Raw genomic sequence first — 103,983 nt, 5'->3', positions numbered from 1 at the left:
AATGATCCTGACTGCTTTCTATAAACAATATCAAATAGTTGCCTTTGCAAGAGTCTTTTTTTTTTTTTTTTTGGAGTGTGCGTAGGGGAGAGGGCTTGAAATAAAAAAAAAAGTTCCTCTATAAATCATCTGCCCCTGAAATTGTCAATCAAGAAAAACAGTATCCTTATGTTCAGCTATGGGCATTAATGAACAGCCGAATTTTTACTTCATATGTATAAACACTATCTGTGGATACTTACTACCGGTTTGACATGGGGTCACATCCAGAGTCACAACTCCTCCAGTCCACCTCCCTCCTTGCAAAATATAGCCTAAAAGAGCACCATTATTGGAAAAAATATCAGACATCTGTCACATTACCTAACGTAGTGAAATCATAACAAAGGCTTCCATTAGAAGTGACATAACATAAGCTGGAAGGGGTTTTCAATTCCACTTACACTTCTTCTGCAGTTTCCCATTGCTTGCCTGAAATGTCTCACATTCTCAGTATGTTTTGTGGAAGCTTGATTAAAGTCAAGAAATCTGGTTTTGTACCACTCATTCATCTCCCGAGGGGAAATTAAATAGAAGAGAGCAAACAGGAATGCTTATTGTCAGGTCTGCGAGAAGATATACACTGTTTTTAGTTATTCAATTAATATGTAAACATGTATAAAAACGTGAGAGCATTGGCAACTAATTTTTGCGTGCGACTAAGGGAAGGGGCCAAAGAAATATTACGTTTGGAGTTGTGGTAGAAAAGCTATGAAAAAAAACAGAATGCACATCATCCTTCAGTCATTTTTACGCTATTTATAACACATGGATTGGAAAAAGCATGTATTTTGTAAAAAAAGAATCTATCCAACTCTCCTGTGCATATTTATATCTAGCGATAGACTAGTAAGTATATTCAATATGTTTCTGACAGGTTTTATTGGGGGGGGGCAGAGAGGGAAAAGATCAGCAAGAGCTGACGGATAATTTTGTCTTACAAATACGATGAAGTATAATTTTACCTGCAGGTTCTTGGCTGTGATTCCTTCATCCTGTATCTGGCTGTCGCTCAGAGCAGCAGCCAGGTCCAGGGCTGAGCAGGAGACATCAGCACACGCAGCAGCACGGCACATCTGCTTCATGAAATCTTCGTTTTCCCCGTTTGACAGAAACACACCGAGAGGACATGGCACATAACGTGATCCTCTCCACCGCTCCTGGAAGGGAAAGGCTGCAAAGTGATGTAAGGGGAAAAAGCACAGCCCTGCCTGCACCTTGCGATGCCCCTGCCCAGGAAAGCACCCCCCAGCTGGGCCTCCGGGGACATGGAGCTGCAGCAACATCCACATCCTCCAAGAAACACAGAAAACCCTGCTCGGCCATCACCCCTGCCACATGTAACGCGGCCTCACAGCTCCACACTACCCTGCAGGACCCCTGGCCCTGCGGTGGTATCTCCAGCACACCCCAGCTGAGAGGAGCCCTTGCCCCTTCAGGGAGGGAGGATGTTGCGGGGCTGGGAAAAGGGATCCCCTAAGCACCATGAGCCCCCTGGGTGCCTCACTACGGGGTGGCCGTGGGTCTAGGGTGCCCATGTGGCAAGAGGTCCCTCAGTAGGGAAGGCGGCTGAGCAGGGCGATGGTGTTGGGGGGGCGGGCTGTGGGGCAGAGTGGGTTTGCTTTTGCCTGGCTGTGGTGCTGGTGTGGTCTGCTGCAGCGCTGCAAAATGGGGTCATGGACCAGCAGGCCTGTCCTGCTGAGGAAAGGAAAGTCCTGGGAGTGGGGCTGGTGAGCCCTCGCCTTGCTGGGTGCTCCCTTCCCCGTACTGTGGCCACGCAGAGCTGCATCCTGTGCACGGGGTGCATTGCAGAGGTGGTGTTTATCACAGCTGTGGCAAGTGGGCTATTCTGCTCCTGCTAGTTATTGCTTGTAACACTGCAGCCTGCAGAAGTGCAAATCACCAACGGGAACCAGCAAACAGAGGGATCAGAGCAGAGTAAGAGGCAAGGGGGCAGGCAGGGCAGGAGCAGGGAACAAAAAGGGAATCCTGCTTGATGTGATAAGCAGCAGCGTGAGGTCTGCTATTTAGTTTGCTCTAGATATGTCCAGTGAGGCAATGACAAGCTACACTATTGTGCAGTGGCTTCTTTCTTGTGCTGGCTGCTGGTTGCTGGGCTAGGCTGGGTGGGATGCAGTCTTGGGTGGCTGCGATCAAGAGGGATGTGCTGGCAGTCTGGCTCCCCTCTTCGTAGCTCTGACACTGAAACAGACAGCAGAATAAGGACATTGTCCTTTGAATTTTCATATGCTCAGCAGTTCTGCTGGTCTGGATGGTTTTCCTGGAGAAGGATGTCAGGCCAGAGCACTTCATATAAAAATCCCGCAGAACTTAACTCTCAGTTTCCATCACCTTTTTTTCCTTTCACTACGTTCTGTGTTAGAAGTAAAGGAAATACAGCTAGGGTAGGCAAGTTCTTTCTTCCCTACCTCACCCCTCAACCCCTGAATTGCTACCTAAGGTCTCAAACCTAGACACTCTCTGACATGTTAAGACATAAGTGTTGCATTCCCCCAGAAAAGGCCAGGATCTGAAAATACCACTGTCTCCAACTTTTCCCATGCATCTTCCCTTTCCGCTTCACAGTTCCCCAGCATCTTCAGTGTCTTAGCTACACCACCAGTACAGATCACTGCAGAGTCCCACAGAACAAGGTCTAAAACGCCTTTCAGGAGTACTTAGTCAGTCTAAGGACAACCACAGTGTGCTTCTCACTGCTCCTGCTACTCGGAAATTCCTGCTTTACTGCTGCCAGTCCCCAGCTGCTGCCAGTCCCTTGGCATTGCCCAGACAAATGATTTCCTGTATGCTGCAGGGACAGAGAGAGAGAGAGATTCACAGAGCATCTCTTTCATGACAGCATCAAGATAGCATTCAGGTCCCCCTACACATGTATGTATGCCTATATATGTGTGTACATACGGATATACACACTTATATACTTACATCCCTCTAGGCACACCTTTGCCTAGCACAATGCCATATATAGAGAGAGAAAGAGAGAGACACACACACATACACACACACATATATATGCACATATATATGCACATATACCAAGAGATGCCTAGAAAGGAACTACAGTTGTTATACTTTCAATGATTTGCTCATTGAATACGTTCACAATTCCTACGCTAAATTCTGCTGAATGGAGCCTTTTCCTTCATTATTGGTGATGGCTTTGTTGGCTGCCTTGCAGAGATCTTTACTTGTGGCTCTGAAAACAGCCTCTCAGTTCAGACAGATGCAGCTGAGGGAGATGTCTGAAGTGGTGGACGGAGCCGGAGAGAGTTTGCCCACTCTGAGGAGGACCCCTAGGGAGCAAGTGGCCTGCTCTTCACACAGTACACTGCTTGCAGACAGCCAAGGCATGCTTACATCTTAGAACAAATTGGTTTTGTCAGACCAAGCAAAAATAGTCTGCATGTGCTCGCAGGTCTTGACAACCATGAGCACCGAGCACAGTCTTCCTCACAGGATAAGCCAGGAGTTACTTCACCTTGCCAAGGCAGTGCCCTGTAGGAGCGCTTCTTGCTCCCACTGTGACCAGCGACAGAAACTCTGCTAACTTTTGTGGGTGCAGGAATTGGCCTGAGCCACCGGCTGCGGCTCCCGGGGGAATGGGAAGGCCATGAGGCAGCAGCTCTCCCGGGAGGGTTGCCAGCTGCCAGCTGTCTTTCTGTCTAGTGGCTCGGCAGCCTTTTTCCGACCCACATTCAGCCCTGACAATTAGGCTTGCAGGATGAATAAATACATATGCTTGCTCATCTATGTATAAGAGTGTATGCATACATATATGCCTCTATATTAGGAGGGAAAGGAAATAACCTCCAAAATGCTGGATCTAGATTCTGCCTTGTAAGAGTCTCCATCAGGGATAACTAAGTTAGATGTTGATTTTGCAGTGGAGGGTATGGAAGTGGGCAAGGCATTCAGGAGTGACTTACTTAACCCTTCCGGGGCCGGGGCATAGTCCCAGGCGGCGAGCGCTATGGGGTCCGGCCCATGGCTGTCGACCCTCCTGCGTGCTTCGGACCTTGGCACGGCTGACACACAGAGGAAGAGGGAGCTCACGTTGCCCCAGTTTACACCGGGACCACACAGTCACTGAAGTTAATGGAATTGCCCCTGTACTGAATTGGCATAAGCAGTATGAAAATCAACCCTGCGACCGTTATTGCCAGGTAATCTTGAATTTGTGTACAGGACTGGTTAACTGCTGTACAACCTCATTGATCTGTGCAGATGGTGAGGTGTCCGAGAGATTTAATTCCTCGGACTTGATTTATAAATTCATTATAAACTAACAGCAATTTAACATCAAAGCTACCAGTAAACTATAAAATATCTTGGTAGTCCTCCAGCAGCTTTTCCACACAGCATGCCAGCATTGGCTAACCCTTTTGTTTACCTATAGACCCTCGACTGCTGTCGCTGACCAAGTTTCAAGCTCTCCTTTTCACATGCCTCAGTCTGTGAGTCAACGTATAGCACTCCTGTATTCACAGCGTCCTACCACCTTGCCTTGTGCTATGTCACTACTCTAAAAATGTCTGAAACTTGTCACAACCCAAGTGTTAATGACCTCTTTCCTTATGTTCTTCCCGCCTCCCCGCCCCCAAACACACACAGAAATTTTGAGCTAGCTTTTAGGAAAAGTGTGATAGAAATATAGATACTTGGACTGTAACAGCATGAGTCACAGCAACCTTATTCTGGGTCCCTAGGTGGCTGTGTGCTTCTGCTGATTCTACTGGTATTCAGCTACGTTCCCTTCAGCCGTTATAAATAGGCAGTTTTTTCACTGGTCTCACTGCAAAAATCAGGTATACTTCCCCTAGTGGTAGTACTGCTTGAAGAAACGGAGAGGCATCCGCCCTCCCTCTCTCTCGGACCTTATCCTCCACCCTCTTTGTGCTGTTATGTAGGTACAGGGATCTACAACTCCTGGTTTGATGCTGTCTTCCCAACTGTATACAGCAGAGGACATCTCAGATCCCATTTAAAAGTGGGGAGCCCTGTTTCATGTATCATCACAATAAAGAACATGAAAAGGAAGCAAAGGATTTAGGCCCAGATTCTCCCTAAACGACTTCAGACGTTTGCCTGCATAGCTGCTCCCCAGCACAGAGCAAGCAGAGTCCTGCAACTCTGGGAATGGGTAAGATAAAGGGAAATTTAAGTGCAGTGGGGACAACACAAGAGAAATAAGTGGCTTTAGTTATTTACTTATCATCCATAAAGCAGTTTTATTTAACCTGCTATTTCAAAGTGCAGCTATTACTTATCAGTTACTGTCAAATAGGATCTGTAGCACCAAGCCAATTCAAGAAACACTGTCTTATGAGAGAGGGCTCAGTCCTCTAAAGCACAGGACTTCTTTCAAGTGCCTGACCACGGACTGTAGTTATGCACAGAAAGAAGCTTATGTGCAAAACTAGCTAGTTTCTAAAACTGGAAAACCCACCATGCTTAAACTGAGTAGGTGAGGGTTCTGTTCTTTCAGTTTTCCCATTTTTAGGACAGAAGCAGTCAAATGGTAACAAGCTGTCTTTTATGATCATACCCTGCTGTCACACAAGAGTTTGCTTAGCCTTTAAAATAAATTAAAGAAGGTTCAGGGTTATTCCAGCACGTGCTGTCCTTTTCAGCATACCCTCTGAGCTTGTGCGAACAGAAACAAGGGCCAGTAATGCACTGCCGGCACTGTCTGGACCAACCTTTATAATGTCCATCTCTAGACACACGAGAAATTGGGAGCAGACTAGTACAGAATCCAGACACCACAAGAACACCATGCAGGAAAGCGTTTTTTTTAAAAGGAAGAATTTCAAAGAGCTACTGCCACCCTTTCAGTGACTTGTCTATCTGGGGAAGTTAGAGCATCACAAACTAAGGTATGCAGGGTAAACCCTTTTTAGGCAAAGTAAATCTTTCGCGTCCAGAATGTGCCGTGAGGCAACCACGCCATATCAAGGGATGCTTGCTAAGTATTTAATTGTGACAGAATGCATTTTGGTTCCACTAAGCCGTTTTTGAAAGCAAGGTGCGGTGATTCTACTGAATTTCAAAACAGAGACTCCATATCTAGTCATTAGCAGCGTTGAACTATATGTCAAAATAAAGATGGAGAATTTTGTCAAGGATGGTGTAGGAAACGCAAAGAAACTCGCATTGTTCTGTTTCACACATCACGTAAATAGGTACCTCTGAGTATCCATTTTGGCGCTCTCCAGTGTTACATAATGGCTGTGCTCCTCTGCTTTCCACAGAAATAGCATTCTTTCTTTGTATAAACGGTACCTCTGAATTTTACTAACAACGTCGTTGCTTGTGCCATCCTGAAGATGTAAGTGTTTGCAATACTGAATCTGGAATGTATTCTGTATAAACTGGCCATTGACCAACAGCCTTTTAAGAGTCTCCGCAGAGCGAGTTAGCATGGAATTAGCCAGCGCGCTGTAGATTCAAACCTTACCTGACTATTATTCCCTCCCCATTTAGGCAAACTGTATGGTATTTTTTATTGCTAGAGCAGCAACAGAAACTTTTGTGCAACTGTGAATCTGGCACAGGAGAGGTAAGTTATTAAGAAACAATAAATACAGGCTAGCGCAATGCTATTTCAGAGGCTCACTTTTCAAGGCTAAGCCACCAGAATGCAACTACGTGTAACTGTAAAATCAATTATAATGGACGTATTGTCTCTGGAGAATTGCTCCCCACACTGCAAGTCTTCAGAGTGCCATAAGCGGTGATTTGCATCAAGGATTGGTTGGGGAGCAGGCTCCCTTGTAATAGAAGTCCTGCCGTTAAAAGACGAATAATCAAGTTCTAAAACACCAGAGAATGAAACCGGGAGTTTCTTTACAACGGACGCTTTTTGCCTCGGTAGGTTTTCTTCATTCTTGGGGGAATCGGCGGGGCCAAGAGCCTCGGCGACTTGGGCCGGTCGGCGGAGACGAAGCCTGGGCCAGGGGCCGCCGGCCGGGCCGAGCCCCGGTGGCGCGGGGCGCCTCCTCGCCTTGGGGTCGCCTTCCAGCAACGCGCGCGGGGCGCGGGGCGCCTTCCCGCTGTCTGCAGCCTCTCCATGTGGGGAGGAAGAAGGGGGAAAACCTGAGGAAAGAGCACCTTGGTCGGGGCTTTGCTTGGCTGGGAAGGGTCCTTAGGGGTGATGGCGAGGACGAACGTTTGGGCCTTGCCATCTGGTGAAGACTCTCCCCTCCTCCCCCCACCCCCGGCTTGGTAGTTTCGTGACAGCGCAGAAGATGACACATGCAACCAAACGGTGAATAAGTGCATTTTGGCAATGAAGGTCACGACGGTGGCTCCTCACAGGCCCCAAATCCCGCCGCCGCCCGTCAGCAACCAGGGCTCGGCGCCGCCGGGAGGAGGCGGCGCGGGCGAGGGGCAGCGGCGGGGCAGGGCGGGCGGCGGCGGCCCCCTCCCCCGAGGCGGGCCGGGGGGCAGGCAGGGCGCCGGGCCGCCGCCAAGGCCAACGCCGCTGGCGCCCGGGGCCCTGCCGCGGCCGGGCGGAACCTGCGTGCAGGGGAACGGCTTCCCTGCGCCGCGTGTTGCCGGTCGGCGGCGGCGGCGGCGGCGGCGGCGGCCGCCTCCTTCCTGCTGCCGGCGCGGGGGAGGCGGCGCGGCGCGGCGGGGCCGGCGGGATCGCGGGCCCGGGGCGCCTCCGCTCTCCTCCTCCTCCTCATGGCCGGGAACTTCTGGCAGAGCTCGCACTAGTGGGTAACCGGGCCGCTGGGGGGCTGCGGGCCGGGCGGGCGGCTGCGCCGGGCCGGCTTTGTTCGCCGCGGCCGGGGCCGGGGCCGGGGCGTAGGGGAGTGCGGGGCCGGGCGGTGCTGAGCGCCCACGCAAACCGGGGTGTATCGCTGCCGAGAGGGCTAGTATAATAGCGGTGAATAATTTAAGGAGGGTAATGGCCATAGCAATCAGTAGAAATAGGGCCGTTTAAATGGCTCGGGAGGGCCTTTTGCCGTATCTGGGGCCTCTTCGGGGCGCGGAGGAGGCCACCCGTGCCCCGCAGAAGCAGCGTTTGTGTCCGCGTGGGCCTGGTGCCCAGTGCGCGGCCCCCGCTGCTGCGAGCGAGGAGCGCCGAGGTCTTGCGGGCCGGTGTCTGTCTGCAGCGCTAGGGCGGCCAGGGTTGCGCTGTGGCAAGGTGCCTTGTGCTGGGTAGGTTGAGTTTTGAATGGATGCCCGAGGTGCACTAAATATAGCTTAAAATTCACAAGTGATTGGTAGCGCACGTCTTAATGCCGTTCACTGTGTTGCGGTTTAGTTTGCTGCGGGTAAGGAGTGATCTTCTTGGTCCCTGCTAGTGTTTTTTTTTTTTTTTTTTTGGATATCTACCTTGGGAAAAGCTAGTGAGTATTTGCTTGGGAAGAACGTACACGGTTTGTTTAAAGGCCGCGTGCCCTTTAGGCCTAAGCTGTAGTCTGTTGTCGTTTGTACAGGCGATGCTTAATATGATGTTCATAAAGAGTTGCTAAAATTATTTTCTCTCTCTTTAGTTTACAATGGATTTTGGATAAACAAGATCTATTGAAGGAACGCCAAAAAGACTTGAAATTTCTTACTGAAGAAGAATATTGGAAACTACAGATATTTTTTACTAATGGTAAAACTGTTTTATTTTTAGTTCAGCCATGTAATCTATATAGTATTTGCCGTGTCTTCGTGCAAGTTTTAACTGCTTAGAGAATGCAATGTTTTCATTGTTGTATTACATATGTTTTCCTAACATATTTTAATGAAGGGCTGGAATATCAATAGCGTTGTCATTCAGATTAGTTGTATTAATGCATCTTTAGGATAATTTATAGATGAATTAGCTGCGTATGTCTTTTTTTTCTAATTTATGAGAGGACAAATAGTAGATTTTTTTATTTCCAAGAGGCTCTTATGAAAAAAATAAAAGGAGAGGAAGCCAACAGAAACTACTGAAGTAGCAAATTGGAGACACTGTGTTAAGCAGTAGTACTCAAACTGTGGGCCTTGAGCTTTTTTGATGAGCTCTTAAGTCATAGTGTTTTAGCTGGTCCATGGAGTCTTGCTAAATAGCTTGCAAACTTGTCAGTTGTGTTCAGTTACGCTCTTTGAAACCCGCTCCACAGCCTGTGGCCTCATGACTGGTTCCCCAGCACTCAGTGGCTCTCAAGTGGCTGGATACTTTCTACAAGACTGAGAGCTGTCAGCAGCCTGTTCTCCTAGAGAGTTTCGGGCTTGTCTCTGCGCAGTTATCTGAGACTAGGTCCTAGAAACCATTTGACCATATGAATAGCTTTATTGGCGGAAATCAGATTGGTCAAACATACTTGAGGCAGAAAAGTTAAGTGGCTTTCCCAAGGCTATTGAAAGATCTTATGTTGGTGATGGATTATAACTGAAAAATACTTATCCCAGCCTCTCTCTTAGCTTAGCTTTTTTTGTAATGATCAAGTATGATGCAAATCTGATCACTGTTTTTAGGTCTGTGTTCACTTGTACAGCACCAGAAAATCAAGCAACCAATGATTTATCTATTTGATTGATTTCTGAAGTTTATTGAGGATAAAACAAGGTATCTTAGCTTCATAATGCCAAAAGAATAAATGGGATAGTGACAGTTCTTAAATGATATTTCTATGTTAATTTTCACTAGTATTAATTTGAATTATGAAACATAAAATACCTTTTGCCATTTTTCATGTTTCATTTCAGTATTTTTATTGAGTAAACAAAGGTTTAGAAAGTAGACGAGTCGGTTTCACTTTGTGGTTGACAAGCTCCTTTTCCTCTGGCACTCCTTGCCTCTCCTGAGGGTACATTGCATGGCCCGTGGCAGCTGGAGCATAGCTCTGCGAGCATCTCCCTTGTGCGTGGACCAACACAGCATACCCTGGAGGAGAGAGTGGCACTGGGCTGTCAACCCTTCTGTGGCAGAGAGAGGCACCTTCACGGAGGGGACAGCCTGGAGCTCCTGTGTAGCAGTGGGAGCTCATGCAGTGCTTGCTTTGCTCGAGCCCTCAATATGTGTTATATCTCGCCACCTGCCCCCAAATTCAGCACTCGGCTTTGAACGTAAAGAGCTTTTTTCCCTCTTTTCTCCCACCCCTGCATTAGCTATGACCGTGGCTTGCCACGTTCAACCTGCGTCTGCCTCCAGGAGACAGTCTCTCCCCAAAGCAACCAGGAAATTACCTGGAGAAAAGCAGCTTCCTGCTTTGTCCGCATTTGAAAATGGTTGCTGTAGGTCACCGACTGGTTGTATGACTATATACGACTACTTGAACTGTTAAAACTGTAGAGAAGGAAAATTGTCATCTTCTGAAATAGTTCAAAGGAGGAAATTCATGCTGACTTTTCTGTTTGGATCACAGAGTTTTTAATAGAGGTTTTGGCTGAAAAGCCAATTAATTGATTTCCCTTTTTGACTGAGTGCAGGAGTCGTAATGTTTGTGTTACAGGCTACTCAAAAAACATTTGAATTTAAAGCAACGTTTTTTAAAAAAAAATCTGAAACCCTTTATTTTGTAAATATAAGGGCATAAATAATACAACAGTTTCTTTTAAAATACTTCAAAAATTAATTACAAGTATTGGAATTTTTGCTCAGCATGTACAAGCTTCCATTTCATTAAGTCTCTCTAGGCCCCTTGTCAATTTTTTTCCATAAACTCACTTGATTTCTTTCTGACAGCAGATGGCCTTATCGTTCCTGAAAATCCCATGGGAGTGAGAAGCCTATTTGGAGAATTCTGTTTGGCTTAATACTTGGATTTTTCTGATGCCTTAGCAGTAAGACAGCTTTGTTGTCCCATGGTGATATCAAAGGGAAAAATCCTTTCAAACCTCCCAAGATGCACTGAGAAATATTTTAATATTGGTGCAGAGATCGTACTGACCTAACCTCCTTTCTAGTAGTATTGTTTGTGAACTTTAGTGACACTGACAACCTAGTCTCATTTTGGCATTCTTCCTTTCTAGGAGAAGAATGATATGACAGGGAAAAGGATTTAAAATGGCCTTGAGTAAACATAGGGGGTGACAAATTATTTTTTTCCCAGCAAAAAAACTAAGTTGCTGTTCAGTGCTTTTCAGGGTCGTTTTCTCCTACATTCATCCCTTTTTCCAGCCAAGTATGCCCTTAATATTTACTTTTTTTTTTTTAATGTGGAGATGTTCATCAAAAGTGGCAGTAAAATGTACCTTGACTATTCCCAAGAGATGATGGATGATAGCTTGGGAACAAATTGGACCCTTAGAATCCTTGCATAGAGACTTAGCAGTGACAGATAACAGAATTTTTTGCTTTTCCCATCAGTGATCACTGTCTTGATCTTGCTGTACATATTTAAAAAATATACTTAAGTGTACATTGGATGATCCTTTCAGATGTTTTTGGGATGGGAGGGGAAAAAAAGAAGAGGGAATCTAATACAGCTGAGCCTTGCTCAGAATAGTGGCCCTGAAGCAGTTCAGGAAAAATAACGAGTAACGACCTTATGTTTCACTGCATCATTCTCTATATCCTACCCCTGCTCTTAATCCCAGCTTGATGCATCTGACTTGCTTGGCACCTTTCCTTTGCCTGGGAGGCCAAACAGGGGCTACCTGCACAGATGACACCAGGGCTGTTTCTTGGCCAACTGGCAGAGGACCGCTGTGATGGAGCAGCTGACTGCATCCTCTGGTCTCCCACCCCCTCTCCCTAGACTAAATATGTCATTTCTTTAACACCTGCTGCCTCTGCCAAATTTAGTGACCATGTTTGTGTTGGCAGTTTTCGTTGTTTGGAAGAAATATCCATTTTGCACGGCACTGAAAAGCCATAGACTTATGTTTTAAATATTTGCATTTGTTTTGCTATAAAATGAATTACCCGAGCTTTACCCTTCTGAGATGGGTGTCATCATCTTCTTAAAGGACGCCCTCACTTTGTATGCAATGAAATCGAGTTATATTGCCCTCTTTAAGCTTCACGGTGCAGGACCTCTTCTTCACCTGCAGGTCTGTAGGTTTGCAGCAGTGCCTTGTCTCACCGGAGTGATGTAATTGAACTGAAGAGGGCTGGCTGCACAGCTGTTCTTTAGAATCCCAAGCAGCACTCACATTTTGAGATCCTTTGCTATTTGTTATCGAATTGTCTTAAAAACTCAACTCAAGCTTTTGTTCATTTTTTTTCAAGTTATCCAGGCTTTAGGTGAACATCTTAAATTAAGACAACAAGTTATTGCCACTGCAACAGTCTACTTCAAGAGATTCTATGCCAGGTAGGACTGTTTACTATGATGGTACAAGAATAAAACGTTTGTTAGGCACACTTTGATAGTCCTTTTAAAATGCAGTTCTGTATTAAAAAAAACAATGCCACTTTTATTTTCTGGATGGTGTAAAGCCTTTATGCTAATAAAGTTAACTTAAGCTTTGCTTTTCAAAAGGAAGTGTGGTGCTCTTAATAGATTAATCGTTCTACGTGTATGAAACAACATATTATAATTTTGTTGTAACATTTCAGATATTCCCTAAAAAGTATAGATCCAGTATTAATGGCTCCTACGTGTGTGTTTTTGGCATCCAAAGTAGAGGTATGAAGTATTACAATTTTCTACTGTAAAATTTTGTGATGTATGAGAGGGAGAAAACGTTCAGGGCTTTTAACATTTTTGTTGTTCTTCCTGTTTGGGGGTTGAAACCTCTTTCTATGGATTTCTATAGCAATTTAAAAAAGGAGGCAGGGAAGGCCTTCAGACATGTTATTTAGTATTTGATCTTTCACAGTTTTCTCTGAATTACTAATCCTGAAGGGCCTCTTAAAATTGGAAAAATTATTTTAAATGGCCGTTTCACTGTAATGCAGTGTTCACATGTTTACATAGCATATCTTAACTTGTGCAGTTTTTGCTGAAGTATCTCCTTTCTGGTCTATTTGTCCTTATGTATGTTTACTCAAACTTAAAAATACAGTTTGCGTTTTATTCCTAATTATCTTTTTCCCTTTTGCATAGGGAGGGATCTCAGTTTACCACACTTTCATTATTGACTTAAAAAGCGTGTTGTAGCTCATATGCTGTCTGTGAGAAACTGTGGTAAGGAACTGACCCATTAGGAATAACGGTGAGCTGTGCCCAGACTTGTCACCATTAGAAGTCCACTTCAAATGCAGCCAAGAGTTAGCACCAGCTGGGCACTGCTTTTAGTCCTCTGTAATGGAAGAAGTTTTTCGGCTGTTTGAGAAGTGTCTTCATAATGAAAAAAATACCAAATTAGCAAATTTGTGATACGTCAGCTCAAAGGAGTTTTACAAGAGGAACCCAAATGCCGAGTGGGTGATAGAAACAGTTCAGCTGAACCAGTGTTTGCAGGTGATGCTGTTGTCTATCCAAACGCTGTGGCACCTTCCAGTATTTTGAAGAGAGGAAGGAAGGGAGGAAGAGACAGAATATAGGAGAGAGTATTTTTTATCAGCCTGTTAATTAAGCTTGTTGGAAAGGGCAGCCATGGATTTACAAATTTACCTTATGTAATTGCACAAATACTAGAAGGCAGTGCATCCTTCCTTATGCTAAGGCTTCTGCAGGTGTAGAGGTCAGTTGTAGCAGTAATGTTTCTGCTATGAGTTTCTCTGAAAAATTTTTTTATGTATACAGTTTTTGGCTTGCTTATTAGCAGAGAGGCTAAGGCTTTATGGAAACATAGTTTAAAAAAAAAAAAAGGTAGTTAATGATAGGTTTCTAAAGACAATTTTCTCTCCAAGTGGGTTAAGAAAAGCTTACCTCCTTGAAGTCCTCTTGTCTGTTCTGTATGTAGGCCGTGAGCCAACTGAACTTCAGGTACTGTGTCTTTAGCACATTTTAATGCTTGTTATTTCTCATAACTCAAACAACAAAGTAACTAATAAATGAAACATCTTTTTATTTAACTGTGATCGTTTAATGTACTGTGTTCACCGGAAAAGAAAAGAGGGGTGGGAAAAAAATGAAATACTGCATGAAGAAGTCCAGTTTAATAAGAAGCCATTATTTGAATATGGTAACAGTGTGAATAAATGGCATTTCAGGTGGTTCACCTCATTTACCCTTCTTTTTCTTCAGGAATTTGGTGTTGTTTCAAATACAAGGTTGATTTCTGCTGCTACTTCTGTATGTAAGTATTTGTGCATTTTGTTGTGCTGAATTTAGGTATGTCTCTATAGGGAGATTAAAAAAATAGCTTTTTAAATCAAGTCGTGAACGTCTGCATGACTTTGTCAAGCCGTTTAGCGTAAACAACTTATGTTTTAAATATGGAAGCAGAAGGGTTCTTTCATAGTTTTAATTGACTCTGGTAGAAGCTTATGCTAAGCATAATTTAAAAACTAGGTAGTCAAATTAAACTGTTGTGGTTTAGAAACAGTCTTAAGTAGTAAATTGGTTTCAGAGCTGCTCAAAGATAGATTTAGAGACTTAGGGCTTTATTTGTCTGTTTTATAGCAGGTATGTTTTCGTGGAAACACATGTTTTTAGAATTTTTGGTAGACTCCCTGTCTCCTAATTTTTTAATCCTTTTTTCCCCATCAGAAAAGTAGTCTTTGCACACAATATTCATTTCTAAATATATGTTTTTAACTTACATATTGTTCACAAATAAAGTTAAAATGCAATTAAATCACTTCATAGTTATTTCATTCTTTATCTTTCCCACCTGCCTTATATTTCCCAGTTCCTGTAACTTGCGTCTCATCTGTCAAGGTCTTTAAAGTGATGGCTTCCTTAACTGAATGCTGTAATTTGACCCAGAAGGTCCAGCTGCTCTCAGTAGGCATTTTCTCACTGTACTCTTCAAAATGTAGGTCAGTGCTTTCAAAATCCCTCTTAGAGGTCAAGGGGACAGGTGACTGGCCGCATCTGTAGCCTCCATATGCGGCAAGTATATCAATCCATGGAGCTGGCCTTATGACAATCCCACCACCAGGAACTGAAACACATCTTCAGTGCCAGCCTGACCAAGACCAGTACTGCATTTAGCAGCAGAGTTGCTATTTTTACAGCGGGAGCATCTCAAAGTACACGTCTATGGGGCAGCTTTGCTGCCTCAATGAGAGGGGTAGACGGATTTTGATAAATGTGCAGTAGCTGATTTAAATTAGTTAGTTAGGCTGTTACACTTGAGCTGTGCTATTGTTGAGAGTCCATGTCTCAGCATCCCGCAGAAGATTTTCCCTGCAGTACTTCCTTCAGACCTCGAATCCCCACCTGCTCTGAAGAGTACTCTGCATTTTGTGGAAGTGAGGGCAAAACGCAACTAGCTTCCCCCTAGTGTTAATATATATTTTATTCTATGTGGTCTTCCTTTACCAAAGTTGCTTCATTAGTGTGTATCCATTTTTTGGAGGCTTTCATGGAAAAGGAGAAAAAGGTGAGGTGAGACAAATAAAAGGAAGCTATCAAAGGGGAAGATTAGCATGGTACTAGTCGGTTTCAAATGCTTGTCTGCTTTTGGTTGCTTTAGGTAGTCCTAAAGCAAATTTTCTAGCAAAGTCCACCACAGATGAAAATACTTTTAAGATCTAAACGTTGAAGTCCTTAGTCCAGAGGACTGACGCTGTCTTTTCATCAAAGTGAATGGCTTACAGATTGTCTGGATGTGCTATCAATTCATAATTTACTGTCTGACATGAGTGTAAGGAATACTGTCCACTTTGAGGATGTTAAATGTTATTTGCTTTCCTGAGAGGACAAACGTTTAAGCAGATTTTCAAATGTTTCACTTAGTGATATCTCTGTTCCACGTTCTGAAGGGTACTTAAGTATTTCTTTGCTCAGCATTCTAATATCAGATGACTGTATTTTTGCCTCTTAATGTAGTCTTTAATCCCAAGTGCACGTTCTCCTTGTAAAACACGTGAGGAGAATTAGGTACTTAAATCAGGAATTGTCGTAAGCTAGAAAACAAAGGATCTGTACACTTGAACGTTCTCCTGGAGTTAACTGCTTATTAAATCGAATCATATGTTGAAGTAGATGCTTCTACATGGGAAAACTCGAGGAGAAAAACACCGCCACAAGATCTGATAATCCAGTGCTGAGGGCGTTTGTCTGCGGTGCGGTGAATTGACTTCTTGCTTTGAATTTGAGCCTGGTTTTTGCATACCCAGCATGAATGTTGGATGAATGAACATCCTGGACATACAGGATCTCTCTGGCTGAGATTTTTTCTCCATATCTGGCTTTTCTAAAACTTCATTACACAGTTTGAAATCTTGCATGTTGTGAAGGATCACGCCCTAGAATTCAGTCTAAAAAATCCTGTGTGAAAATTCCACTTGGATTTAAGCTTGGAACTGAGATTCTGAAGTGATCACTAGACTTGGAGTGAAATCAGTATGCAGGTAACACCATGAATGAGAACCTGTGGCAAATTAGGTGTCCGTGGGGCTAGGTGGTAGCTAACTAGAATATTTAATGGTGCCCGAAGCAACAGACAAGTGTTTGGCTAAATACGTGTAACAACTTGGGTTTCAAGTGCATTTTTCTTCACCTTTCAAGATCTCAAATCTTAAGCACCTGCCTCAACTTTTCTAACAGGAATATTTTATGTGCTGCAAGCAATTGTGCTGCCAAATGGATTTCAATGGCTCTATACAGATAAAATAATAGAAAAGAGAAGTAAATTCATTAATTATATATTTTTAACATATTGATTTCTCTTTACTGTAGTGAAAACTAGGTTTTCTTATGCCTTTCCGAAGGAGTTTCCTTATAGGATGAATCATGTAAGTATGCTGCTCAAAAATATATCTTGATCAAATAAATTAAAAGACAAACACTTCTTAGCAGGAAATGGTGTGTCTGCCATATTCTGAATGTTTTTAACTTATTTACCTGTAGGAATAAGCATATACATGTCTATTTTGGAGCCCCGTAGAGCAAAACCTGTCTCCTGTATTAGTCACTTGGAAACATACTGCTGTTTCAGTGGAAGTGCTACTCATTCTTTGTTAAGTTCTGTGAAGGAAATATTTTCTTACTGATAGAGCAAGTTTGCCTAATTAATTTGGGATAGATTATTGGGAAATTTACCTTTGAAAGTAACCCATCTTATGTAACCTCCTTTCCTTAAATTGTCGAAAGGAATGCTATAAAGCTAAATGCAGTGATGAGTGACTGAAATAGCAATTTTTATGCAATATGATGATAAAAAGGGATGTAGCCTTTTTAAAACGTTTTTGTTTACAAGTACATTGCTTCAGGGAAGATAAATAGTCCTTTTGCCTGGGATGCTTCCAGCCTTGCACACTGGAACAGTTGGCTTAAGCAGAACAGATTTATTTTTGCCTATATATCATGCCTTTTACAAAAATTATCTTTCTACAGCCTTTATTTAAAATTTAGAGATTTCCCAGTGTTTTCAAGGCATTCTCAGTCACAGCGTTATGAAATTTTATGTAATTTTTCTTAAAACCAGTTTTGACTTATGCTGTAATGTTCTGAAAGTTAAATGCATCTCCTTATTTTTTGGACTGACTGCGATACTACTTTCTTTGTGGTTTTGCTTTTCAGCCAATCTAGAGAGCCAGATGATACATCAGCATATAAAATATTTAAGTCCTTGCAATGAAACTACACTGCTGTTTTACAGATAAAACCAGACAGAAGCATATTTTAGAGTACTGCTTTCCTGTGGAATAGTAAACCGAAGGCCGTCCGGCCTTTTCCTTGATATTACTAATACATCACTATCTTTACTGAGAAGGAGAGCTGTTTTAATTATTGCAGAATGTTTCATCTGAAATTAAATCTGAAAAGACATTAAAAGGCCATTTGGTGTGTTAGTAGTGTGCTGAAGAGGCTCTGTTGCTGCAAAAGGACTTCTCTATTGTTGGTGTTTATAAACTGGGAACAATTTTCTTGCTGCCAGATGTTGGAACAAATCAGACCGGTACTGCCAATGAAATAGTCTTTCATAGTAAACTTGATTCAAAACTTTTAAACATATTGTTATTATGACTGAAGTTAAGTTATAATGTGGTAAGGCAATGACTAGTAATAGTCTCATTTTTTTTGTTTGTTTTGTACTTTTATGTGAAATTCATTTAGGAGTGTTGGAAATATAGGTGCTGGAGAAGAATTCCTGAGTGTTCATAATGTTAGGCTGGAAGTCAGTTAATTCTTTCTGCTATCTGAAACATGCTGCTCCTTAATTGTGTTTTTACTTTTTTGCAGATATTAGAATGTGAATTCTATCTCTTAGAATTAATGGTAGGTGTTTAATTTTTTTTTTTTGCTGTCACCTTAGTTTACTTTTCACATATTAAGAATGTTTTGAAATTGTGCTGTCATTTTTTTTCCCCACTCAGATTTTAGAATGAGGTCCATACAAGTCTAATAGTTATGTCTTCAGTAAAGTGCCCTAGTTACTGTGCTGTCATCTAGGCCGAGTGAGGGAATTGTAAACTCTTCATGTTGGAGCTGGACCTCTCTACAGTAAAAATGCAGATTGCAGGATTGGTGGGGCCAGGAAGGGTGTGTGTATGGCTCTGTGTGTCCCAGTGGTTAGAGCGCTTTTGGAAAGGGTAAAGCCGAAGTTCTCTTTCCAGGACTTTTTCTGTTTTTTTTTTTTTTTTTTTTTGAGTGAAATGTATACAAGTCCTGAATGAGAGACTAGGATGTTGGTGTCCATGTTTCCCCAGATGAATGGCTAGTCAGGAGCATAAAGAGTTGTTTTCCTGCTGTACCCTCTTCTTGCCTAGAGGAATCTGATGCAGCTTCAGCAGAAGGCATGGGTAATATCTCGCCCAGACTAGTCTATAACCTCATAATCACAGCAGCCTTCTAAGGAGTTAGATGTGGGTTTGAATCCTCTGAGGAAAAAACTGAATTTAGGGCCTCCCACTTTCTGAGACAGTGCTGTAACTATCAGGCTGAATATATGAAAGGGGCACAGCGTGATGTTTTCTTTCCAGGATTTTTTAAAGAAAGGAGCCCTAACTGTATTTTGTGAGGGTCACAGTCCCTGGCTGTGCTTTCTAGAGAAGTTGAAAGCATTCAGCTGGGGATTCTTAGGCGATTTAGGTAAAATTGTACCTAGTTTCTGCATATCGGTTGGACTTGTATGAATTAGGCACTAAGCTCTGTGGAGGAGGTGGTTCTATTGAAATGTCCAAAAAGGAAGGATAAAACAGGGAGGGATCTGGTGAGTTAAGCAACAGCTGAGCAAGGGTATGCATTGGGAACAGAGCATTGAGGAGGTTGGGCCATAGTTTTGGTTTATACCTAAAGTTTTTATAACCCCTTTGTGTGTGCTGTATTTATAGTTAGACCTTGATACCGCTGCTATACATGGCAGTAGCTTTTGTGTTTTGTATTTAGGAGTTTTGTTGCAAGTAACTTAATTTACAGAAAGTTACCTTTCGGGAATTAACTTATTTCTCCAGTACACTATAAAATATATATTTTCTATAATAACTATGTTTCACCTCAGTGTCTAGCACATGTAAACTAATGCAGCTTTCCCTTATTGTATCCATACAGTTTGCTGTTTCCAGTGAGAGGGTTATTCCACACTGTATACTCCAACCTGGGCCAGGAAACCTGGGCCAGGATTTCAGAGCAGTGGAGTGTTTTTCTTTTTATTTTTTTCCCCCGCTTTCCAAACCAGTGTCAATTATTTTGGCATGCTTTCCATGTATGGTATTTAGTGACAGACTGTTTTCTGGCGGTATTTTGTATTTCCAAGTGGGAATTACGGGTTTGTAAGCAAATGAGGTTTCAGTGTGCTGCAGATGTGGCTCTCTCTGTCTCTAAGGGAAAGGACATTGACAGACTGGCAACCATGCTATATAATGGTATTCTAGAGAGAGCACTGCTCTCCTTATAGCAGAGTTAGGTGTCATAATGCTACTTAAAAAATCGGTAATTGATTTTTTTAATTAAATGGTTATAATGTAAACTGACAACACATTCTGTATTAAAAGCTGACTTTTATCCTGTTGACATCTTTCCTAGGACTGCTGTTTGATAGTATATCATCCTTATAGACCTTTGCTCCAATATGTGCAAGATATGGGCCAAGAAGACATGCTGCTACCTCTTGCATGGTAATGAAGAAAAAGACTAATAATGGTAGCTCAGCAAGAAAGCAAGTGTTTAATAGTTATGCTTCAGAGGTGGTTAAGTGAAAGCAGACTTAGCCATATTTGAATACAAAGGGTGCCCTAGTTAACCTGTGCAGGTATTGCCCGTGGCTTACCTTATTCTGTCTTTACCTCTGTAATGAGTTTACTTTGAAATAATACAAAGTTTATTTCTAGACTAGCTCTAGTAGCAAATTTTGTACACTGCTGAATGGTGACTGACAGTAGAGATGATCTTTTCTCTGTTAGTTGTCTATGCTATCTTGTCATAGCAGGTAGGAGCAGTATATAATTTTGGTTTGTTTAGCTGGGTTAGCAGAACTCTATTTGAGAAACAGCTCAAGTATTTAAGAGACAGACAATGAAAATATTACTTTATGTTTGCCCTAACTTGCTTATCTGTGAAACAGGGATAATAATTTTATGGTGTATGTCAACACCCTCTGCAGAATGACATTTATGATGCTATATAAAATACTTCCAAATAAACTTTTGCTCTGACAAGGAAGTTAATTAAAAGCTTTAAGAAATTTTAGACAAGGATAGAGATTTCAACTGTGCTAATTTTGCCCTCAGAGCTCCACTGTTTCTGCTGTTTGGGAAATTCACAAAATGTTTATAAACTAACAGCAGTTTTTGAAGTCACGCAGACTAAAGGTGAACAGAGTAATACTTAAAAGGTCTTTTTGCACAGGAGGATAGTGAATGATACATACAGAACTGATCTTTGTCTGCTGTACCCTCCTTTCATGATAGCTCTAGGTAAGTAACTGCAAGTTGAATTTCTCTGTCATGTTTAAATGGATCTCTTTTGTACAGCTTGTCCCAACAACAAGCTTTTCTTAGAATGCCCTTCTAACATTCTTTAGCTTGCATTTCAAATGGTGCTGGCAGCATAGCCTTGCAGCTTTGAAAGTCTTGAAGAAAAGTCAAATAATTTAATCCTGAGTTTCTCTCTTGAAAACTGACTGAGGTTGGTTACAGAGAAAGTTGAGAACTCAGATCTCTATCATTTTTTGTTAGTTACACAAAACATTGGCTATTTCTAAATGTATCAAGAGTGCGTCTTTGTTCAGTTTTTATATCGTGTTATCTTTGCAGCTTGCCTACATGTGGCCTGCGTTGTCCAGCAGAAGGATGCAAGGCAATGGTTTGCTGAGCTGTCTGTTGATATGGAAAAGGTACTTTTTTTTTTTTCTCCCCTTACTTGTTACGGACTGACGAGAAGTGTTTGTCATTGTTACAGAATTACTGTGTTACGTGTCTGTGATACTGATTTGAACTTCGTTTAGTGATTTCGTGATAGATGCTGCTGAACTTCAGTAGAAGATCTCTGGAGCGAGGGGGAAAGATGTCAGGACGCTCAGTTATCACTCTGCTCTGAAAGTCAAGATTGAGCCACTGCAGAGTGTTGCTAGTGTTGCCATTTTTCAGCTGGAACTGTAAAGGCGCAGTATCTTACGCATTTTTGGCTGGAAGAAAATTCCTTTTTTCCTTTCTTTTTTTAAATCATTCAAGACTGCCAGCACAAACTTGAGATTTAAATTCTAGTGCACGTATTTTTCTGATTCACCCTTGAGCATCTTGAGCACACCATTCTCATTTCTTCCTTAAATGCACGTAGTGTTGCAGAGTATAAAATATTCTTAACCCTTTCAGGATGAAAGAGACTGACTTCAGTCAACGTTAAACTAGCATTGGGGAACATGGGGAACTCCAAGATCATTCAGACCAGTTCCCTGCTATTGCAAATGCCATGTTAAACAATCCCCTTCATAAATTTATCAGGTGCTAAGGCTCTAGTTGTTCTTGTACCAATACTGTTCTTCAGCTTAAGTTGCTCCTTTTACTTAGGTTGACCTCCCTAGTGTATTCATTCCTTTTAACCTTTGTTTTGCTCAAGTAAACAAGCCAAGCTCTTTTAAAGTACTCATTCCCCTTATCAGACTGTGTCACTCTGCACAGATTTTTCAGTCTGTTTCGTTGTCTTTAACCGTGTCCAGAATTGTGTAGCATATTTCAGATGGGACTATACCATTGCCCTCTGTGTTAGCATCGGTATTGTCTTTTATATCCCACTGATGATGTCCTGGTATTTGCCCCGTCTTATGTTTACCTTTTTCACGCTGGTACTCTACAGGGTATTTTTTGTGTAATCCTGTGATTTCTCGGGAAGCTCCATCATTCTGTTCAGTCCTGAGACAGATGTTGTTGTTCTTAGTGTCCCCATATTAGACTTTACATACAGTTCTTTTCATCTCCTTTTCGATTGACTGGATGATCTTGAGGACTGAATTCTTTGACTGTGATTCTAATCTTCTTCTGTACTGTATTTCCTACCATTTTGTTACACCAGATTCCTTCAGTACACTCTTCCTAGTTCTCATGCCAACCTTATTACTGAAAATGTTAAATAAGATTAATCCTTCAGGAGCTCCATTCGTAGTCTTATTTCAACATGATTAGTCTTAGTTCGGTTCTGCCTGCTGTCATCTTAGCTTGAGGTGGCTTCTTACGTATCTTAGAGTTCCTGTACTAATAGTTACTTTGATTGTGACTTTTTGCACATAGCAGATGGTTGGTGAAGTCCAAAGGGATGAGATCCCCTGCATTTCGTTTGTGTAGAATATCAGTTGTCTTATCAAAGAAGGATATTGGGTAACTCTGTCATGATCTACCTGCAGTAAATCCATGTTGTGTGCTTATTCCACGTCCTGTTCTCCTGCCCTTGCTCTCCACATCTTGAAAAATCCCTTCAAATCTTGCATACTTTTGAGATCATGCTGGTAGGCCTTTAAGTGCCTGGATCTCTTTTCCTCTTAAATATGAGAACTAGAGCTGCCACTTTCCGGTCGTTAGATTTACAGCTCTTGCCTAATAGACTTAATAAATATACTTTCTGCCAGACTTGCTGTTTTATTTACTAGTTCTTGTGGCCTTTTGCAGTGGAGATTATCTAGCTCTGCTGTTTTGAGTATACTGAGCATTCTGAGTTTTCCTGCCTTTTTTCAATATAAACATTCTGTTTTGTTTTCACGTAAGCATTCCGTTACGTATTTTTCCTGCATATCCATATACATTATCATCATTCCTGAAAGCTGAAATGGGAAATTATCTGTTAGCTCTGCTTCTTTCCTTGTTCTGCTAGTCATATAACTGAAGAACCATTTGTGGTTGGTGTATTTTCTTTTTTATTTTTTGAGTTTTTAGGGGGGAGGGGGAAGGTATCAGTTTGATTTATGGAAATACTTGCTTTGGTCTCTGATTCTTCACCTCAAACTTTCCTGTCTTCCCTGATCCAGTCCTGCCACCCTCCTCCTTCTGTACACGCTTTGGAGAAACACAGCATCAAATATGTGCAAGGTCACTTTTCCTCTAGTTATTTTTTGGAACAGCTTTCTATGCTTGTTTTCCCTTTTGCTTATCATATATATTACTGTATATTCCTGGAATAGTAAAACTTTGAAGAAATTCTAGGAGTCCTCTTCAAATTTAAGTAGAGTGTTGGGGACACTGCTGAATCAAGATCTCTGTGGATTCTGCTGTCATGCTTGCAAAAGCAAGGTCATATTAATGGGGAGCACAGGAGAAGCAACTATATTTGATAGATGAAGTTACTATGAGCTTGATATTGTTTACGTGTCCCAGTTCTAATACCAGTGATAGAACCTAAGCGTAATTTTCACATGAACACCTTGGACCTCTTATCATTGAAACAAGTCACTGTTGGCTATATATTGTTCTAGTGCTTAATCAAAGTCCATATATTAAAAGGAAGAAAAAAGTCTGCTTTCTTTGTTTAGTAAATGGTGAAACAAGTCATGAATCAAACGTAATCCACCTGTTATATAGAATATTACACGAGACATTTAATAGGAAATGGATGCGGTTGAGGTGCAGTAGGTAGCAGAAACATTTCCTACCAGTTTGGAGGCTTCCCGAAGTGCAATATGGAAATTCAACCATTTTTACTATAAAGCATTTAGGTACTTTTTGGATCCTTTCCCTTTTTTAAAGGAATGGTTTTTGCACTGTTTTATGTGTGTATATATGTGGAACACTACTGATCCTCAAATACTTTACTGGTAATCCATGGACATCTAGCTACTGTTGTACTGCTGAGTGTCCTTATTTTCCTAGTGGCATAGGTACAAACTGACAGTAATCGAGGTGGGGGGAAAAAAAAGTTGTTCAGCCCTCAGGGGAGAGGATGTGGTCTGAACAGTTCTGAATAGGAGGGAAAGTATTCAGTTCAGGCTTATGTGCATGATTAGGTCGAAAAACTAATTATAGAAATGGTTGATTGCCAGGCCAGATTAAATGTGAGATGATTCTGTTATAAGATGAAAATTGTGCTTCTTAATTTAGTTCAAGGCATGTTTAGTTAATTGCACACTTAAACTGACTGTGATAAATCAAAATCACTGCTGTGTCTGACCTTAAAATCTATTTTTTTCTATTTAGATTTTAGAAATAATCAGGGTTATTCTGAAGCTGTATGAGCAGTGGAAGAACTTTGATGAGAGGAAAGAGATGGCTACTATTCTTAGTAAAATGCCTAAACCAAAACCACCTCCAAACAGGTATTGTACCTCTTTCACTTAATATGCCTTTCATATGGAAAAACTGGGCTACTATCTTAAGCCTGAGTAATGGAATAAATACTTAATTTGAGGTATAGTATATGGTTTTTACAGTGCAGACCTTTCAATTGAAAACAGCCAGCCTGATTGTTCAGGAGTTAGTGAGAGAGACAATATCTGTTGTTGTATGGAAGGCATTATTGTAAATAGAACATGATCTCAATATAGCTTAGCAAATGTAAGGAACTGTGATGTGGTGCTTGACTTCCATGGCTGGGAGGGCCTGATTCTCTGGAACTGTGCCTGCACGATGTCATTTTAAATTATGGTGATTAAATATCAGGATCAGGAATCTGCACATGCAAATTCCTGTGCACGTGCTTATGTGATGTGAACTTTGAAATGATGATTTCAGAAGGAAGTTCCTCATGGAGCTGGATGGGGATTTACTGAAATTATTTATTATTCAAATACAATGAAGTTCTTTATACATGCATAGAATAACCTTTGCATTTTTTTATGAAACTGCACAGAATTTCTTAACCTACTTGTGTGTGTATTGAAGTATTTTCCCTCAGAAGGCACTTGCTACTTTCAGAACACCCTATTTTTTCTTTTTTAAAAAATGGAGACATGTAATGTTATACTTCTGTTTGAAGACATGTGGGTTTTTCTCTTCCAAACAGTGAAGGAGAACAGGGTCCAAATGGTAGCCAGAACTCTAGTTACAGCCAATCCTAAGGCATTCCAAAGAATTTCTTTACGGACCACTTTGGATCAAGACATCCTGGGATCTTTCCTGTGTTCATGAAATGGACAGAAGGTTTCAGTTAACATCTTTGACAAAGAACTTGAAGAATAAATAGCTTGTTTCTGTCAAGCGTTTTGAAAGCTTTTTCTTTAAAACTGCATCATTTTCTCTGAAGCTGGAGCAAATGTACTAAGATTTTTTCAGTGTAAGGAATCAAACGTTAAAACCAAGCTGCAAAAGATTAACACTATCCACTCAAAACAGATAGTTCATTACTGGTCTTGTTTGCTTTGAGAGAATTGTAGCTTGCCATTGAAGTGAACTTTTCTTTTAAAGCGACAGTAACCTGAAGCCTAAGTGTAACTATATTGATGATCTGTGTTGTCTTCATTTTGTTTGTGACTGAAGGAAGATAGTGCACTGTATGTTAAATCTATTCATTACCTAGTTTTTTTTTTTTTTTAATATGGATACTGTAACAGGTAAAACAGCAATCCTTCAAGAAAAAAAAAAACCTAGAAGCGTCCACAAAAATATTGTTTTAATTAAAACTGCAGGAGAGAAATTCAGTTACTTTTTTGGATTAGAGAAATGCTGTTTTACTCAGTAGATGTACTTGGATGTTTTTCCCATGAAACCTAGTAGCCCAGCTTACCAGAAAAGTGCAATATGTATAGTGTTTCTGCAATTTTCTTAATCATTTCAAGTGTTAGGAATTAAAAAAACCCAACTTACTATGATTTATTTGCAAGTACATGTACTGTATAGTACAACCGGAATATTTTACAAGTGAATAATCAAATACAAATCTGATATGAGTGCTATTTTTTATTGTGGATTTTTTTTGTACAAAAGATATACACTGTTAGTCTGCCTTCACTGTTAGTGTGAATTTGTGTCGTTCATTAGAGAGGTTTATTTAAGAAGATCAAGGTTTCAGTGAGCTTCATACTGGCTAATTTTAATAATGATCTTAGGAGCAACTCTTTAACTGAAAGGGGATTCCTTGGTTAACTATGTGCTGGAGAAAATGAGATTCTTTCAAACAGAAGGCCATATCCTGTGTTCCTTACTCAGGCAGATCTCCCACTGAAGTCAGGAATTGGCCTAGATCAGACTTGTTGATTTTAGGTAACTTTGTTTCTAAACAGTTTCTGTACAATTTCATTTTGAATGAGAATGTTGACTTGCCCAAGTATAAAAACTGAACAATAAAATAAAGTGCAGTAGCATTGTTGTCCAATTTCTTTTTTCTGAAGCAACATGTTTCACTGATCTAAAATATTGGAGGGAAATTACTGTTTAATGCTTTTGGGTTTAAAAAAAAAACTGACTGCTTGAAAAAACGTTTTGTTCCTTCAGACAAATCTCCAATTGACTGGTCATTCAGTGAAATATAACCAAAATACGTGTGTTTGTATGCAGCCAGGTGGGTTATCTGCATGTATTACTGTTGAAGTTATTTTTGTAAAACATCAGATAATGAGCCCAAACCACTTTATGATGAGATGAAACTGTGTGTGTTTTGGCCTTTGCCGTTTCTGTTGGAATTTAATCCATACCTTTATAAACATGTGATAGATAAAGTGAAATCTGGCTGTTTACCTTTGTTTCCTGAAGTCTAAAATGCAGTATTTATAATGTGGACTTGGCAAATAGGAATAAATTAATGGAATCTGACTGCCGTGTGCAGTTCTTAAACATGAACTGTTCTTTAACTAAACCTCAGTCTTCTCACAGCTACCACGTTCTACATACTGGCAAAGAAAGCCAGTTTTTGAAATTAATTATTTTACATTGTTATGAAGAATTCTGGTTGGAAAGACGAAAGGTTTTCTTACAGCTATAACGTCTTTGCAGGCTTTACTTCACAACTCTACGACCTAGGCTTCAGAGCTAAAAAGTCGGGCACTTCTTGATAGTAAATGGTGGTATCTAAAGTGATTTCTGTACTAGGAAGGTGATGATCATCTTACCATCTCTGACTGCAGTGTAAACAGTCAAAAGCAACAAAGTGAAGCCAGAATAACTGGATTTAGTGAAGACAATTAGAAAAAGAAAGACGTAAAATGGGAAGCTTTTAGACTACAGAGTAAAGTCAGCAAATCTATTTCAATAGTTTAGTAGTATGGTTTAGATTGCTTTTAAAAGGCTTATTGGTATTCAGGTATTTAGCAGTTGAGATAAAATCCACAACTGATTGTCAAAAGAATTGTGTTAAGATTTCTTATTCCTCAGCCGCCCCCCGCCCCTTTGCCGTTATCATTCAACAAAACTGGATTCTGGGAGAATGAACTAGGGAAGGGCAAGTTCCTTCAGCAGGAAGGTGGTTTCACCATAGGTGCTTTTTCCACGCTTGCCTCTTTTTTAAAATAGGGATGTAGTGAGGACTCCACTGTTTCTAGGCTAAGTATTGCATGCAGAGATAGAGGGAGCCTGTTAGCTCACACTTCATGGAGGATTACTTATGTAAATGTCAGTTATTGACTCGTTCCACTAACTTTAAGTACTATACAATTGGGAAGCTGCTCACACAATGCCAAGGAACTTTATGTGGTAGTAATTCTGCGCTTATTAATAGGCTTGTGTTTCTGTAAGCTACTTTCTTTTTAATTACTTAATAAACTTTAGTTTGGTAGATCCTGAGATCCCACTGTTACGGGCTCTTTTGGTCCCAAAACACAAATTTGAAGTTTTTACTATTTATAGGAAGCTCTACAATTTCTGAAGAATAAAAAATTCTCAAAAGGGTTCAAGGGAAGTCAGCCCAACTCAGAAGGACACATCTTGATTTGGAAAACAAGTATTACTTGAGAAGTATCCAAGGAAGAAAATAAAAGCAGTAACAAAATTGCTTTTATGCAGATAGTTAAAGTCTTATATAAATTGAGGCAAAAAAAGTTCCTTTTTTCGTATAAATATACTAACGTAACAGACGTATGAAAAGCTTGGTGGAAGGAAGGCATGCAGTTTTGTACTCAACTATCGCTCTCCCACTAAGGAAACAATAAACTGTGCAGATGGCGAAATGGTGCTTTGTGAAAGTTAGATATTATAAGGAATTTGTATTAACACGGGTGGAGTTCAGGCCTGTAATTTCATTCATTTATATATATATATATTTTATATATATATATATATACACACACACACACACACACGTACGTCCAAATAAGGAAGATACAGAAAGGATGATGAACTTTGACAAGCTACACAAAGTTTTAGAAAAACCTTGCAAAAACTACAACTAGTAAAGTGTTCTTTGAAATCAGTGTGCAGTCCAGAAGTTGCAATCACACCCTCATCTGAGTCATCACTCTTTCTCCTCATCTCAAAGTGAGTAGAGATCTCAAAAAGATACTGAGAAAGATCTCAGTGTAATCAAGGGTGTACAATGGCTTTCCCATGAAAAAGGCCTTTTCACTCAGCAAGGATAGCAGAAGTCTGTACAAATCATAAGTGGCCTGAAGAATGAAGAGGTGACTCCTGTCCATCACTTCTGTTGACAGAAGAAATAGGGTCATCAAATGAAATCAGTACGTGGCAAGTTTAGAACGTATAAAGGGGAAAAAGTACTTCCCACACACAAAGTTAAGCCACGAACCCCCCTTGATACAGCATGTTGTGGCTGCTAGAAGTTTGTGTTCATTGAAAAGCCAAAGGACAGATTCGTAATAGAAAATTTCTAAAGATCCAAGCACACCAAGACATGCTAAAGCCTGAAGAAATTTTCATAGCTCTCCTGATTTATATGTCAGATTACTCTAGGGATCATAATCACTACACGCTTAGCCCGTTCTAAAGTCTTACTCAGACATCTATTACCTGTTGTTGTCAAACAAAAAATAATGGGCTAGACAGACCTTGCTGTGACCCAATATAACTGTTTGTTGTTAACGTTTTGTGGCTACATAATTTTAGATATTCCCACCCCACTTAGCTACAAAAAGAAGCATTGCCACGACTGAATCATTATGAAGTTTAGTGGTTAGGTCTCTGGGCTGTTTGCTCATCCGTTCGCTAAAATTTGGTGATTCGGTCAATACAGCTAGGCATGACTGCATAGACGTTTAGCTAAATACTTTCCAGTGTTTCAAACTCAATCTGATCTTAATGATCTACATCAAAAAGCACTGTTAGTTCTGGTGAGGCCTGGCAAGACCAAGCCAACAGTGGGCTTCAGTTGCCGCTTTGATTACATGCTCACCATGCTGTGAAATTGATAACTCTATGTCACGTTAAACAGGCACAATTAAAAGATTGTAGATTTGGCCAAATCCAACAAACATGATAGCCTCTGTTACTCCTCCTGATCCAGCATGGAAAAGAACTTTTGGGAGTAGGATAGTGAAAATTACACAGTAGCTGAGAATGACAATAACACCCACTCATCCTGGTATTTTAATTTCGTCTTACTCCCGATAATTCATTGGTTAAACTAAAGCCAGTATTTTGGAAGTTAGGTCTAAATTCTGGTTCTTCATTAACCTTTATCTCTTCATGGGCTGGAAATAAGGCCTTGCGGTAAGATTGCTAAAAAAGAGGCAGATACTTTGAAGAAAAATGCATTACTCGCTCACAACAGCTACACCACAGTTCTCTCTAATTATTAGAAAAGATAAGAGAACAGATACCCCCGTAAGCTGAAAGACACATGGTCAGGCCAGCACAGTTAAAACGGCTGGCTGCACCCGCTTACTGGAGTTCTGCTCTAGAAACAAATGACAGCAGGGAGACAAATAAGATTCTAGTAAGATTACTTACCTCTTCTTGTCTGTTCTCTAAACTTAACAAGTTGTATATTTTTAGGTCCTCTGTTTCATCTCACCGCTTACACTGCACTGTCAGAATAGAAGAGCTCTAGGATAAGTGGACGCTGCCCGCAATACTGATGAAAGCAGAACTAGGTGAAATTTTAATTCCTTTTTCCAGACAACCTGCAGAACCATAGACTTCTGTGCTAGGACTTCAGTTTTCTAGAGGCCAAAGCAATTCAGCTTTGCTAGTTTCTCTGAACTGTTAACAGTATTAAAAAAAAAACCAATTCTTAAAGTTATGACTATGCAAATTTATAGGTGGGGATGGGTTGGTTTGTTTCGTAAAGTTTAAGACACAGAAATTTATGTACAGAAAAGAAAGAAGGAAGACACCTCAAATTTTCTACCCTAAGATGATTACAGCTCTGTAGCACTAACTTCAAATACAGACAAGTTCTCACTTGACACCAAGATGCCAAGGGAACATAAAAAGTATACCATAGCATTTTGTGCTCAGGAGCAGATTTGTGTATATAGACATACTTTTTAAAATAAGAAACTGCACAAGATTTTGCAGTTAGTCAGTTTCTTGTTGTATTTTGTGATCGACAGTGGATTTTAGGTCTTGCAATCACACAGTACAAACCTAACAAATCCTACCCTCTACTTGTACTCTTCGGAACACAACAGATGTTTCAGAACTATAGCTATACAAAACATTTGTGCTTAGGACAGTTATCCCAATTCCATTAGAATAACTGCAGTCTATTCCCGACAAACTACCCAACACAGTTCATAAGGAAAGTGTAAGTTTATAATAAAGTATTACCACCATTTGTTTAAACAGACATAAACCACATCACACAAAAATCCTAGTAAACATCCTAACTATTAAAGTTGTCTTCACATAGTTCCAGCGAAGGACACAGCCCATAGCAAGTGTTGAACAAACTCTGTTCACATCATAGTCCTCAGATTTGATTTACACCAAGCAGTTAACATGCATGGCTACTTAAAGGTAAATGTCCAGTGACAAAAGAAAACAGGAGAGGGCTGTCTTCTGGAAGTGGAATCCATGCGGTTTGAACATTAAAACCTACAAAGCATCCTGAAGTCCTGGTGGGGCAGGGGTTGGGAGTCATCATCTTCGTTTTTGCTCTGGAGGTTCACGTTTTGCCCACTCCTCAAAGCCACCAGCATAGTGTTGAACTCTGAAAATATACAGAAGATTCATCAGCGTTATGAAGGGCTCTTCCCGATAAAATTGTGGAAGAGGGCATAAAAGAAGGAAACAGAAGGCAAAGCATACAGAAATCCTCTGAAATTAAATATACCTGTACCTAGTTTCAAGGAGCCAGATGCAGTGCAAGGAAAGTCAAACAGTGCTTCTCTCCAGTGTGTTCTATAACACACTTCCTCCAAACGACACAGTGCTGGAGATCAAACATCAAGTGAGTAGCAGTAGGCTCACGAATGAAATAGTTTACCACTGCCTTTTTTAAAAGGAAAGAACTGACTCACTGCGGTGGGACATTTACATGGTATTATGTCTAGTACCTCCGATATCATCAAATAAAAGCAGCACACTGATCTTTTAACTCCTTGTGAACCCACACGCTATGCAGATCTGACATAAGCCTGTGAGGAACCAAAACATAGGAAACAAAAACCCACCATGCAACACAGTACAGACTCCTTCAATTAGGCAGCATGTAAAACAGGTAATGAAGAACATTTTGCACTGATTAAAACAATACATTTATAAAACAAGAGTGCGCTTCTACTTTTTTGAACGGAATTGCCAGAATTATTCCCGTTCATGAACTGCGGTTTAGTAAAAACACGCACAAACAACCAATTGCTGAAATTTCACCTTCGGTCTTCAAGGCCGGGAGATACCTTCTGTCAAGGGCATAAGAAGTCTGCCAGCAAAACGCTGCTTTCATTTTCATTATATCAATCTCATTGTCTTTTAACTATTCCCTTCACTATTTTATATCTGGCAAACAATGCACTAGTTTACTGAAAGCAAGGGCGTATCTTGTCTTTGGTGAACTGTACAGGAGAAATTGCAACTTTAACAAGGGTGCTGTTTCATAAACTATTTAATGTAATTTAAGATTACTTCTACCAAAACGGGGAGTTCTCCACCTTTCCAAGCATCCTGCTGTCACCTTCATGTCAGGATAGGTGTGTATGAAGCTGCATAAGCATGCAACATTTTGGTGAGGCCGCCACAAAAGGTAGGAGAAGGACCCTTCAGTAGCAGGATGGTCTTGCAGTAGCTTGCATCACTTGTAGCACCTAAGCAGAGCCGCTGGGAAGTCATTTCACAGGACAATACCCTTCACCTCGCTCAAACACCAAACAGCATCTTTCAAGGTTCACTGAAGACATAAGGAAGTACTATATATAAATAATAAGAAGCCTGTACCGTCTACTTTGAATCGTCTAACTCAAATATTGGTCACTTTGCTCAGGCTTCACATTTAAACTTTTACCCGCACCCATAAGAAGCTGAGTAAGAATTCACAGCGGCCTTATTAATCCCGTCCTTATAGGCAGAAGTCGTAGGCTCACCTGCTGAAACCCAAGGCCATGGCAAAACCCAGTGCCTGTTTGCTTCTCACTCCTGCCAAGCAGGAGAAAACCATATGGTCCGACTTGGCAGGCATCTTCTGACGGTACTGCTCCTCGAAGTCCGCTGGGCTCATCTGCAGAGCTTCCGCTAATTCGCTCACTGGGCAACACAGAAAAGCAGTCCCAACTTATCCCCCGTCCACAACCGCGCTTACACCGGCAGGCTTCAACTTCCTCTCGGAAGAAGTCTGGTCTCACTACTTATTAGATGCTGTTTAGCACAGTCCTGGTTTTTTTGCTAAGTCATCATCATTTGTTCACAGATTTGACCACCGGACCCCCCCCCCCCGAAAAAAAAATTTCTATGTATTCGGCATATTTCTACGCAGCACTTCTCAGTATCTTACAAGGTATGTTGATGGACTCCGGGATTTTTCCAAATCTGTCGATCTCCCATCTTTCGCGGACATCTATGTGGACGATGTTGCTTTTTTTCAAGTCTTTGAATTCCTCGTAAGAAACACAGCGCTCGGCAGCGGAGCAGAGGTCACGGGAGATGACAGCCACCCTCCTCGCCTCTGCAAGGCAGACGCGGCCCCTCAGGACACCGAAAGCCCCTCCGCTTTTCACCCCAGGCCTGGCGACAGCTATTCCTGGTCACCAAGCTGAAAACACCCACCACCCGCCCTGCACTTCCCCACCCGCGCACCGGCCACCCCGCCGCCACCGCTCTCCCGCCTCACCGGCCGCCGCCCGCAGCGCCCCCGCCACCCGGCCCCAGCCCCAGCCCGGCATGGCCGCGCTCGGCGCCGCCCACCCCCGCCGAAAATGGCGGCCGCCGCGCAGGGGCAGGGCCGCGGCCCCCTCCCTGCGCCGGGAGCGGGGCCGCCCGGGCCGGGAGGCGGCCGCCCGCCGAGGGCTGCGCCTTTCCGCTTCCAGGCGGAGCCGCCGTCAGCGCAGGGGAACAAGACTGGATTAAAAACAATATATAATTTGCCCCCTCCTCCTCCTGCCTCCTCACACACACACGTAAATCGCGCTGGTTTCTGCCTGCCTCCCGACTGCTCCGTCTTTGGCCCATTTGTGCGTGACCACTACAGCCCTGAAATCCGTAAAAATGAAACGTACTGCTGAAAGCGCCCGACTCCCCCTCACTCTTGAACACACAGGTCACCACAGTGTGATGTGTATTCCTATGGGATCTCATCTGTATCTCAGCTGGACTTGGGTGCTTCCCCCCCCCCCCCTTCAATTTATAAGCACATCGGGTCTTTCAAGAAGGAGGGATAAAAATCCCTTAACAACAACTTGGAAACACGCTTTTAGGACAAATGAAATAGAGGGTCCCTCTGCCGCAGTCAAATCCGCAAAGACCTGACTGCAAGACAGGGACAAAGAGCAGAGCTGTCAACGCCGAAGTCAGGTTCGGGCTCGGTTCTTGCAGGACAGCTTCCGCTGAGCAGGTGAACGCGTCCTCGCGCCCTGCACGTTTACTAACTGAGGCTAAAAACAATGGCACGGTAACGCAGCTAAGCATGTGCATAAATTTCTCTGCGACCGGGTTTTTCTTAGTGTATCAGCAGAGGTAAGATGTGAGCTAAATCTGACCTTCAGCAGCGGTGAAATTCGTAGCTCCGCATTTTTCACTGAGAACATCCTGACGTTTGAACCTCTGTGTTTCTGTCGAATGCGTGTGCCCGGGTGGGTTGGACATCTCTCAGCTGTCTCTGCTTTTGCTGGTAAGGTCCAAGATCTTGAAAAAGACTGGAGCAGTCAACATGTGGTATATTTATTGTATGGACTCACAGTTCCCAAGTTGTCAGCATGCTAAAAACCTGTCACCCATTTTTGGCAATATTTCGTATTGTGGTGGAAAATAAGTATTAATTTACATTGCAATCCTCTGTAAACTAGACTACTAACAATGACTTTAGGTATGGCTGCTATGTTGCATAGCTTTTAACTACGTGACAGATTTTGCTCTATGGGATTGTAACGCTTTGTTCATAGCAAGAATTAACGTCCACAACTCTCTGGCTTCACTTTACTTTGGAAAGTCACTCGTCAAAATGAAAATAAAGATCTAAATAGCTTTATTATCCCTGCATGTTAAAAACATTCATTAAAAAGGTAGCAGGGTAGCTTGCTAGTTATGATAATAAAATATTATGCTTAATCAGCTCACAACCCTATATAGGAAAGCAAGGGGAATACAGAGGACGCTTTGGCTTCAAAAAAGGTGTATGTAATTCCCAGGGAACTGCTGGGGTGGGGGGGGCACCTCCAATTCCAGGGCAAAAATTGGCCCCAACCAATTACATTTAAATAGAAACACTGTTGGGGTGCTGATTGCACAGTGTCTCCTCATACAAAACTTCCACTGACTGAACAGTCCTGTGTGACACAGAGACACTATCAGGCCCTTCTTGTATTGCTTTTCCTCTTCTCTACGTTTCTTACTGACCAGGCTCGGAGGCCCACCTTGTGCTTCAGCTATCTCTTGGTTTTGACCTAACAGAAACGTTTAGTGTAAGGCCAGGGACTAAGGAGCCCTCAGAACCTTACAAGGTACGCAGCAAGCGTGGTGAAGATCAGTTCAAGGTTTGACGGCACTTCACGATAAATAATCATAGACCAGACTGCTGAAACTGATGCTGTGAGGGTGGACTGTGAAAGCTTGGCAAGTGTGTTTTATTCTGTGACAGTTGTTATTTTCAATCATTTTTTTCTTCCTCCTGTAGCTACTTCATTCTAATTTTTCATAAAAACCTTGAGGAGAGACATGACTAAGTAAGATCTTGGTTCAGCTTTTTCTGATCTTAATGAAGCCAGCTACAAAGATGTCTTACTGGCAGAATGCTTATTAGCAACTATACATCTGAAGAGCAGTTACAGGCTATGTTAAATTCAATCTACATGTTGCATTAACTCATACAGATGAGCAGTTTAGCCTTTAAACTACTCATCATATTTGCAAGCTTAAGTCTTAAGAGTTACTTTCTTTTGCTTGGTTGCTGGATCAATGCATTTATTCTGTTGGCTTAATATATAACATTACTATTTTCACAATTTATTGTTCATCACGTATTATTTCATACTGTTTTGATTTCTGACGTGGTGTTACTCCAAAATTTTAAAAGATAACTTCCTAATGCCTGCCATAAAATATATCAAACACCATTTGAAAACCAGTTGTTTCTCCCTCAGTAGTCCCACTGTAATTTTATTCCAAAAATATCACTGCTCTCTCTACTTTCTGGCCGAAATCTATGACTAAACATTGATAAAATATATGAACATTTACAATATTTGGTGAGTTTGCGATAGCATCTCAGTGCTCGGTGAAGCCAGTGGGAGCGTTCCCACTGATTCCAGTAAGGTCTGAATTTCACTGCACGTACTTAGAAGTTGAGCAGCCTGGGTGGATAAATTGTACACAGATTTTTCACTACCACATACAGTACCAGCAAGTTCTTTACACAACTGGAATACTCAGTTGGTGCCTTCAGTTTCAGTTCATTCAGCAGCTCCAGTTCCTGCTGCTTTATCTGAGCTAAGTAATTTCCATAAATGGGTCATATGTTGAAAAACATTACAGTCTAAAGTAAAAGTAATAAAAACTGAAAGACCGAACACGGGGATTTTGAAATGAAATGTACCCAAAGTAATTCTAAAAAGAGTAAAATTGTTATATTTGAGGACAAAAGCTGATTTTATCATTGACTGCACTGCTTTTACTTCTGCAATTGTTCATTTACATTTGCACTTGCTGTGGTCCACTGTTAACAATTTTATGTCTCGTTCTGATATGCTTCGCTTTTGTGAAGTGTCAGTCTTCCAGCTCCGAGGATTCATTAAGATAATGCTACCATTTTTAGTGGAGAAATGACAGTCCCTCTATTATGTTTTAAACCAGTATTGTATACTTACTACATGCCATATGATGTACCTGAGAGTCCAGGCTTCTAAAGGCAGGCACATTGTATCTTTTCATTTATAAAAGATGTATTTTGAGGAATATGTTGTTGAACCTTTACTAATGAGAGTTTTGTTTCTCAAAATGAGAAGAAAATATTTTCCAGTACTATAAAGTGTGACAAATTGAACTTGGCACATATAACTGGTTCACTAGCTGCCCTTCTGCCAGCCCTTCCATATGGCCTCCTTCTTGACAGACATTTGCAAATTGTCTCTCTGAAGCAGTATGTCTATATATGACTTAAGTTTTATACACTTTTCATTTTCAACAATATATGGGTAGAAGGCAATACTTCTGGAACTCTCTTTTGAAGTATATTTCACTGTATACTTGAGCTGCAGTAAAATAAACAATGACCAAAGTTACTCTCCATTTACTGTATAGATAGCTATGAAGACCATAAAGTTTGAGCTGTGGAGCGTCAGAATACTTATCATATGACAGGCATATTCATATGAGGTTGTATTTGTATAAATTCATTTCTAGTTGTAAGTTGACCCTGGATCACACATATATACACACAAACAGAGAACACATTAGTTTTCTTGAAGAAATCTTTCAAATGCTCAGTTAGGAGCCAGTGGAGATCAAGTTAGGCAAACTCCCTCAGTTAGTAAAGGGATGGGAGAGAGAAAGACAAGCAGCAATATTCCAGCCATCAATCCCTCTTACACTATCACATTAATCTAACAAATCTCAATAAATCTGAATAAACTAAATAAAGTTTCTAATGACTCTTTTCCCCTCTTTTTTTTGGAGGTAGCACATTCAATTCTTCTGTCTGCCGTCCAGCGCACATACAGCCCCTCCTCGTCACCTTTCTTTGCTTCACCTCTTGGAACTATCTCTCTGTTTCTGCACAGTCTCACACACCCGTCCCCAGTGGCTTCATTTCCCAGCTGATTTACCCAGTCACATTTACCCTTGCGCGTTCTTTATCCTCACCTTCTTATTTGACTGCAGCTTTCTTTGATTAAAGAAATGGTTCTCCGACCTAGGCCTCCACCAAGTAGTGCTGCCTTTCTGATTTTTCTACTACTGCACCCTCTTCTTTTGACTATCACTTGATTTCTGCCATCAACTTTCAGCCTTCCCATACACTGATGCTTTGCTTTCCCATAGCGTTCTTCATCATGTCTTACTGTTTGCTCTTGGCTTTTCCTTTCTGCTTTTTCCTTACTTCCTTTCATGGCTTTTGATTGCTGATGCTTTTCGCCCTTCATTCTTCTTTGCCCTTGACCCTTCATTTTCTCTCATTACTAAACCGCAGACACAACTCAAATTCAATATTTGCTTTTTGTGCCTCTGCTTTCGTTTTGTTCAGTCCTAGAGGAAAGCCGGGGACTTGGCTGGCTTCCATGACAAATGTGTGTTCCTAACATGCAACTCTAACTTATATCCGTGTTTCCCCAAGCAACAGAAACCCATGCACAAAAACCATAGACAGCTTTTTATTAATGTTTTAATGCGTTCTGTCCTCACTGTCTGCACAGAACTGAATCAGTTTCAGGGAGCATTTTCTCACCTGATTTTTTCCACCGCCGTTGCTTGCCATCCCTTTCTGCTTGTCTCCTGAAATTCTACCTTTTCCAGATACTTCTGTTCTCTTCTCCTGTGCTAAGTGAGCGTTAGGGGGGAATCCCTTTGCATCACACTATCGCCCTTTCACACACGCTCACAGTTTCCTTTCCTTCCCTTAAAAGGTTAAAGAATCTTTTAATCTAGATATTTCCCTTACAGCGCAAGAATTCTTCCATCTCTCCTGTGCAGAAGAGCAGGAGCCAACTTCTCAATCCAGTTTGTTTCCCAGTTATTACCCCATCTTCCGTCTTCTTCTCACACATAAACTCAATGGACATGGAGCTCACCATCACGGTCTGATGTCCCTCTGCTGCAGGCTGCAGTCCGCCTGCTCATCTCTGCGCTCAGCTGAAACTGCTGTCATTGACGTTCCTAAGGAATTGCTCCTACCAAATCAGAGCCTGCTTAATCTGTCAACCTCCTTCAACAATACTCTTCTTGACATCTTGTCTTTGCTTGGTCCAGTGACTTCTGGTTGCTCCCCTAACCATTCTTTCAGCCTGTTTGTCATTAGGACCACTATGCAGCATTATCCAGGTTCCCCGCTCCTAGATTTGAGGTGTTCTGTAACAATTTCATTCTTTTCCCCCTTTTGGCCTCTAGCTGTTATCTCTACCTAATCTTCTCGCGTTAAAATTAAACTACTCTCTCTACGTGACAGGCACGCAATTCCAACTCCTGAATTCACATTTGCCTTCTAACTTACTTTTGTTGTTTTGTTTTGTTTTTTGCCTCTGGCATCTCCCCGTGGATGCAGAGTCACATTTTGAGCTGAATCTCCCACCCCAGTCCTCCCTGTTGTCCCGGACTCCCATTGCTCTGCCTGTCCCCCAGCCCGGGCCTCCGCTCCGACTCTGATCTCCCTCTCACCCGGGCTACCCTGAAAACGCGTGTAACGCCTAGACCTGCGTCTGACACCTCTGGGTCTGTCCGTTCATGTCCTTGCACGCAGATGAGGCTGCCAGGTGCCTTCCCGTGCGCCAGGCCAGTGTCCCCAGACCTCCCAACCAATTCCGACCCCCCCTCCCCTCAAATTCGGGTGCCGAGGGGCTTCTGTTGGCCCGTCTCCCTCTCCTTGCACCTCCCTCCTCTTCCTCACCCTGCCGCCACCCACCACCTCTCACCCCCGGCCGGAGGCCGCTGCCTGCAGGGGCTCCGCAGCGCCCGGCCGGCACCGCGCCGCCCACCGTCCCTGGCCGCCGGGCCGCGGCGGGCGGGCGGCCTCGGCCGGAGCCGGGCCCGCTGGGGCGGGGGGAGCGGCGCGGCGCGGCGCGGCGCGGCCGGGGGCGGGCCGCGGCGGGCGGAGCGGCGCTGGCTGCGGCCCAGCTTCCTCCGCCGCTTCCTGCCGCCGCCGCCGCCGCCCGTGCCTGCCCGCCCGCCGCCGCCGCCGCTCCGTGAGTGCGGGGCGCCTGGGTGGGGGGCGGGAGCGGGGCTGCGCGGCGGGAGCCCGGGCCCCGGCGGGCGGCGCCGCGCCGGGGCCGCTGCCGAGCCGCACCGGCCGCGGGCGGGCGGCGCGGCCTGGCCGGGCCGGGCCGATGCGATCCGGTCCGGGCCCGGCGCGGGGCGGGCGGCGCCCAGTGCCGGGGGCGGCCGGGGCCCGGGCGGAGCTGGGGTGCGTGTGCGTGCATGTATAGGTACATATATACCCGTATATATGTATATGTGTGTATATACCCATATATATGTGTGCGCGTGTTTGTGTTTACACGTGCGTGCGCAGGCGGGCACGCAGTTCTACCTCATGTTTCTTCCGTCGTTTCCTAAACTAGTTGAAAACTACGCTTTGTGGCGCCCTTACTCCGACCTGCCAGCTGCGAGCTTCCCGGTGTTGACAATAACCGGTTGTTGGTCTAAAACCTGGTAAGCGCGTGGCGAAATGCGACCAGCAGCGTCGGGCAGTTTTCCCTGGCTCAGTCGGTTTCTCAGCGCAAGGCCTGTTTAATCGCAGGGGAGCGTGGCGATGGCTCGGGTTCGGGCATCCGCCACGTTCGCTTCGCGTGGGGCCAGCGAGCAAGGGCGTTCGACGAGCACGGCTTAAAACGGGTGTTTCAGTCCTGCACCGCCACGCTGTCGCACCTGGTTTCTGCCCGGCTCTGACAGCGTCGCGTACGCCAGCCCGGTGATGCCCCCAGCCGGCCTGCAGCTGCTCCGGAGCCGCCGCGGTGAAAGCAGCCTGCGGGCTTCCTCCCGCTAGACGCTTCGGCGCGTGGCCGGAGCGCGCGGATCAGGTCTCTCTCGCCTGGCGTTTTACTTTTCAGGGAACGACAACGGGTGTTAGCGGCAGGAGGAAAGTCGGTGGCGGTTAGATGAGGTGAGGAGGTGATGGTGCTGTCAGTTAATGAGGCACGTCCTATTTTAGACCCACAACTGCAACGCTGCCCGTGGTGTTTTGAGTTTCTGTTTTGATTTTGATAACGTGGATTTTGTTAGACCTTCAGCCAGCCTTTTGCTATTAGATGTGCTTTACTTCTGGCACATCGTGCTGCTTTTGCTGTAGATACGCACAGTTAAACGGAATTTGCATGACTGCGCCTTGAACACAGACGCGCAAAAATAACCTGTCAGGATTTATAGGCGGATGACAATAACAACAAATGTATCACTCTATTGCTGGGTGTTGTCTCTAGCTGCCAGTATCCGCAAATTCCTTTAAGCAGTCCTTTCGTACAAGCCTACCGTGCAGATTTTTGTTTGAAGGAAAGATTCTTTCCACAGTCTTTTCAAATGGCACGAACGTGTGCCAGGTTGGTCGTAGAATACGCCTTGTAAAATTACTCTGCAGTTTACTGCGGTTGTGAATGTTTTGTCACGCTTCTTCAGGAATTACTGAAGACCTGGTATTCTGTAGTTTTGTTTCCCTGAGATTCACAGATACATAGCTAGTGTCTCACGGGTTTTGCTGGTAACATCAATCGTAGTAGATCAAGGACAAGTTGTTCTACTTTAGATGTGTCATCAAAACAAACTGGGGCAGTTTGTACGAAGGGAGTGATTTGAATGAATTTGTTGCCTCTCAGCAGCCAGACTTTGACTTTCAAAGAGCTCAAACCTTTTTTTTTTTCTGTAGACATTTACATTTCTGGTTGTTTTACCACCCTTGATTAGCTTGCTCCTGCAGCAACCTTCCAAAGTAGATGGAAAGTTATACATCAACATTGTCTTCCTGTCTTAAAGGGACCTGCCCAGGCTCAGCCCTGTAGGCAATGGTGTAACACATTAGAAAATGAGTTTTTAGCATTCAGTCTGTCAGCTTAATGTGTAGGTTTCAGTATACTGGCTTGCATGGCATACTACAACCACAGTTGCCTTTTATTGTTTGCTGTTACTTTACTTTCTCCTTCTGTTTTCGGACTTTACAGAATAGGTATTTCTCCCAAGTTCATCTTTTGCTGATATTGCCCTTCATTTTCTTTGATGACACTTTGAACCACTTTTTTTTTCTTGTTTTTGTCCCGTGGCTATCCTGCCAAGAGACTGTGAGTTCATTGTTTATCCTCCAGCTGTTTCAGTTCCCACTCCCTCAAGTCTTCTGTAAGGATGGGACTGCTTAGTCGTTGTTTGTATCACTTGACTGCATAGGCTGTTAGCTGTCTCATCTAACTGCCTTTTCACTGTATGAAGTTCTTTGCTTGCAGGCCAACACCATTACTTCTAAGCCACAGCTCTTTTGTGTTATTTATGTATTTTGCTGCTGAAGGGGTGTCGGTGAATATGTTAGACCATGAACAACACATCCATCCAGATGTTTTTTCCCTCTTAGTGTGTTAATATCTTTTAAGATGTATTTAAAGTGGGATAGAGAGCATAAGCAAAAGTTGTACGTGTGTATTACGAGGCTGGATATTGGCAAGGATCCCTGCCTTTTTCCATAAGATGCTAGCAAAACCTTTGCTGTAAGATACTAGCAAAAATAGTTGACACCAAAATACTACTCCTTTTATTCACTCAATTCTTGTATTTACTTCAGTCATAAAGCCGGTTACGAGGCCTTTCGTTCTGATTTGTAGACGCACTGGGTTTTTGTCATCGTTAAAAGTTTCTGCGGCAAGCATGTTTCAGTAGCAAAGCTGAGAAGGATTGTGTAGGATGCAGACGTGAAAATTGACAGACCATGTTTAGCATGGGCAGATGGATTAACACGATTAATGAAAGTGAGAAATGCTGTGGGGTTTTTACTGGCACTTGGGAAGTTGCACCTAGTAGTCAGAAGGCTCTGTGTCACTCCTTGTGCAAAAAGTACATCCATACATCACCCTTCTAGGACTGTAATATAATGTCAGGATTGGCATATGAGCCCTAGCGATGGTGTAGGATGTGTGTGATGTGCCTTCAGGCAAGGAAATCTTGGAGATGACACTTCCAGAATTTCGAATGACATTTTCCAGGGGAAGAAGTGTTGCTGCCACTACCAGTCAGTAGTTCTGGTCCTTTTACTGCTCTAGCAGGCAGCGAGGGCTTGTTTGCTGTGAAGGTTTTGGTGGCTGTCAGAGCGCTGAGCGCCCTGGCCTGCTGATTGATGGCGCTGCCCAGTTGCTAGCCGTGATGGATGCGGTGCCTGCTCTGATTGGATGACATTTGATCTAGTAGAGAGCCGGCCAAAATGCCACAGGTAATGCTCTGAACAGCCGTCCAAAACATATCCACTTATAGCCTACATCAAAACATGTAGCGATTCTGCAATACTCGGAGATGATTTGGCATTACTGACTTGTACAGATCTCTTCCTTTTGTACTTTCACAGACAGAAGAAAGTTCATAAAGCTTGGTCACAAGCATGCTGCAGAGCATGTTGGCCTTTTGACTGAATGTACACATCTTTTCTATTCAACAGCCCCTTGCTTGGGTGGTAGTCTGCTGTTGGCAGCTGTACAATTCTTTTAAGTTATAGGGAAGCCCTGTGCTAATTTTTGGAAAGCTATGTTCATGCTCTCTATGCTGTCCCTGCATTTTTAGTGTGATGCTTTTTTTTTTTTTTTTTTTTTTGCATTAGCAACAAAGAAATGTAGCATTTTAGTTGAAAAGTTTGACTACAAATGGTTGGAATTTAGGGTACCTCAGATGAGTTGAGAAACAGGGAGGTAAATGTGTTTGCCCCAGCTCCTTTGAATTCAGATGCTTACTGATGAAATAACTTACAGTACTGATTTCACAGTTAATGACTGATCATACTATGTTACCCATAGCCAAAACAGTACATAGGGATTATCTGTAGACTCATTTGTATATATTTCATAGGATAAGAATGTTTAGATAACTTGGTGATTATTACGTCGTTTTTATCTTACTGTTTGCTTTCTAGGAATGCAGATGTAATCCTCTTAGTTATTCATGATTTGGGGAAAGTGTTGTGCTAACTGTTGTACAGACAAAGAAAAAAAACATGGCGCTTACCTGAGAGAGCTGGCGCCCTGGTTATAAGATGAGGGAAAAAGTGGATCTTGACAGATGAAGTGGAAGCAGTGAAAGAGTAATAGTACGACAAATTATTCCTCTAACGTACTGATGGTCTTGTTTGGGTTTCTTGTAAACAACATAGCATTTTTTCCCATGCTGTACCTTAACTAAGAGTGCATATTTCAAAATTTAGCAGGTGAGCTATGAAGACCTTGTAGGAGGAGGGATTCAACCTCTAAGTAATGAGTGCAAGATGATGCAGTGGGAATAGACCTTGAGGAATCTAGACAGTGAAGACAGCTTCCCCACCTCTGCTGCGTACAGATGCTGTGAGAGGAATGACCCGTTTTTATTTTTCTCCCTAAAGAAAAGTGAGTTGTAGTTTACACTATGCTTATACCTTTTATCGGTCCTAGCTCTATTGATTTTTAGTAAACTAAAGCACTTAAAAAAAAACAGTGAATGTATTTTAAGAACTACATCTAACTCTTTTTAGTTTCTAACTAGATACTTTATGGAGAGGCTGCTTTACTGTGTTCAGTATAGACTATTTTAGGCATACATTGCATTTAAAATAGTCAAGATATACCTTAGATTTAACTTAAAAAATTTAACACTAGTACCATATGTTGATTTTTGGCACTTTGTGTCACATGCAGAGCTTTTAAAAATAGGTGGGCAGGTTGCTCTGCTTCTGAAGTGTTTTGATTTTTCTAGAAAGGTGGAAATGAGCAATTGTAGTAAGGAGCTTTTAATCTTAATTGGCTTTTTGCAGGCAGATTGCTATTAGGATTCTTTGTAAGTGTCAAAAGTAAACTCTGCACCAAGAATAGCAAGTGATGATTATTACACTTCAGACTCTTGTATGCTAAGTTCACAAATCTGAACCAGCTGGGCAAGAACTAGTTTCTAGTTTTGCGTAAGTGAGTGTTTAAAAGGATGTGATTCAACTCTTTCTACTTTTACTTTTTTTTCTAAGAAACTGAGCAATTTTCACTTCACATTTTTACTGTATGCTAAATAGAGATCAGGATGAGGGAACATACTGTCTAAACTCCGCTTTTTCTACTGCAAAGATCTTTTTTACTGTTATTTTCAGATTCATTAGTGAAATATCATGTGCACTGTGACTTTATTTTGTGGATAGGAAATTAAAAGCTTACCATATTTGTTTTTCCATTACAAAGAGCAACTTCTGAGCAAGAGTTGGTAGAGATTTTTTTCTGCTTGTTCTTTCAGAGAATATCATCCTAAAATGTCTCTTCTAGGACACCCCATAGTTGATGGCCATAGTTACGAATTAAAGTCATTGAACATATTCACAAAAGAGGAGTAGGTTAGGAAGAAGCAAACCATGGGAAAATTGTCAAGGCTTTTAATCTCCAGAGGATCAAGGTTATCTTTGTGCCAGTTGATCATTTCTCCTCTGCCCTCTTGTCCTGAATGGATTGTGTCTAAGGTCAGCAGACACCTAGAGGATTGTTTTCTTAACTGTATTTCATGCTTTTTTGGCCCTGCATTTCTTCAGGCTTTTCATTCCCGTAAAATCTGTCTGTTATTTCACATAAATGTTTCTTAGAATTAATTTCTGAACTACTTTACATTTCTTCCTCCTTTATCTCAATTAAATGCAATAACCATATTCCTAGCATAAGCATTTTGGTATCTGAAATGCTGATCCCATTTTTAATTGTTAAATCTTTTACTTGTAATCTTTTACCTTTCTGCCCTCAAGCATGCTGGAAAAGGGCAAATAGTGCCTACCCACTGGCCTTCTTGCATGCTTGCTAAGCATCTCTCTTGCTCTTACCCTTCTGTATGCTTTTCAGAAATCAAGCGCCAACTCTGGCTAGGTCCTTGATATTATGTGGCTTTGCAAAGAGCTCACAGATCTGTAGGCCTTGTATGATGCATGCTTCTCTACATGTGTGTTAATGAGAACTGATTAATCTAATGGTACATGTTATCCTTTGTTCTACTCACTCTTACTAAAAGAAGACTGAAAAGTCTCTGCTTTGGTCAGTGGATTCCCAAATCTGCAGTGTGAACACTTGGTTACGAGGTCAGTGTTCACTTCTAACACCTTGTTGATTATTTGGGGACAGAAATGCCACTCATGAAGTTCAACAAAGGCAAGTGCAAGGTCCTGCACCTAGGCAGGAATAATCCCATGCACCAGTACAGGCTGGGGACTGACCTGTTGGAAAGTAGCTCTGCCGAGAAGGACCTGGGAGTGCTGGTGGACAACAAGTTAAACATGAGCCAGCAGTGTGCCCTGGAGGCCAAGAAGGCCAATGGGATCCTAGGGTGCATTAGGCAGAGTGTTGCCAGCAGGTCGAGGGAGGTGATCCTGCCCCTCTATTCAGCCCTGGTGAGGCCTCACCTGGAGTACTGTGTCCAGTTCTGGGCTCCCCAGTACAAGAGAGACATGGCACTCCTGGAGAGAGTCCAGCGGAGGGCTACCAAGATGATTAGAGGGCTGGAGCATCTCTCCTATGAAGAAAGACTGCAAGAGCTGGGCCTGTTCAGCCTGGAGAAGAGAAGATTGAGAGGGGATCTCATCAACGTGTACAAGTATCTGAAGGGGGAGTGTCAAGAGGATGAGGCCAGCCTCTTCTCCGTGGTGCCCAGCAACAGGACAAGAGGCAATGGGCAGAAACTGAACCACAGGAAGTTCCATCTGAACCTGAGGAAAAACTTCACTGTGAGGGTGACAGAGCATTGGAACAGGTTGCCCAGAGAGGTAGTGGAGTCTCCTTCGCTGGAGATATTCAAAACCCGTCTGGATGTGATCCTGGGCAATATGCTCTAGGTGACCCTGCTTGAGCAGGGAGGTTGGACTAGATGAACTCCAGAGGTCCCTTCCAACCTAAACGATTCTGTGATTCTGTGATTCTGTTTCCAGTCATTCCAGATGCTAGTTGAAACTATGCCTAAAGGACTATGCAGCGTGGATTCCAGTGGTGGGCTACTGATGCCCTGGTCGAAGTAATTTTAAGTTGCCTATTGGCCTCATGATTTCAGGGGTGGAAAAGACTCTTGCTTGCGTTCTAGCTAGTCTGGTGGACAATTGTTCTTTCCTAAAGTTGTCTGAGATCCTGAAGTGTATTAATATGACCAGAGTTCACCCAAATTCACCCAAATGAGAAAGTCGTGTGGTTTGGACAGTCTTACATAACCTGTCCAAACAGATACAACTGTTTATGGTGAAACGAATTTGTGTGATCATTTGTGTCCATGTTGAATAACCGAAACACAACTATATTCCTCTAGGGAGGTCATTTTTCTGTCTTTGCTATGGACTCTTTATGTCATTTAGTGAAATATCACTGTTTTTTAGTAGAGTCTATATCAGTCCTACTGTTTGATCAATGTCTTTGCCTTACACGGCGTTGGCAAGTATGCTCTAGTAGTTTACAGTATTAAATGCTGCTGACGGAGCTACAAACCAGGTACGTGTCAATGATATGCTTTTCAAGCTATGTTTGGTATACTGAGTGTTGTTCAGAACTTGTATTAAGCGTGGCTGTCCTGCTTGGAAAACATTTTGTGCTCAGTTAAGTTGCTGTGCAGTTAACTCGTGATGGGTAGTTTCGCAATAGCTTACATGTAAATTATAAGATGACAAGGCAGCAATAAGCACTTAAAAATGTTTGGATCTGAAGCACCTTCTCCTTTTCTAGAGTTGCTGTGATGAACAGCTGCTGATACGCGTTAGAGATTTTAAACGTAGTTGAATCTAAATACTGAAGAGCTGGAATAGTCAGATCTTGGTGCATGAACGTGAATTTCACTGCAGGTTTGGCACTTGCTGCACCTGCCTCTTTCTATCAAACTGAAATTGCTCAAAAGCTTTTAGGGAATGCACACAGGTTAATGGTGACATAAGCCTTGTTTCTTTTTGAAAACATGTTAAGAAAGAGAAGCTTCTATTTTAATAAAGTTTTTCTGGTAAGGTATGGGTGGAACTGTGTGGTAGTTTACTTTAAAACAACAAAAGAAAATCCCAGTATCTCAGATATTTAGCACTGCTGACTGGAAGTCTGGGTTTAATATAGCAACAGATACAATGTGTAACTTCATGTAATATAATTGATCTCTCACTATACCTCACAGCTCACTGCTGACAAGTTCATACTCCTTAGTACAAAATAGGTGACATTAGTCAAAACCTAAAACTGTTTGTGAATTATGATTTTGATCATATTGATGATATTATTGATCTCGGGCTTTCAGAGTTTACTTCATCAAATTTAGAGAGTTTATTTAGACAATAAATAATTCCTATTTCTCTTTCCTAGTAAGTAACAGATGCGGGTGAAAGATCCATCAAGAGCTAACCCTGAGAAAACAAAGAGAAACAAAAGGCCTAATAGGCCACAGGATGAAGACTCTTCAGATGATATTGCAGGTAAATACATTAAATGATATTGAGCCCTGCCATTGACGGATAATATCTTCCATGTTGACTGGTGACAACCACAAGGCAGTGGTAGAGTGAAATGCTTTTCTTGTTTGAATTCGTAACGTAAGCGTCTTCAGTCAAACGTTTATGACATGATCAGTTGTTACACTACATGACTGCCCTGAAGGGCAAGGAGAGCTGGTTGATCTTCAGTGACAGCCTCACCAAAGCACAAGAAAGGCTCTTTCCGATGTGCAGAAAGTCAAGCAGGCATGGCAGAAGCCTGCTTCGCTGGTCAGGGAGCTTCTGATTGAGCTCAGATGCAAAGGGGAAGCATGCAGAACCTGGAAGCAGAGTTGGGATACCCTTGTTGGGGTCCTGAGTGTGCAGGGATAGGACTGGGTAAGCCAGCCTCAGCTGGAGTTGAATCTATTGAGGAACGTGAAGTGCAAGAAGAAGGGCTTGTGCAGATACTCTGGCAGCTAAGTGCAGACTAACAAAACTGTGAGCGCACTGCTTGAGGGGTGGGGGACTTAGTGGCAAGGGATGTAGAAAAGGCTGAGGAACTCAGTGCTTCACACATGCCTGTTTCTTCACATGTGAGATCTGCACTCAGTCCTCAAGTCCCTGAGCACAGTGGCAGACTTGGGATTTAAGCATTATCCAGATTAGAAGTTTGAGAGCACTTAAGCAAATTGGACATAATGCACATCTATGGGATCAGATGGGATGTGTCTGAGGGTGCTGAGAGAGCTGGCTGATGTCACTGTGAGGCCCCGCTCCAACATCTTCATGTCCTGGAAGGTAGGTCTGCCATTCAGAGTGACCCAGACGGGCTGGAAGAATGAGCTGACAGAAATTCCATGGAGTTCAGCAAAGGCAACTGGAGAATCCTGCCCCTGGGCCAAAATAACCACGTAAGGTAGAGGCTGGGAACCAATGGCTTGAAAGCAGCTTTGCAGAAAAGCTTCTGGGAGTCCCGCTGGCTTGCATGTGCTGTACACTGGACTGTATTAGCAGGAGTGTAGCCAACAGGTAGTGGGAAGTGATTCTTCATGTCTTTTTGACACTTGTGAGACCTCATCTGGAGTACTGTGCCTAGTGGCTCCCCAGTACAAGAAAGATATGGACGTACTAGAGTGAGTCCAGCAGTGAGCCAACCCACCAGATGGTTAAGGGGATGGAGCATATGGCACATGAAGAGAGGCTAACAGAAATGGGTTTGTTTAGCATAGAGAGGAGAGTAAAGTTACTTTTTTTGACTGCCTGGTGGGAGGTTATAGAGAAGGTAGAGCCAGATTCCTCTCGAAGGTCCACAATGAAAGGATTAGAGGCAGCAGACAAAAATTAGGACAACGGAAATTTGATCAGATGTGAAGTCATTTTTTTTCCCCACGAGGATGGTCAGACAGAAAACAGATTTTCTTATGAGATGGTGAAACCTTCATCCTTGGAGATACTCAAAACTCAGCTGAACGTAGCATTCAGCAACCTAATCTAAATTTGTAGCTGGCTCTGTTTTGAGTCGGGGTTTGGACCGGATGACCTCTGGACGTGCCTTCAGACCTAGATTATCCTGTGATATTTCATTGGAGTTAGTGCAAAAAATTAACAAAGAAGAATGCTGGTTGGTAGTCATGTTCAAAGTGGGCAGTTGCAGCAGGAGTGGATGGGTAAGTGATGTATTTGGAAATCCTTCTTTAAGGATAGGAAGGGATGTCAACTGCCTGTTGATAGATGCAAAAATAGATTTACGTAACATTTCACCGTTGACAAAAAAACAGGGAAGTGAATTTTATACAAAGTAGTCCTTAAGTTTGGCTGTTTTTAAGAGTTAGTGTTTATCAATTTGAAAGTTATTTTCATTGTAGAAAGACCAATCTACATCCCTCATAAAATTCAATATATGGGGGAGCTGTGGGCCAATTTTTCCTATTTGAGTTCTTTGCTGTTTTTTTCCTAAAGCCGCACACGCTGAAGATTCAGCTCTTCTACTGTACGTGCACTGTCTTTCAAAACTATTATTTTTAATTCCTAAAAGTGGGTTTGTGCCATTTTCTCAAGGCTTAACCTGCCAGCATGTGAGCCAAGCAGTGGATGTGCATCATGTGAAGAGAGCGGTAGCTCAGAACGTGTGGTCAATATGTTCAGAATGTCTGAAGGAGAGACGGATGAGTGATGGTGAGCCCGTGGCACCTTCGGACATATGGCTGTGTCTCAAATGCGGCTCTCAGGTAAGCCTACGCTGTAAATTTACAGAAGTGAAAAGGCCTTGATCTGCTAGAGAACGTGACCAGTATGTTTGCATGGAATCTCATTACCTTCAGTGAGACACTGTGTGGGATGTGCTTGGTTGCGGTCTTGCTTTCCTGATGTCTGGTTTTCAGCAGGGTTTTGGCTTAGGTTTGTGCATTAAAGTGCAGTTTGGCCTTGCAAGTCGTAAGAGGTAGTCCCGCCATTTCTCTGTTCTTCAACTGCAAGCCCTTGCTGCTTGCGTAGAGTATAGCTCCAGGAACTGTACAGTTGCAAAATGCATCAGTATAGCTGGCTAATCTGGCAGAGAAAGTACTGTAAATACACACAAATAAATAAAGGAATGTGTGTATTGCTCAGTCAGCTTGCACTGTGGCTACTCTGTTGCTAGACTTGATGGAAAGCTAGAAGAAAGGCCTGTGCGGGAGTAAGAATGCTACTTTTTATGGCATCTAGTCTTTAGATTGTATCAGTTATATTGTCAAATCATGCCCTTGGAGTTTAAAATGGCAAGTTCTTAACCACAAGGGCTCCTGCAGATTCCTAGCCTAAGAGTGAAATGAAGACTGATACTGTACAGTTCCTGAAAAATGTAACTAGCAGGCAGTGACATGCTTGATTCAGCTAATTGCCCAAATAAAGCATGTCACAACTTTCTTAGACTTTCTGTAGGTACAGTTCCATAAGAAGAGCAGAAGCCAACTGATACCAGTATTATCTGAACAGATTTAACTTTGCAAAGAAACATGCTGTTGACCAGCTTCAGAAGATAGTTAACTCGATCTGAGGAGAGCTTGTAGAGTGTTTTGGTAAATCTGTAATTAAGGAGAGCTTTTAAAAGGAGATAAATCTCTATGACTTTTCATGTTTATGCTCTTGAGATAGCCTCCAAAAGTCCTGTGTCATTTATAGACCAGTCTTGAAGCCTGTTCACTTTGTCTTCTAAGTCTCACTCTATAGATACTTGAAAAATTGCAAATGCCTTTTCTCAGAGTTATTGTACATAAATGATGTATTCCAAGTGGCTTTTCAGTACAGAACTAATTCATGTGCCTTTTGATTTTCCTGTCTGGAGTACATGTAGCGTTCTCCAGGAGTGAAGGGTACCTGGGGTGTTCCTTTCCTTGATATTTAATCCATGGATCAAATAAGCCCATGTAGTTGTTTTGTTCACATTTTTAGGGAATTTTTATTTTTGTGAGTTGCACGATTTACTGTCTAATGACAATATTCACTCTTCATATTGAAGAAGTGGAAATTATTCCTATTAAGTAAAAACAAGCTTAATTTTTCCATACTTGTGACTGTTTTTTTTCAAGTAGAAAAGATGAGATTCTGCTTTTGTGTCGTAATAGGTTTTCCTTTATTGGTAAAAAGAAAACTTGTTGATTTTTGCAAAAATGTTGATATCTATAACACTGGATTATAAAGAATGTTAAGCCCTCTCGTTGCTTGAGAATGCTAAAGGCATTCCAGACAACTGTTATAGCTGTGGGTATTTAGGACACTCTAGCATTTTGTCTGATTTTTAACATAAAACGTTTTTAGTTTATTTGCTACAAAATTATTTTCCATTTTCCTACTTTCCAATTTTTTCTTACTGTGTTAATGTTTCCACTTCTAGGGATGTAGTAAGAACTCTGAAGGCCAGCATTCCCTAAAACACTTCCAAACAGCGCGCACAGAACCTCACTGCATTGTTATCAGTCTCAGCACATGGATCATATGGTAAGAATGGGTATGCAGATTTTTATATAAATTTTGTTATATATGCTTATATATCAGGACTAATTTTAACCTAAAACAGTGTCTTCCTGTGATAAGGAATAATTTTGACGGATAAAGTGAATACTTTCTGTAGGTCTGCGAAGAGGAAAGGGAGGCTTTCTGGAAGCAGAGCAAGAAAAATAGTTTGTCCTTAGGACTCTCAGAGAAGACAAACCAAATAAAACGTGGTTTGTTTCCCCATCGTGAATGAAACCTATCGTATTCTCCTCGTCTCCTCCGTTGTCCAAACATGATTGATAATTGCTTAATAGGAAGAAACCTATATCACCTGCCTTTCTCTATTATATCAGTTGCTTTGATATAGACAAAATATTCTGACTTGCAGACTGAGTTACGGTTTTTGCAGTGGCCACCATAGCGTATTGGCATGAAAGAAGGATAAACAGCCTCGGATAGCAGTTCATGGGTTCCTTGTGGTCTGTAAAAGAGTCATCTGGTTACGGGATTTTGACCTTCCTTCTTGCTTCTGAGTATTCCCAGGGCTATAAATTGAGATTATTTAGGTCTGTAAGCATTGGAGTGAATCAGGGCTGATCTGTAGAAAAGCACGTATGGGACGAAGAGTTCAATATTATTTCCCTTTTTAGTATGGAAAATTGAAACCTAGAGCTGAAGTAATTTCCGTAAGGTTATGTCAGAGGTTTATTAGGGCTGGGAGGTGAATTCGGCTTTCCCAAATTCCAGTGTATTTCTTCTTTTGTTTAGGTGTTATGAATGTGATGAAGAGCTGTCAACACATTGCAACAAAAAGGTTTTGGCTCAGATAGTTGATTTTCTTCAAAAACATGGTTCCAGGGCTGAACCAAGTAAGTCTGCACTTTTATCTGGAGACCTCTGTAATGTTCTATCTCTAAAAAAGCATGTCTCAGATTTTGAAACACATTAAACATTAACTTAAATTTAGTTAACTGTAGTTAATAATTAAGTTATTAGTTGTAAATTTAAGTTTGCCTAAGTGGATCTTGTAGCTCTATTGTTGGATGTAATGCTTTCTACTCATTGATTTCTCTGGGTTTTAATGGATAGAATGCTCGTTTCTTTTGATAGAAAACCATACTAAATTATTCTCTTACTTTAGGGTCCTGCTATATTTTCTTCACTGTATGTGTATAGTATGGAGACCGTTGTACACATGGCCCTCAGCTGTGTACTATTGATTACAGTGCTGATTTTATTCATCCCTACCATAATGCTATCTGCAGTGTTTCAGGCTTGTGACTTACAGAATACATCGGATTTCAGATTGTCCTCACCAAAAAAAAAAAACCTTAAATAAATTTATAAAACGTCGGGATGTAATTTTTAGCAGAGACCGATAGTCTTGGTTAGTTAGAAGTAAGATTGGAATAGTATGCCTTACTGGGTTGGACCATGTATTCTTCTAGCTGTGTGTACATAAATCCTGGTAGTTTTAAGAGGTATTACATATTTTTTGAGGAAAAAAAACCTACTAGGGATCACTCAAATATTCATATTTTACATTTTCATTTAGTCACGGGTAGTATCCTACATTATTTAACTATAATAAAATAAGAAATCACTACTTTTTGTGTTTTTCTCACTTGGCCCAGTGAAAACACAATATGTGATTTCACTTTTATTCACACCTTCAGTTTCAGGTTTTCACGTGCTAATGAATTAGCTTGTTTGCAGAGGCAAATGCTATAGTTCTTGTTTCAGTTAATTTAATGGAAACAATTTCACACTGTTTTTGAACTGCTAAATAAGACTTTCAGGAGTGATATGAATCTGTATGTATTTTTTACGCTTTTAACTAGTGAAACTTCAAAACATCTGAAGTTTTCTGAATTTGGTGTTCAGAACTTTTATATGAAATGGCTTAAACCAGACAACTAAAATTTCAAACTAGCTGAGAAAAAATGAGCTTAAATTAGACCCAGTGTTCCTGAAAAATCATATGTTTGTAGTAAAATTTGCCAAAAAGTATTTGTTATAAGTGTGTTTAGATTTCATTTTGGTATTCTGTATTTGGTTTTGGTATTGTGACATAGGTCTTTTAAATAGCTTCCAAATAGAAAAGAAAAGGGAAACAAAAATGTATTGTTTTTGTTGAGGGGAATTTTGTTTTCCAAATTTTTCTGTTTGATTTAAACCAGTTTCCCCTTCAGTTTCTTATCTCAGGCATTAAGATGAAAAAGTGGCTTTTGTCTGTAGTTACCTATTTTGTGATATAAGTATTGAGTATAACAATGCTTACTCTGAAGTCTTGAAAATTATCTAAATGTGGGCATTAAGAGTCAGACACATCCAATGGCGATAAGATTAGTTTTTATTGTAAATATGCTTTTTTCAGTGCATTACACAGGGAAATTTTAAACTGATAAGAGTCTGTTTTTCCAGAGTCTCGCACTGAATTTCCAAGAGTTTTTTTTTTAAGCCAACACCGCTTCAAAAAAAAGGTCCTGGCTGCTTGCTCCTGCTCTCTCGTTCGCAGTCTCCTTGTGCTGGCCCAGGCATTGACTGGGTAGCGTGGGGAGCTGGTTTTGGGAACTGAGAGGGGTGGGATTTTGCTGGGTTGATTCCGATCTGGACCGGTTCCCTGATGTGATTCACCAAGGCATTATGACATTAATGCTTGTGCTGGGACTCGATGTGGAAAGGAGTCAGAGGGGTAGGAATGAGCTGCCAGGAGCGGTGGGTGGACAAGACCACTTCTTTTTTGCAGCAGTGCCAATTTGTGTTGGCTTAAAGGGCTTAGAGTACTCCAGTGTTGGTGTATCCATATGCCTGTTTTTGAGCATGTGAACAATCACATTGATTTCTGGCAGTTATTTGCTAAGGAGTCCGTACGTGAGCATTGCAAAGTGGGCACCTTAACAGCAAGAGGTCTTAACATAAGGGATTGCTCCTGAAAGGGAACCGTATTTCCGGCTCCATTCCAGCAAAGGGCTAAGGCTCACATTGAGCTTGTATTCCTGCAGAAAGCAGGAAATCTGTACATCCATCCATCCATCCATTAATGTTTTAAATTTAGAAGTCAGCAACCCTCTCTACATGCTAGAAATTTCGATTGTGCTAAGCAATTAGGATCAAATTCTTGAGAGCTCCGAGAATATTGGCACAAAGATAGTTTCCTGCGTTTTCATAAGTGGAAAGGAAAAGAGGAAAGCTTTTTGCCAGTGTAGTCTGTTGCACTGGTCCAAGCTACCTACTGGAAGAAGCTAGGAAACGTTGATGTATTGGTAAATAACCAAAATATCTAAGAGGAAATTTCCAAACAAAATTGACATTCTTTTATCAATGTGATTAATTTATCAGCACTGCTCTTTCTGTTTTTTGCCAAATACTGGAACAATGAGTTATTGCAGTAAAGAAGTGTAATTAAGATTTTTTGTTTTAAAGTTAAACTGCCTTTAAAGATTTTCTTTTCAATAAAATCTGAGATCTAAGTGTAATTCGTGCTGTTGTCCAGAAAACAAAGGAGACAAGGAGTAACAGTGAAAATTAACTCTACCCTTATTAACTTTTCTTTTTTTTTTTTTAAAGGAGTAACAGTCTATTTCATGTTGTAGTGATATTTTCACTCTAACTGTCATTCTTTAATTTCTTAGTTGTTTTTACATTTTGTGTATTTACTAGAGGATCAACAATTTTTGTTGCAATAGTCAACAGTGAAAATAAACTACTCTGATTTGAAGTGGGGAATTGCAAATTATCAGTGGTCAGTTTTACAATACTTGTTCCTCACAGCTTATTTTCCATTTCTTTAAAATGATCTAGTGCTTTCCCCCCATTTACTTTTTCTTTCAGTTCAAAAAGCAGACAGAATGGAGACATTGTTCCTTAATTTTCGTATCAGAATATGGCACTGTAACAAAACTTCATCTCATATCTGGAAGAACTGGTTGGCATGGTGCTTCCTAAAATTCAAATAGTATTGTGTAGAAATTTTTGCACAAATGCAGTATGAGCATGGATATAAGTAACAGATGAGGGCTAGTAGGGGTTTTTTTTGGTTTTTGTTTTAAGTGAAGGAGTCATTTAAAGATAAAGTAAATTAGTTTAAACATGTGCGGGAGGTTTATAGATTTCCTGGTTAATGCATCTTGGAAAATAAACAAAAGCAAAACGCTTGTCATTTGGTACTAATGTGGTGGAATAGTGTGGCAGCAGGATCCCTGCTTTTCACTCAGCCTCTCATAAAGATTCGACTTCACTTCAGCTGTAAAAATGTGCAAATTACATTACTACTACATGACTGACTTTTGTAATTACATTAAGCGATTGAGATAAATCCCAGTGCTGGGTTCCCAAAAGAATGCTTGCAGCTGTGTGATTTTCGCATCTGATCCTATGGTTTGTTGTACCCAGCAATGCCTGCCTTCCCCCCCCCCCCCCCTTTTAGAGGAGTCTGTTTGGTTAAGAGGTCATGTTGGGCACAAGATGGAAGAATAAAGCAAGATTGCTTGCTAGGGTGTACCACCCAGAAAATTGTGTTGTGGAAAAGGTTAGCAGGCCATGATGATTTGCGCAGAAAGGCAGGTGCAGTATTGTCAGTGTGGCACACTTGTGAGCTTCACATGGTCATAATGCACATGTAGTACACAGGAACCATGCTGAGACATTGCTGTCTGGGTGTCTGCTCTTTTGCTGGAGAAAAGAAACTGTTCTGCAGTCTTAAAAATGAATATTATGCATATTTTCCTTTATAAAAGGGAAATTAGATATCTGTGAAGACATAAGCCTGAATTTCTTTGTAGACCAGTTGATTGAATTTGTTTGTGTGGCCATAGAGTGGAAAGGAAGAATATTGGTTCTCAAGTTTTGTAGTTAAATTTATTGCTGGGAAGATCAAGTAGAGGAATGAGATTTTGTTAATAAGTTTGACTGTCCTGCTTTTGCCAATAGGTTAAACTTAGAAACTTGATTTCTGTTTTAAGGGATACAACTAATGTAAAACTAAGATTAAAAAATAATTTTAAAATACAAATAAAGTTTATTAACTTGTGTGGAACAACAAATCACGGAAGTAGTTTTCCAATTTGTATTTGGCCATGAATATTAGCAATTGACAAAGGATTGTACTGAAAAAAATAAAGTTGTTCTTCTTTCATAACTGATTTTCACCATGTATAATATGAAGCTTGGAGTTATATGAGTCCATTGTATCTTCATGTACTTAGAAATATAATTAACCATCAAAATACGTTGACTATCCAAATAGGAGATACACTTCAGCAAAAAGACATTTCTCTTGTAAGTACACGTGAAAGAAAATTTATGGCTGATGTGTCAGGGGCTACTGTTAGTTATACGTGTTGCAAAGAAATGAGAACGAAATCGGGGCAATTCTTTTTTTTTCTTGGAATTCTATGATTTTCATCTGCAGAGTCTTCACTTTCCTGTCCGCATACCAATTTACTTGTGAGGAGTAGCACAAGTCGTCTGAGCATAGATAATCAGAACTAGTTGATTAGGTAGGTATCTTGTTCTTTCACAGTGGGTGGACACAATTTTTAGTTTATAACATTCTGATGGAACTATAGAAATGAAATTGTAATTTGTAGCCTTTAATTTGGTAGGATTGTAACACTGCAAGAGAAATCAGTCTTAAAATAACATCAAAAAACCCATAAAACTAGTTAAAAGGCCTAAAACTAGTGACCATTAAAGAAGTGAACAGTGCTGTTTTTCTAAGGGTTTGATTTTCATTATTGTACAATGTTGAAAAAAACTTAAGTTTTTAAATAAAAAAGGAGTGCCAGACAATTTAGTAGCCTATTTCATAATACAGCATGATGAGAACTTGGTAAAAGAAAGGAAATCTATTAACCTTGCTTTTACTGTGAAGGCCTTCGACTGGAGTACCGGAGTTGTATTCAATAGAAAAGGCTTGACCTTGGAATAGAAGTGCATATCCCGGAACCCTCCTTTTTAATTAAAAAAAAAAAATGTGTTGAGAAGACAAGCAAAAATGCTTACTCCCCCAGCTAAAAGAAAAATTGAATGTCATTTATATTTTTGCTTGCATACCATCTGCACCCCTGGGTGCATTTCAATTTCAGCAGGAGAGGTATAGAAGTACGTGTACACTGCAAATATTTGAAATACCGTCAAAATAAATTGATGTAGAATCTGTGGTAAGTTTTCTAAGCATCTCTTGCAGAAGGATATGTCAGCATTATGGGATATTTTGTTTTGTTTTTTTAAGCCTCTAGTCTGGTGACTTGTTCTAATTCATAAACTGAGTAGCTCTTACTATACAGTAAGATGGTGCTTAAAAGTCTTAGTCGCGGACCCATTAGGCTGGTGCTGTACAGGTGTGGGACAAAGAGATGTTTCCTACCTCTGCAGAGCTTGCTAGAGAAGACAACCAAAGAGCAGGAGTAGATGAGGAAGCTGAAGGAAGCGCTGACAGTGTTGGTTGGCGTTGTAGGCAAGAATGGTAGCACACCAGCAGTCTCTCGTTGCTGTTGTCTTTTCTGGGGATATTGTGAAAAGGAGAGTTTTACTAGGATGGGGGAGAGAAGGGTAATGACAGGAAGCTCTCCCAGCTGCAAAGGCTGTAAGCACAAATGCAGTTATCTGAGAATCAAGGAAGATGCAGGAGATGGACATTATCACTGGATCAAAGGCAGGCGCTGGCCTGATAGCAAATAAAAGGTAATGGATAAGGTATGGCATGCCAAAGGGACAGGTCAGTTAGGACAGGAGCGTTGGCAGAGCGCTCTGATAGAGTATCTGTGGAGCAAGGTACACTTTGACAGAGGAAAAGGCATTGTAGTAATTGAGGCACAAAATGATCACTTGGATGGGAGTTTTTCTGGTGTGATTGGATTAGAAAGGTCGTCTGTATGGAAAAGCTGCAGAAGTAATCTGACAGAGGGGCATAGTCCAAATGTGAGAACCCCCAAATGGCCAAAGTCTATTGTGTCAAAACAGTCAAAATCTATCGCTGTCCAGGTTATGGAGAGGTAGACCTGCTGAGGCTGATGAGGACAGTGCCTGAGAAAGGCAGAGAGGTTGGGGGGAATCATATTAAGTGTCTAAAAGTTGTGATAGTGGACTCTAGGCAGAAATGAATATACAATTTTAATTACTTATGAATTTTTTACCTGCCTTGCTCATGTTAACATCAACAAGAGTTCCTTTTTAATAGATATTACTGCATGTGGCTGGATGTCTTTTTCCACTCTTTCTCTCCTCAAAACGTTATTCAGCCAGGAGTGGAAGGCCCTTGTGGACAGCAATAGATTATAACCATTTTGATAGAACCCTTTTGCGAAAGTCTCTGTTGTTATTATACTGGCTTAAAAGTCGCTTTTCTTTTCCAAAAGCACTCCTTTTTAAAATGTCACAGAATTACAGGATTGAGACGGGAAGAGTTTATGAAACAGTTCAGTGCAAATTCACTTTAAAAAATTACATATTACTCTTTGATTAAAACATGCTTGTATCCCTGGGTTGTCTTGCAGAAGGACCCTCCAGCCACAAGCTGTGGAAGTATTAGCTATCACAGTCATTACCAGCATCTTCTATTAAGACTGACCAACTCCTCACATGTCAGCTAAACACATCCAGCTTTAGGCCTGTCTGTCATTTATTGCTGACTTTCAGAGTTAAATTAAGAACTGCTGTTCATCCTTTGGCTGTGTATATGTCCTTGAAATTCCCTGAAGCTCGAAATAAGGTAGATAGCAGAAAATGCTTGTAGCAGCAAAGCAACACTTTTCTGTCAAGTTTTTTTCACGGGTAGAAAAAACTAGTGCAGTGTCACATGAAATGTATTTGTAAACTTGGTTGAAAGGTAAGAGGCAGTAATTAAAACCTTTCTGAATGAAAGAAGGTTTCTGGATATCGGTAGCAGACTTCTTAACTTACTGCTACTTGTTCTTATCTCTATACATCTTATCCAGCTTTTGGAAATCAGATATCTGGTTGTCATTTATTGCATTTCTATAACTAGATATTCGTGCAGCTCTTGCCACAAAAGTGGATGCTTTTGCTTTGTTCTTTTTCCCCCTTAAATAATTTATATGTAAGGTTCAGCAAATGGAACCTTGCTACTTGTGTGAAGCTGCCATTTAACCATGAAGTGAAATGCTTTTATTGAGTTTGCCCTGCAGATATGGTCCGCTGTGGCAGTGCTGTCCATATTTGGTGGCTGTGCAAGGAGAGCCAGGTGGTGCTGCAAAGCATAGCACAGTGAAGCGTGGACAGATCTAGGTTTGACATTTGTCATCCTGTACTGCTAAAGGGAAGAGAAAAATCTGCTTTTCCATATGCTTATGCTTTAATTTTTGCCTGCAGTTTTGTCCAGATGGCCTTGTGAACATTGTTTACTTTAAGATGCTGTCCCAGATGTTTTTGAATGCCGATGGATAAATGCAACAACTGTGGTATACTAATACACAAATTATTTACACAATTCTGGCTTTTTTCTTTTTTTTAACCATATCTTCTCCCCAGCATTTCTCGTGTAGCACACTTCTCTGAGGGGAAGAAGACTCCGATAATTTTATTAACTTTCTGAGACTGAACAGCACCTTCAAGTAGCAGATATTTGGAACTCATTCTTATGCTGAGGTTCTTCGGGAGTTCTAGGTGGACGGGACAGTTTCAGACACTGTAGCGTGCACCTTGTGAGCATGCCAATAACACAGAGCCTATAGAACAGGGAGCCTCTTTGGGGTGCGAACAGCTCCCAAGCTTCCCGTCATCTGTTGTGTTCAAAAATGCTTTCTCTGCTTTTTCAAAGAGAATTTGATCTCTTGTACTGTCTTCCTTTTCCGCACCAGTGGAATGGAGGATATTTTAAAGCTGTGTAAGCGCTATTACCAAGAACATTTTAAAATATTTTTTAAACAGCAAAGCAACGTTAACTGCATTTTGACAAACTCAGATATACGTTGAAAAACAATATATGCCTTAACATTGTTGTAGGGTGCAGACAAACTGCATCGAAGCTGCAATGGGTATTTGTAATGGCTTATTTTTATTTGATTATATTTTTCCGTCTTCTAAGCAAGAAACTATCTGGGAGGGTACATAAAAGAACCTTTTGGCATGAGCATTTCATTAACGTAAATAGGTCTGTTAGTTATTTCTCAAGAACACTGTAATGAGACTTCACTGTGAAACTCATTAGAACAAATATATGAATTCATATGTCAAGACATGGATTGCAGCATCACATTCTTGGCATCTATTAAGTCCATAACTCGTTTACATTGACATGCATTGTTAATCAATATTTAAGACACTGCAGATGTCAGCAATGTTCATATTTAGTCCTGCAACCATGACAATATGAAAGTTGCTAGTAGAATTTCAGACTAAATATTGTTATCTCAAATCTTTCCGTTACCTCTAGGCTACAAGTTAATGACTGTCTAACTTTGCTGCCTCTCATCTATTTAAATAATAAGGCAAATAGGAAAATGCATGGATGCTGTACTGGTAGCATATTCCACTGCAATTTTATCAAATTTTTGTTGTTTAAAATTAAACCACCTAATTCTGCAATTTGTATTTGGGTTGTTTTAGCAGTTCCTCAGGCAGTGACAAAGGGATGTGGGTAGGGGAAAAAATGTAGCATTTGGGAAAACTGATGACAACTCCGATTCAGCTGTTGAGTAAGTTGTACAAGCCATTTTAAACAAAGCACAGTAATTGATAAAGAACTTCAGTATTCAGGTGGTAACTTTTGGTTACCTGTCTTTAAATGCACCAAAAAGCAGAGTGATAGCTATTGTGTGGTGTTTCTGCTGAAACACCAGATGAACGTACATCTGAAGTGCCTCTTGTTAATGAACTAATGAAGCCCATTGTATTTATTTGTCTTTTGGAATAATTGAAGAAGTTAGAGCCTTATGGGTTAATCTAATTGTTGTGGAATGTGTCTGTTGGATATATGTTGGAGGGAGATTTTTTTCCAGGGGTTTAGCTGCTGATGTCTGTTGTTTTCTAAAGACTATGAAAAGCAACTTAGAGTAGCATCAAGGTATCTTTCAGTATATGTTAGAAGGTAAACCTAATCTCTGGAAGAATGGATTGTTTAGACTACACAATTATATAGTAATGCTAATCCATAGTTTAATTATAGGTTCATCAAAAATTATCCGACTCCGTGAAGAAAATACCGAAACAAGTGAAATACTGAAAGGAAAAGGTTCTGGTAATGGTGCATTAGTTCCAGTTAAAGGAATAAATAATTTAGGGAATACGTGCTTCTTTAATGCTGTCATGCAGGTAAGATAGAAAGATAGCATACAGCTTTCTCTTCATAGATTTCAAATATACTTAATCTATATAGACTGGGGGTTTCGTAAAAGGTTTTGCATGTTGTCGGTTTTCATGCTACTTTCTAAAGGTCTTTTTCAAATCCTTTTCACTGCTTCCTATCTAAGCAGTATTTTCTGATATAACAAAAAAGAATTCCCGGATCAGTAGCATTTTTCAAAGTAATGAGACAAATGAAAATGTCAAGTGTGTTACACATTGCATGTGTGTGGGTTGTATTCCAGCACATGGTTTTATCTGTAGTTCTGCATTAGGCAGTCATGAGTAATACACTGCATTTACCATACTGGTGGGTGTCAAAGTGGTACTTTATGCATAATTTAAATTATCAGGCACCAATGTCTGCACAGTGAGTTGTGTTGGTTTAAGTCCCTACAGTGGATGCAAGTATAAAAGTACTTTTATTGATAGTGGTTTTTTATCTGACCAGAAGGAGCTGTACTGATATGCTTTTATTGGTGTTGAGGCTATAACTAATACAACATATTAAAGCCAACAGCAGCCTAGTGGAAATGAGTCTTATATTGGAACATCCTATTGCTTCTTAGTTGAGCGGAGACATCTGTATGTCTGCAGGCAGAAGTGAGCAGATGAGATAAAATTACTGCAAAGGTGTTGCGAACGGGCATACTTTACTTTGCATATATGATGATGGTGACTACAAAACTCAGCCAAAAATTAGTAAATTTTAAGGAGTAAAATTACTGCAAATTGTTATCTGTCCATACGCAGGGCGTTGTAGAGACCTAAGTGATTTGGAATCAAAGCTTACCAAAACTGAAGAAAAAAAACTGAGATAGCTTGAGTGGTTTCTCATAAATTCAGATGTGCAATGCTTGTCTGTATTCCAAAACCTTTAGTCTCCCTGGGACACTGTGAGTGAGGCTGCAGAGTTTAAAAGAAACAAATGCTTTCTCATATTAATCTCCTCACTGTTAGAAGAAGAAAAAAAAAGAAACTTAAAAACTAATGAATGTTGTTGTTCAGCAAAAATAACAAAGTACTTACTAAGAACTTTTTGGAATTATAGAAGCAGAAATAGGTACAGTTTTGGAAGCATTCTGAGATCAGTGGTACCTCCTATGAGAGTGAGACCTGCTTTTTCTAGTGATCTGATTTAAACTTCAGTAGTACGTTTGTTAAATATAAATCTTTTTTATCTATTCCTGAAGTTAGAGTTTATAACTGAAGAAAACAGCATAATTGAAAGATCAATGTTTCTTGTTTGTTTTTTCTTTAAGAACTTGGCACAGACTCACATACTAAATGAACTGATGTATGAGATGAAGGAAAAAGGAACAAAGCTAAAAATCTGTCATACTTCAGACTCCCAATTGGTAAGTACGCACGGAGAAACACAAATTTGGGGAATGTGAGATGAAGCTGGAAGCAGAAAATAACATTTCTTTGAAAGGCATGCTCCTGTTCTCCATTTTCTTTTTGCCTTTCAGTTTTTTAGCCAGTTTATGATATCTATGAACTCGCTTCTTTTACGAAACTAATTATTCAGCCCTGAAAAAGGAACGATCTCCTCCTTTGGCATTTTGTGATACTAGAGCAGCAAATAACACCTGGTCTTAAGAGTGGCTGACTTGTATTTGTTTGCCATTTCTTTTCTTTAAGGTGCATAATACAGGAAATAGTATATTTGGCTGTTTAAAGTGTTCCTGACATATTTTATTCCAGTCTGTCCCAGTCCTTCTTTGGCAAGGCTTGTAAAATTTATTAATGTCATTCATAGCCAGAGGAATAAATGTAGAGAAGCAAAATTCCAGTGAAGACCACATTTCTTGTCCTCAAGCTCATTGGAGGCACATGGGAAAGAGGATCCTGTGGTTACTACCAAAAGAATATGCTGCTGTTCCTGGTCGGTTCTTAGACTTGGGTTTTCATATATATTGTTGGCCAATGTGAAAAAGTAATACCCCTTTCCCTCTGCCAGTTAACCAAAGCAGTTTACAGAGGTTTTCTTACTCCTCCCTTTTTTTTTTCTCCCCACTGTTTGCCTGGAGGTTTGTGGTGGTGGTAAGGGTTGATGGAGTGGGAGTTTGTTTTGGATACCTCTGAAATTACACAGAGTTCTGTTGGTTGCCGCTGGTGATGTTTGTAGCCTCCCCAGGCAAGAAGGGTGTGAAATTCACTGGATTGTTATCTATATTACCTCTAATAGCAGCTCTGAACAGCAGCATTTCAGTAAGTTATTCCTGAGTCGCAACTGAGATCTGGAGCTTATGCCTGGAGGCTTGGAAAGACAGTGGTTTGTTGGTTCATGCTTGATGTGAACCTTGCACAGCCATAAGGGTGAAAGATTTCCTTTTTTTTGTTTTGTTTTGTTTAATATGTGTGCTTACAATGTAAATGAGATCTTCGGAGCTAAGACTGTATTTTCTGTTCTTTGTGTGTTAGCACAGGCTTAGAGGACTACAACAGTCTAACTAGTAGTAATGTAGAAAAGGCTAGCTTCCTGCTTGGTAAAGGGTATTTTTCAAGTTTTGCTAGTGTTGTATTTGTGAGTATCCATAGAGCTTATCTTTTTGGTGGGGGTTGTTGTTGTTTTTAAAGAGTCATCCTAATCATTCATCCGGAAGTTGTAATCTGCTCTGGTGAGAATCAGACTAGCTGTCAAGAAGCACTGCGGTCATGCATGAACCTAGGAGCATGTAAGGGAGAGCTGGCTACACTGCAGCTTTGGAGGCACAAGTGGTACCAAAGATGTTTAAGAGCGTCTCCTGCTGTAAGACTGTGTCAAATGGCGGCAGGCTGGGTCCTTCCAGCCTTGGGACCTGCTAGATCTTTTACATCTCTAGGCAGGAGGGGCTGCTGAAGCCAACGGCAGCCAGAGATCTGCTGCAGCCCAGTGCCACCGCCTCCCTGTGTCCTGTAAGGAAATGGCAGGGCTGTAGGCACCTGCTGCTGGCCCCTGCTTGTGAACTACTGCTGGGGCCCTCCCTGCTCTTCTGCTTGACATTTATGTTTTAAATAACATCTTGAATAAATAAGCTTTCAGTGTGTGTGTTGCTAGTTAGTTGCAGAGAAAAACTGCAAAGTTCCATAGCCTAACCATAGAAGAAGTCCCTGTTAATTTTTAGAGGAAATTTATAATAAATTATACTGCTACCAGATGATTTTATATCTGTGCTCTAGTGTGTTTAGAGGACAGGGACATAATTTTAAACTCCTGCAATCTTAATTGCTTGGCCTTGATAGTTTTATATAGCAGACAGAGGTAAGGCAAACTCAAAATTAGAAAACCCACGTCTAGCAAAACTATGTGAATGTTATGGGCAAAAACAGATCGAGAGCTGTGCTTTCTTTTTTATTTTCTCTGACTGTCTTGTCGTGTGGTTTCCAAACTTAGCTTTGAACTTGAGAAGCTTAGTCTCTTGATGAAAGGAGTAAGCAATTTGTTTGGCTGTTGGGCAGGCAGCTCCTGATGTCCTGGAGTACCTGACAGCACCATTTCAACATTATAAATCCAACTTGTAAATGTGATTTTCACAGAGCAAGAGAGAATATTTGAGTATTGTGAATGTTAGTCAGGAATATACTGAGAACTATATTTAAAAACTCATCCCTATTTGTTACCTTAAGTGTTATTAAATTTTACTTTATTCCATTAATCATTGAAATGCCTGTTTCCAGAATTGCTGGTTACCAACCAATTTGCTCATCAAGAATTGTTTAGTTTTGTAGCTATTACTTTTTGAGTAATAAGCTTTCTCCTTGACTGTTTCAATCATATAAGTGACAAAAAGATTAAAAAAAAAACCCGCTAAGACTAAAAGCTACATTTTTCTTGGGTATAAGTGTACTACCTTGAAACAAGTCTTGTGTGTCATTCGTTATGGAATCTGATGTTCAGTTTACTTTTCCTTTGAAGGACCCTTTGGTGGTAAACCTCTCCAGCCCAGGACCCTTGACTTCAGCCATGTTCTTGTTCCTTCACAGCATGAAGGAGGCTGGAAAAGGCCCTCTTTCTCCCAAAGTACTGTTCAGCCAGCTTTGTCAAAAGTAAGTGTTGTCAGTATCTTTTTTTTAATTTCCAACAGTGTGTTTCTACGTGCACCATGTCTGTTGTCCTTTCCGAGGAGTCACTAGACTTCATTGGGCTGTCCAGAAAGTGTCTTCCTCATATTTTAAAGTTGCATGGCTCCTTGTTGCAGTGCAGGGTTATCCCTGTTCTGCCTGAGGTGTACGGCCCTGACCCCAACCACTAACTTGCCGTAGGCTTAGAAGTGGGAGTAAGGGGATGGAAAAGGAACTGCAGAGAACAGAATTGCCGTTCAGGTTTTGTTGAAAGGTGTATATGAGGACAAAGCTGTGCTGATACTGCAAAATGTGTGTAGGTGTTTAGGAAAAAAAAAAAAAAGGTAAGCTTTTAAATGTGAAACCTCTGCTATGATGTCTATCCTTGGCATTAATCCAGTATTAGAAAGGGTCTAACAAGTAAGGACTTGAAGGACTATTGAAATGACCTATGGCCCCGGATTGCAAATTGCTCACAAGCCCTAAAGAAGCCTCTGTTTCTTTGGGTGGAAAATGTTTACAGTGGCGTTTGTAGGTATCTTCCATTATGATGCAAACGGTCTTGCTTTTTAAAACACCTGTAGAAAGCCTATTTAAAAGTTGATGTAAATATTTAAATACTGACATTACAGGTAAAAGTAGCTGTAGAAGCAGAGTAACTGGAGTATGATATAGCTGAATCTTGCATTTTAAAAAATTGGGACGTTAATAATGTATGTTAATGTATTTGCTACAGTATTTTTTTATGGAATTTTAAGTGCTCCGCAGCAAGAGAATTAGGAGGAAGGGGGCTGCTTACTACTACCTCGAGGTAACCTCACTGTGCGAGCATTGGTTTAAAATATCTTATAAAGAAACAGAAGCTTTTAGGCTAGAGCAGGGACAATTTAATTTGGATACAGAAATCTGTTATTACTTTCTGTTTGTCCTCAAAGTTCATCCTCAGAAACTTATGTTTTTGTTATTGTACTTCCTTTGGGTTCTTTTGAGCTGTAAAAGGAAACGTATATAAAATGTCCTCATAGTGACTTTGAATCAAATAGCAGTTTTCTCTGTTTAGCGTGATCTACCTGAAGAAAAAATATATAGGAATATATATTCCCACCCCTCCTCCCATTCAAGAGGACAACTTAAGTAATTATAAGAAAGTTTTGGTAGAGGGATGAAAGGGAAATGATTAAATAGGACTAGCAGCTGTTGCTCTAAGTATTAACGGTAGAAGGGAAAAGATAACATTAAACATGTTCCTCCCCCCTCCCAGCAAAATCAGTGTAAAATAATCCGTATGTGAGGCATTTTAGATAGCATTGCATTTTTTTTAAATCACAGCTGCTTTGTATCTTGTATATATCTGTATGTGTGTAATCATCAGGTGATGCAACAATATTTAATCTCAGGCATCTAGATTTTCTTCTTTGTTATTATTTGATCTTTAAAATGGGTCTACACTTTAAATAGCTGTGTAAAAGAGCAACATTTTTGCACGGGCAGCGGTCTTTTGTCGCTTAAGCATGTCTCTGCCAGCTTCTGCAAACTCTTACTTTCATGCCTTCTTTTACTTTTGTAGCCTTGCAGAACACACAACTCAGAGATTTGAATCCTCTTCTGACTCATGTATCAATAATGAAGCTGTCAGCTGTATCCTGTTAGCATGAAATTAAGTATTCAGGGACAGGGAGTGGTTGCGCAGGTATGACGGAAGGTGTTGGTGTTATTGGAGATGACACATGAGCCAGAAAGAAGAAAGGCAGAATTTCAGAAAATTCAGCAGAATCTGCAGTGCTGGAAATGGGGGGAGAGGGAATCTTTATCTTTTCCAACTGAATACATTTGTTACATATTAATTTAAACAAAATGAATGCAGTATTCTGTCATGCCGCTTTTAAGGAGCCTTTTTTCATCTTTTGATGCTAGCTTTGTATTCCATAGCAAAGCCGAAACGAAAGGGAAAGCATAACAAGATTGTGAGAGTCGCAGCTAGGAAGCATGTGTTGCTGCAGCATTCTCCATAAGCTGCTTCTGAATCCTACCAAGAAGAAGTTATATTAACCAAGTAGTCTTAAAGGCACTAGTTACAGTTATGTGGTCTTCACATGCATTAGCACAAACTCATTTCCTTAACCAGCAAATGTGTGAGAAGCAACACTAAAACTGCCTGTTTTCAGATGTTGTCCTCCTATGTGGGTTCTCTGCTGTTCAGTATGGCTCAACTCTTCCACAGGAAAAGAGGAAGTAGGATGGTGTTTATAGTCTTTTTCTTGTTTCTATCTAGCCACATGTTTTAACAAACTTTAATGAAATATTTCTAATTTTCAGCAAATTTGTTTGAATATGGCCATTATGATCAACAGTTATGAGGATCAGATGAGTGTGCACATGCATATGCATTTCCTCATGTGCATACACCCACAATAGCGCTATCATTTAAACGTCGTTTCCTCAGCAGACTATCTTTAATTATCAGACCAACCCACTTAAGTCTGTGACTGTAGTTCTGTATCTGATTTTTTTTTTTTTTTTTTTTTAGTGCTTCATTTCTGTGCTGCATGATTATTCCCTCCCTGTTAGCTCTGGTGATACAGAACTAGTAAACCATATCCCCAATGATCTGAGTTAAATCCCCTTCCCAGGGTAGAGGGCCCAACTGTCTTTCTAAACCTGTGTCATTTCAGTGATCTGATTTAGCACAAAAATAAACAGAAGCAGTTGATCAGTGCACTTCAGTGTAAGGGCAAAAATAATGAGGTGAGGAAAGGGCTTCTTTATTATCTTGGATAGCAGTGTTAATATGTTGAAGGAATTGCATCCCTCTTGCAGCTCTGTGTCTCTGCAGGTCTCAGTCCTTAAGTAACCTAACTCTACCTGCTACAGTGAGAAATAACAATGAAAGTAAGATGAAAACTTTGGAAATAGGCATGGAATTTTGAGCAAAATCACAAATAGAAGGATTGCATCAACTATAGTAATACCACAACATTAATTAGAGGACTTGCAACTATTCAGGAGGCGATTAGGCAGTTCTATAGCACAAGGAAAGCTAAAAAGGTGGGTGTGGGCAGTATTCTTGCTGTCTTATCTGAGGTCCGGAAGTTGCAAGACTGATTTCCCAAGGCTTCCCCTGTGGTGAGGGAGACGGGTGCCCTGCAGTCTCAGCCTGCTAAGGTCTGAGCAGCTATCTCTAGAGGCGTTCTACATCCCTTTAGGTTAGCTATATGGGGGACTCCAGACAGACTGTCTCCTGAAGTCAGGTATACAAACTAGGTGCCTAAAGTTAAGTGACACAGTTCACCCTGTGTGTTTTGTAAACCGGTGCAGTTATTTCTGTCTCCATTTCCTCTTTTGGTTCTGAATTAAGATTAATGCCCCTTACGCCCCAAGTAAAGGAACAAAGAGGAAGAATTCAGGATGGTCTTCTGGACCCCAAAAGCAGACCAGGTTTTCTTCAGACCCTTCATCTGAAAAAATAAACCCCTGCTCTTGTAATGAATTTCCAAGTGTAGAAAATGGTTAACAAGCCTTGGGTAATGTACTCTGATGTGCAGTTGTCCAAGGCAGATGAATGTTTTTGTAATACTGCATAAGTGTGTATGGTGTGGTAGTCTCTGTAATTTGAAGGAGAAGATCAGTAAGAAGGATAAAGCGCACGTAAACATTGCTGCATCATGTTGTGATCAGCAGTCTGTCTCACCCAGTATTCTCCTTTAATTGTTTTTGGAAGCTGCTTGGGAGAAAAAAAAAAGAGTGGAAATAAAACCTAGCCCCTATCAACCTAAGAAATTTATTCCAAACTTCCTTGCTTTTCAGGGTATCAAAATTACTCTAGTCTTAGACTAGGCTGGCCTCAGAGTAGTGTTTTATTATGTTTTGAATGCCTGTGACTTAAATTCAGCTCATTTTTAAAATGCGTGCTTTTAAATATCCACTGGAGTTTGGGGGTATTTTAAATACGGAACTATTTTGCTGCTTTTGTAAACGCGTAAACATGTTTTCAGGGGAGCCAGAGAAGGCTATGTTTTTGAAAAGATTGCCTTTCATATACCTGCTTCACGTTCCTTTCAGCAGAAGTTGCTAGGCAGGATCCTTGGAAGTTCTTAATAGATCTTGATTGTTGTTTAAACACAACCCCCCTTGTACTACAAAACTGAGGGCTCAGGGAATGTTGCCTTTACAGGGTTCAAACCCAATTCTAGACCAATTTTCATCCCTTTCTGTTCAGTTAAGATCTGTGAAGAGCTAGCAAGGGGCGTAGAAAAGAGAATCCACCTATTCCTGAAGGACAGAATTAAATGTATTGTAGCTATAGCAGTAATGCTGTTACAGACGTGATACTTGAAAGACATGAGCTAGGCAATAAACCCTGTTAAATATACATATTTTTGTTCTTTAGTATACTTTAAAATTTACTGAAAATGTTAGTAAAATTGGTTTAAGGAGGCAAAAAAGAACGTATTCGATTTTGTTGCTGAAGGTACTACCTGTTTCTAATGGCAAAGATTTGGTGGGGAGGGTTAAGTCCACTTTAAAACACAGTATGTCTGTTTTGATTTGTCAAAGCTCATCACTAATCTATTATTGCATCCAGGTTAACTTATGTGATGAGGGAATACTGGGATGTAAATTGGAGTCAAGATGCCAGTTTTTTCATGTTTGCAGGTTCACGGACGTTCATTGTTTTGAAGCTAGTGCTAACTGACACAGAGAAGTCTTACAGTATAGACAGCAGAAGTATTTAAAGCTCTTAATGAAACTGCTATAAACATGTGTTCTAAATTCTTAATTTCTAGTCAGTACTGGATGAAATAATTCAAAGACTTCAGTAACAAAAGTGATACTTTTACTTGAGTGTACCTTCTCTCTAAAAAATGTCATTCTGCTGCAGATTTAGACAAACATAATATATAATTTCAGTTGAAACTGAAAGATGAAATACTCTGATCAGCAAAATTGACACAAAACGTTTTCTTTATTTTATGAGTTCTATTTCCAGTAAGTTTCCATTTTCAGTTAGAATAGCCTGCCTCTCCACATCTTTAAAATAGACAGAGAAATTAAATTTTGAGTATTACATCTATAAAAGCTACCAGGGATGTAAAAGTGCAAACAGCCTCTTCCCTAAAGAGATGAGGGGATGAATGCTTAAATGGAAGAACTACACTGAAAAAAAAAAATACGTTCATATTTCTGAGAACGCAGTGTTTTCTCTTGGAAAGTGGAAAGATGAGTCAGTAAACTACCAGGGCGTATGGAAAGACTTCTAATAGTATGGGTTTGCTTTTATATAATATACATACCATAGAAGTTTGGTGAGTCCAGTTGCAACCTGGATGTTGTTTTTTAATCTCTTCTTTCTCCATCATGAATCTCGCTGTCTCAGTTCCATTCCACAATATATGACCGTACTAATGTATCTGCTAATATACTACTGCACTTCACTAAAGAATTTATGAAATTTATTATAGGATGTACTTGGCTCTAATATCAAGAATTGGACTCAGTGACCCAGGAATTGTCTTCCCGGTCCTGTGTTCCCGTTTACTCTAACACTATTTGTTTTAAGTGGTTTCTCGTAGCTTTCAAAACAGGGAAATACACTTTGAGTGATAATGCAGAATTTAGGCATTTTACTTAATGCTTTGTATAGTTCCTTCCAAATCCTACTAGACTTCTTATGCATTTGGATCATTGAAATGCTGAAGCTGTCTGCAGGTAACGGTACATTGCTGTTCTTTATAAGCATACGTCCATCTCCTGGTCAGGACTGTTACAGCATGCTGTCTACCCAAAAAGTAGCACAGTGATTTTCTAGTAACATTGTTCTCCTGCATAGGAGCAGGTTCATCCTTTTCTCTGATGATGAAATAGGTTAGAAATATATGAGTTTTGATTAAATTGATATTGATGGGTTTGGGTTTGTTGTTTTTTAATCTCTTAGCTGAATAGTGACATATTTGCAAGTTAGATTGGTTGATGCAAGATTGGTTGATGTAGGGGTAGGTGTATAATTTAACACCTCATACTTGCCCTCATTTGCAGTTCAGCACTGGAATAGCGCTTTTGAAGTGATTGTCTTTTTTGATGTCGTCGTAGGACTTCAGGTGTCCACCCGAAACGTGTGAATGTTTTAGCATGAGTTTGAGTGGGGCATCCTTACTCAAAAATTGTTTGAAAAGGGAAGCAGTGCAAGAAATCCCGAGAAGGTGGGGACGGAAAGAAGGGGGAAAAAAAAAAAAAGCAGATGAAGGGACTTGCAGCTAGGTGTAGGCGGAGAGCATGTAAAGAAATGGAGCAGGTGCTGCCGTTCTTCAGCTGGCAGCTCTATAATGTCACTGTGTGGAGCCCCAAAATGAGTAAGTGAAGAACTCTGTAGAGGGATGCATGTTTTCTGCTCAGAAGATACAGGAGAACTGGGAAACTGTGCACTGCGTCTTTAAGCAACCAAAAAGATCACAGAGTGAAGTTCATCGTCTTGTGTATGTAAGGGTATTTGTGGTATGTTTTTCATAAAATAACAACAGAAAAAAATTGACACCGAGTGTTAATTTTATCAAGTGGTGGGGTAGTCAGGTTGAAGGAAAGGGGAAGAAGAGAAGAAGTGGATGAGTTTTTCTATAGCAACTGTTTAGCGTCTGGTACTAATTCATCCACTGTTAATTTTGTTAGTGTTGCAGCTGTCAGATGTTTTGCTAGGACAGATTGTGAGCATAGCTACAGGGCCCTTCTGTTTGTTTTCCACTATTCTGAATATTAGGACTGCAGACTTCTGACTTATCTAGAGACTTAGTAACTAAGGCAACATTTATATATTAAGAGGATATAATTTTTATTTCCTTTAGTTGTTATGACCGAGTAATTTTATTGGTGGAAAAAAGCTTCAATTTGTTTAGCAAGTAAATGTTGCAGCATTTAAGGGATTAGTAAAAAGTAGTACTTACAGATTTTAGAAGAACTGCTTCAAAATTCCACCAAAGAACAATTTATAGTGGTACTATATTGCTGCGTTAGCATGCAGGCAATAATTTTTGCTTAACAAAGATTTTATAGGTGGTTACCAAGCACAGAAGTTCTTGTTTGTTTTTGTTTGGTTGGTTTGATTTGTTTCCTAAGGAGTGGTAATGTTCCCTCCCGTGTGTAGAAAGTAGAATTCAAGACAAAGGTTTATGCGGGACTGGCAGAATTGAGATCATATGCTGTTGCAGTTAGGGCTGTTGGTTGTTTTGGAGGGAAACCTGAAAAAAATGCTTGGTGCGTTTCACACGCATCTCTTCTGAGAGAAAATGTTTAGGGAAAAATGAGATAATATTGTACAAGACTTAAGAACTGAAGGAACCAGAGGGTTTTTCTCATTATTAGGAGTCTTTTTGGCCTTTTTTTTTTTTTTTTAACTTTACTTACTCCTTTTACTTTCAGTAAGGAAAAATCTTATTAAGAAAAAAAAAATCCGTCTTTCTCATTTTCCCATTCTACTTTTACCATTTAAAAATAGTGACAGTGGAACACAAGGTTGATATTTTCCTGACCAACTGTAAAGTATTATTTTGGATCCATGCTATGCCTTGCTCACAGTGGCTGCCTTGTGCTCTGGAGTCCTTGGAGAGAGGAGATTGAGTGGTCTTCTGGTTGCAGCTGAAGTTGAGGGGTTGCACGTGTTTATCTCAGTTAAGTTTCCCAGCGTTTCCCTAATTTTAGGAAGAAATTAACAAAGCTGGATGGATATGGTTTAGGAATGCAAAACAGATTAATGGCATATGTAAGCAACGTGCACTGAGTTTTATATTCACTTTTTCCGTTCGAGTGGAGAACCTGTACATCATTTTGGGCAACAAAGGTATTTGCAGCATGTGTGGTATTGATAAGCTAACAAAGAAATGTTTGTAGGTATAGCAAAGCAGCAGGAAAACAATAATTTTGTTAAATGCCTCAGAAGTGTATCTTCAGTTGGAATGCTCGTGCTAACCCGAATAGAGCATTACAAGACACAGCAATTTTAGAGCTTTTGGGAGAGGTAGCAAAAATAGGAAGCTTTCATATGAAGAGGACTTGAATATTAGGAATTTAGACAGGAGGGGAAATGAAAAGGAGGCATGACAGCAAAAGAGGACAATAAATGATAGAAGATTGACTCGCTGTGCTTGTTTAACTTCCCTCATAAGAGTTCAAGGAGGTGTCTGTGAAACTGAAAGGCAACAGATTTAGAGCCAGGGGAAAAAAAAGTCCTCCTTTTAACATTCTATATAGCTAACCTGTGGCGTTTGCTATCCCTGTTGAAAATATTAGCAGGGCTTAAAGGAGGAAAGAAGCGTTAGGTGTCCATCGTTATACAAGGCGATGACTTTTTTTAAAAGGGATACAAGACCTCATGCATAAAAGCCTTACTTGGCTACCAGCTAGTAGTGGGGAAGAAATCTCCGTGGACATACAATTCTACTACTGTCAGTAAAAAGAACCGTGTTTTCCCTGTGATGGTCAAGTGGGGAAATGGATCTGTTCTAGCGTAGTCAGCTATTATATCCATTCAAAGATGCTTCTCACGAGTGCTTTTTGTGTATGTACCAGAGTCCTGGTGCGTTACGAGGAAGTAGTGATACCTCATTTTCTCTTCATGGGGAAAGTGAGGCAGGAAAAGGTGAAAAAATCAGTCAGCAAGTCAAAAGGACACTGTTGAGATAGGACGGCCATGTGTTTCATCGTTTATTCTAGTTGCACGTGGTGGCAATCTGCTGGGGGTTTTTTGGTTTTGTTTCTTTTCCTGCTCAGCACCTCATGATAGCAGAGTTTTTATGATTTTGGGACAGGTGTGAGATAGGAATACCTACTTCATCAAAACTGGGCAGAGGGAGTTAATCATGTTGTAAGACTTTGCTCGACTTATCTAACATACATGGTGTTGTGTATAACTTGGGATAATTCAGTTTGTTGGCCTTCTGTTTTAGTGTTATTGAGACCACTGTCTCATTGAGATGGTAGGCTCAGCTGCAGGGCACTATTACAAGAACAAAAATGCCATAGCCACGTGATGCAAAGGGACCGCACTGTGCAAAGCTCAGTCTTTTGAATCAAATTTATTTAAAAAAATTTTAGAGTGGTAAAGTTTTGCAGCCCAAGGTTTACTGGTTTTTAGTGTTTTCGCTCTTAGTATGTATCTGCTGGGTCAGATGTCATCTGTCTTCTCGCTGCTAGCCTAAATCCGGCACTAGCACCGCATCATATGCGTTCAAAATAAAAGGGATCAGGTGCTCAATCCTGTGTTTGTGGGTAATCTGGTAGTGTGTGGATGTGGTGTTAGTAATATGGAACCACGGCCTCAAAAGCTTGTTAATATGTTTGTGCATTGAGTTTTATCTGTTCACATGTGGTTTGTTGTAACCGTACTTTGAAAGCAAGAAATGGGTTAAGAATGCATATTTTGAGAATTGTGTTTAAGTTTTGTTTTTAAAGCATAGCTTAATTCAATCATATGAATCAGACTGAATATAAGATAGGAATAAAAAGCATTAATGCTTAAAGATGTCTCTCTTTCTTTAAAAATACGTGTTATTGTGTAGTTTTTGTTATTAAAAACACTGTAAGAGGGGATCATGGTAAAAAAATGTTTCTTTAACTGATAGTCAAGGAATTCTAACTTGTCTCGAGATGAGTAATGAGAGGACAGATTATGTATATAGCTGTCACAGTTGTCCTTCACCACTTATGGCCATTAGCAAGAGTTCAACCTGTTCTGTCATTATACTGCTGACACTGTACAACAGGTTGTATCGCATTGGCACTGGCTTCCATATGTCAGCACATCTGTGAGCGGTCAACTCAACCAACCATCTTAAAGTCCCCCACTTTTGCCAAGGATCTTGCTTGAAGCATATTTTCAAGGAGACAAGAGTGCACATCTTTTAGTTGTCAGATTCCTACGTATCAGCATGGATTAATTCCTTTGCCCTCCCCCCCAAATACTATTTTATAAATGTAAGAAATGTCCAGTAAATTGGGTAGTATACGCTTCCCTCCCTCCCTCCTTTTCTGTTTGGCTGCTTCTTTTGTGACTTCTCCCAGAAAACAAATGCACTATTCTGAAGTGTTTTTCCATGGAACATCGGCTATTTAGAATTATATACGGGATTAAATAGCATGCCGTAGACATGAATGACCAATTATCCAGATATTAAACAGTGTTAATAGTGACATCATTTGTCAGTCTGAATAAAACGCTCAGACCTTACATAGCATCTTTCCCAGGCACTTTCCCTGCCACTTCAGTTTTAAAGTGGTACCTGTTACGTTTCCATCATCATCATCATTTCCGCTAAAGTTCAAGCAGGTGGCAATAAGCACTTTCAGTTGGTTTATGTAAGGTTGGATGAGGATTTAGTGCAAGCACAGACAAATTTAAATCTTATCTTCGTAGGTGCACTGTAGGCTAATAAGATATTAAAAGAAACTAGTGCTGCCTCTGAAAACTGCTATGGCTGGGTTTCATTCCCCCTCCGCCTCTTTATTTAAGCCAATCAAATTGGTGTGGGAATCATCCAGGTAAACTCTTTTCCCCCAAAATACAGTTTCATAAATTAATTTTCATCTGAAGTGAGTAATATATGTTTTTCATCAGTGGGAGGTTACGCTGGAAACCATAAACAGTAATAAAAGGTACGTGTGGGGCTTTTCTCTGAAATGCATTGAATATTCTCTCTGAGGCGTACCTACACTGATGGAATTTGTGATGGTTTCTTTGTCAAGTAGGTGTTCATTTTTCTTCCCTTTTACTGTATGTCTCTTGCAATCCTGTGACCCTGCTTCTGCAGCAAAGAAGATTCCTTTTAGGATACTGATAGTACAAGAATGCAGTGCTGTGTAAATGCAAGAATTTTGTTCACTTACTATGCAGCGGGGTCATTAATGTGTGCGTGTTGGAGGATATATGTTGAATATGCCCAATATTGCTCGATGTCTCAGGAAAACAAGAAATTTCCTATAAATAAAAATAATAATGCTGTGGCTAACTAATTTTCTCAGGACTGAACTTATTTCTGCATGTGGGTAAGCTAATAATAATTCTTGCCGTTTCCTGGCTGTTGATTTACAGAAATGGTGAGAAAACTGTTTTAGCAAATTGAAAAGGTGCGTGAACGTTCCTATAAACATGTGCACGCAGGTAAATGTGTTATTTAATTTTTTAACAGAAATTGAGTGTTTTATTTGACCTGAAAATAAAGGTCTAGTGCTAGTATTTGGTTATTGTAATCAATATGATTGGAAACAAAATATTTCAATTTAATAGCACAATGCAAAACACGGCGTTTTAATAGTATTAAAATATTTCATTGTTTAGGAGGAACACTTCAAGATTGAATTTGTTGATTTTTTTTTTTTTTAATTTGAAATGAAATTTTTAGGTTGACCTGTTCATGCAAAAAAAAAATTTGGTTTAAAAAGAATGCTAAAAAAAAATTTCACCTGCTTTGTTAATGTCAGATGTCACAGGCAACCTCAGAATAAAGCAACATCATTAATACATTTGTTAACTATATAGATGTTGCCAACCTTGTATCAAAAATAGATAAAAAATGAAAATTTTCACATTTTATATTTGTTTCATATGTGTCATGTATCATTTTTTAAAATGGGAACGTGTTGCATTGCATATGTAAGTCCAAATTTATTCCACTTAATTTTAGGCACTGACCTTAGACGCCTAGTCAGCTTGGGTCCTTCTCCAGTTACTTATTGAAGTGCCTCCAGAGAGGAGTTCAAAGCTTAGACCCTTGTATACTGCATGTAACCCAGGGCTACTGTGATCCAAACTTGGAGTCTTGACATCTTGCCCAACTTTTAAGTTTCACCATTTTATGCACATCATACGTCCAATGTTTCGTTTTGTGGCAGCCTTTAATATCTCATATCCATAAGCAAAAATTTCTGAAGCAAACTTGACTAGCTTTAGTGTGAGAGTAGGAAAGAAACCTCGTCTTCAAGAATCCTAGCGCAGATAAAAAGCTTGGTTGGGCAAGCTGGATTACAGCGTGTTGAGAAAACACTGATAAACGTTTACAGCTCGATGCACTGATTAGTCAGAGCATGCAATCTGAGGCTGAAAATGAAAACTGGCTCAACATGCATTAAATAAAATTGAGTGGTTGGTTTTTCTGGCCACTCTGCCAGTTTGATAAAATCCCTGTTTGAGCTGTGCTCAGCCAGTTGTCTCCTGTGCTAGATTTTGGAAGAGGTGCACATGGCTCAGGCTGCATGTGCTCTTATCAGTGTGCAGGGAGAGTCACAGCTGCCATTTGGTGGCATTAGTAGACACACAAAAAAAGCCGTCGAATCTCAGTGTAGATGAACTGGTCCAAGGCTTTAATTAAGATCTACAGAGTAACTTGTCTGGAAAGATATACGTGGTTTGATCAGTAAGTTATACTTAATGTGAAATAAAAGTATGTTAAAAGTGAACATCTACACAGTCTCATTCGGGGTTGCAAAAAGCTGGAGATCCAAATTATTTATGAGAAGCCTTCTACTGTGGTTATCCTAGTTACACAGAATAACACTCTAAGGATCTAGCCACGTATTTGTATGTGTGTATTATAATTTGTGTATAATCTATGCCTGCAAAATGTGATATTTAGAATATATTTTAGGTGTTGTGGCTAGTGCAAAGGGAACCTACATTTTTTGAATAACAGTGATTTAGACTACTGAGCGCTTGTTTTATAAGCGGAAGCAATATTAACCGTGTGCAGTTGACTGAAACATCATTGGTGGAAAATAGTAGCCCAATCTGAAGCAGATTTTTTTCCCCCTCTGTTTGTTGGAGGGTCACGTTATTGCTGCTGATACTCTTTTTACAAAAATTTTATTTGCTGTGGATTCTTCAGTTTTCATTCGTCCTGTCTAGTAAAAAGCAAAAAATCAACAACTGCCAGAGTTCCTTTTGTGTCCTTGGGTTGATTGGCAAGCTGGCTTGCCTCTTCTGCTGCTGTTGCCAGACGCTAAAGGAGGGCAGTTCGAAGGACGATCTAGTGTGAGAGAATAAGGGCAACACCAGACACGTATTTTCTAAGGCATGCAGATCCTTTGCTTCAAGACTTCTGACTTCTAGAGATGAGAAGTTTGCTGGAAGTAGGCTGTGTTTAATGCTATTGCAGTCTTTGACAACTCAGGCCATTGCTTAAGCCTAGCAGGGTGGGCTTGTAATCTAGGAATTTCACGCAGTCATTTGGCATCACGCATCCAAAAGAGTGATATTTTCATTTATACAAAAGCATTATCTTTTCTAGTGGCAGCTCTAATTGTATTTTTAGCTGGTGCAGATCTCAGAAAAACTACTTTATTCACCTTCATTGTAAGAAAGGGGGCTGAAGCACACAGTGCTTACAGTAAGTGCTCGTCACCCACCTCACAGACAAAATCTCAGGGCAGTCGGAGTGTAGGAATCTCATAGCTTTCTGCTGCCGGCCACTTGTCATGCTCCGCCTGTGGTGCTGCTTGCCCCTCTCCGCCGTTTTGGGGATAGCCAGGCAAATCCCTGCCGGGGCTGCCCTGCTGGCCCAGCGGACTTCGATTCGGGGAGGCTTGGTGCTGGCAGATGTGCTCCCCGGGCTTATGGGTGCAGCAGGGAAATTAGGCTCTGAGAGATTTTACCGAGGGTTTAAAAGTTCTGATGGGATGGATCCTGCTGTCCCTTGTCTTTTAAACATGATTAGCATGAGCAAAAAGCACTGGTTGGGATTTTCTTTTTCATCCTGCCTGTTCAAATTAGTAAAATAGACTAAGCATGGTAGGAAACATAGCAAGATGTTTGAACCTGACTCTGGCTCCAGAGGGCTCGGGGGTGTTTTTTGTTTGTTTTTCTTTTTTGGTTTTGGTTTTGTTGTTTTTTGATTCGGTTTTCCCCAAACCGGTTAAGCATACAGTTCTCTTAGGCAGCTTTGAAGGAGAAAGAAAAAAAACCAAAACCCCAGATCAGATGTTATATAAAGCAATTTTTACCTGTTTTTCCAGGCATGGTAGTTTTTGGAATCCATGTTCAAAGGTATTGTCTCAAACAAAAAAGCTTTGGAGAGATTGTCTCAGCAGTTCCAAGCTTTGTATGGACTTTGGATACAAAGCTGCATTCTCTTTGCTTCTAGTAGTACTGTATGTTTTAATACAAATTTCAGAAATGAACTGAGGTATAACAATTTTTCTTAATAGCATTGGAAATCCACGTGCTATGTGACGGTACTGTTTTTTAGTGTATTTACCATCTTACTGGCTGAGTGTTCATTCAGTTCAGTAAGCTACAGATCAATAGACTGATTGAACATGAAGCCATTCTGAAGAGATGGTTGTAAATACTTTAGTTTAAGAAGTTGAGAAGGTCATATCTGGATTCTGACCTGAAGTTTGTTTGTTTGATACACAGCTGCTGACATGCTTTCCATTTCAAGAGACTCTTTTTCCAGTACAGATGATAGTGCTGTTTCAGTTTTACTGTATACAGACTGTTTATGCATATTTGAGATTTCTTTTTCTAGTGATAGAGAGGGTTGGTGAGGTAGTAGGAGAGTTTCAGCACTTTGAAAATGTTCTTTGCCCTCTTTCATGACATTGGGATACTGGGACTGTTTGCTGATACAGAAGTACCGGTATACTCTGACAATAGTGCTGCCAGCATGGATGCCACTACACAAAGCTGTATTTCAGTCAAACCATCCCCAGGAGGGTCAAAATAACTGCCCAGATTCAAGTGCCGACTTTGTGGTGTGAATGCAACCATACCAGGAGCTTCCTTCAGCTCCATTATGTCATTTACGGATTGCACCTATTTGTACCCCTGACATCCAGCAGGAGTCTAATGTGGATGTTGTCTCACTGAGAACCACCAAAGTAAGTTTAAAATTCCTTCTGCTTCTTTCGTAGGGCTCCTCGATTTAAGGGGTTCCAGCAACAGGACAGCCAGGAGCTTCTGCACTATTTGTTGGATGCAATGAGGATTGAAGAAACAAAGGTAACATCTTTGTGTGCATTTTTAAATAACTTGCTGTGTATTATAATGTTTTAAAGATGTACTTAATGGAGTAAGAGTGGCTTTCTTCATTATCTTGAGAAAAATGCTGACTTTGTATAAAGATGACTTAGTTATGTTCATGTTGATATGTAAAGATTGCCAACTGGAATAAAAGCTTCAATCAGAAGCAGAAAGAATATGATAAATAGATCACGGATAACTTTAGGAATCTGAATTTTTTTGCTTTATTAAAAAAGAAAAGGGGGCAAAAAGTCCCTTTCTAGGAGCCAAGAAAGGAAAATAGAACCCCTGATGCAGCTGATAAGACAAAAGTAAAATCTTGCAATATTTCGTATATCTCCCCAAAATGTGAAGAAAAAACTGCTTGCTTTATAAAGAAGACACTGCTTTCCATTATTTAAAATCTACATCTAAATATGCTTAGTAAATAATAAGTTATAATATATTGGAAATGTGCCAGTGTTTCTTTTTGTATTTCTTTTTCCTTTGTTATTTCTGCCTCCTGTATTGTTGAATACAAGGGAGTGATTTTTTGCTTGTTTTACCTCTTTTAACTAATTTGATTTGTTAGTTTTCATCTGCCTGTCTTTGAACCCTTTTTTCAGATGCCATTTTTGTAAATAGCCTTTTCCAAGACTAGTCAAAAAGAGGTGCTTAAACATCAGCTGTCCAGTGTACTTCCACTTTCATGTGATTTGATGATATAATAAGTGTAATGAACCTAAGTTGAACTGTCATGGAGGTAAGATACAAAGCTGTATCTAAGTCCAGTTCCTGACACTAGAGTAACACTGAACTAAATCTCATCCTACCAGAATATTTAAAATGTTGTCCCTGGCAGCAGTATACTGAATCGTGAACAGAAGTGAACTACAGAGAGAACGTGCTAAATCTCGACATTGTCACGCTTATAAAATTCCGTGATGAACTGGGCAGGTAACAGAAGCAGCTGACTACAGCTTCTTTCTCTTTTTAACCAAAAAGTTGTCACGTTTTTGCAATAGAGGGAAAGCTGATTTTGTTCTTCATTGATTTTCATATAATAAAAGGTGGAAACTATATTTGCCTCACAATTGAGGGCTCACCAAAAGCAGCATTATTACAACAAATAAGCTTCTTCCCCAGTGATTGATTGCTCTTTCCCCCCCAAATCAATCTCCTGTTTCATCAGTGAGTGTGCTGCCATTATGATAACCTGTGTTTCGTGAAGTTTTATTAGAGTGAAGTGCTAGCTGCTGTTGCTACCATAAAAGAGCAGTGGAGTATATTGAGAATTTTAAACTCTATTTTAAGCAGTACGGTATTTCTGCAACCCGCAGCATCGGGCAAGTAAAGGCTGATCCCACCCTTTGCTGCAATTATACCCCTGTTTTGTCGTAATGGTGCATTACTACAAACAGTGACTTTGTCACCTCGGGCTGCTCAGCAAGGGACATTACTAGTAAAAGCTCTCTGTCTTCTTTTTTTTTTTTTTTTTCCCATCCCGGTTTTCGGGTCCGTGGATGGTGTGACAAACGGCGAATGTCAGATCTGTGATCTATTCAGCGTGGTGAGCAGTGACAGTCGCGCCAGGCGGATACAAGCGGCGCGGGCATTGTGTGGCCTGGGAAGCCCACAGCTGTTAATCGCGCTATTGTTGCGCGGTGTCGCTACCATGTGGGCGCCGATTGAGGAAAGCCTACAGCAATATGTCTGCCACCAGAATCCTTTAGAAATGATTACAGCCACTAACCTTTCCCTTTCACGCTGCTTTTAAATGTGCTCGCTTTTGAGCGTATAAAGTTTAGGTAACAGCCCTGCTAAAATTGCAGCCAGCTGCTTTAGCACGTACCTGTGAGGGATCTGCTGTTCAGCTGAACAGCAAAGTGGCCGTTTCAGGATCCCTACCTGGATTTTCTTTTTTTTCCTAAACCAGGAGAGTTTTGACCAAAGAAATATGCATAATATATAACGTTACATTAGTTACAGGAAGTTATATAAACTAGCAAAAATCACGTTCCACCATGCCTCTTACCTGCGTACTTCCATCTTACAAGACGGCTTTCCGAAAGCAGCGGTGACCTTTTTGATAGCCCCACAGGGAAAAAAAAAAAAAAGTGTGTATGGACGCAAGTGGATTTTTAAGATAAAAGGTTGTCGATGCTACGATCAAAATTACACACTGTCTGCGGTTTCCAGCGATGTGGGCTGGAGATTGTTTCACACCAGGGCCCGAAGTAGCTGAACCCTGCTGCTAATTGATTAATGTCTGCTGCCATTGTTAGCGGCACCCTGACCATTCAAAGACTATGTCTTTCTTTGACCTAAATAAATGGTTCAACGCGCTAATCCCAACAAAAGGCTTGCTTATGGCCCTGAACCCATTTATGGTGTTCAACTTGGTGAATTACCTATTGATTAGTCCTTTTAGTATATTGTTGGCTTCAAGATGAACAAAGCTGAGCTTGGGGCAGCGGGAGTTAATTCGCAAGCCAGGTCACATACTCCCGAGGTAGGAGTGTGACTTGGTCTGATGGTTGGCTGAGCTGGAAAGCAAACCTCCAAAGCAATGTCTCCTCACAACATTTTGTTCATGTTTTGAAAGCGTACTCTGCTGTCTGCAAATAAAAGTTACCGGTTTCTGCTGTTAGTACACAGGTTGTGAGCTATGTAAAGAAGGTTTTGTATCACACTTCATTTCTAGAACGGTACATTGCTCTAACTGTGACTTCAGTATCATATTTAACAAAAAATTTCATTTGCGCACCTACATGGGAGAGACCCGGTACATGCTATTAGAGTTGGTGAATTGGAGAGCAAGTACTTTTACCAGGAAGAAGGAGAGCGCGGCTCAGGCGGGCTGCAGCGTCCTCCAGCAGTGTGGCTGGCAACACACTCTTGTTTCAGTCCTCATAGTCTGCCAGGAAATGGGCTGGGGTATGTAATGTGCCAGTGCATGCAATTCTGTTACCAGTGCAGGCATCTGCATAACACAGTATCCCCTTATCACAGCTGCAACTGAGAGGTAAGAGGGGAAAGCCCTGCTGCTCAGGGGTGCATATGTGTATGAATTGGTTTCTTTGTAATTCTTTCAAAATACGTTCTTTAGGATTTTTGAGGAAATGTTTAGAGGGATTCATAAAAAGTTTTGTCTCTCTCTTAAGGTATCCTGATATAACTTAGAGTGTGTGCAGTGTTAGAAAATAGATAAGAGCAATAAAAGAACTCTCTAAATATGATCATTGAAGTCTGGCTATTAGAAGATACTTAACTGCCTTTGAACATTTTGTAATCCCAGTCAGTCCGTAACAGTCCGTTTTTCTGTCAGTACGTTCCTTTTCTAGCAGTGGAAGAAGAGAAAAGCGTTTGTGCGCTGAAAATCTCCTCCTACTTTCTTGACTGCAATTGCTTCCTTTTTATGGGGAAGAAATTTTTGGATGGTTGCTTACTGAAGTGGCTCGTGTAGCTTTGACAGTAGTAAGCGAGTAAAACCAGCAGTTTTAACAGTGCTTCTCTCACGGAAATAAGAGCATAGAAAATCTAATCATATATTAGTAGTTTTTAGAATGTTTATCTCCCACTTAAAGTACTTACTAAATGCTTGTGGCTTTTATCGTAGCGTATACAAACTGGTATCTTAAAAGCCTTTAATAATCCAACTACTAAGACAGCCGATGAAGAAACTAGACGAAAAGTCAAAGGTACGTAACTCTTTACTGAATCACTTTTAACAATGCCAAGTTCTCAGATACTGTTTTCTTCAAAACTGTTGTAAATGGCAATCCTAAAGTACTGCAGACAGCGTTAACAGGACTTTTATTATATATTATTCTAGTGCCATCTAGTGCTTATCCAAAGTATAGAAAGCTTAGTATGTGTTGGTATCCAGAGTAAGAGCTTCTCCTATATTCATAATGCCTCTTGTAATGATATATAGAGTTTAATTTTGTTTTCTAAAATATTCTGCTGCACCTTCAGGTTTGTAGTATAGCTACAATTATTGTATCACTCAGAGAGGCCGCTTTCAATAAACAACACTGAATTTTGGTTAGTTCACTGATACTCTCTCTGGGAGTTCCAAATATGATTGCAAAGCCAAAGATATGAAGCTTTCTGATAACAAGGCCTGTTTTTCAAAACAAGAATTTTTGATTAAATTTCAGTTGTTTTCTTTTGTGTATATAAAACAGTTCTAATTTTGTTTTAATTAAAATCTTAATACTTTAAAACCTCAATAGTTACTTTAAAAATCTCAGTGCTTCGATACGTGAAGATGTGCCCCTTCTCATGTCTGCAAGAGTTAGTGCATAGAGACATATTAGAACAAGCTTTTTTCTCATTCTTTTGGGTTTTATAGTTTCAAAAACCATTTAGAAAATGTGACAGCCAGTTTGCTATCTTAGCATCTACTTTGAGGCAATAAAATGTTATAAGACTGATAACTCAAAATCTTGATTTTCTTTTTAATACTGAATACACTTAAAACGCCTCTCCTTGAGAGATGCATTATTATGCTGTTTACAGTAGATGGGGAAGGGAAGGATAAAAGGAAATTGCATCACTGAATAACTAAAATATTATTAAATGTTAAGATAACAGTATATGATATATTAGTTATTGAATTGTGTTGAAAAAGTTTTGAATATGCTTAAATATTGTACTTTCACAATGACTTAGAAAGAATTTTGTACTTATAGCGTGGCATTGGATCTGTTTTTTTACATTTAAAAAAGGCAATGTTTTTTCAGCATATGGAAGAGAGGGTGTGAAGATGAACTTCATAGATAGGATCTTTGTTGGTGAATTGACTAGCACTGTCATGTGTGAGGAATGTGAAAATGTAGGTATTTTGGAATTTGGTTTGATGTGGAATAGATCACATACTGGTTTCATTATGTTGTCTTGAAAGTATAAAATTGTATTGCTGATTTTATACTTGCTTGCTTGTTTGTTTGTTTAAAAAAGACTTTATTGAAAGTTTCTCATTTAAAATGACTTTTTCTTTCTTTAAAGCATTATCCTCTGCAAACCTAGGAAGAGGGGTCATGTGAATTTAAAAAAAGATTTAAATTTTGGGTTTGATTTTACATCTAACTAATTTAAGGCTGGAGGTTCTAAATTCTATAATTCTATAAATGTCTATAATTGGCAAAATTTTATGGTTTTTTTAACACCTATCTTAAAACATGAATCCTCCAGCATGCTGTTCTGGGATATACCTAAAATTTGGGAAATACTTATTTTGAATTAGTAGGAGTGGGGAAATGCTAAAATCTCTTTTTTTTTTCCTTCTTGAAGGACTTTTGAGAATTAACTTAATATCTCTAATGAACAACATATTCCTTTCATAATTAATAATACTGGTATTTCATCATAAATCTTTTCCATGATCCTTATAATTTTCTTTAACTTTGGAAGAGAAAAAGCTTGTTTGCATGATTCTTTTTAATTGAATGTTCCATTTCTGTTTGGTTTAAAACATTATATTTCATGTTATAGAGATTAAGTAAACCAATCAGTCTGAGTAATTAAGCACAGTTCTGCAGCGCCAGGTAAACTTTCCTGTGTGTGATGTCCAGATTATATTTCAGTGTGCTACTAGAATCAATGAAGAACTTCAACTATATCCAAAATAGAGATTGTATGTACTGTGTGCATCTGATTTTTTTTTTTAGCTTGATTCCTATATTCTGCCTGCACTGGACTCAGGACTTTGCTAGCAGTAGCCATGTTAGGACAAGTTTATCATTCACCTTCCTTTGCCTGCCTTGGCAAAGATATTTTTGGCTAGTGTTTGTTCACACATACTCACGGTCTAGAGGAACCCCAGTTTGAACATTGCTGGTCAGTGAATCAACATAGTTAGGATAGTTTTAATCTAATTTATTGTTTCACTAGAACCTAAACCATGCAGGTCGCTCGCATAACAGGTAAACATAAGCTTTTTGCTAAGAGGAGCCTACAGTCCAAATCAAATGTCATAGGTGGAAGACAGGGTCCTAAGTAGAAGTGCAACAATGACAGTAATTGTTGGCATGATTGTGTTCAGTAAGTTATGTGCACAACATGTTTTTTTTTTTCTTTTTAAGCCTTGTTTTTCACAATCCTTTCACAGATAAGATAAGTCCGTTTTGGAAGGAATTTCAGAATGGCAGGGGAGAGAGTTTAAGAAACAGGGTTGAACAGGATATTCTAACCATAAAGGCAGGTGGAAAGTGCTGTGAGAGAATGTCTTTACGTATGATTTACCCGATATTTCTAGTTTCAGCATAGATTTTATGTGCTGTATAGAAGACAGAATTAAACTGTAGAATAAAAAAAAAGGTATTTATTTTAAAAATTGTTATGGTGTGAAAATTTATAGTAAAACTTTTGGCTATAACCAATAAGCCTGACTTAATCTTTCCTGGGAAATACCAGGTTAGAACTGTTGTCATCTAACTGTCGTTGACCAGTCTTATTACTTAGCATCACACAAGGTCAAACCCTGCACAGAAACGTCCAGGATCAGGAGACTTTAAAAGTTAGTTTTCTACATAATTCCACTAGATTTGCTGTCCAAAAAGTTGTGACCCATCTGCAAGCCCCACGTGACTTTGAAAATGTGCTTGGAGCGCAGAGAAACTGTAAACCAGTGCTTCTAGGTCCAGTTTGACTCTCTGCCTAGATGAATGGCCCGGCCCATTATTCCTGTGTGCTGAAATTTTTGGTGCAGTGTTCTCCCCTGACTACTGAAGTGGAAGAAAATCAGAACTAAAATTAAAACTAGAAAAAATGTTTGTGGGAAGTTCTTCATTGTAATATGATACATCTTGTAACTAATTAGTGTGTTGTATGGTCTTTGATAATAATTAAAAAAAATGAAAGCTACACACTAATCCCATATATAGTTCTATGTATTTAATATAAATTTTTTCTTTTTTTTTTTTCAAGATTTCCACAGTAAAAGAACCTTTCATTGATCTTTCACTTCCTATAATAGAGGAGAGGGTAAGAAACAGAATACCTAATAAATGACTACACTTTCTAGTGGTCTGTTTTTACATACCTTTATGAAAATGCGTGTTTCTGGATGTATATACACACAGTTTTGATTTTGAGCCTAAAAATGTATGCCTGTCCCTAAATATATGCGCTGTCATACTGTCTGTTTGTTATATGATGTTCATATATATAGACATACGATGCAGTAAGTGCATATGTTTCTAAATTTGACTAAACCTGGAACAAGTCACCACAGTTAATTACAGTATAGGTAGGTCTGAGATGAATTTAATCTAACAGTATTTTTAGCGTGTGCATGTACGAATAGAATGATTATGAAGTTTTTTTTTAAAGGTCCTTCAGAATATTAGATTCTAACTTACTGGTTTGCATCTAGAGAAATGAGCTGTAATGTTTTAAATGCTATTAGATTCGCTTAGGACTGAAGGGTACCTAAGGGATGAGATGGTGTAAAAACTGGTAACATTTGAATATTTTGTGTTTTTAGCATAAATAGTTCACAGAATGTCTCCATTAGCTGCAGAGGAACTGTATTCCTTTTAAGGTGTACGCTCTGTTCTCGTGGGGTTTGGGGATTTAATTTGGGAGTGGAGTGGCAGTGGTTCTTTCCCCACCTTGGGTAAATTCCCTTACATTTAAGAAGGAGTATTTAATGTATCCTGTATAAGTGGAGTAGTCTCCAGACACCAGTTTTGTTTGTAGGAGGTTTTTCATCTTTGTTGCTGCATGGAGTAGATAGCTGTGGGAATTGAATCTTTAAGCACATTTTTGAGTTTCTGGATCCCAGTGCTTCCTGAGTCGCATGGGAACTCGAGGGTTTTGTTTGAGAGAAATGCCTGCTGGCTCTTAACTATCACAGCACTTCTTCCAGAATGTATCTCTCTGTGGTTGTCTCTCTTTGCTCTATAGTCTAGATATGCTGCTGCCGTTAACGTGATAGGGGATGCACAGCAGCTCCTTCGTTGTGTCACAAGGTGGTAGGCTGCACCAGCACTGACTCATGGGAACTCTGTCCCCTTTGGTAAATCCACATCTCATATAGCTACATAGATGCTTATACAATGCTAGAATAGGTTATTAAGTATATGTTCTGTACAGAAACTTTGTATTACTCCAGTTTCTTGTGGCTCTCAGTGGATCCTTCAAAATGTTGACAGTGTGTTTATGATAGGTAAAATTCAAAGCAGCCTTGTATCACAAGTCAGGGGCTAGCTAATTGGATTTATGTAGATCAATATTTTCTGAATTAAAGAAAAAACCCTACGTTCCTCTTTTCAGTAAGTTGCAAAGGAACAAGAGGTTTGTATAATTAATTTCCTAAATCACACTGTCTGGTTTCTTAGGTTGCAAAACCTGTGCCTTTGGGAAGGACAAGTAAAGGTAAAAGCGTACAAGAAGCAGATCTTGGTCAGTATAACTGTTCTTCTGTCACTACCCTGAATAATCAACAGAAAATTGTCAAGAAACACCCTTTAACAAAAGATAAGGTAAGAACTTAATACCCTCGCTAGCCAGCCGTAAGTTTATTCTGAAGTTTTTAGGGCTACAAGGGTGGGAATTTTGACAGCTAACAATGGGGTTTTTTTCATATGTCTGATGTGGATTTGTTTTAAAATATTTAGGTTGTTATTAGAAATGTGAGAAACGACAGTCATTGGGAAACAATTTGCTTTTCAATTACCTGGTTTTATTTGTAAGGAGGAAAAAAATCTGCAAGTTAGTTTTAATTCATGTTGCTTTTGTTTTTGTTGCCCTCTCTCCTTTTTGCTGTCCTCCCAGTTTGTTTCTGGCTGCAGTCACAAGAACTGTAATGCTGGCTAAGAGAGCAGGCAAGTCTGCACTAGTGCCATTTGAGGGATTAATTGGCAGGGGGTGCAACAAAAATAGTACAGCCAACAGAGTCTCTTGGAGACTGAGAGCATGATTTCAGTGATGCACTTGGCCTTCAGTAGCCCGAGGGTTGGGGAGGTCAGTGCAGCCAATTATGCCTCTTCATATGGTTCTTCCTGTTGGTAGCAAGGGTTCTGCAAATATGCCAGCCTAACAGAATGGATATTCTGTAAACACATATTAGTGTTTACAGATTAAGAGAAATCTGTAATAAGTATTGTGCACATATAGTATTGTTAATGAAAACATGACAAAGGCTTTTGGTTATTATTAACGTTCTTTTCTTTAATAAGCTTTATCATCATTGTAGGATTATGCAGTTAATTAGAATCTGTAATAGAGGAGACATTGCAATTTCCAAACTAGCGTGTGATAGTATTAATACTGGTACATACAAATATGATTACTGAGATGTTTTCAAAATTCAGAAATAATTCAGATTTTGAAGGCTTTTTACTAAATCTAGTATAGATTCAATAAGCTAGACTAGACAGAATAATACAAAGGAGGCAAAAACTCTGCTTTGAGTAAGAGTGGATAAAATGAGCTACTAGGTATGTCTGTCTAATTGAGGAGGCTTGTAATTCCCTCTTCCCCTTCATCTTTTAGGACATGGTGTGTCATTACTTTCATCTTTCTGAATGAGTTTAGTTGTAATGTGTCTGTCTTGCAGTAAATCTTTTAATCCAGAACAAGCAGTTGTTGAATTCAGTTAGCGTTTGTTGATGTTCTGTGATTTCAGCTCATCCGTTCATAAGTTTACTTGTGCAAATGGGGGGTATCCGGTTGGTTGTTTTGCAGATTCGGAGTTATCTAAATGCTAGTTGCTAGGCTTTTCTCCTGAAAGGGAGACCTTCACAAATGTTAAGAGTTTTTGGGTTTTTTTTTTTTTAAAACAACGGTTTGCATAATACCTCTGGGCTCTAACAGTAGTTCAGAAGTTCCCCTCTCTGTTCTATACCTATTAAAAAGGGAAGACCTATGTTAAGCTATGTTAGGTTATTTCCCTGTTTAAGAAAATATTTAGGAATGTGTCTGTCACATTGACTTCTGTTGGACTTAAGTTCTTACTTAAATTTTAAAACTGAATATGTTCCTGAATTGAGGGTTGTGGTATATATTTAAGGAACAGAGTAACCAAACAAAGGTCTTAAATGCCTGCAAGTTAAGTGCTTGTAGTTAAGTGTCTTAATATGTAGGTCCCTGTGACCCAGAGTGGGATCCAAAACTTCAAGATTTAACTGTAACACTTGTATACAGATAGGTAACAAAGACAATCCAGAAAACCTCTGCTAAATGAGAAGCTTCCTAAAGATAGTCAGCAGGAAATCCTAAACACAAAGCCATGTCTAAAATTTCACCCTTGTTGCAGCTCAGGCACATGATCAGGTCTGCAGGAGGGTATTTCTGTCCACGCAGTTTCCGTGCTGTGGAAGCAACCTGTAAAAATTAGTCTGTCTAGTCTGTTCTGCGAAGGCACTGATATACTATACCTAGCACTGTGCATCACTTTTTTTTTCTCTTGTTAAAAAGATATCTTTAAAGTAGTTCCAAAAAATGGGAGATGCAAGTGCAGGGCTGCTGACACTCGGAGGGAATTTGAACTCCTATTTTAGGAATGTCCCTAGACTGTCACTTATGCTGAACAGGAGCCTTGTTACTACTTACAGCTTTCAAGATTATTTTTGTTTGTGTATGTGTGTGTGTTTTGTTTCAGTGTAAAATACATAAATAATCCTGATGTCGATTTTAGATTCTTGCACCCAGATTCTAAGCTGGTCCTACCAGAAGGTCCGCATCCTGTTGGGGACCACAAATACTGTTCTGAATCAGGTCCTAACACATTAAATAAATGTGGAGAAAAAATAGAAGAACAATATGAGGGACTGATAAGAAAACACCGAGCCAGAAGAAGTAGAAAAAGGACGCGTAGTAGAAACAAAAGAAAAAAAAACCAGTGTAGACACTGATTGTAATAGAAGGGAAAAGGGCCTATTACTCAAACTGTTTAGGTTAATGGAAAGATTCCCGCTGGCATCTTTGGAATTTTAGTTAAACTCAAATAAAGGAAAAAACAATGGAGGAAGAAAGTTGTTCATTTTTTGGCCCAAGGTGAACAAAAAAAAAGGAAGGAGGATAAAGAGTCTTGAACTCCTATAAATCACTTAAAATTAAGGCAGCCTTGAGTATTTTTTTTATCTATTGTAGTATTTTTCTGTGGCAACAAAGTTTTTTCTTCCTGCAAACTGTCTTGATTAAAAAAAAAATCAACTTCAGACAATGTAAAATTTACAAATTAGTAAACATATTGCCAGGGACCGTTTGTTTATTTTCAAGACAAGTGCCTAGGTGGGTGAGATGAAGTTTATTTTGCGGGTGCTGATTTTCATCAGCTAAGGTATCTAAAGGGAGGCAATGGTGACTACCTTAAACTTGAGTATTTTTAGATGCTTAAGCTAGATTAAATGAATACTACTTTGCGTGTGCCATCCACAGCTGTCACGCAGTGAATGTAATTAGCTGTGGGAGGTATTGATCTCACAATAAGTACAATGCTCTTAGCTGACTGGTGTACAGTTTCTAATCCTAAATTGGTTTAAAAAGAGCTCAAACATGTGTGAGAAGAAGAAGATAAAAAATTAGTTTTAATTTGCTTTAAGTTTGCCATGTTTCAAAAGTTCTGATAGAGTACAAATATGTTTCCTGTTCTCCCCTATATTAACGAAATTAATGCTGTAATTTACAGAATCAATTGAACCAGGAGAGAAGGCTTGCCAGAAAAGCTTCCTCTAATGAAGAAGAAAGAAGTCCTGTTATCATGCAGGAAAAAACCAGAAAGCTGGAGTCGGAAGGCAGCTCTGGCATTTTGTACTCCAAAGACACAGTTGCTGAATCTGCTGTAAATGGGAGTCAGACTGACGGCAGTGAGAAGGAAGCCAGTCGTTCTGAAAGCAGCTTTGATGCAGACAGTGAAGCCTCAGAAAGCGAAAGTGCTTCTAAGCAAAGAGTTTTTAGCTCCTCCAGCAATGTGTCTGGTTTGCACGTTAACCACAGAAATGTTAAAATGCCACACAACAAACTAAGCGACAGTAACGATGAGATGATTTCCAGTGCCATATCCAAACTCAGCTTCTGTGATACTATAAATGAAGATGAAAAGCCTAGCCATGGTGACCCAGCATTAAGTTTAAAAAATAATTCTGCGTTCTCAGTGGAAAAAGCCCCTTTATCCCCAAACCCTCAAAACGCTTTTCAGACGCTTTCCCAGAGTTACGTAACTAGCTCCAAAGAATGTTCTGTCCAGTCCTGCCTTTACCAGTTTACCTCTGTAGAGCTCTTGATGGGGAACAACAAACTTTTATGTGAGAGCTGCACAGAAAGGAAACAGAAGTATCAGAAGAAAGCCAACTCCACAGGTAGTGCACTAATATCTGTCAAAACACATGACAAACACAATCTCTCAAAACCTATTGTCACTGCTGTTTCATTGCTCCAGCATCAGGCTTCCCCCTTGTGGCTAAACAGAAAATATCTCCCCCAAGCAAAACTTGCTTTTAAGAACTTAAAAACTTTATCCTGCTAGGGCAACAAATCTAAATTTTATTTAGAACATAATTGTAGATGTAACTTAGAATTTATTTTTGCATCTTTTCTTTAGTTTCATCCAATAAAAGTAACTTAAAGATGACTTCAAGCTGGATAGGCTCATCATTTGTTGTTGATCTTTTCTGCTTTTTACATGGTCCTTACAATTGTGGTAGCTTTGAAATAAATGCTGTAATATTCAGCTGTAGCAACTTACATGCTCAAGGAAGTGATGAAATTAAGTATGTGTTGGAGGCAAAAATTTACACTTGTAAAGAAGAAGGGGGAAAAAAAAACTTTCAAAGAGTTGGAAGAACGGAGATGAAATAGAATTACCTTCTTGTGACAAGCATTCTTTTCCTTTATATTTGTGTAGCCCAAAGAGACGATTAGTGTTCACTGAGCAAGAAAAAACAGTTTAAATGAATAAGGAGAGAGAAGCTTATAAAATAAACTGGGCAACTTTTTTGAAGTGTGGTAATTATAGAAAATGAAATAAAAATCGTTGCAACATAGATCCATCCCGTCAGATGTTTAAAAATGCTTTTATTCTGTGCGACTGCTCTTACCTTTACAAATTGTGATTTCGATATTCATAAATACAGACAAGAAAACGGAAGGTGTTTATACAAACGCTCGGAAACAGCTGCTGATTTCTTCAGTTCCTGCTATTCTTATTCTCCATCTGAAAAGATTCCACCAGGTAAAAGGCCATCTTGTATATTCCTCTGGCACACTGGTGGACAAGCAGTTTATTACTTAAGTGTCAGTGTGCATACCTATTTGCTTTATATACAGAGAACTGGTCAAGACACCATTTATTTCTGTTCTGAAACATGGTTACTTTTTTTGAATCTCTAATACCTTCAAAATGTGCATTTAGCCTTTCACATATATCCATGGAAACCTCTTACACTTCCATTATGCTTGTGTGTAGCGTGTACTATATGGAAAACGTAACAAAGAACGTTTATGTAAGAAACAAATCTTATTCTTGGTTTTGGTTTATTTTAATAGTATAGTAAAACACGTAGCTTTAAAAAGTTTCTAGTAAAAATATTTATCTTAGGTTTTTTTTTTTTCTTTTGAAGGCTGGTTTGAGTCTACGGAAAGTAAATAGGCATGTGGATTTCCCACTGGTTTTAGACTTGGCACCATTTTGTTCTGCGTCTTGCAAGGTACACATGTTAAAATCCATTTTTATTGTACTTCAGCAGTTGCTGTTGTCCTGACCACAAGTTAAACTGGATTGATTTTATTACTATTATTCCTTTCTTTCCCAGAGAAATTGTATACTGAATGCTTTAAAATAATATACTGAATCAGAATCTTAACTGACTGAATTCATTGATATGAATGGACTGATGTTAGCTAGCACCAGTTAAGCTATGGTACCGTGATGGCTTTACTGCATCTAACAGCAGTCAGGACAAGTATTGCTGCTTCCGTGGTAATTAGATTCCGTTAATAGACTTCTTGAGTATTTTTAATGGATTTATTTCACCAGTGGAAATGCTGTAGCTGTCTGTTTGCCTCCTTTGAAATAATATTGTTCAAAGCTAATTAAGATATCTAGCAAAATCCATCATGAAATAATTTGTTTTTATTTTCTGTTTCTTGGAATGCAGAATGTTACAGATGGTGCAAGAGTGCTATATAGTCTCTACGGAATAGTGGAGCACAGCGGGTCAATGAGAGGTGGTCATTATGCAGCATATGTCAAAGTCAGGACACCCTCCAAGAAACTGCTGGAGCATATTTCTGCAACTAAAAATGTTCTAGGTATGTACAACAGAACCTCCTTTCTCTGTGAGTAAAACCAAAATCAGCCACTGGCTACAACTCTGTATCTTTAATTAGATTTCTAGCAAGTAATTATTTTGGCTCAGAATAGTCTCACTTATTTATTTGTATGGCCACATAAATCAATTCTTTTTGTTCTCTCATGCCCAATCCATGATATACTTCTATATTAGCTCCACTTAGAGCTGAGCAAACAATGGAATTGTGGTTCAGTTAAACAGAAAACTGATTGAAACAAATCATCTTTTTTCCTAGTCAAAATTATTCACTCAGATGAATAGCTATGTCCTCTAAAATGTAACTATTTTGGCAAATTTGGTATCTGAAAATGCCACTGCAAGAACTGAACCCACAACAATTTAATTTAAAAGTTCGTTTTTCAGCATCTTATCTATGCTAGGTATGTTAGGGTTGGAAAATGTTTAATGCTTACAATGCTGGAATAATCTGGTTTAACGTGAAGAGCAAGACCCTTTTTCATGGAGGACATACAATTTGTCATGGGGATTCCGTTGGTGTTTTGAAAAGAGCACGCTTGTTAATATGTTTTGGATACGTGGAATGAAATAAGATTCTAAGGTAGAATCCGTTCATGAATGATTTGTGAAGGCAAGACTGTTGAGTTGGCAGAAGAAGGTAAACGTATTTACTGTTTCCCTTCATGGGGAAACATAGAGGGGAGGGAGAGCAAGCACATACTTTGTCTGTTCTGTGTAGTATCACTTTGCATTTGAAGCTTATCTCCCAGAAGGATAGTATTTTGAAACAGAAGTCTCCCTCAGTCCTATGTTTCCCTTGAGTGATTGTTAGAACTGATTAAAGCCATTTTGTGTTCCTCATTTGCTACTGGTCAGCTTCTGAAATACGATTTTTCCATGTCAGAACTGGTCCTGGGTGCTAGCGCAAGTTAACATTAAAACTCAGTAAGCTGTACTTGAAATGTCTTTGGCTTTTTGAATAAAACGAAAAAAAAGTGATGGCAGTGCAAATTTGTAAGTATTATCTTTCACCAGTTTCTCTTACGGCATTCTTCGACGTGTAAATTTCAAACAAAGTATAAATACTGAATTGCATCTGAGTCATGAGTTACCCTTGTGGTTAAAAGCGTTCTCAGTTTTTTAGATATCCATCGTCTTTGCTGATAAAGTGAAAGACAAGAAATATGACAGACTTTGTTTTTGTATTTCAGGTTTGAAAGAAGCTGTGGGAGCATCGGCAGGACAGTGGGTATATGTTAGTGATGCTCATGTTCAGATGGTTCCAGAATCACGAGTACTGAATGCACAAGCGTATCTGCTTTTTTATGAAAGAATATTATAATTTTCACCAGTTTAAATTAAAAAGGTAGTGGTTATTTAGACTATCTTATTTAAATGCTGCAGTGGTAACAGAACCTGTAAATATTGTGCCTTTATCTTGTAGAGAATTTATCATATGTTGACTCTGAAGTTCAGTCAAGCTATTATGAATATCTGAATGGTTCTTTTAAAATAATGCACTTTGCCAAACATTTAAAATTCCTGGACTCATTAAAATACAATGCAGTTAGGATGTGAGATGATGTCCTATCCTAGTGAAGTCAGTGGAAAGTTTGTTCTCAATTTTGATGAAGATAAGCTTTCACCCATAGTTCTAGAGCAGTAAAGAATAAAAATACTGATAGTGTTAAGTGCCTGGATTTCCCAGTGTACAGTAACAATATAAAGTATTTCATAATCTTTGGGTTTTAGTCCAGACCCTTCCCATCACTGGGCTGGGTGTCCTCTGTTAAGATTTCTGCAAATAAGAATGTGTCAAAGCACATTGCTTCCAGATGTAACTAATGGAAAGCAGTGCTTCCAAAATGCAGTTACACCAGATGTCTCTGGGTAATGCTGCAGTGTAATTTCCTGATATGTTGTTGGGAAAAGATTGGGAAAGTATAGCTTCTGCAGCGTGACAATGGATCCTCAGATACCCGACGCCCTCTGAGCTGTCTTCAACTGACACTAGTTGAAGTAGCTGAAACTAGTAGTTTACTCCTGTTTTAGTATAAATATATACTACTGTGGTGTGCATGTATATACTCTCTGGGATATATACATATCTCTCTCTCTACAGAGAGAGATACATACATACACACTTATATATGCACACCATAAATCCATCAATATATATTGTCATTTTACCTATTACAATAGAAGAATTGCAAATACTTCTATATTTAGTAAATTTTCACATTTATATTATGATACATGTACAGCATATAGTAAGCTTGTGTAGGAATATGTATGGAGCTTACAAGTATATCTGGGTAATTCTGTTACTTTTGGTTCTAAACATGGATTTGTTTATCCGTTCCTGAATACTTTTCTCACAAGAGTAATAAAATGTGAATTATTTTTGCACTGTGTGTGTGAGTTGGACAGTAAATGATAACTTTTGCCCTCTGAGGCATGTCTGAACCTCCCTTTGTCATCAGTGGAGGACAGCACAGCTTGTTCCTATGTGGTGGCTCCTGTCCATACTGTGATTGCCCTAATTGAGTTCTTATTTCTTTTGATAATGTCTCATGTCTGTCCCAGCTGGTAATACGTACATTTGAAGGCCAAAAACTCAGGCAGTTATGTGATAATTCATTCAGTAAGCAGTTACTTACATACAAGTTACAGTTTAGATGCATCCTGTCCAACTTACTCTTTGTTAAAGAATAACCTATGTTTACTTCTACTTGCTATTTTCATTTATAGAAACACTTTGTTTCATATGGTGAAAAACCTTGCTGTCCCTTTTACCATCTCTACCCTACTTAGGCCTCTCTCAAGTTTTGTAGTTCTATTTCAGAGCTACATCCCACCTGCATTTGCCTTTTAGTATAAGAAAGTAACAAAATCTGTCACAGTCAAATTTGCTTAGAGATAGCAATCAGACTGCTGAAGTACACTCTGTAGCCACTCTGCTTGTACGTACTTGCGCAGGCACTGAGGATGGTTAGGCCATACAAGTGAGTGTAGAAACAAATACAGTGAGCCCCTAGTCACACAGGATTTTATTTTCCAAAGGAAAAAAAGCCCTTTGGGGTGGGTCAAAGTTAGGCCATGTGTTTTAGGCTACCCAGTCATTTCTTCCCTTTACAGATTGAAATTATCACAGTTTACCTAAAAGTAAAAATCAGAGAAACCAGTCAGTCAACTTTAGCCATCTCTGTTCAAACTAAATGCCCTGAACCAGAATCTGTACTAAAAAAGAAAAGAATTATGTTTAGCGTGGAGTTAAATAACATGTACTGCTTTTCTTTTTTACCTCTTTACATTCTCCTACCCTTCCCCCATTTACACGCACCTCCCCCATCTTTGTATGTAGCTGGCCAAAACTGAAAAATAGTCCTGGCCAAGAATCGCAGCAAATACAGGCCAAGTTTCACTTCTGTGGCACAATCAACTTCATAGATCACTGATGAGGTATATTTAGATCCATCTTAAAGCAGGCAGATGGACCGGATGAGCCCCTGAAGTTCCCTATTTTGTGGATTTCTGAGAATTTAAAACTACTTAACTTAGATATGTATCTGTATTAACATCCTACCTTTTAGCCTAGAAACACACCCTAGAGTGCAAGACGAGGAGAGAAACAGAACAAGATTTTCTTAATCAGTGGGGGGTATTTTAATGCTGTTTTCAGGAAACTCTTGTTGAAGTGGTCTTCACTTCTCTCTAACCACAGTTCCTCATACTGTTTAGGCTGCCTAAATTTTCTTCCCATGAAAAATGGACATACTGATTAGGATGCCATGAAAGTCGTCGGTAGGCTTTTCTCATTAACCCACCAGGAACATTTTCATGTTATTATGGTATTTTATAGAAGCTGGGGGAAAAATGGCATGAAAAAAGCTAGCATCTTTACCTGAGATGGTCATCACTGCTGCTCCTGGATGAGGCTACCTGAGTTGAAATAAAAAGTAGTGGTAGCAGCACCTCCAGTAAGTTCAGAGTCAGAAGCAAGTATGAAACTTTTACAGAGAAAAAGCATTCTGTAAAAATGAGGGCAACAGGTGCGGTTATGGCTTTAGAATGAAGAACTCAAAAAGAGAACGATATCCACACCTTTAGATTTACGTTTTGTATCTCCGAGTGCATCCCTTAGGACCACAGTTTCTTGTGGTAAACTTTGGCTGCAGCACAAGTGGTTGTACACAAACATGCATGTGGAAGACCTGTGATAGTTGGGCACGTTCCTTATCAGGAATTGCAAAGTTCAGAGCATTCCAGGAAAAAGGGATGTGCATCCTACATTTGCTGAAGTGCTGAACACACTTCTACAGTCTATTTGTGAAGTCTAGGAGCTCTTAGTTTCCTGCAACTGCCAAAGGAATGTGCACCCTATTGAAAAGTTAGGGGTTTTTAAAGTTTAACTGAAGGGCTCAAATGTTTCAGACTCTCCTTGAAATCTCTTCTACTAGACCAGAAATCGATTCAGGCCCACAGTATCTGCTTTTCATAGAGCTACGCCATATTGTTATGTTTTTGCGGCAAAAGTGCAGTAACCCGCTTCTTCATTTGGAATAGCTTAGAAACTGCTCTCTCTTCATCCCACCCTTCTCTTCTCACCAGGGCACCACTGTTTTCTTCTTCAGGCTCATCTGGGTTTTACATTTTGGGGTGTCCTTAAGCCTCTGCCTACATACTTTTCTCTCACCCACCCTTAACCACAAAATAATGTCTCCTCATCCCATCACTTGTATTTCTTGAACTAGCAGAACTCTTACTGGAAGAGGTACTCTAATCATAGTCCTGCTTCTCCCTACCATCATACTGGCTCTAGCTATAGATGGCAACATAGGTATCTGAGAAAAGGTGTGACTCCTGAGCAGTTCTCTGCTGCCCAGTCACAAGACAGTGCCTTTAAAACAAAGAAAAAGAAAAGAAAGTAAATAGTTCCCCAAGCTTCAACAAGTAAACCTAATTTATGAGAAGTGTTTGATTTGAACAACTGGAACCCCTATAAAAGTTTCCCCATAGCTGAGGCATCAAAGATGGCTCTATCAGCTGAGGTAAGAAATTAGTCCAGATTGTATAGTTTTTCCCCTCAGAAAGAACTTTATCTTTGGAGCTACAGCATTATGCTGAATTTGCATGAAGATGGCAAAAGGTGATGGGGAGCAAAATTATTATATCGACCTGTCTACACCAACATACAGACAGACAGCACATTTATATAAGCCTGTTCTCCTAAGAAAGCAAGCTGCAAATACACAGTGCTGAAGAAAAAAATTAAGATGCTTCTCTGCCCAAGATGCGTGCACTGTAATTGTCTTTGTTTAGAAAATGAAATTACATTCTGCCAAATGTTCCTCCTCTATTCCCATCTGCACTTTCAGAGTGTATCAATGAAGTGCCCTTATGAATTTCAAGTGGTAGCAGGTGAGAGTGGTTTCTAAATTCATTAAAAGGCTCAAATGTCTTAACTTCACCACTTGCTTCTCTTTTGGACTTTCTTTACACTAACACAATCTGAATCATAAAGGGACAGGAAATTAATGCATATACATTCTCAAATTAACCCATTATAAAATTCTTATTTGAACGTATCGGTAACAAGCTAGTATTTGGAAATGAAAAATTTCTTGAAGAGAAACTTCAAGTTGTATTGAAGTGGAGACAAAGAAAGTGTTTCAAGACATCTTTTATGTTAGGAAGAATTAGCAAATATAATATTAATTTGGTTTTGGCTGTACCCTATACACATTTATGTATGTTGGGATGGACATGAAAAGGATGTCATTCATTTTCAGTGGAAATAGTTCAGTCTAATTATTTTAGCGGATTATTTCTGCTTCTCTATCTATCTACTCTGTTTCAGGGTATCATTTTGCCTGTTGTTTTAGGTGTTTGTATCTCTACCCTTGGTGTGTAAATAAATGGCAAAAATAATGGGAAAGTGATTAGTCAAAAAGATTAAACATCTGTTTTTTCCTATAAACTGTGTTTATAAAATATATTTATTTTCAGACAGAAGTCTGTTAGTGCAAGTCAAAACACTACTTTGCACAACATGACATATAAAGTCAGGTGAATTAACTTTTTGTAATAAAATAAATGGAATTCATTGCAACTATTCTAAAATGGCTTGGCATACATTCCATTTATATAAAGTTAAATACTTCTGTCTTCACTGATAACAGTACAAAACCAGTATTTTTACGTGTTAAGAATGTTTCTTCCATCTGTTGCAGCTTCCAATATTTTTGTAGTACCAAATATGAAGGTGCAGTACTGCCTTTAAAAGAGGACAGAAAGCATTTACTTTGAGAACATTTATGACTTTTTAACGCCTCATTGCTTAGCTCTATTAAATTTTTTTTTTGAACTGCGTAACCTGGGACTGCAACGAATTCTGTGTCGTGAAACCTCTACATGTAAATGGCACAAATTCCCTCTTTAGCCATTTTACAAAGTCAGGTTCTGATTTTACTATAATTTCTGCATGGGGATAATCCCTGATGTGCTCATATGTGGTTGCACAAATACCAATCTATATACTAATAATAAAAAAAAAAGCTGCTAAGTCTGAAATACTCTTAAGCAATAAATCAAATACATTAAAGTTTCACCTTGTTTTTCTTCATTTACTCTTACAGATGCAGATTATAAAAAAGAACACCAAAAAAAGTCTGATTATTTTTCCAATCTATCTTAGGTACTTTCATGAGTTTCTCAGAGTAAAGGTGCCACTTACTTTCCATTCATTTTGTCTTTTACATCTATGGTATGTATGAGTAAAATATCCAACCATTTGGAAAACTGTATTGTCTAATTCTAAGCTATTTGTTGTACAGTTGAGTTCACAAAGTTTCTATCTTTTCTTTTGTAACTAAAGAAAGAATATTCTTTCCTTTCACCTTGTGTGACAACATCACTACACCTGGAAGAGCTCCCCAGATGAGTCCATATCCTTGAAAGCTTAAGCTACAGCACTCATTTCCCACTGCCTTACCATCTGTGGCATTCATTGCTCATAGACTATGAGACAAGAGTTTGTTCCCTTCACAAAAACAGAGTTTTGTCATCCTGTGGTCAATAAGACCAGGATCTACACCAGATTTCTCACATCCCCAGTTTCACTAGTAGGTTAAAGCTTGCCCATGCATAAAGTACTGCTCCTAGTTCCTGGTTGTGCATCAGGGGACACAGCACATACTTGAGACTTTCAAACCATTATTGTTCATGGAAAGCATTCTTGATCTAGTCATTTCTTTACAACATAAAGAGGGAAAAGTCTAGACTACCTCAGTTAATTGTATTATGCAGCATAAATGGTGCCAACAAATCTTAAAAATAAAACCATTAAATGAAGTATAGCACAAATTTATTGAAATTTTCCTTTGAGTATTCTATACATTTATACAAAATGAATTTAATCTGTTAATCCATGTCAGTATTACTGTTGCTTTACCAGTGATGAAACAGATTATGGATATTTTATGCGTTTTCATCAGATAAAGTAAAGGAAGTGAGGAAAGTAATCATGGTGGCAAATAATATACCAGCTAATGAAAACTTCTGTTCCACAAGAAGTAATGCAACCACTAATGTTAATTCCTTTCCCTGTGGAATCAGCCCCCTGTCCATACAGGAAGAGCTATTTACCATAGATGATCTTGATTCATCTTCACACATTAGAATACAATGATCATACTATCAAAGGTAAATCTCTTGAGAACATAAATTTTAATTTGGATATTCTGAAATTATTAAGTCATTAGTATTTATTATTAAAACCATTAAAACTACTTAAAAACTATCCTCCTCTGTGAATACTCCAGATACATGTACACTGAGCTAACTTATTCAGATAACACTCACATCCTGCAGCTATGCAGGATGAGATATTCATATATTGTAATGCAATTCCACCACTGAGAGTTATATCTACTTAATGTAAGAAACACATATATACACATATACATATATGTGTGTGTGTGTGTGTGTGTGTGTATGTTTATGTATATATAACTTGCTTTTAGGCAAGGCTAGCCACAACACATTTACATGTGTGACAGGGGAATGAGAAGCCTGAGTCAGTGTTGGCAGATTGCCCCGGATAAAAAAGCTGCCATCCAATGAGTGTGACTTGTGAGAGAGGCATACCTACAAAAATGGATCTTTCGAGGTTGGTAATCATCGAGGTGAATTAAAATGAGCGCGTGAATAAATAAACTGACGTTACTGCAAATATCTTAGA

At 39.9% G+C, this 103,983-nt stretch overlaps 3 protein-coding genes across 17 annotated transcripts; 2 read left to right on the top strand and 1 right to left on the bottom strand.

Annotated features, from left to right (window-relative positions):
- The first annotated feature begins 7,564 nt into the window (after nt 1-7,564).
- Nucleotides 7,565-27,160, top strand: CCNC (cyclin C). 2 transcript variants are annotated; one of them, XM_068937876.1, is made up of 12 exons: nt 7,565-7,778; nt 8,565-8,671; nt 12,221-12,305; nt 12,551-12,620; nt 14,127-14,178; nt 16,731-16,786; nt 18,237-18,272; nt 20,019-20,110; nt 20,841-20,908; nt 21,248-21,327; nt 24,611-24,729; nt 25,416-27,160. In XM_068937876.1, exons 1-12 carry the CDS (start codon nt 7,747-7,749, stop codon nt 25,468-25,470), a joined length of 852 nt encoding a protein of 283 aa, XP_068793977.1. In that variant the 5' UTR covers nt 7,565-7,746; the 3' UTR covers nt 25,471-27,160. The 2 variants fall into 2 exon arrangements, with proteins under 2 accessions (XP_068793977.1, XP_068793978.1); XM_068937877.1 differs by having other exon boundaries at nt 7,673-7,782.
- A 3,646-nt stretch (nt 27,161-30,806) lies between these two features.
- TSTD1 (thiosulfate sulfurtransferase like domain containing 1) lies at nt 30,807-34,570 on the bottom strand. Of its 7 annotated transcripts, none has more exons than XR_011140147.1 (5): nt 34,426-34,559; nt 33,225-33,395; nt 32,818-32,977; nt 31,578-31,670; nt 30,807-31,448 (listed from the first exon to the last, which is right to left on the bottom strand). XR_011140147.1 is itself a non-coding variant. In XM_068937878.1 (4 exons), exons 1-4 carry the CDS (start codon nt 34,529-34,531, stop codon nt 31,379-31,381), a joined length of 507 nt encoding a protein of 168 aa, XP_068793979.1. In that variant the 5' UTR covers nt 34,532-34,570; the 3' UTR covers nt 31,034-31,378. The 7 variants fall into 7 exon arrangements, 5 of the variants coding, with proteins under 5 accessions (XP_068793979.1, XP_068793981.1, XP_068793980.1 ...); XR_011140148.1 differs by having other exon boundaries at nt 31,313-31,448; nt 31,572-31,670; XM_068937878.1 differs by lacking the exon at nt 31,578-31,670 and having other exon boundaries at nt 31,034-31,448; nt 34,426-34,570.
- Nucleotides 34,571-39,653: 5,083 nt separating this feature from the next.
- USP45 (ubiquitin specific peptidase 45) lies at nt 39,654-98,155 on the top strand. Of its 8 annotated transcripts, none has more exons than XM_068937874.1 (19): nt 39,654-39,771; nt 43,965-44,142; nt 48,073-48,182; nt 50,241-50,410; nt 52,054-52,157; nt 52,923-53,023; nt 62,284-62,429; nt 63,722-63,817; nt 66,361-66,491; nt 81,393-81,480; nt 85,100-85,181; nt 86,229-86,320; nt 88,414-88,470; nt 89,829-89,972; nt 93,122-93,791; nt 94,566-94,663; nt 95,052-95,138; nt 95,589-95,742; nt 96,953-98,155. In XM_068937874.1, the coding sequence occupies exons 3-19, from the start codon at nt 48,083-48,085 to the stop codon at nt 97,081-97,083; spliced, it is 2,451 nt and encodes an 816-aa protein (XP_068793975.1). In that variant the 5' UTR covers nt 39,654-39,771; nt 43,965-44,142; nt 48,073-48,082; the 3' UTR covers nt 97,084-98,155. The 8 variants fall into 8 exon arrangements, with proteins under 8 accessions (XP_068793975.1, XP_068793970.1, XP_068793974.1 ...); XM_068937869.1 differs by having other exon boundaries at nt 39,660-39,771; nt 86,214-86,320; XM_068937875.1 differs by having other exon boundaries at nt 39,661-39,771; nt 43,968-44,142.
- The last annotated feature ends 5,828 nt before the right edge of the window (nt 98,156-103,983 follow it).

This window comes from Struthio camelus, chromosome 3, assembly GCF_040807025.1.
Source record: "Struthio camelus isolate bStrCam1 chromosome 3, bStrCam1.hap1, whole genome shotgun sequence".
NCBI lineage: Eukaryota > Metazoa > Chordata > Aves > Struthioniformes > Struthionidae > Struthio > Struthio camelus.
Note: the sequence above shows the minus strand (reverse complement) of the source record. Positions and strands in the feature narration are given on the sequence as shown.

Bases quoted from the DNA above. Each gene is read 5' to 3' on its own strand.
- CCNC (XM_068937876.1), top strand. From the start codon at position 7,747: ATGGCCGGGAACTTCTGGCAGAGCTCGCACTA. The intron at 12,621-14,126 runs GTATGAAGTATT...CTTTTTCTTCAG, and splicing joins TTTTGGCATCCAAAGTAGAG to GAATTTGGTGTTGTTTCAAA. The intron at 21,328-24,610 runs GTACTTTTTTTT...TTTTCTATTTAG, and splicing joins TGTCTGTTGATATGGAAAAG to ATTTTAGAAATAATCAGGGT.
- TSTD1 (XM_068937878.1), bottom strand. From the start codon at position 34,531: ATGTCCAACCCACCCGGGCACACGCATTCGACAGAAACACAGAGGTTC. The intron at 33,396-34,425 runs GTCAGATTTAGC...TCTGCCTTGCAG, and splicing joins GAATTTCACCGCTGCTGAAG to AGGCGAGGAGGGTGGCTGTC. The intron at 32,978-33,224 runs GTAAGATACTGA...TGTGTTGCCCAG, and splicing joins GGAGTCCATCAACATACCTT to TGAGCGAATTAGCGGAAGCT.
- USP45 (XM_068937869.1), top strand. From the start codon at position 48,083: ATGCGGGTGAAAGATCCATCAAGAGCTAACCCTGAGAAAACAAAGAGA. The intron at 66,492-81,392 runs GTAAGTGTTGTC...CTTCTTTCGTAG, and splicing joins TTCAGCCAGCTTTGTCAAAA to GGCTCCTCGATTTAAGGGGT. The intron at 86,321-88,413 runs GTAGGTATTTTG...TTTTTTTTCAAG, and splicing joins TGTGTGAGGAATGTGAAAAT to ATTTCCACAGTAAAAGAACC.